The sequence below is a fragment of the Pelmatolapia mariae genome, linkage group LG14, assembly GCF_036321145.2.
Source record: "Pelmatolapia mariae isolate MD_Pm_ZW linkage group LG14, Pm_UMD_F_2, whole genome shotgun sequence".
Lineage (NCBI taxonomy): Eukaryota > Metazoa > Chordata > Actinopteri > Cichliformes > Cichlidae > Pelmatolapia > Pelmatolapia mariae.
This window is the reverse complement of record NC_086239.1, coordinates 33513852-33648172: the sequence shown is the minus strand read 5'-3', so window position 1 is coordinate 33648172 and position 134321 is coordinate 33513852. Positions and strand designations below refer to the sequence as shown.

At 39.5% G+C, this 134321-nt stretch overlaps 4 protein-coding genes across 4 annotated transcripts; 3 read left to right on the top strand and 1 right to left on the bottom strand.

The window, feature by feature from the left end:
* Positions 1-17128: 17128 nt before the first annotated feature.
* On the top strand, positions 17129-46615 carry bcl9l (bcl9 like). The gene is made up of 9 exons (XM_063493191.1): positions 17129-17620; positions 34516-34589; positions 34683-35096; positions 40499-40621; positions 41013-41187; positions 41270-41354; positions 41888-44267; positions 44386-44640; positions 44922-46615. Exons 3-9 carry the CDS (start codon positions 34769-34771, stop codon positions 46082-46084), a joined length of 4509 nt encoding a protein of 1502 aa, XP_063349261.1. The 5' UTR covers positions 17129-17620; positions 34516-34589; positions 34683-34768; the 3' UTR covers positions 46085-46615.
* A 131-nt stretch (positions 46616-46746) lies between these two features.
* Positions 46747-55615, bottom strand: LOC134641018 (C-X-C chemokine receptor type 5). Its single transcript, XM_063493192.1, has 3 exons — positions 55513-55615; positions 49322-49498; positions 46747-47930 (listed from the first exon to the last, which is right to left on the bottom strand). Exons 2-3 carry the CDS (start codon positions 49352-49354, stop codon positions 46842-46844), a joined length of 1122 nt encoding a protein of 373 aa, XP_063349262.1. The 5' UTR covers positions 49355-49498; positions 55513-55615; the 3' UTR covers positions 46747-46841.
* A 4268-nt stretch (positions 55616-59883) lies between these two features.
* ddx6 (DEAD (Asp-Glu-Ala-Asp) box helicase 6) lies at positions 59884-71625 on the top strand. The gene is made up of 14 exons (XM_063492672.1): positions 59884-59997; positions 60719-61286; positions 61392-61455; positions 61660-61764; positions 62732-62861; positions 63753-63899; positions 65069-65163; positions 65287-65409; positions 65515-65643; positions 65750-65866; positions 66287-66350; positions 66596-66697; positions 66833-67012; positions 68474-71625. The coding sequence occupies exons 2-13, from the start codon at positions 61093-61095 to the stop codon at positions 67006-67008; spliced, it is 1446 nt and encodes a 481-aa protein (XP_063348742.1). The 5' UTR covers positions 59884-59997; positions 60719-61092; the 3' UTR covers positions 67009-67012; positions 68474-71625.
* Positions 71626-71748: 123 nt separating this feature from the next.
* On the top strand, positions 71749-78985 carry treh (trehalase (brush-border membrane glycoprotein)). Its single transcript, XM_063492671.1, has 15 exons — positions 71749-71959; positions 72697-72797; positions 72882-73029; positions 73109-73196; positions 73405-73505; positions 73670-73762; positions 73958-74074; positions 74321-74443; positions 74548-74597; positions 75060-75260; positions 75356-75573; positions 76071-76182; positions 77751-77863; positions 77956-78009; positions 78337-78985. Exons 1-15 carry the CDS (start codon positions 71877-71879, stop codon positions 78472-78474), a joined length of 1740 nt encoding a protein of 579 aa, XP_063348741.1. The 5' UTR covers positions 71749-71876; the 3' UTR covers positions 78475-78985.
* Positions 78986-134321: the final 55336 nt, after the last annotated feature.

Here is a 134321-nt window from a genome sequence, read left to right as displayed (position 1 = left end):
GAAAACTTGTTTTATGTGCGTTTCTGTCATTGCTAAAAGGCTAAAACGTTTATTCAGTTTGCAGCCTTGAGCGATGTTCTTTAAAATGATGAAGTGTGTCAGTCTGCTCTGCCGCCGTCTCTCAGTCTGTTGATAGCAACAACACACAGAGGTTATCTAACGAGCGCTCTGTACTTAAGGAAGGAATAACAATGCAGGATGGTGGTTATTGGAGTTCAACTGAAGATTTCATGAACAGTATATGTCACTAAAGAAAAGAACAAGTAAAATGAGTCATGTCCAGTGCACAAAAAAAATCCAGATGGCTTTGATAATCGAGAAAATGCAAGAGTGGAGAAACACTGAAATGAAAACCACAACCTCAGGTCTACATGGTGTCACGCGTTGTAAGTTTATATGGCTACAAAGATTGCAGGAGGCAACAATGCGGTCTTTCACTGATCAAAGTGTTTGAATGTCCTTCAGCCCAAACTGGTGTTTTCCCTTTATTGGAAGATGGAGTAAGTAGGTTAGTCTGGATTATATACACAGCAAAGTTTCTTTATTAAAAATACACAAAGATATATACCTCGATTCACCAGGACGTCATTTATAAACAGGAATAATAAAGATGATGTTTATAAAGGGAACGCATTTTGAGGTACGTGTGAAGGACATGACTTTTAAAAAGTTATTCACTTTTTTTGTTCAAAATATGAATCAAACTTCTACAAACCATAACAAGTTTCAAACTTCACACCTTCAACATAGATTTCTGGAAAAGCACTTGCAATCTTTAAGGCCAAGCTTTCTCAGGTTTTCTCAGATATGACAAAGTAAAAGTTTATAATTGAAAATTGTTGAAGTTGTAGTTGTGTAGAATTGCTGTAGGTTCCCTTTAACAGTGAAATTGTCTTCATCTGTATTTAAGAGCAAAACTCCTCTCGAACAACTGAAACTCTGAGACAAATTACATCAAAACTATTTGCGTTATTAAATATTAGGGAACCTATTGGGGGGGATTTGCATGAACCACTTCTTTAGAGCAGATATATATGAAGACACACAATGAAATTAGCTGATTTGTAAACAAAACAAAATCAGCTGTCCTCTACATCCAGTCGAGTGAAGTAAAACGTTATCCTGGCCCCTTCGTCTGTATCGTACAAAGCCTGGCAGGTGTACGTCCCGGCTGCTTCGCTCTGAAGCTCCTCTATGACTAAAGCGGAGGTGTCCATGGGCACGTGCATGCGACCCAAGTTGCTGGACTGAGACTGAACCTTTGGGCCTTGCCCGTAGTTATAAGCCAAAGCTATATTATTATCGCTTCCTGGTTTGGTGAAGCCCCAGATGAAAATGGTCGGCATAATGGAGCCACAGTCCAAGGTGACCGAGCCTCCCACAGTTGCATTGGTATGGGAACGGATGTATTCCACCTCTTCGGGGTCAAATATCTCCAGACCTGCAACACAAGACAGGCAGAGTCAGTTACCTGCCTGTGACTGTGTGCAAAGAAAAGCTCTTTTTTTTCTAAAGTAGACCAAAGCAACATTATTGACAGATTTATGCATTAATTGGTGTCCTTGGAAAACTTTTTTAAGACCTCACAGTTTGTTGCAAAGGAATCGTGTCAGCATAAACAACACATAATTAAACACTTACAGTTTAACGCCTCTGGCCTACTCGATAGATCACATTTTATGATATCTCCGCCTGAGCTTAGCAATTTGACAAAATAATGATACCGGTGTGTGATAAAGAGAAATTCTCCTTGCCTCAACTCGCCTCCACCTGAACATTTTAAGCTTAAAGTACAATGAGCCTTTACCGTGTAGCGGAAGAGCCATCCAGCAGAGGAGAATGCAGAGATAAGGAATCATCCTCAGTCTCTCTGCAGTGCCACAAAGTTTCATCTGGAAATCTCAAGCCAGGGGGCTATTTAAAGCCTATCACAGTGCTGATAGTGTGTCCCTCTCCACTCTATACTGCTGTACACACTGAGAGTGACTGAGCGAGGCAGGGGGACTGACAGGGAGATTTCTTTCAAACTACACTGGATTCCCTTTAAATTATTCATCAATGCTTCCACCTCTCCAGTGTTGCTCCATTTTGCCTGTCTCTCCAGCTCTCCACTCATGACTGGGCTAATGGCTGGACCTGAGAGTAAAAGGTGTAGGGTGTCACGGTGATGCCATCTCTTCATATATTATTGAATAAACCGGTGCAGATAGCCTTTTCAGAAATTCCATCATTTCCAGCGTGAAATGGAAACGAGGGTCTAGCAAGGTCAGAAAATCGCTAGCTCCCATCACAACGAGTTATTATTTACCCTATGAGAAGCATGCAACCTGAATAAATCACTACTCATTCACACCATCTTCCTCATGCATTGTGTCATCCAGTCTTTGACTCATGGAAGCAGTATACCCTTAAAAATGCATGTTTTTGCATTATTCATGTATGGATATAAGTCCAAAAATCCTTAAACTGCTTGTTCAAGTTGGACACTCATTCACTTATCTTTGTTGTTACAAAAATAGTCTGTGTTTGGACTAGATTTGGGAGGAGACAAACGTGAATATCATTAGCAGAGCCACCCAGCAGCTTCCAGTAAAAGCAAACTGTGTTTCTCAGAGCATCTGGCTAATGTTTGGGCCTGCAAGCTGCAGCAGTAGAGGCTGAAGCTGCACTCCATAAAACTGCTCTAACTGTGCACAGCTCCAGACTAGGCTGTGGAGCAAGCTCTAATTACTAAGGGCTTCATCTTTAACTCTTTTTAGAGGGGAAAGGGGGACTAAATTTAGAAAGTGTCTGGAAAACAAACAGATATAAAACAAACACATTTTGCGAGGACTTTAACCCCTTAATGCCCTGTGTATCTTATTTGATACATGCAGTTTTTTGAGATATCTACATCAAAAAAGTTTGTGATGAGTTGTCTTGGAAACCTTTTAGAAGGAGGTGTTAGTATATTTTTATTAACATACCACTTCTATTTAAATATTATTATTTTATATTAACCTCTTATAACTGGCCCAAAATCACAGGATAAAAGAGCAATCTCCAGTCACTGAAGAGGAAAGGGTGATAGGGCTGAAAGCTGTGGGAACAACTTAGTAAGTCAAACTTCTACAAAATGGGGGGTAATTTATATTGTATCTGATCATCATAAAATAGACTTCAGATAAGAAATGAACTTATTTGGCACGCCAAAAGTCTCGGCCTGTGCCAGTGCAGCTCCGGTCACACCACTGCCCTGCAGCTGCTATGAGCTGTATGTCCAAGTTATGACAAAAGAGAGAAGAAGTGTGAGTTGTCATTAATGAGACTAGCAAGTCCTGTTCCGCTGGCGAAAGAGCTGACCAAATTCTTTACTGGTGAAGCACATCCTTTCGAAGCACTGCAGTCCTGCATACAAGGAGCTGCCACATCTGCTGGCTGCCTGCCTGATTTGTTGCCTGGCTGCTTGCAAATTTTTTGAAAAATGGATAAGAAAAAGACCAGGCGACTGGAAAATGTGAGTCATTTTAAAAGCAAAATGTTTTTTGGAAGGTGGTTGTTGTGGGGGGTGGCCTTGGTGGGGAGTTAGTGATGAAGGCTTCTTATCTGGACCCTCTTAGCCCTGTAAAAGCTTTCAGGTGCAGTGCCCCATTGAGCAGATCCGGCCAGGCCGAGCTCTTGCAGCATTTTTTTTGTTCTTGGCAGAAGATGAGAGAAGAAAATCAGACTCAGATAACTGAGACTATAGAGGGGTCTGTGTAACACTTTACTGCCACCCCAACATGTCCCACCCTCCCAGACTGTGAGATCTTGGCAATAATGCACTTTATGAGACAGCAGAGCTAGCAAAACAGGTGGGTTCCTTGAGTGTGCCCTATGATTAGATCAGTCATTACCACTGGCATTGTTGAAATCAAAGATAACCTCTCATTGTAGAGGACCACCTGTATTGGAATGTGTTACTAAAGCTAAACAGAAGATGATTCAGTCGCTGCATGAGAAAAAAGGTCTGGCCTGGCTTACAGTAAGGAGTGTGTGTTTTCACTTATTTAATGATTCCTTTATTTTCCCATTTGATAAAAAACTGCAGTGCAACCACTGTTTTTATTTTTTCAGAGCGTTACCCAGTTTTTATTAATGTGAACTTCCTCCTATTTCTAAGTGTAACTGTCTTCTGTTCCTCATTGTCCTCAGACTTGAGTCTCACGCTGGCTGCAGCTGGCAGGTTTCCTCCTCCCCGCTTTTTCTTCTCTTGACGGTTGGGTCATGGACCACACATTGAGGAGGTGGAGCGAGACTGTTGTATTACTCTAGTAGACAGGCTAACATATATTAGCCACCCTACCATATATGTCTTCTCTATCATCATCTATCTGCCAGGCAAGCAGAGTGAAGAGGTAAGCCAAGTTTTGCAGAGGTTTGTGCTCGTAAAACACAGAAGCCCATCCCTCATGACCTCTATTTCCCTCCTGGCTGGCTTCTCATTTGTCTAGTCTTAGACTTCACCATTCCTCTGCAGAGGGCTCCCTGTTGGGCCTTCACCTGAATCACTGAGCAGAGCACAGCACAGCTGACTGGCCTTGGAACAAGGGCAGCAGGAAGGGTCCTCTCCACAACTGAGCCCCAAGAGTGCACAAACACAAAATGTCATCTTAAATCTGCAGTTCTGCAGTTATCCATTTGTTTCCATGCTGCTATCCAAGTTAAAGTTGGTAAGTAGCAAAACAGATCACTAAGATTCAAATACACAAGAATACTGAAATGATCAAATATTACAACCAATTAAAATGAGTACAAGGTAGAGAATAAACCACATCCATAAAACAGCTGTTCACTGTAGTTAAAAAAAAAAGCTTAATTGCTTCCTTGCTGAGAGGTCGATGAGAAGATTGATACCTCTCTGTGTACAGCTATTTCCAGGAGCTGATTAGTTAATCACCGAGTCTTGAAGTGCAAATTTAGGGAGCTACCATATAATTGAGGGCTGCACAAAAAACAAACAAACAAACAAAAAAACTGTTCTAGTGAGTCTTTGCAATGTGTCTTTTAGGAGCTCGCTTTTACTTTCATACTTTTTTGAAGTCTTAGTAAGAGCCTATTTCTAGACCCCAGCGTTATTTGTCACCATTAGAGAAGTTTGTTTTGAATACTGGAGCAGAACAGTTGAAACCGAAGAAGAATGGTCTTGTTTTGATTACAGTTTCAAGTGAATGAGGATGTCTACAGATGTACACTTTCCTTGTGGGATGCATAAAATATTGAATCTCACTAGCTCGCTAATACATTTAGCTCTGGACCCAAGTAAATAGTCTTCCAAACACTTAAAACAATGCATGTAAATGTTTAACCAGCATTTTAAAGCTGCACAAAGTAAAATAACAAGGCCCAGAGGTGCGTAAGTACATTTGACTTTGAACCAAGCGAGATATTTTGCATGTCTGAAATGATTCATCTTTTAATCAGTCCCATAACTGCTGGGTGGATAGATAAAGCTGAATGAGTAACCCAGAAACTAACTCAATATGACACTGAGGGGTGCTCCTAAATGTAGAAGTTGTAGAGTAAGCGGAAACTGCAGGCAGGCTAAAACAACTTAAACAGTGTCCTCTAAAGGAGATTTACAAATATGATGCACTAAATAGCCGAACATCACTGATGTGGGCTGGCATTCAGATCAACTGCCATCCATTGATTTTGTAGCCTGCGATTAATTCTTTTAAGCAAATGTTATTTGGGTGGCCTTCAAGTAGACTGAACTATTAAGATTGCAAAACAACATAACTTGTGTAAACGATTTACTTGAAACAAGTGTTGTTCTCTTGAGACTAGTGGAAAGATCTGCTTATTCTGCCTCGTTTCAAAATGTTTACACGCACTGAGTCCTGTAACAGGAGAACCAACTCTGGATCGAACAGAAGTAGTTTCATTCCACTGACAGAAGAAACCAGACTCAGCCAAATGCTAAAAACTGTCTGGCTGAGGCCATTTTTTACAGTGTGCTGGTCTGAGTGGTGCTTGTAACGTGCTAAGTTGGGTATGAAAATCGCAGAACTACAGAGATCCATGTCTTTGGTCCATGTCAGGGAACGTGTGCAAAGTCCTCGACTAGTTGACCTGGAAAGAGCCAGATGGGGATTGGGATTTAAGGACCATAGAGGCCTTTTGCAAACAACATGTGGAAAGGCTTTGGTGGCTAATGTAGCGTGGAGTATTTATGTACTGAGCAAAGACTTGACCACTGTCCATCGGGATACAAGGAGCAGATATGCCACATTCATCCGTGACCTCAGCAACCATTTCCACAAGACCCCCTCATCCAGACCAGCTTCCCTCCACCACCCCTTCTCCTGCTTTTCTCCCCACGGGACACTCGTGCTGCTCCTGGTTCAGCTGTTTATTGTACAGTAGCTCAAACCCACAATCCTCTCTGAGCAGGTGGTCTGCCATAGGCCTCTTTGTTTTCCAGAGTCTCCCATGGCAGCTGAGGCCATAGAATAGAAGACACGTGCAATAATCTAGATCTATGGGGTTTTAAAAAATGTTTGGTTTAATTGATTTAGTTTGAATGTCATCATAGATGAGATGAGTGAGGCTGACACAGTGCTTTGTTCAGTGAGATCGGTTTTTTGTTTTGTTTTGTGGTTTGACAAACTACTTTATTTTGTAATGCCTATAGGGTAATACTGGAGGCAGCAGTAAAGCAGCAAGGCCAGTTTTAATGCTGCCACAAAAACTATAAAACTCATTTATTGTAAAATGGATAACAAACTGATTCAATCATGGATAATGTAATATGTTACTAATATTTTTAAACACAGTCGTCAAGAATAACCTGCCAGAGCTGAAATTTAAGACATTTGGAAGGTCAAACTTTTTAAAAAGGATCAAAATAAGAGAAACAAAATCATTTTCACAAGATGCTAAACTATCAGATGACTTAGTGATTTAAATGACTACCTTCCACTTTGTTTACTTTCTTTACCTTTTCCTATATTCAATGTATTTGTGCTAAACTGGAACTGGCATGACTACAAACGATTATTTGTAAACTCTAATGACTTAATGCACATTAGATGCAAAAATACTGAGATTTGTGGGAAGATGACATTTTAAAAAATGTGCTTATTTGCCTTATCATAGAGAATTCAGTAAGGAGCGTGAAACCTCTGAATTACCAATACCAGGAAACCATTGGTTTCTGCATACAGTAAAGAAATAAGCCAGCACATAGCATCTTATAGTACAGGGTAGTGCAGAGGAGACTTATCCCATCTCCAGCTTCACTATCTGCTAAAGCAATACGGTCCTATTTATAATGACTATCACATATATTTTAGCCAGTGATGGTTTAACTAAAAGTATAAACCATTTGGACATTTTCACTGTTTATAAAGAAGCTGAATCAATTTGAAAGTTGGTAAGAACACGGTTCTAAACCCGCAAACTGTCGCATGCTTTCCAAAATAATTTGCAGTAATTATAAGATGCAATGAGATGTTCTGTGGCTTTGGGCAGAACTTCCTTTTTCTTCAGAGACAGATGACACACATCACTGTTATTCCCTTGTTCAAACAGATTATACTGCAGCATTTGGGGATCACTTTGTATCATTATGCAATTTTTCACCAGATGTACAACAGTAAATTATCGGTTTCTTTCAGCAGAATGTGAAACAGCAATATGGCATGTTAATGTGTCAACTGAGCCAAAAATTAACTTAAAACTGCTTTGAACATAACAGTGAAATTGCTATTTTGTTTGCAGTGGGGTAATGAAGTTGTCAAAAGTTGTTTAACTCCATGGTTTTTCAGCAAAAATATACCCTGTGTAATTTACAAGCACACCACTAATTTGGGCAAATAGGGGTGTGAACGTGCATGATGGTGGTTGGCACGATGCTAGCTTATTCAACACTGGCAGAACTCACAGCTGGAAAGGAAGTCTGAAAGTTCCTCCGTGTTGGTCAGGCTCCCATATGAGGTCAATTAGTATTCACACTGAATTATTTTCTTCTACTTATAGATGTACAATTTACATGACATTACAAATATCTATAATTTAATGACATTAAAAGTTTCTATATTCTCAAACATCAAATGCAAAGGTTGCTGCACCCAAATTCACGGTTTAATTTATATCTAAGAACCCCGGAAGCTGTTGAGATGTAGTAAAAACCAAGATCTTGAGCCTGTGGGTGGTTCTAGAGGAGATATCAGGCTATGTTCACAGTTGGCAGAAAGGGGTGGTGTGGTGAGTTAATCTTCTGGTGATCATGAAAATCTATACATTTGATCTCAATGTCCCCATTTCATATATGTTATATCAGGAACAAAGTGTTGTGCAGACCAACAAAACTATCTTCATCCCTTTTTATGAGTCACTTAAAACAAATATGTCTTAAACTACATGTCAAAAACATGATTAAATCTAGTGAAATGGATTTATAAAAATGATCAATGAGTTTGGGAGTTTTTTTCTGCTGCTTTTTTTTTTTTTTTTTGGCTACATCTATCCATTTTTTCCACTTATTCATATTTTGGGAGCTGGAGCCTATCCCAGCTTCCATAGTGAAACAGGCAGGATACACTCTGGATAGGCCACCACTCTGCTACAGGTCTGACACAGAGAGACAGACAAGCATTTACACCCACATAGGATCACCAGTTAGCCTAACCCCACGCCTGTCTTTGAACTACTGGAGGAAGCCATAATGCAGAAAAGAACCCAACATTCAAACGCCACAGTCCTAAAAAATGACTCAAACCCAAGATTTTCTTGCTGTGAGGAATTTGTGCTAATTACTTCACCAACATACCATGTTTTATCTTGAACTACATTAAGCTCTGCACCATATGTCACTTTTCTCTCAGAAGCCATGTGCAAACCACTGATTTTCATTAACTGCCATTCTTACGAATGTCATGCCAAGCTTTAAAAGTGATACTGAATGCGTGAATATATGACGAAGCATGTGTTGTAATAAGGTGGGAGGATACGCTGCTGGTTGTGGAATAATCAAACACGTTTGTATCTATATTTCTGGTTCACTCTAATGTGTGTACCATACATGTTTAACAGCTTACAAGAAAGTCTGTGTGGTGTGTGTATTGTAGTATTTTACCAGTCTTTTAAATTACAATACTACTAATAATCATTATATAATTCAGCATAGATTTGAGATGAAAATGTATCCATGCACGCAACTAGAACTAACTTTGTTCATCACACTTCAAAGTAGAAAATGTATTGTTTTCCTAAATTTCACTGGTAGTTTTACTCGAGCTCAGCACACAATGGCACTGAATTGTATTTGCATTGGGAAAACTTCTTATCTTAACCAAAGCATGTTTAATATACAGTGGCCTTTATTGCTGGTTTGATAGTCATTCTCAGTCTCTGACAGCTTGTTGTAACAATCTGTGCAGAGGTTTTTCTTCCTCTTTTTTTTTTTTTTTTTTTTTTACATGGACATGTTAAAATCCACCAACAAAAAGGCTTCTTGTCCTATTCTTGTACCTTCAGTTGTTTTACAAACTTCATAAATGGATATTTGCTCATTTTTAAGTGGGGCCTGCCGTTTATATGGAAGCAGTCGCTAAAGGCTTTTAGGTGGGCACTGGCCATGCGATATTTGCCTGTACCTTTTACCCCTGTCTCTCTCTCCTTATTTGGATCAGTAATTTTAAGTATGAAGTGTCCAAGTTTGACATCCACACTGAAGGACAGACCAAGTACAGAACAGCTTTCAGACATAACCACATCTTGTTTGTTTGTCAAGTGTGTCCTAGAAGAACAGAAGGAAGTCAGAGCAAATGTCTGATATGAAGCCATGCTCTGTTTTTCCACAAGCTGTTTTTCCACAGCTTTAAACCACAGACAGTGTCACCAGTGTACAAAGCTTTCATTCATGCACAGATTGGCAACAAAAACAAACATCAACAAAGGTTTAAAAAAATCCACAGAGCAGCCTTTTTCAGTTTGAGAGAGTGATGCATATCTCCTAAAAGTTGTGTCTCGCTCATGTAGGTTTCTCCACTAACTGCATGCTTTTTGTAAGGTAAAGACATTAAAGCATTAAGCTTTTTTTCAAAAACAAACTTGAACCCTGGAGTGCCTTCGCCATCTGGAAGCAGTAGAGTGCTTGTCTTAAAGATAAAAATGATATGAATTGCTGCTGGCAACTCAAATGTCCAGTCTGGGATCAATTACATAGACAGGATCCAGGGAAAGACGAGGGAGCACAGATTCTATATCATGGCTGGGCCCAGCATAGGCATGTAACCCACATACACCCACATGCAAACACACACGCTTAAAAAAACTGCTGTGTGACCCGCAGCTTGTGCGCACAGTTCCCTGTGCCTGGTTATGGATTGGCTGAGACCGCATGCTGCCACATTCCCGCCCCACTCGCACACTGCATTTAACAAGCGACTGGCAGTTCCAGATGAGGCCACTCTAGGCCAGCTGCTCTGTCATGTGGGCCGGGGCAAAGATTTCTTCAAGGATCAATAGAATAAACTTGTCTCTTTCACTGCCCTGTGTAGTTTCATACTGTGAATCAAACTCAAACAAACAACAAATTATTCAATTTTAAGCATTATTTTCCAACTTTATGTTCACTGCCCAGATTTCTCTAACATGTCTGTATCCAAAATTCAGCACCACAAACACATCTGCCCAGCAGTCTCAGCGAAATGCATTGTGGGATTTTTAACACAGAGGAAGGGAGGAGGGTTGTAATGGGATGAATATGAATAGCACAAAGTAAAAACAGGCCAACCAGGAGGGGAGAATGGGAGAAAGACAAAAGGATTTAATAGGATCCAGACTGGTTTGAGTTTGCACTGTTTCAAAGGAACACGCTGCCATGTGTACATATACACATGCCATGATTCTTTAAGGCCTGAGCAGACAGGACCAGGCGTTCACAGCTTTACAGAAGGTCACGGCAACACGTCCAGTCCCCATAACCCTTTTTAGGGTCAAGCTTCAATTCACACAGAGTGAAGGGCCTCACCTCATGTGGCCCCTTTAAACTTCATAGGCACAGCCTGCTCTGTGTCTCCCAATACCCTCACAAATTGAAATACACTCAACTGCAGCTACAGTCAATTTTTACACATTATTGTACAGTGACGGATTTGTAGGTCTCTTCCGGATACAATCTTCATTCAGATTATTTGGAATTGATTAAATATATTGTATTTATTACTTTAAACATATAAAAAGACAATTCCTAATTATTTCCCGCAATGAATTTATTTCCCTGTCCCATCACACTGAAAGGATGGATCTTTCTATAATTGTATTCCAAGTTTTAATAACAAGTATTTGTTTCTTTAATACTTTTAATTCTACCTATTTTACATAGATTATTCATAATTAATTAAAGAGGTAATTAATGTTTGTGAATGAATGCTTACAATTAAATACATAAATAATCCTCTAACTGAAGATCAGATCATTTTGTGCACTTTGCATCACAGATGTAATTCCAAACGCAGTGAAAAACAAAAATATACATATTTAAATAGCCTTTTTTTAAAAAGCCTGGAACCGAACTTCTTATTATGTTTTCTTTCTTTACTTTTTCTTTTCAATGAACCATACAATACTTGTGTAGGCTGAACGATGTCACTGCAGGAAGAGAATGGTGAATGAAATGGTGATTAAAATTCATCAGAGTAACTATACTGCCATCTACTGTTGGATCTTTTTCCCCCACAGTGAAAGTTAGTCTGCAAATTTTGTCTACTTTCATGTTGAAACCTGAGCCATGAAGCATCGCTCTGGCCACCAGTGTGAAAACTTAGAAAAGGGCCTATTTTTACAATATGTTAGAAGTTTTGTTACTAGCAGCTTGTTGCAAAAACAAATATTTCCCCCCCCAATTTCTTTAGCTGAAGCTCTGAAAAATGCCAGGCAAAAAATAGTAATTTTGAACCAACAAGGTGATTTTTAGCTCAAAAATGGACATATTTTGGCCAAAAAAAGAGAAAGATAATAGAAGTGGTAGGCCTAAAAACAATTTACAGCACATAAACAGTATATGAAAGTTATGCCCTTAAGAACTACGGGGGGAGAAACGATCTGACACAGGTCCTGAGAGGTGCATCTGGCACTTCAGCTGATTCATCTACTGTTCATTAAAGCCTCATTAGAAATCATTTCAGTACAAGGGTGAGTGTCAACCATTTATAAGGAAAGGAAACAGGGAGAAAAGGCTGAGGTAAGACAAATAACAGAAGAAAATCAGTGGCAACGGGTCATGAAGACGGATGGAAGCAACTTTTAAATTTTCAGTGCAAATATTAGTCAGTGTGTTCAGAGAACATCAGGAGAAAGGTATAACACTGAATATCTACAGCCACCTGTAAAACAAGCTGGAGCCTCTGTAATGGTTTAGGGCTGCATTTCAGTCAGTGGTGTTGGGGATCTTGTCAAAACTTGAAATGATGCAGAAATGTGGATTCAGAAAATTACTGTTCAATTTTAATTCACCATCTGATAACATCTGGAAAGCATATAACTGACAGCGGTTACATTTTTAACAATGATAAACACGCAGCCATGGACTGGCCTCCCCAGAGCTCAGACCTCAACATTAGTGAAGCTTTGTGGGATCTTCTTTACAGAGGACAGAACAAAAGTCAGCCAACATCCAAAGAAGAGCTTTGGAATGTCCTTCAAGAAGCCTGGGGAATGATATCGGAAGACTACTCAAAGAAATGAGAATAAAGCTTGTATACAGAGAGTTCAGTTGATGAATAAAGGTGGTCAAACCAAACACTGACGCTCAAGCTTGCTAGAATTGTATAAACTCTTTAAAAAAAATCTTATATACTTTATTTCCATTTATGTTTGAACATATTTCAATAAATCACTGCACCTGTTTCCCATTTTGGCACTGCTGCCACTGAGCATTTCCAGCACACCAGATATAACAGCCTATATGCAAAGAAACATGGGTATATAGCACTCTTAAGTTGTTCAATGAGCTTCAGGAGCCCCTTCAGAAACATATTCTCCCTCAGTTTTTTAGGTGACTCTAAACAATCTAGGTATGAGCTGTTCACAGCTGAACATTAGAAAGTCTTGTCTTTTTTTGAGAGTAAGATATCAAATAACCAAAAGGTTATGTGTTTGCAATTTAGTTTTGCTTATACTTTCTCATTTATAGTACCTGTGTTTGTTTAAAACCACCTTATTCAATCTAGTCCCAAGAAGGAGACATTTGTCTGTGAGTATGCTTAACAAACATTACTTACTAAACATCACCTTGGTCCTTCCTGGGCTTAATCCAAAAGCTTCAGAAAAGTAACCACATGAGTATTTAGGTGTACCAACAACCTTGATCATAATACAAACAAAACTTTGGAGATTAGAGGTCTTTGACAAAAACTCAAATGCCCATTTCCCCCTGGTAATAAACCACAATCCCTTGCACTCACAAGGGAGTCAATTATATACATTTGATCCCTAGAGAATAGATGAATGAAAACATTTCCAAAACAGAAAGCTCAACACGTCCCAGTACCTATCACTGCTTAATTTAGCTCTCTATATATATCTTTTCTCCTTTTCCTGTCATTTCTGTGTCTTCTGGCTGCCCTCCACCAAAAAGCTGCAGGATTTTTTTTATTTTTTTTTTAGAATAGAATAGAGTTTATTTATTTTGAACATGTAAATATAAATTTAAAGTAAAAGAGAGATGAAAACATGATTGTTGCTGACTTTGCCCATCTGGGAATCCACCTGTTTGAGATACCAGTGCTGTGCATCAGTTGCTGCGCCAGCCGCCATGGCAACCACTTACAGCCCCAATTACATTTACACTCCAGCCAAAATACACACACACCACTGTCAGACTGTTAGAGAGAGTGAACACAAAAACAAATCTGTGTATGGCTGCTGACTATTATTCAAGCTGTTTCCCAGTGTCAGCCACTGATGCAAAACTCAGCTGTGGGCTTCACTGCATTTTCAAGTAGAACCTTATCTGTTAGAAATATTTAGAATTAAGATCAATGTATGGCAGGAGGCATATGCCAAAACAGCTGCAGTTTTTTCATCCATGCATCCCAAAATTTTATGCTACACGACCCTCCTGACACAACTGTCCCCATTTATCCAGGCTTAGGACTGGAACTAGGAGTGCACTGGCTTTTTTGTCCCCCGTGGTGAGGGTTACCCCTCTCCCTCAGATACACTAATAAGGGCTAATGTGAATCATTGTTTGACCTATCATGCATGTCTTTGGGATCTTGGAGGAAACAGGAACACCTGGAGGAAATCCATGCAAACACAGGGAGAAAAGCATCAAACCCCAAATCTTTCACTGTGAGGTCTCAGCACTAACCACAGCACCACAGTTTCACTTTCAGCCATGTTTTTGAGAAATTTGTTTTGAGAAGGGTAGTGTGTTTTTTTTCTGGCATGTTTAGACTACCTATATTAAAAGTGATGAGTTATGCATGCATAATACAGGAAACAGCAAAATTCATTAAGTTGTGGGTATACATTTCAACATACGTACTTTGTGCAAAAACATTTATTGCATAAACAATAGTTCCATTTATGTGAATTTGTTACAAAAGACAACCTGTGTGATATTTTTGGTGAAGAGCCCACGAATCAAATAGAAGGTCTTTCTGTTGAATACCTGGTGTTCACAGATGTGCTCCGTTTTACCTCTGAAAGCATCAGCAGAGACCGTAGGTGAGGGACACGACTCCTTACATTGCTACACACAATGGCAGGGGTAGCGTTTTGTCACCACAGAAACCATTAGTTTCTTGGCAACATTTCGATCCTCTCTAGCTGAGTTTAAAATCAAATCTAATGACGGCATTTCAGCACTTGAGTGAAATAAGAATGTTGGCGAGCAAAGTGCTGGTAATGGCTTTGGCAGCATATAAAAAGATATACTGTATGTGTGAAGGGGAAAAATGATATTGCACAGAAAACTTTGGCTTTTTAGGTCTCAAATAATAATAATGGAAAAGGAAAAAAAATCGCAGCGCTTTCTAGCAGCTGCTCATTTGTGTTTCGCAACTAGACCTTTAGGCTCGAGACCTGTCATCTGTAATGGTCTCGGACGATAAGCGTTAAAAGGATAGCATGCATCATCACCATCATAAATGTCAACCTATTAAAGTAAAGCAACATTCCTGGCGTGCAGCAGCAGTCGAGCCACTAGTTGTTTACCCATATTAGTAATTCACCCACTCAGACTGACCTCTGCACCTCCCAAACTGATGCCATTTTTAATTAGTCATTATTAAGTAACTGCTCAGCCTAAGGAAATGCAGAGGGATTTTCTCGACTGCTAGATGCTTTAAGCAGCTCTATGTAAAGATCCTCGTTTTGTCATCATTATCACTGTTATTTTTGTTTCAAAATCCTTTATTTGTAATATAATGCTATGGAAGGTTCCCCCTTAAATACATCTCCCTGCTTATTTTTCTCTGTAGCGCCATCACATTCCCTAAGGGTAAACCAATTTACATTCTTGTTTTGCTCTTCAGATCCATGCCAGTTTCCATGACAACATAGTTTCACTTTTTCATCCTCTCTGTCTTACTCCCTCAGTCTCTCTCCTCTCTCTCTCTCATTTCCCACTGCTCCTTTCTTATGTTCTCTTGACCTTCCTCCAATGTTTTTTTTTCTTTCTCTCTAAATACCAGCACCCAAATTCCTCCTCTCCTCTCGCTTGCTCACCTAATTGAGCTCATTCCTCTGCTTGCCATATACAAGCAGAGAATAATGGACTCAGATAAAACATGTCTCATGGGGGGAGGGGGATGAATTCAGAGCATCTTTTTTACATTTTCATCATAATATACAAACGCAGCATGCTCTGCCTGAAGGCTGTTAAACATCTTTGGGCTGGTGGTGCCTGGAGATTAAAATGAACTGAATTAAAAACAATGTGCAGCAGAGGTTTTTCTTTTTTCGTTGATTAATAAATTACACCTGCTTGACTCAAAGAGAATAGGAAAGAAAGAATGATGCCACGATCAAATGACTCTAAATTACTTGATTTCATTACAAATCTACTTTTTTTATTTGTAATAGAATGAAAAAAAAATGTGGAATTTACCAAGTGGCATAATCAAAAACCTCCAACTATTTGATTTCTCAGTGCTGACAACAGGTGTGACGGTACTTCTTCGTCTGATTAATGCCAGACCTTTCTGTCTTGTCTGGAAAGAGAAGGTCAAGCAGAAGATGGTGAGCCTCTAGCACACCAGTGTGCCACCTTTCACTCCACGTCTGCCGGTGTGGGAGTCACAACAGGTCAATTTTTCTTTTTTTAATTTGTGATTATTTTCTTCATCTCCATTCTGATTCCACTCCACTGCCAATCTGTTTTAGTCCACTTAGTCTTGGTTAGTCCTTCCTCTGGGATTTTTTTTGTGTGTCCTTTCTTAACATTCAACTAGTTGTCTTTTAAAACCAAGGTAGGATTTCTTACTCACTCTCAGAATGACAGTATTTATTCTTGCATTGCTAGTTGCTTAAAAAAGAGGCAACTGTCAATGGTGCAGTTTCAGTGAATGCAGTACATCTGGACAAGGAAATTGTGTGATGTGCACTGTTCCTGAACAATGTCTCTTGATTGTGGCACTTAGTTCGGGTGAGGTTTGGCAGCAACCATCACGGGGAAATTGTGGATGCCTTTGCTGCTCCTGGGTATAACCCCCTATTTTCTTGATGAAAGTACCCGAAGTCCAATCTCAGTTTAGTAACGCTTTCGGGAAGAAATGCCTCGAAGTTCACCTGAGGCAGTTTTACCAAGCCTACTTCTGCTACCCAAACCACTAGAGGGAGCATTCAACTGAAAAAAGATGAAGGGTTTAACAGTGCAACAACTGGATCCTCACTCTGAGCAACTTTATAATGGTTCTCCCAAACATCCAGTTACTAAACATCTCTTTCTAACTGTTTATGCAGTGGGTGGATGGAATCAGAGTTTTCTACTGCACGATGGTGTCCATTAGAAAAATGGTGTGGGAGCTGAGATGGAAATGGTGATTTCCAAGACGGCACAGGTCTTATCAAAAGGAAATAAAACACTTAACTGATTGAGTGATTCTTGGATTTCATCGCTTGGTGCACTTGAAATCTGTAAATCAAAATTTTATTTCAGGGTTCTTACATCAGTATCATCTCGAATTAATATAAATATTCAGATAATCTGAAGAGAATAGGAAGCAATCAACCCTCGGACAGCACAGAAGTCCAGCATGACATATCAGCATAGTGACATACGGATGCCCGTGTGGCCACACTAATTATTGTCAGCGACTGGGAGTGATATGGACTCGAAGAGAAATGCAACGTCCTGCCCTTCTACATCTTGAATAGTGGGAGTCATGAACCGCTGCAAGGTGACGCGTCCTCTGATTTCCACCGAAACTTCAACCTAGACACGGCGTGTTATTAATCATCACCCGAAACGCCGTCAAACTGCACCAGCTCCTTTTCCTATCAAACAGCAGGATCGGGACCATCTTGCGCAGTGTTACGGCGGACGGAGCAAGCGGTGGCGGCGGCGGCGGCCACTCCGGGGAATGTCGATTGGCCGTCAGTCCTGACATCGGCCTCTTCTGATCTCAGACAGCAGCCAAATGGGGTAGAGTACACAGCATTTCAAAACACTGTCACTGCCGAGACATGCTAGCTGTTCGCACATATTTCGGAGCTGTCTTCGTAACGTGTGGACCCGCATAACTTTCCCTTCCTTTAAGGAAGTCTTCGGGTCGCTAGCAAGCCAATAACAAAGTTCAAATCCCATTAGCTAGCACTGGTTCGCTTGCAGATGTGTGCTACGGCAACGTCAGCTTACGAGCAAGTAGCCTAGCGAAGACATGAATTAGCATGCTAAGTTAGCCCGTGGACCTGGCTGGCGCAGCAAGTCTCCACTCAGGAGCTCTGGCTGGGGTTCACATCAGGGGCATGTGTCCTTAAATTCTCCTAACAAGAATGCAGTGCTTGGCCAACTTTATGTTTCACTGGTCCCCGTGTGCCGATGGGGACACTTTAATCCAGATGTGTAAATTACCAATATTAGCTTGACCGCTAGCTAATCTGAGAGTAAGCCAAAGCTGCATTTGAATGGTTTTTGTGCTAAACAGCTAAACCGTGTTCAGTGGGTGACAGGCTGCGTAACGATACCTGTCACTTAAACACTGGCTCAGCGGGGGCATGTAGGGCACGACATGCCGCTAATATCCCCGCTGCTCAACTATTACTGTCTGTCACTTTACTGTTACCTCAGTCAGCGTAATTTTAATTTAGGAAAATGACCATTGTTTTAAAATGTTTTTACTTTAATAGGCACGCTTGCTGCGCTGTGATTCAGTTACACAACGGCTACAGAAGCGTGTTATAACAAGATTTGTATATTAACGCAATTACAACAGGCGTGCCATGGTAAAAACACAACGGCAATTCTAGTTTTATAGCTAATTGCGTTGATGCGGGTGCCAAGTGTTTGCGTAATTGTTTAGAGACACACTCTTTGCTCCTCACCTGTTTATCTTCACCACTCTCTCTCTCTGTATATCTGCATATATCATATATATTTCTATATGCATGTGTGCTTGATATCAAGTATAAAACTTATAGCATCCCATGGTCCTGCCAGTTCAGCCTGTTGAATATGGGGTGACAGTAAAGCAGTTACTTCATACTAAAGCTTTTCTCTTTTTGGTACATAGCCTCTGCTCATGTGTGCACGGGTGCTTCATGCTGTGTGTGTATCTACAATATCCTGGTGAGCTATATATAGCACCTAACAGAGTTTGCAACTTGATCCGAATTGTCTTTCAGGGCTTCAGTACCCTCTGTGTTTCTTTCCATTGGAAGTGAAACATCTCTCAGCATCTTTTCTTTTCCTTTAAAAAAAAATGCTATATATGTCTTTACCTAAAGATTAGTCCACAGCCTACCTGTAGACCTTCATTGACTCAAACCTGTTTTGTTTTTTTGTTTTTAAATGTGTTTTGTCCTTTGGGGCTGTCTAAATGAGGCTGTAGTGGATAATGATGGAAACCTTGTGCAAGGCAATTAATCCACTATGTAAGGGCATAATGGACGAAATATTATTGGTGCTGTTTTTCACTACATGCGCAGCGCTTGACAAAATACATGGACATTTTGGTACTCGTGCACACTTAGAAGCACACGCATAAAACAAGTGACAGCGCCAGTGATGATTTGGCAGTCTTTCTGTAACAGTAGAAAGGAAAGAAAGCATAAGTAAGCATGTATGCATTCATTGATTATATTCTAGGCATGAATGAAAAGTCTATTTCCTGTCTCCCTTTTAGTCCAGAGTTGATTTGAATGAATGCGTTCAAGCAGACACAGATTTGGTGAGCTGCTGACAAAGTGTTTCTTATCTGGTTAGGTGATCTGAGAACTTTGGGGTGAGTTACAGGGAGCGCTGCGAAGGTGAGCTATGAAAGAATAATGTGACATTGAGAACATTTCCACACCACTGAATATACTAAGACACTTTAGTACTAGAATCTATAGACTAGTAGGGGAAAAACTGGGCAAATCCTCAGTCTAAGTGAAAGTGCACTACGACTCAGGCATGTAGTTCACGTTAATGTCATAGAGCTGTTGTTTCTGTGCCTTTCTCTGTGCTTATCTTTTGCATGTTTTGCATACAGTCCTGTCAGTGGATCATACTGACCAGTGTGCGCTGGTTCTCAAAGCTCTCAAATGACATCAATACCCTTTGCTCACACCAGGCACACTCAGAGCTGTGCATTCAGGCTCTTTAACTTTAGTTTGTCCGGTCAGGTGAAAACAATGCCATTTGAACTCTGCACAGCATAACAACAGTGAGTGTGAAGGTGTTAGTCCTTTCCTGGGATGCCGCTTAGACGTGACAGGTGAATTTGAAGCAACTACAGGTTAGATGATTTAAACTGTATTGTTGCATTGATGCAGAAACATAGTTTATAAGGCCAGTGATATTCTGGATGATTTAAAGAGGAAGATTTTTTTTTTAATCAAACTAAATATTTGTGATACAAAACCAATTGCAGAAGTGCTCCCACGCTTCATCATTGCTGAGCTTACATGCTTCCTTTTCCAATCACTCTTGAACTTTAGCCAGATCTAACATTTACTATAATTTAGACAGCAAAAGCCAAACATGTGCAAAAGCTTAGATGATCTGGAGGTAATTTCTCACCTTGAGTCCAGTATTTACACATCAGGTGGACTTTCCTCTGGGTTTTCTTTCTTTCTTCTCTGGACAGTCACCTTTCTGCTTCTATCTCTGACCAGCTAAAGGTTGTAGTGATAAGATTTTTAAAGTTTCTCATTCTAGAACTTCTGTGCACCAATTTAGTTAAAGGGTAAATTGTTAAGGTCATGTTTTGTTTAGTGTATACTTTTGGTTCACTGCTTTTTGGGGGAATAAATCCTCAAATGGTCTCCAGAGGGACACCCGTTGGCTTTGAGTTCTGTTACCATCCATTTTCTGTTGTTTATCCAAGTTTGGCTTTTTGGGGGCAGTAGTCTAAACAAAGATGCCCAGGCCTCCCTCTCCTAGGCCACCTCTCTTTCTGCTTTTCTGGGAAGACATCAAGACTGTTGCAGCAGAGAGACGCAATCAATCCAGGGTGTCCTGGGTTTGTCCCGAGTCTTCTCCTTCTCACCTAATAGGTGACCAGGGGCCATTCTACTCAGATTCCCAAAACACCTCAACTCTCTCCTTTCAGTGTAGATGACTAGCAGTCTACTTCCTGCTTGCCTTTCTTCTGAATGACTGAACTCTTCTTCGGGTAAATCTCATCATCAAGATGGTAAGTGTAAGGGTTGTGTGGACCTCCATGCGACTGCTCTGACTTATCCACCGAGACTTTATCTTACGATGCACCACCTGCTTTCCAGGTGGCGGAGGTCAAAGAAGTATATCAGGAATGACATGTCTCCATCAGTCTGTGTCTTTGTCTGCCACAGAGTGCAATCCTTCAGACACCCTTAAAAGGAAGATTCAACAGATCTAAAAAGTTAGATGTTATTGTATGCTGTATGATATTTGTTGCATAAAACTTATTTTCATTTAGATCATCTTTGACCTGCATGGACAAACATTGTGTCTGGTTGCACAGAGTGGCCATCCTCTCCTGTGCAGACTGGGATTTGTGTGTTCAGCTTGACACTGAATGGCTTCTGTCCCTCAGTCTTCCATTTCCAGCTGCTTCTGTGCTGTAATGCCTGCCTTCTGTCTGTACTGAGGCTGCAGTTCAGCCTTTTTCTTTGCTCCAGTTGGCTTTCTTCCCAGAATGTGCTGGAAAGGATACAACCCTTGACCCTCTGTACAAAATGAGCCCAGAATTTCCTTATCCGTGAGCTGAGGAAAAACTGCGAATTGAAAACTATGAAAAGATTTCCAAACTGTGAAGGTCTTTGTCAGATCTACGTGTGAAATGTTTACATTTCCAGGCATTAGCAGCTCAGACTACACGTGAATCAAGCATGTGAAATATCCACCCTGTCTCTGGCACATGAACTCAGGTCATCCTTCCTGTTGTCACTGTTCAGTTAGGCCTGTTATATCAAAAGGCAGCAATGCTGCATAGCAGGGGATTGCTAACAAATACTCCACCTACCTCAAAATTATCACCAGTCAATCCATGACATTAATGTTTCTACAACTGTAATACACAGAAAACAGTTCTGAGTTCACAGATTGAGAAAACGAAACTTGATCTTTATTTTAGAAATTGACCAAAAGCTTAAAATAGCAGAGACTGCCTTCTCTTATACCTACATGAATTTAGCTTTCTTCAAAACATTAACCAAATGTTTTAGTTTTACAAGGTACTTGCACACAGTAGGCTGTTATTTGAAAGCCATCTATCATCCAGTAACTTGGTTTTCCATTGAATACTCAGATGATGCCTGTTAATGTTCTTTAGATGTGCTAATCCATTAACTGCTAAACTATTCAAACTCTAAAGCTTTGTTTTGGGGTTTTTCAATCTTAGTGCTGCAGGTGTGTGTGTGTGTGTGTGTGTGTGTGTGTGTGTGATAACTGGGTGCATGTATTCTTATACATTTGCACATGTGTATCTGTAAACATAAGGGAGACAAGTTAAGGAAAGACTTGAACTCTTGCATTCCTTGTATTGATAGGGATGGTTGCTCTATTATTCTGTAGAATAATTGTCCTTGTAGAAAGTGGCTCTGCAAAGCAATACAACATGTTCAGAGTATTCACCTTTACCCTATGATGAAACATTCCTATCCTGATGGGAGTGGCTTTTTCCTGGATGACATTACCCTCCTTCAGAGAGCATCATGCTCATGGGTTTAGCATTGAAAATGATGTGAATCATATCATTTGGCCTTTGCATTCAGCAGACCTCAGTCCAATTGAATGCTTATGGAAGATCTTTGTATTACCACTGCTATCATCAAGAAGGAAGACGTATCTTTTGGAAGAATTGTCTTGCATCACTGCAGTAGAGTTCCAGAGACTTTAAGAATCAATGTCAATATGCACCGGAGCTCTTTTTGCAGCATCTGGTGGCTAAACATCTTATTTAAAACCCATATGTTTTTTGCCCCATATAATTTGTTGCTTGTTACATCACCATAAGTTAGAAAACAAAAGAGGAAGTGTTTGTCTTCAGACAACTTCCGTTGAAGTGAACAGTTGTTTTTTTTGTAGCCTTTGCACTATTGCAGGACCTTTGCTCTGCACATGGTTAGTCTATATTTATACTGTGCTGTGACATGTTTTGTTTCCATGGCAATCTGCCACAACAGTGGCTGTCACCTGTGCGCTGTCCCACAATGCACTGCAGTTTACTGCTAGAAGTACTATAAGCAGAGTGACAGTTGAGAATGCAGCACTGAATAGCACAGAGTTAAAATCTGTGGATAAACTTTTTCCACATGTAAACACATCTATTTTTTTTCCCTTTTAATCAAAGGTTAGACAAGCAGTATCCTCATTTTTTAACAGGAGATAAGGGCAGGAGGAGGAATGGAAAGACTTTTGCAGCAAAGACTATAAACAGAAAGAAACGCATACCAATATCGTTGAATATGGTCAGTAATTCATAAATGGGGAGTTTATGAATTATCGGGGAGAGCTCTAAACAGAAATTCCAGAAATGCAGTGTACATTTATCCCTGTTTCCTCCAGGCAAACTTCTGAACAAGTTCCATTTGTTCCTTTTTTGCATGCATTGCCATATGGCAAAAATATGGTCTCCTTCAAAAATAGTTAATCTGACTTTACTGCCTCTGTGCAGAACACACTCAGATCAGCGACATCACCACCACATTTTTTTTTAATTAATTAATTAATCTTTTTTTATTTTTGAACATTGTCAGTAGTTTCCCTGATGATATGCTGCCATTTTTTCATCATCAGATATGGATAGTGGTTTCCAATTAAATAACCTTTTAATGTTTGAGATCCAAGAGGGTAATATGTGTGTGAACACATTTTTTAATTGGTTTGTATTGCAGCAGAAGCTTGCAAAATTGGAAATGTCATTCACTAGAGAAAGTTTAAAGGCTGAGATTAACATGTACTGATCGCTGTCACTCAGAAGTAGTTCGACATTACTGGTCACACTTGGTTTTTCTTTAGTGAAAATTGGCAGGAACTTGATGGCTGATTCAACATATTTAAGCCTAGGAGAGCACTTGTCATCATCCCTGTTAATTTTCTAAAGTTGCATGGCTTGCAGATCAATTTGGCTGCTGGAGGCTGACAAAGCAGTGTTGTATTTGCCTTTCAGCTTTGTGTCGTCCCTTTGATTGTTTTTGTTTTTTTTTCTTTTTCCATTTAATTGTCCAACATTTAATCGGAGTATCAGTTGTGATGGGTGGAAGATGGCTCCAAAAGGCATCAAGTAAAAAAGGAAATATACTTTGCAAAACTTTAGAGAAGCTTTTTTTTTTTTATTGTGCACAATCTTGAATGGGTACCCCTTTCACTGTCACTCTGTGACAGTGTTTACAAAGATTTCCATTCTTACATGGTTTGTTAAAGCTATGGCTTTTTCACAGTTGCCATTAGTGAAGGCCAGTTTTATAAATATAATGACTTCTCAAATTATTCCAGGAATCAGCTGCTTAGGCTCCCTTAAGTAGTTGTCCAAACACTGAAGAAGAAAAAACACAGAGAGAACTCGTGAAAATTAATGTGATTCATAACCACAAACCAGGAGAAAGCAGTAAGAAGATAGCTTGGTGGATTCTTTGTGTCGTCCAGAATGGATTCTTGCTGCCAAAGGGGATGTTAACAGGCCATTTGGCACACTGTTACAATGGTGAGTGCCCATATTCAACTATTTATTATAACCAAAGTTTAATATAATGAAGTCATCATATGTAGAAGTAATTCTATGAGCCAAAAGAATAGATTTCAGAGTGCTCCAAATACTCCATGTATTGCTTCTTCATCGGTTTTTCTTCTACTATTGGAAGTGTATGATATCAAAGAGAGCAAATATCATGAAAAGGTCACCTTATGCTAAACACGATAGTCCCACCCATCTGCTGTTCAAACCTTCCATTTTTGAGAGGTAGCCAATCAAAAGTTTAATGAGAATTAAAATTGCAGCTTGGTTGAGAGCTTAGATGAACTGAGGACCTGCAGAGCAGGATAAATAAATAGTACTTTTGATGTGTGAATAATGCAAAGCTATTCTAGTAACTTAATCTTATGGAAGTCCTATACTTCGCTATCCATTAGAGCTGGGCGATAGAACGATAACGATATGTATTGCGAAATAACTTTTTCTCGATAGAAAAATTAAATTATTGCGATAGGCCTCATCTCTCTTGTCCTCTTAAAAAAAAAAAAGAAAAAAAAAAAAAAAAAAGAACAGCCAATCCAAATTAAGTAGCGCAGAGCCTAACCAATCACAGCCGCAGCGTCACGTCACGTGACTTGTTACGTACAGCACAAGTGCCAAGGCGCACATGTGTATTTGTTTTTGCAGCTGGGCCGCTCAGGTAATGAAGGAAATGAGTTTGCCGACTAGAGAAAAATCAACCGAGAGCGTGAGCGAAGGTTACCGAAGAAAAAACAGATGATGGTTCCAATGCCGGAGAGATTGTCGAACGGAAGGGCCATAGAAGTTCCGTAGTGTGAAGGTATTTCGGCTATTTCAAGTCTGACAAAAAACAGAGTAGCGCGCACTGTAAATTGTGCCGAAAGCAAGTTTGGAAATACAATTAACCGGTGCATGCTCAATCTCTGACTGAAAGCGCTAATTCGTCATTCGGCTTTTGTCAGACTAAAGTCACTGTTAAAACTGTTTGAAAAGCTAAGCTATACAACAAGGAGAGATTGAGAATTTCCTTTTAGTTCTCAGTTTATTTGATATTGACAAAAGTTAGTCAATTTTGTCTGTTCTTCTGTAAAACAAACTAAGATTTATTTTTAGAATTAAAATTTTGTTTCTAAGTGGAACTGACAATTTAGTAGTCTGTTTTGTTTGTTCTATTTTGAAACTTAAACGCTTTAGCAGCTGCGTTTTGTGTAGTTTGCAATATTTGCCTTTATTTATCTGAAACTGAAGTTTCATGTTCCTTAAGTACATCTACCCTGTTAAACTTATTATGGGAAATAAATATTTAAATTAAAACAAGCTGCTAATTATTTCACATTTTACTTGTGAGCAACGGCACATTTAAATCTTACAAATATAGTTATTTGGCTTATATCGTGATATATATCGTTATCGCCAGAAATGGGAAAAAAACATATCGTGATATGAAAAAATCTTATATCGCCCAGCTCTACTATCCACAGTAACACTTTATAAATTATCTGTATCTGCAATATTTTTTTCCTCCTTTTTATATCAATTTTACTATTTCAAACATCATCACAGTATGTCCCAGTCAAACTGTTCCTGCACACCCACCTTCACTGTAATCATTGGGTGTCATAGTTATTTACACATTCTCAAATAAATGCCTTCAAGGCTGTCTGGGTTATGTCACTTTTAATAAAATTTTTCACGGCCTGTTATAGAGCTCACTGGTAGATTCACCAATAGAAATCCTGTGAAAGAGACGGCGTGTCTAACTTTGGGGAAAGCGGTTAGTGGTGATAAGGGTGACAATTTGAGGCTTGTTTACAACCTTTGTGTATGGAGTTGTGCATGTTGGAGCCACATTAACCCACATTTGTGACACACATTTAACTTAAAAGCACCATCTCCAGCAGAGCATGCCAACATACAAAAAAAACATATTAGAAAATACTTTTAAATCCAGTTATTGTAAAGGAATATGCACAGATGATTAGATTTAGTCTATGTATTTTGGTGAGAATTTATTTGAAGAGAGAATCTATCATTAGTCCACAATCCTCAGGAGAAGCCACAGTAATCATTTCCACTTCCAAAAGAGTTACTGACATGATCTTTACAACTTGCATTTATACTTTATAACCTCCCCTTTTCTAGACCTTTGCCAGTATATCATGCAAGGCAAGGTTTTAAGTTGAATTAGTCCTTCACAGAAGCGATGTTATGTGAAGTCACACAGGTTGTGTTAGCCGTGACCTTGCTGTAAGGTGGAGCACAGAGCGGCAAATCACATTAAACTTGGTTTCCTTTTCTTAGACTACATTTTGACTGGCGCCAAGTGCAAATGCAGTTTGTTAAACAACTAATGTCTAAAAAGTCAGTTTAACTATATGTGCTCTTGCCTCACACACATTATTCATTCATTAGTACTGTTAAACACTTTGGCCTCTGTTTACTGCTGGTGATCAACAGAGCAGCACTGTGTATTCGTATTTTGTTCTCTCCGTGACCTTGCAGGGCTGCACATGGGTAAAGATTGCATTGAGGCTTTCTGCCAGACTCTCCAAGAAATGGCTAACGTTATTAAAAGGGTTGTATTTTAACCCAGTCATCTTTTCCCAAGCCCAACCTTGTGTTTTTATTGCCTAATCTGGAATAAACTGAAACTGAAAATCTGCTGGAGCAAAAGTTTGTAGAATTTGCAGAACAGTGGCAACAGTGTCCTTTGTAGCCGCTTACAGTGGTGTGTTAAATCTTCTGGGCACGTGAACACAATAGGTGAAAAGTAGTTTAATACAGCAGATCAACTGCTGATACAGCAAACACAAGGATCTAAATAAAAAACAGCATTTTTACGGTCTGCAATAAACGGGCAACTAGGTGTAACAGAAACTAGTGTTGCCATCTGTTTTACTGAACTGATAACATAAACCTATCTCTTTTGACATGCAGCTAAATCTCTGATGAAATAAGATGACTTGTCTTAGGAGCAAAAAGTACTAAGCTGACAGCTAATAACCAAACATGAAGCAAGACACAGCAGTCACAGCAGTTTGACTGTAAAATATTTCACTGATGCTAAAATGTTAAACTATGCTGAGCTCATACAGTAAAGCCAAGTTTAAGCTTTTCCTTTTTTAATTTATTTTTTTAGACATTTTAGACATTGCAGATCTAATTGATTGTACAGTGATCAAAAGTAGTTAGCAGCTAGAAAGACTTGTGACCCACACTAGCTTTAGTTATATACACAATACATTACCTCTGATTGCTATATACTCAGAAAAACTCGTGTTATGGTGAAATTTAGGGTGGAAGTACAGCAAAGAGCATCTGAAAAAATAATAAATAAATAAGTGCTGAAAAATAGAATATAGCAAGCATTTTCTACACTCAGAGTCAAATTCCTTTTGGCAAATATATTCAAAACACTCAGCAAACCTCGAGCCTTAACTGAGAGAAATGATGTTTGTTTCCCTTAATGTCTGAAAGAATGTAAGAGCATATGTGTGAGTGTGATGGCCTGCGTTATCTTGCATATATTGGCTTTACATGTAAACATCATGTGTTGTGGATTTTAAAACTCATTGAATTATTCCCCTAGCTTGTTTGGAGCACAAATTGGACGCAGCTGGACAAGATCCAATTTTCAAACTGAATTTGCTTCTCAAACAAGTTGTGCAAATGTCAAATGGGGAACATTTTATTCCTTACCACATTAGACCTCGCTTTTGCATAAGCACGTGTCCAGCTGACACTTGCCTTTAAAAGCAGCAGCAACTCAAGGAACATGTTAAATCGAAATTGCATTAATAAGAAAGACAGTAAGCCAAACAGCGTGAGGAAATTAACGCGATAATGCCAGCTGTTATTTTTATTTCTCTGCTGCACGTGTGTGCATGAAAACAAATCTTTTTTAATACGTTTATAAAAGTGAGGAATGTAAGCAATGGAAAAAATGTTGGTTTGTGCACAAGACAAACTTTTATGAACTGGAGCATGCTCCTGAGGATTAAGTTTTAAAGTGGGCTAGAATGAGCAGCTGCTCCAAGTTAGTAACTGGTAGTGAATGTGCTCATAATACAAAACTACGCCAAGAGATTTACAGTGTATGACTGAGGTTGATACTGTACATCATTGGATGTTATTTTACATTTCGTATTTGGAAAATTGAATGATCTCCATTTAATCAACAGTTGCCGATTGAACTTGTTTGTCTTAAGCAGATACTTCAAGTTAACTCAGTAAATATTGTGCACATGAGTATAAATCCTTTAACTGTACACACCCTGCTCTGCTTGGCGCAAGACAATAACTTTTGTTCTCGCAACCAAAGGCAACAGTCTTTACAGTAAAGTTATTATCTCATCTGTCTTGCTCGGAAACAATGGCATGCTATGTCATAGGCTGCAGTATGCATCGCATGACTTCATGGATATCTGTAACTTTAAACAAGAGATGCCATTTGTGAAGTAATCCCCCCTGGCTGCTGGCATGTACATTTCCTATGCTGGGGATAAAACATAAGAGCTGTTTATAATATTTTACTCAATCTATTTGCATACACAAGCATCTGCTAAATATTATGAACACATTACTTTGATGCAAATCAACACTATAAATGACTTCCTCTATTAGCTACAGTACGAGGACAGGTTAAACAAAAGCTGAAATTTATAGCTTTTATGAAGGTAGGCTGGTTGGCAGTATTGCAGTATAACAGAGTGCATTAGTTGAAACTAAGCTGGGATCTTCAGAGTCTTGGAACACTGGCATATTTGAAAAGAGGCAGTTCAAATATAGACACACTTCCTGTCAGTCTCCATCAGTCCACTGAGTGAGCATTTCATTTAAATAGCTGCCTAGACAGACTTAGTTGTTGACATTCTTGGATGACTGAGCAGAATTGTTTATGAATAGCAGAATTTCAAAGTTGGGTAAATGATTTGGATATTTAGATGCTGAAAGAATTTATTTGATTGTGTGTACCAAAGTGTTATTTTCTCTTTAATTACTGTTGTATTTTATGGAAAGTGTAAAATGAGTACTATTATGCCTTTTTGTTTTTTGTTTTTTTAAATTTTTTTTCCCCACAACATTAGAAAGGAAAGTGCATGTACTTGTGTGTAATCTTGAGTCGTTGACGAGCAACTACCAAGCTGAAACCCCGTGCACGGTCACCACATTAGCTTTTGCATGTGCTAACTATGAAATTGGCAGGGCCCTGTAACTATTTATACCGCCATGCGACAGAGTCATTTTTAACATATGCTGCAGCATCTCTCTCAATATAATCAAGGAATCTCTGAGCTGAGGCCTGCTTATGCTTAATTTTGTGTCACCACCCAAAATCCCCATTTTGAACCAAGAAATATAAATTTAGTTCTCTGTATTAATTCTTTCTTTGACAGCTTGACTGTTGCATCACAAAAACAAACTACATCATGACGATGTGTCCTGTTTTATTGTATGCAAACAGTGCGTACTATAAAACCATATGTATGTGTGTGTGTGTGTGTCTGTGTGTATGTATGTATGTATGTATGTATGTATGTGTGTCAGTTGACTTTTCAAAAGGCTGAGCATTGATGATTTTCGCTGAATGATAGTGGTAAATAGAGTTTTAATTTGTGTATTATCTTAGCTTTATTTGGCCAACTGACTTTTATATATTTTGTGGATCTATGATTAGAAATCTGTACTAAATATGTTAAAATTGAATTTTCCCACACTTTTTGCAGTCAGCCAATGAAGTACTCAGGCCTGTAAACCCCTCCCCCCACCAAACCACCACCACTATGCACCTTATGCTTTCATTTGTGCTGTGTTCTAGCAGTGTAGTGTGTTGTCATTTATAAGGCGCATGTATCTGAATTGCTACATACAGTGTATCAATTTGTGCAGCTTTTGAAGTTATTTCTGCATTAGTTTCTTATTTTTTGGGGGCTATGTAATTGGTCAGTATGGCTGATTTATTAGTTTGGGAATGTGCAATTTATAAAGATGCACTCCCCGGTTACATAAGGAGCTAGAGGCTAGAGTATATTGGTGTATATACATTTCCAGAGTGTGTCAGCATGTTCTTTAGCACACTTAAGACTTGAATCTTAATTGAATGTATAATGAAACTCCATTATCTCTGCTCTTACCCATTATGGGAGGCTGAGTCTTATCCAATTTCAACTTGGGTGTGAAATTTATCAACATCTTTCATTAAAGGGCCAATATTTTAGAATTTGAGATGCATATGACAACACCATATTTGAAAACACCAGAAATAACTGTAGGAGATCGTATTTGATCAGGAAAGCCACAGTCTGTGTGACCAGATGGAGAGCTATAATCTTGTCAACATGAACAGAAAAGCTAGACAGCTAGATAGAATTTTCAAACCTGACAGAAATTAAATGAATAGGGACCCGATAGGGAAAGGGATATTACCTTTTGATTTTGATTTTCTTTATTTCATTAATTGCACGAATGTCAGGTTGATCTGATTTATTGTACTTTTCAAATGTCACCATAATTAAGTACTTTATCATATCTCAAGCTTGACTTTTAAAAATATTATGCTTGTGTGGTGAGGTCACCATGTAATCAATGCAGATGACACCAATTAAAGTCAGTATTTGAACTTTGGAGTGTTGGATTATAACCCCATTTCCAAAAATGTAGAAATGCTTTGTAAAATGTAAATAATAGAATGCAATGATTGGCATTGTCAGAACATTTTTAGACATTATTATTATTATTATTATTATTATTGATTTACTTATTTAGCATAACAGATACTAATTTGGAATTGACTCAAAATCTGGATCAGGACACCAAAAGACTAGATAAGTTGAGAAGTGCCATCCATCCATCCATTCGCTTCCTCTTATCCTTTTCAGGGTCGCAGGGGGTGCTGGAGCCTATCCCAGCTGTCATAGGGCGAGAGGCGGGGTACACCCTGGACAGGTCGCCAGTCTGTCACAGGGCAAGTTGAGAAGTGATTTTAAAAAAAAAAGAAGAAAAAAAAAAAAGGTTGAGATCTTTATCATTAAAAGACTCAGAGAATCAAAGGCTGAAAACTAATATTGACAATATTGAATAGCTGTGATGTTCAGGTCTTCATGCTGCACTGTTAATATCATCAGTCACTTTGTTAGGTACACCTCAATAGTATAGGGTTGGACCCCTGTTGCTTTCTAGAATAAACAAGTTGCTGGAAATATTTCTCTTGAGAATGTTTTGGTTCTTTTGGTCTATTTTAATTGTTTGGCTGCACATCCATAATGTGAATCTCTTGTACCTCCACATCCTGAAGATGCCCTATTGTATTAACATGTGATGACTATAGAGTCCATTTGAATACAGTTAACTCGTTGCCATGTCATTTCATGAAGTCAAGAAGCAAGTTTGAGATTATTTAAGCTTTGTCAAATGGTTTGTATCCTGGTGGAAGCAGGAAGATTGGTACACTGTGGTCATAAAGGGATGGGCACAATACTCAGGTAGGCTATAGAATTTAAACAATGCTCAGTTGGTGTTCCAAGAAGATATCCCCCACACCATTACACCACCACTACCAGTCTGAACAAGTTATACATGGCAGAAAGGATCCTTGCTTTCATGCCGTTTAGAAATTCTAATCCCACCTTTTGAATGTTACTGCAGAATTCAACACTTGTTTTATTACACAATATTTTTCCAGTCTTCTATTGACCAGTTTTGGTGAGCCCAAGCTCACATTGCAGTCTCATTTCCTATTCATAGCTGACAGGAGTGGCACCTGGTGTAGTCCTTCCAGATCTGAGGCATGTTCAGAGATGCTGTTCTGCATACCTTGGTTGTAACGAGTGGTTATTTGAGTTACTGTTGCGTTCCTGTTGACTTGAAGCAATCTGGCCCTTCCCCTCTGACCTCTGGTATCAACAAGGCATTTACATTCAGAGAACTGCCGCCCTCTGAATAGTTTCTCTTCTTCTGACCCTTCTTTATAAACTCTGAAGACAGGTGTGTGTGTAAATACCTGTAGATGAGCATTTTCCAAAACAATCAGACCAACCAAAACTCGCTGCAGTTAACTACAGTCAGTATAATTCTATACTGACTGATTCTATATAATTCTATGCACAGGAATGTAAAACCACACATGCATACATGCATACACTGAATCCTTAACAATATATAAAATTGCAAGGCTGTTTTTGCTTCAGTCCAAATTGCTTTCTGAGATTTGCTAAAACATGGACCTCGTGTATATTTTAAAAAAAAAAAGAAGAAGAAAAAAGAAAAAAAAGATGGGTCCTGGCAGGTCAAAAAAACCAAACAAAAAAACACATAGCAGCCACAAGGGTTACCACCTTGGTAGGAAGCTTTAATTGCTCTTGCAGTAATATAAGACCACATTAATAACATTGATTTTCACTTCACCTATGTTGCATTGCTTTTTTTGTGTTTTGGAGAGGAGATGCATGCCAATCTGCTGCGTAAAACGGAGAACAAACGAGAGACGCAAATAGCAGTACAAAGAGTGTGTACTGCCACTGTGATGTAAACCATTGGTTTGTAAAGTCTCATTTTGAAGATTCGAGTTGAGCTTTTCCACCATCGCTATCTTTGTTGCAAAAAAACAAAAACAAATGTTAATGTAATGTAAACTCAATTCTCTCCATTCAGTCTGAGACAGGCTTCATTTTCAAGCAGCCACTCACAAAGAACATTACAGTAGACATCCATACATGCTGCAAGAAGTGGCGGATAATGGCAGCATGAGGCTGAACTGTTTACAGTGTTCAAGTGAAACACAAGATTTACTTCAGTGACTCTTCAATTCTTCCACTTTTTCCAGTTTAAGCTGCACCCTTATTGCCTTGATTCCCCTCAACATGCCAGCAGTAGCATAAATGACAGAGTTGGCTTGATAACCACTAGACGGGTATTCATTTTAGCTGGCTCTTTCTTTTCATAAGTGTCCACTTGAAGGTCAGCCTGTCACCATATGATTAGTCTGCCTCCCCTTTGTGTTGCACAAAGCAGTGAGTCATACTTTGTCAACAGTTGCAACGTCTGACTGTCCCTGTTTGAGTTAATGAATGATGAAATCCTCAGCCAGTGAACAAGGCACCCTCCTGTGCTGACTTGAGCCAGTGTTGGTTAATGACTAATGGGAGCATTGTGTTTACCATTACCTGTGAAGGTGAGTGAGTGCTACAGATGGTTCTTTTGGAGCGGAACAGCTGACCTGATTGACTAGGATTGTGTCATCAGTCAGAAGTGTTTACACGGGATCTGCCTGATGTCAGCCAAATATCTGGCCTAGATATTTGTTTTAAACAGGGTTGGTTTTTTTTTTGTTTTTGTTTTTTTTTTGACCAGCTAATGTTGAAACCTGCAAATATTGAAGAACTAATGCTTTCTGTGCAGGTATCTTTTATGGGATGAGCTCAGTCTGCTTGTTTAGAGCTAGTTGCTAGAATGCATAAAATATTTTTCACCAAAAACAGCTCACTGCAGTAGCATATATTAAAAACAGAAACTTGAGGTTATGGACATAGGCAGGTGGCGGTGTCAAAAGGGTGCCAGCTTGCAGCAGCAGATTTGATTTGATATCCTCCATTACTAATATTTAGCTTCATTCTTGCTTGGGAAAAGGCTGTTGTTATACCTTAACCTTTTCTGTAAAGAAAATAATTGAAAGTCTAGGATTAGGGCCTCATTACCTGGGATCTTTGGTCACTCTAAATTACATTAAAGCAAAGGTAGATAGTTCTGATGATGTCTTGAGATTTGGTTGCGTGTCTAAATAGTCCAAAAATAAAATCTGTTAGTATCGAGTAGTTATTTTATCTGTTTTGTGCTTCAAGTGTGAAACAGGAATGAGTGTGTCTAAGTGAGGGAAACAGGGTTTTTGCTAAACAGCATTGTATGTGGTGGAGTTTTTGCGGTTTGCAAAGTGTTTGGTAGAGGGCGGGACCTTAAACACTGCTACTGAGCTACTTCTGAGTTTCGGGTCCCTCCCCCAGCTCAAACTCAGTTTTGCACTCTTTGCCTTAAAGAGACAGTTACCTCAGTGTGTTTTTGGATTTACTCTGTTATCAGTCTTTGGCTTTTTCTCTCTCTTCTGTCTCATGACGTTGACTTTGACCCACAGGTTGAGGACACATAACTAACAGTGTTAGCTGTAAAGGTCGCCCTCTGCTAATGATATTCCTCTGTTACTGTCCCCTAGGTCTATGTGTGGTCAGTGAAGCATCCTGGAAACCAGCATGGCGATGTGTCAGCTGAGTGTCTAGGTGAGATGAGGTGAGTGAACACGGCTTAAGTTTGGTTTAAACACCTAACCCAGAACCAGCCTCTAAAATACTGATCACTGATTTTTTTTCTTTTCTCCATCAGTGTCGCCTGTAAGCAATGTGACTCCACTGACTAACAGCCCAGCAGTTCTCCTTACCAGTCCTTCACCTCAATCACCAGCCTTTCAAATGCACCCAGACAATAAACTGGCCAGTCATGGCAAGCAGGTCACCGGTGACAGCCGATCCCAAATACCCAGCGCAAATCAGCAGGCACAGCAGCAGCAGCCAGGATCTGCTACCCACCTGGGTTCAAAGGGCATTGGTTCTGGCAACCATGGAGTCAAAACCAGCCAGTTGTCTCTGAGCAACCCTGGGCTCAAGGTTGGCAGCCAATCAGTGAGTGGCACTGGAGGGATGCTGAAAACCAAAACCAAGCGGGATCGAAGCGTCTCCATTGACTCTGGTGAATTAAGAAATGCTGTTCCTCCAGTCCTGGAGACAGATGCCAAAGGGGGTAAGACATGTATCAATATATAGAGGGTGCTCTGTAGTGAGTGCTTTTTTTCTTCTAATTATGCACAAGTTCATTTCCTTTACGTCCCTATCAGCCAGATCTTTACCCGAAATACCAGATTACGTGCATTCACCTCCTCCACAGCAGGAAGTGAATACAAGGACTGCGAGGACAGAAGAACTTGTTTTCTCTCATGCTGAAATGCCCTGACCTTTCACTGAAGCATCAGAATTTCCCCCTGGCTTTTGATTGTTTTCGCCATGCCTTCACAGCAGTGACGTGTCTCAGATGAAAAAACATCTGGGGTTTCTGTAGTGCTCTGAGAGAAAGAAAGCTCATGTGGTTGTGACAACTTAGTAATACTAGAGAGGATACTATTAAAACAGGAGGTGATGAGTGTAAATATTTTTGTTCATGTAGTTCAGTACAAAGTGCTTGATTTGCATTTGTTTGCTAGTGCTATTTTAAGAGTTCATCATGTGTTTTGTGAAACTCATCTGGGCTTCCTGTGCATTACTCGAACCTTACGCACACATACACAAACACCACACACACATGCACAGAACCAAAATTGTCTTATCAAAGTTAATGATTTGCATTATGGGAACTTGCTTTTTGACCCCAAAAAGGGTGGGGAGTCACCACAGTATGAATATGCAAACACAATAATGTATCAATACATTAATAATTAACACAAACACACATAAAAACACTCAGGGATGAGGTGTGGTTCCAGCACATAGAACAGCAGAGGCTAAGAGGAAAGAATGAAAGATTGGGTGGATTCATTCAGACCCACAGTATTGATCCATAGCACTACTGCAATATTATGCTTTGACAATTTGACAGTTCATCAAGTGATGTTTTTTATAAGAGAAGAGTTTCCTAACCATAGTAGCTGTATTTTGATTACTTTGATAGCTACTTTACATGGGATATGCCATGCCTTGAGAATTATTAAGATGCAACTATGTGGGACAGATTAGTTTTAAGAGGTGAGCACGGTGTAATTAGATGCTAGATCTTGTTTCAGTTTTGGGTATAACTTTAACTAATTTCTGATGCTTTCTGATGTGGCAGGTATGGAATAAACTTAAAAGACAAACTTCCGCAAACAGCTGGAAGCAGCAAAGTAGCCACAGCTCCTGCTGTAAAAACTCAAACTCACAGATTCTGTCATTGCTGTAAAGACTTAAATGTGAAGTTAGACATTTGTAACACTTTTTTTCTTAAAGGAGTAGCTTTTATGCTTTCTAGAGATTAGCTCGGCTGGTGTTAGACTGTGAAGTTAGAAGCGTGAGCCTCAAGGCGAACGATACACTCATGTTGATACTTTTTAGAGCATTCTCTCAAACTGTGATGTTTATTGTTGAGCAACTTAAGATGCATAATACACACATGATCATAATCTTGTGCGAGTCTTCCAGTTAATTTAGCGGCATGGGTTTAGACTTGCACCATTCTGAAAGTGGTACATTAAGATTGTGGAAAATCGCAGTTGTGATTCTTAAAGAAAAGTGGCCGACCGAATGGTGATGAAACTGACTCTTGTGTGCTATCAGGTTATCAGAGAGGAGTCCATGTCTGCACAGGGACTTTAGTAAGGTATTGTGCCAATGTGTGCCACTAGAGCGGCTTAAGTCGGCTTTGGCATTGATTCTTTGCGATTCTGCTGTAGGAGTAAAACTGTGTTTTTCCAAAATATGTTTCTTCACTGTTCTGTTGATGGTGGTGAACAGAACTAACACTAACATTGAAGTTTTTCCCTTTAATTTGTCATCATTTATGCATTCACACAAACACAAATGTTCAGATTCATTTGGTTATCCTACATGTGTTATATTAGCCAGACCTTGAAATATGCAGTGAAAAACTGCCTCACTGACTGTTTTTCTTAGATAAACCTGTAACTACTACTTTGAAAAAAGGTAGCAGTCCTCCCTCTGCTGTTGGGTTGTCTGTACTGTCATTTCAATTTCCTTTTTCACTTTAACTTTATAGGGTTAGGACTGTGGTTACCCAAACTCATGCTTATTTGGAAGTAGTTTTGCTCTGAAGTCAAAAAGATGATCAATGAATTGTCATAGGGCTTATCTGGAAGCATGTGTAGTCAGTAATCAGAGAGATCAGAGTGTGCTGATCTTTTCTTTAACCCCTAGAGATTTATTCATCTTTTCAATTTGCTGTCCATCTTTGGTTCTCTGTTCTTTGTGGAAATCTTAGGCCAGCCACAGCAGTTTGGACCGACTGAACCACAGTAGCTCGTGCTCTCACAAAATCGTAATTGTGTTTTTTGGCTCAGATGTTTTTACGAGCAACACGTACAGTAGTGTAAAAAATGTTTGCCCCCTTCCTGATTTCCTATTTTTGTTTTGTATGTTTATCACACTTAAATGTTTCAGATCATCAAGCAAATTTAAATATTACACAAAGATGGCACAAGTAAACACAAAATGTGGTTTCTAAATGAAAATGTTTATTATTAAGGGGGACAAATCCAAACCTACATGGTCCTGTGTGAAAAAGTGATTGCCCCTTAACCTTATAACTGGTTAGGCCACCTTTAGCAGCAACAACTGCACTGAAATGTTTGTGATAACTGGCAGTGAGTCTTTTACAGTGTTGTGGAGGAATTTTTGCTCACTCATTTTTGCAGAATTGTTGTAATTCAGCCACATCGGTGGGTTTCTGCATGAACCACCTTTTTAATGTCATGCCACAGCATCTCAATGAGATTCAGGCCAGGACTTTGACTAAACTACTCAAAAGTGTATATTTTGTTTTTCTTAAGCCGTTAAGACAGAGGTAGGGGAACTCCAGGCCTCAAGGGCCGGTGTCCTGGAGGTTTTAGATGTGTTCTTGATCCAACACAGCTGATTTAAATGGCTAAATTACCTCCTCGACATGTCCTGAAGTTTTCCAGAGGCCTGGTAATGAAATCATCTGATTCAGGTGATATCTAAAACCTGCAGGACACCGGCCTGGAGTTCCCCACCCCTGCATTAAGAGGTGGACATGCTGGTGTGTTTTGGATCATTGTCCTGCTGCAGAACCCAAGTGTGCTTCAGCTTGAGGTCATAAACAGATGCTGGACATTCTCCTTCAGGATGTTTTGTTGGTATGATGTTCCTTTTCTGAAATGCTGTGTTAATTTTACACCAGATGTAGTGGGACTCAAACCTTCATCAGTCCACAGAATATTTTCAGAAGTCACGGGGATCATGCAGATGCTTTCATGCAGATGTGAGACGAGCCTTGTGTTCTTTTTGGTCTGTAGAGGTTTTCTCCTTGAACTCTCCCATGGATGCCATTTCTGCCTAGTCTCTTTCTTACTGTTGAACCATGAACGCTGATATTAACAGAGACATGTTCTGGGTTCTTTTGTGACCTCTTGGGTGAGTTGTCAATGTGCTCTTGTAATAATGTTGGTAGGCCAGACACTCCTGGGAAGGTTCACCACTGTTCCAAGTTTTCTCTCTTTGTGTATAATGGCTGGAGTCCCAAAGCCTTAGAAATGGCTTTGTAACCCTTTCCTGATGGATAGATGTCAGTTACTTGGTTTATCAGGTGTTTCTTTAGATAGTGACATGATGTGCTGCTTTTTGAGATCTTTAAGTGTACTTTATTTTGTCAGACAGGTTCTATTTATGTGATTTCCTGATTCAACAGGTGTGCCTGTAATCAGGCCTGAATGTGTTTAGTGAAACTGAACTCAACTTTCCAAAAAATGTAGATAATCACAGTTAATTCACGATTTAACAAGAGCAGTAGTTACTTTTTCAAAGAGAATCAGGTAGGTTTGGATGACTTTTCTCCCTTAATCAATGAAATCATCATTTAAAAACCACATTCTATTTTTACTCCGGTTATCTTCGTCTAATATTAAAATGTGTTTGATGATCTGAAACATAAGTGTGACACATATGCAAAGTCCTAGGAAATCAGGAGGGGGGGGGGGGGGGCAAACACTTTTTCAAACCACTGTAGATGAGATGAATAAAGTTGGCACACAGTTACATAAAAAAATTACGTACATACAGCCAAAATGCCAGTGAAATGTTTACCTGCAAGTAATTTTGATAAGCCAACTCTGTAATATTTTTTTTATTGATTTATTTTTTATATCAAGTCATTGGCGCAGAATCCGGTGCCACTAATTCAGATGTGCATTGTGAAAGTATCAGTCAAAGGAAAGCAGGGAATTCTGAAGATGCTCCCAGGCCAAAAGGGATATAATCCAGTGCATTTTCAGTATCTTGTGTTCTTGTTCCAGAAGGACATGCCTGGAATACCTTGTGAGGTGTTCGGGTGCTGTTCCTATCAGATCCCAGAACCACCGCATAGTTCAGTATTTACAACATTTTAAACTTTGCACAAGCAGAAAGACTTCATATGCTGCTTATGATATTTTTTCATCTTAGAGAATGAATGAGAATGAACAGGTATGCGCACCTTCTGGCAAGAGCAGCTGAAGCATTTCTGCAGAAGTGATTTAACCTTCTGGAGTCAACAACCGTGCCGGCGCAAATAACATGACTGTTTTAAGATGACATAGCAGCAATACGCAGCCATTTCAACTTGCGTGGAAAACCCAGACTTCAACCTTTATACCATTTTTTTTTTTTCAATCCTAACAATCCATTTATGTGGATTTTATTGACAGTTTGATGTATATAAGGCCTACACCACAAAAATGAATTGAAGCCACCAAAATAATCGTGCTTATGTTTATGTTGTAGATACATTTTAACGTAAATAATATACAAGAGTTTGAGATGGTTTAACAGCATCATTATCACATCTTAAAATATGTAAAATGCTGGAAACGAAAGCAAAAATAATCTACATCATTTAGAGCTATATTTTAAATCTCGAAGGATATTTGGGATTCGGGTATTTGTTTTTGTTTAATATTGCAAAGCAACACTTGCTAGCAATGGTTGGTGCTGCTCTCTCAAAGGATTAGAGTTAGGGTTGGCACATATGGTTACTTTAACCTCAGAGGATTAAACATGGTCAAATTAATTCGTGATTCACTTCATAATTTTTCCAGTTTTTACTAAAACGGACCTCGCAGATGCATACCATAGCTCTAGTTAAAAATAATCCCTAATTGACATGTCCTACATTTTACTCAAAACTTCATGGTGTAGCCCATTTACCATTTTATGACCATATTATGATTTTTAAAGTGAGTCTGCCATTAGAGATGCTGTTCTGAGCTGTAAGTTGGAGCCCTGTGAACTTCCAGCAGGTAAAGCACATTGCATGTGATCAGACAAAGTTAGTTAATTAACTTGTGATTCTAGAAAATACATTTGTGGGTTTAGACCGTTAGTTCTAACAGTAAATAGGAAATTGTATAACGGATGCATGAATGTGTCTGTCTGTCTATCCTCTAGAGGGTGTTATGCGCAGCAAGCGGCGGTGTGTTCTGGAAAAGAAACAGCCGTACAGTGGAGATGAATGGTGCTCTGGACCTGACACAGAGGAAGATGAAGACAAGCCACACACTGCAGCCCACCGTGAGTGTGAATACCTCAACACAGTGGTGAAACACACTGTCATTTGCTTTTGTCTAAATATGGAAACAGTGTTACTGTGACCACAACAGTGGACCCCCCCGCCCTCCATCCAGCACATCTGTTTTATTTTCTCTGAGGTTCAGTTGATAAATTCTTGCCGTTGGAGTTCCTGCACGCACAAAACACTGTGAAATAGAGATGTCTGCTTAGAATGCCTTACTATCCCCTCCACTGATTGGACTATGTGTTTTAGCGCCCTCTGGTGTTGATTTCTTGTAGCCACATGGATTTGCTGGTATTTAAATAAAAATCCAAGCTATTTTAGAGAAGTTAAACCGCTGTGGGGCTTTTTAATTATTTATGTATTTTATTTTTTTATGTTTTTTCTAAGGGGAGCGAGGGCTGGCTGGTCCTATCCAGGGACGCTCTGATCGCTTGACTTCGGGATCCATGCCCGAATCTGGAGGTCCAGCAATGGGATGTGGGGTGGGACCAGGGCTAAAAGCAGATCCCCCTCAGGCTTCACAGCAAGTGGTCTATGTTTTCACAACCAGCCTTGCCAACAGGTGAAAAATATTTGCAGGTCAATGATTCAAATGGAGATTAAGAGTATCAGCTTCTAACAGTGGCCATTTTATTTTTTGACAGTGCTGCAGAGGCAGTAATGAAAGGGCAGGCTGATTCCATCCTTCTGTTTCACCAGCAAAACGTTCCACATTCAAAGTTGGAGCAGGTCAGTCATCTCTTTTTCTTTTTTTTCTGCTAAACTGATTAAACCACATGGGAGTAAAAGTGTTTTCCACATTAAAGACCACAGGTGCAAACTATGTGGGAAGGGTTATTTGTTTAGTTATTTTAATCTCGGATGCCTCTCTGTTCCTGTTTCTGTCTGTCACTTCTTCGGACTGCTGTTAAAAAAAAAAAAAAAAAAAAAAAAAAAAACTTAGAAGGGTATGTAGTGCTATTAATTGTCTGGTACAGACAAATAGCAAAACTGCAGGTGCAGCGATGGATACTAGTAATGTGTCTATCTCTAGAAGACAGACACACTAGTAGTAGTTACCCATTTCATACATGAAGGCCAGATAATGTAGGCTACACGAGCAGGAGACAACCACATCAAAGTGACAAAGTTCACATATAGAAAATAATTTAGCCTGATAAATGATCACGCTACTAATAAAAATATATGAAAAGCAATTGCGACTGCAGGAATAGCATTTTAAAAGTTCAGCCTTGTGTTCTTTGTCCTTTTTTCTGCCACAGGGCCACCCATCAGGGAAGCTTTCTAATTTATCTGAGAAGCTAAATACCAGTAGCTCACCACCTACAGGCACCCCCAAATCCCAAAGTGGAACTCCACGGCCAGCCTCTGCAGGTGTTGGGGGTCCGATGCATACTGCAGGGACACCATCATCAGCAGGGCACTCTGATAACGAATCCCCTCAGACCAGACCTGGCGGAGCTTCCAGCAATAACAGCATTGTCACTCATAGGTCAGAGGGAGGAAGCGTGGTAGCACTTGCTGGCGCAGACCCAGGAACTGGAAATGGGAAAGGTACAGGGGGTATGCCTCTTCCTGTTTCTAGTGTCTCTCCCTCGGGAAGTCCCTCCATTCTAGCTACACACCTACAGAGTGATACAGTACAGAGGGGTGGCCAAGGAAACACAGATGGTCTTTCCAAAGAGCAACTGGAACACAGGGAGCGCTCTCTGCAGACGTTGAGAGACATAGAGAGGCTGCTTCTGCGCAGTGGATCAGGTGGAGGCTCTGGAGACCCTGCAAGCTCTAACAGCAATGCTCTTAATAACTCATCCAATCCAAATAATAATAATACTGATAGGGGTGGCATTCTGGAGGAAGGTAACAGTGGTACTAATAACTCTGGAAATTGTGGTAGTGGTAATATGTTATCATCAGCCTTGGCTCCAATGGGCGATATGAAGAAATATGAAGAACCCCTGCAGTCAATAATTTCTCATACACAATCCATTGGTGGACCTGCCCTTGACAGCCCTCAAATGGACTCTCATCATAACCTGCCACAACCTCCACATCACCATCTATCACCTGGGGATGACATGGGTCCTTTACTTGGACAAGAAGGACTGACCCAAGAGCAAGTGGCCTGGAGGAAACTTCAAGAAGAATTCTACCAGGAGAAGAGGCGACAACAGGAAATGCACCCTTCTGCGCATCCCCAAAACTTTAGAATCATGAGTGACATGGGCATGCCTATGATGATGAGAGGACCCCCTCCTCCATACCACAGCAAGCCTGGAGATCAACAATGGGGTCCTGCCAATATGATGGGAGGTGGAATGGGTGGAAATGGACGAATGATAGAAATGCAAGAGGGACCCCGTGGCCCAAGGTTTCTTGGACCGAGAGGGCCACCTGGAGGGGGCTTCCCTGGTAGTCCAGGAGGAGTGTTATCAATGGAAGGTCTAGGACCCCACAGGCCCTCACGCCCAGGCATGATTTGGCTAGATGATATGCCTAACAATATAAGTGGTGGAAGTCCCTTCCATGGATGCTACCCTGGCGGGCCGCCACAACACTTGCAAGGTGACTCGGAGCATCTGCTAACACGCGAGGAACTGTTTCGCATCATGGACAAACGGCACATGCAGGGTGCTTCCAGGTTTGAACTTGATAGATTGGCTAAACAGCAACAGCATGGCAACATGGGCTCAAGAATTATGGATAATCTTGGGGGCCCAGATCTTCCCAATTTAGGAATGGGCCGTGGTCAACCCTCCGGTCGAGGTGATCCCATGGACTTTCCTGGTTCACGTGATATTATGGGCTCTCCTGGAGGGGGTCCTCCGATGAGAGAGTTAGTAGACTCTCCTCTGGGGAGCCACATGGCAATGAACATGAACCCACAAATTCATGTTCAGCAGCAACAGCAGATGATGTCTCAGAAGCTCAGAGGAGGCCATGGAGGAGGGCCTCTAGTGGAGATGTTTGGCACTGGAGAGATTTCACGAATCAGGGCTCAAAATGGAAGAGGAGGAAATAAAGGAATGATCCCTGGACCTGAAGGCCCTTATCAGTTTCCAAACCAAGGTCCTTTTTCTGGAGGTCAGATGGAAGGACCGTATCTTCAACAAAGTGGCCCAGAGATGTTTGGGCCTGATCATCAAGGACCTAATCAAATGGGAAGTACATCACGTCTTAGTCATATGCCAATGGGCGGAGGCCTTAGGGGTGCAGACCTTGGTCCTAGGCAAACCTCTGACCTGTCAGTAAATGTTAACCCTCTGACATCTCCTTCAGTGCCTCCTCCTCATCAACTAAAGTCTCCATCCCTCAATCAAGAGCCATCTCCTCTTATACCTTCCCCCTCTGCTCCAGGGCTGAAGTCACCATCACAGGTTTCTTCTGCTGGGCATCATCCCCCTCTTCCACCTGCATCTGGTGCTGGGACTCCTTCGTCTTCTTCCATGAAGTCTCCCCAAGTAATGGGATCTTCCAGCCTTGGGATGCACTCTCCGTCTGCCTCCCCTGCACGACTGAAGTCCCCCGCCTTGGCTTCAAGCTCTCCAGGGTGGACGTCTCCTAAGCCACCACTTCCGAGTCCGGGTGGTCCAGCCAGTGGAAAGATGGTGGGCAATGGAGGATGTGGTTCCACTGAAACAGGTAGACTCCAATCCAAGCTCAAAACAAACATCAGAGATGCCATATTGGCTTCTCTGATTTTTATGATATTCCTTGTCTTGCTGTGAGATTACTAATTTTTTCATTGTTCTTTTTGCAGGCCAATCACTTCCCCCTAGGAGTTCAAGCTCTACCCCTATTTCCCAGCCAGGCTCAATGAATCCTAGTATGCCATTTACATCCTCTCCTGATGTCCCAACATCTCAGAATCCATTATCTCTTATCATGTCTCAAATGTCCAAGTACGCAATTCCCAGTTCAACTCCTCTCTACCATGATGCAATCAAAACAATCGCTACTTCTGATGATGAGATGCTACCAGATCGTCCTCTTCTATCTGGTGTCAGCATCGGAGGTATGAAAATAGGGATATCATTACAGACAGAAAATACCTTTTACAGTGGTTAAACGGACGATTTGCTTAAATTGTGCTGATGTAAGGCAATTTGTCTATGCCATTACAGGAAAAAACATGACAAAAAGAAAGTTTAAGTATTTATATTAAAGTAGTGGGGTTTTTGAATAAAAATAATGCTCCAGTTAATACTTTGTAATTTTAATGAGTTAAGAAAACATTTGTGTTTATTAACTGTTATAATATGGGTTTTTCATGTATTCATCTTGTTTTATCACCAGGAAATATGGGTAATCCCCAGACGTCACAGATTGGTCCTCACAGTGACCCCCAAAGCCCGATGGGTATTGTAAACCAAGGTCAGCAGCACCTGTCCCACGATTCCTCAGCACCTGTCCTTTCTTCCCCAAACCAAATGGGCATGCCTGCCATGAATTCTGCCATGATGGGAGGAGGAGCACCTGAGGGAATGGGGCCCTGCAGTGTGTCACCTATACCCCAGACGGCAGGGTTTCCCCGCATGCAGCCACCACCACATGGGCCCATGCACTCACCTATTGGAGGCATGTCACAGAATTTCGCTCAGTCTAATGAAGATATTCTGCCACATCAGCAGTTACATCTTCTTAACAAAGGTCATCCTCACCAACGCCCCCCTCACCCACCAGACTCTTTCCCCTCACTTCCCATAGGTGAAGGACCTGATCTAAGTGAAGTCATACGCCCCACTCACACAGGGATTCCTGAGTTTGATCTCTCCCGCATCATTCCTTCCGATAAGCCGAGTAGCACTCTTCAGTATTTCCCTAAGAGTGAGCCACATCAGAATCCACATCAAGGGATGCCATCCCAGCAGCCACAGCAGCTCCTTAAACAGCTGTCTTCTTCTGGGCCTCCGCATAGCAGTGGCCCTTCGTCTAACCCCCACTTGGCAAGCCTACAGAATATGATGGCTGAACAGCAGCTGCCACCTCACCCCTCACATGGTGGAATACGCCAGAGCATGGGCATTCCTCAGGGGGTCTCCAGGGGTATGGTTTCTACTGGGGGCATGGGCCCCATGTGTCCCCCTGGTCATATGATGGGAAGGACAGGGCTGATGCCCCAACAGCAACTCCAGCAACAACAAGCCATGATGGCCAACAGCCTTCTCCACCATCCCTCCAATGCATATGGACCTGGCTTGATGCCTTCTCAGCAGCACCAACAGAATCTGATGGCACAGCAGAATATTATGATGATGCAGGCTAAGCAGCGAAGCATGTCAATTGCAGGGGAACCCTTTGGACCCCAGGGCCCGCTAATGTCCCCTCAGGGTCCCATGATGGCCCCACCTCATCCACAGTCTGGTATGATGGGCCCACAGTCTCTCAGACAGCGGGGAATGTCTCTGGACAGTTCCATTGGCTATGGTCCCGGAGGTATGACCAATATGCCATTCTGATCCAGCTCAATAAACAGTTCTTTAAAAAAAAAAATGTGTTCACTGGGTTACCCTCCCATTGTGTCCAGAATTTTTCATTGTTATTCTTGTAGTGGTTTTGAAAAGGAGGAATTTAAAAAAAAGAGAGAGAGAGGGGAAAAAAGGATTACAACTGATTAAAAATGAAATCACTGTAACACTGTTCAATAACAAGTTTGAAGCCATTTTATAAAAACTGTAAAATGTGTATATTTCAGAAATGTGTGTATTTGTTGTGGGAACAGCGCAGCAGTCAGGAGAGGAGTGCCTCAAATTTCTATTTGTTTTAATATCATTGATTTATTTTCTCCAACTACCAAACTGTTGTGCAAAGGAATTATATATATATATTATAATATATATACTTGCTGTATATAAGATGCAATTTGTGATTGTTTGCAGTTGTTCTGTATAACTGTGTTTTAATAGGAGTTTAAAAAAGAATAATAAGGATCTCTAACATGGTTTTGTTTTGGTTCTTGTGTTGTCAATTCTTGTAATTTGATAACACTCACAAGGGAACACGGGTGTTGTATAATATATAAAATAAAATCTTTATTGGATTAGCAGTAGCTACAAAACAACACAAGGCTGATATTTGGCCAGCTTTACAACTTTTTTTTGACTGGACAATAAAAAAACAAAATACAGTAAAAGTAGCAATGAGTATTGTATTATAAGATCACTGTACAGAGGAGGGGTATTTTCAGGGCATGTACACATGGACTAGAGGACTTTATTACATGAGCACTGTGCTGTTGGTGGTTGCTCCATCAGAAATTGATACCCGACTGTGGCCATGGACTCTGAGGAAAGGCAGGCAGATTCGTCTGCAGCCCAGTTTACAAAGCAGATGTATCATCTCATTGCGAAAGCGCACTCCAACAAATGCATACAAGAAAGGGTTCAGGCAACAGTGCGAGATACCCAGGCTCTTTGTCACTTCGAGCACTTGCAGCATTATTTCTCTTAATTTACAGTCGTCATCCGCGATCACACTCTGTTGTCGCAGGGTATATATGATCAAGCTGACGTTATATGGCAGCCAACAGAAGCAAAACACAAGTGTGACAAGCAGTGATATTCGAATGGCTCCTTTTTTTGCTTCACTTTTCTGGCTGTTGCACAGAGTAATTACTAGTGCTGTGTAGCAGTAGCTCATGATAACCAGAGATAAGAAAAAACACAAATGATGAAAGACACTGTTGGCCAAAACCCAGTTGCTTGCGTGTTCACCATAACTGTAGTGGTAACAGGCCAGGAAAGGTATGCCTGTCGTTGAATTTTTCTGTGTCACTGAGGCAAATACGGCATTCGGTAATGCCAAACACAAACAGATGAGCCACATTATCAAACAAGTTAGGTGCACTGTTCTTGGAAGGCGACTTTGCATACTGGGAATTGCATGAACAATTGCCAAATATCGATCAAATCCAATGCAAGCTAAAAGGACGCTGCCACAAAGGAGGTTCAGATTCTTCAAGAACTCATTCAGTTTGCACATAAAATCTCCAAAAATCCAGCCGGTGGCGCTGTCAGCCACATCGAAGGGAATTGTAAATAAAAGCATGAGATCAGCCAGGGCAAGATGCAGTAGGTAGATCTCTGTGATGCGGAGCTGGCGCCATCGTGTCACCAGGACTGTTATCATCAGGCCATTCCCTGCCACACCCAGGAGAAAAATCACAGTGTACAGCACAGGCAGGAACTGGCCATAAAAACTCTGCAGGGCCTCTTCATTTTCACACTGGTCATCGGTGAAGTTGTAGTAGTCATCGGTGAAGTTGTAGAAGTCATAGGTCAAGTTATCGAGTTCTTCAGGTGTCCGCTTGAAAACAGAGAAGAGAGCATTACTTTTAATCATCAAATCTCAAATGAAGATTCCCTGTTGTATGCAGTATATGTGATAGTGATCAGACTAATAGTTTTGTTTCATGATGAAGTGAAATAAGACTCATGACAGGAGTGTGAACAGACTCATTTATGTAATGATCAAATACTTCTTTTTTTCCACTGCAGTTTTCTCAGTCTAATGTTTAGGCAGGAAACACTGAATAGACCAGATTGTTTTCACTTCCCTCTCATGATGACTCAGAAGGCATTTCAAGCTAAATCTGACAAATGTGATTCAACCGTGGCTAATCATATTTAAAAAAAAAGTAGCTGGTACAAACACAACTTAAATAACTAGCTGAAAGCCTTGTAGAGTGTGCCGTTTCTCAGTGTTTAATCAAATGTTACTAAATATGGAAAGAAGTCTGCGGGGAAAATATCTGCAGAAAAATCATTCGAAATGCAAAATATGTGTAATAATCATAACAGCGTTACACCAAAAGCAGCATCCTATTCAAATGTAATGTAAACTGTACTGCTGGACTTCTGTGAAAAAAAAAGTCACGTACAAATATTTACAGATATGATTCTCCCTTTTGATGAAATGTCAGATTTTCATAAAGAAATCTTCTCTATTGTAATGATTACACATCTATTTTCAATTGTGAGTAATGTAGAAAGATAAAAGGATTATGATTGTAATAAGAAATAACATAACAACCACAGAGGTTTTATTTTAACTTCAATTTCCTTTTTCCTCCAAATCTGTGTGTCATCAAATGTGTATTAATAGAAAATATTACATCATTCATTCTCTTTCCATATAGGAAGTATAACGTATAACTGTCTTTATTGTTTAACTGGTCAGTATATATATATATAAAAATAGAAATATATATTTCTGCACCCAGTTTAAGTAAACCACATCTGTGAGGTCAAATGGTTGAATTACATCTCTGAACTTTTTAAAAATGTAAAACTCCCAGCTGAGCCGTAGTCACAGGCAGCAGCTACATGTTGCTCATTACATTTAAAATCTCTTGTTTTAAACTAAAACCTGAGTTTAAAACTGAGGCTGAGGTTTGGAAAATGAAGGTACAGCATTATGTTAATATCTTATATGAAACTTTCAGCTTCATAACGATCAACAAGGAGTTACAGAATATGTGACCGGATAGTAAATAACAATAGAGCTTACGTATTCCTTTATGGTTGTGTATAAAAAACAAAAAAAAAACCAAACAAATAAAAAGTTCAAAATTAAAATATTTAGACAGAATTTCCCATTATACGTGCTACTACAACAAAACTCTGCTGAAGAGTGCTGTCATACAGAATATTTGCACTAACTTTCCATTCGTCACCATTTCTTATTTTAAGTCTTACCTCAAATGCTATAAGAGTCATTGTTGAAGCCATGCAGATAAATCTTGGCCCCTTGAATGCATGTGTCACACTGCAGTACTGAAATATGCTTGCATTTCCTGACAGTGCTGGCTGACTCTATTCGCTATGCTAATGTCTTTCTTGTTTTTTTTTTTTTTTTTTGGTTCATGGGCGTCTCTGGAAGGAAAGACACAAAAACAAATCAAAGCTTTAGACAGTGTTATCTATATTAATCACACAAGAGCAGTAATGCAATTCCAAGTAACTGCACTCCTATATTCTAGCTTTTGACCAGCACGTTGCAACTGCACTAAACTGAACAGAATTATTTCAGCACGCTTATATACATCCTTCCTCTAAATTTTTTAATGACAGTTTGGAAACATCATCCAGCTCGGTCATTAGTACCAGATTTATGTTTTTACTGACAACTGACAACACAATATAAAGCCCCTTGAGTTGTGATTTGGTGCTATATAAATAAAATTGAATTGAATTGAACATTTTTATGTTCATGGTCCAGTTTAAGGTTAATAATAACAAGCAGGATGGTGACCGCAAAGGTTGAAAGACCTTGCCATAAAAGCTACTTACAGCTTCAGCATCACCTTAACCACAAATATCAACAGGAAATGCGATTGTTTTTTTTTTATTTAAAGTAGCCACAAGCTCACACAAACAGGGTTTTACAAACAAGGCTCACAGACAGAAGCATACGAGGCAGACTGCACACTCAGTTCAAAGCAGCAGCCCCTGAATGAATGTGCTTCAGCCTTTAAAGACACAGGTGTGCCCAATCAGTTGTTGATTGGTCTGGCATCCCTCAGCTGGTCCTATAAATTTTCCCTGGAGGTGCAAACCACAGGTTCACAAGCAGTGAATTGTCTGTGACGGTTACCACACCTGAATCTGCTTGAAGGAAGGCTGGCTCACTTCTTCCAAGGCCAGGGGCCATAATAAGCAGGATGGTGAGTGCACAGGTTGAAAGACCTTGCCATAAAAGCTACTTACAGCTTCAGCATCACCTTAACCACAAATATCAACAGGAAATGCAATTGGTTTCCTTTTTTTTTTGTCTACTTTGAATTAAAAAAAAAAAAATCTGTGGGTTATTCAAATAAGGCTATTTCATTAAGGGTATTTAATGATGTAAACATAAAATACTATAAAAGAAAACTAACAGTAAAAACTAATAGTGAAACTAATAGTAAACCATATATCTTTGATAGAGACACATATTGTTCTTTGAAAGACAACAAACCCTGTTTAACCTACTTCAGTCGTCTTTTGGTTTAGACTCTACACAAGATTATTTTTCAAATTTTATCATCTCTTTTGATAGAAAGGAAGTGGGGGTGGGGGCCACGGACATGGTTTCTGTGGTAAATCCGAATGTGGAAGTACAGTGCATACATGCCTAACAGCTGACAGGATGCCTCTCCACACAAGTGATCAAAGTCAGGGTGATTAAAATGACTTATTTGTGATTTCCGTTCATGTCTGCTTAGCTACAGATGCAGAATTTCTCCAAAACAGGAAAGTACATTCTTGCTGCAAAAACAAGAACAACGAGACTCTGCATGACAAAAACAACTAGTGTGGGCTGTAGCCAGCAGCAACACTGCAAATCTGTGCCCTTTACAGTTTGTGCTCTGAACCAGCCTTGCATTTTAGCTCTCTTTACACAACAAACATCCCTTTTAGCTCTCCACCAAACTAAGGAGCCATTCAGTTTTTCTGGGGTTCTCTTGCATAAGTTTTATATTCTTTGTGAACCATATAAATAATAAGTGTTTTGGTCCAGTCAGTTATAATATACTGCCAATGTCCCCACTTGGACAGATTAAATTGAACTAGACCAAATAAATAATTAAAATATGAAATAATAAATAGCATGGTGTCCACAGTGAAGTCTGCTATCCAAAAGTTACAGATCTGACTCGCGAAATCCACCGATAACAGTATGTTTCTGTATAAACAGGAGATAGAGTGAGACAGTCAGCTAGCTTCAGCTCAGCGAAGCTTCACTCAGCAGAATTTATTAATAGATACTGAAATATACTTTCTGCTGTCAGAGATTATATCCTTATATGAAGGTAGACTTTCAAAAACAAAATACAGAATCATTTTAACTGATTTACAACCACCTGATACATTCATAACACACAAGGCCACAAGTAAAATGTAAATAAATCTGTGTTCACCGCACAAAATCATATACAGTGTTGTGCAAAAGTATTAAGACATCCCTCAAGTTTTATATTTTACTAGGACTGCAGTGATTTATCGAAATGTGCAAATATAGATAGAATCGCCTTATATACTGTATTTCTAACAAGCTTGAAAGTCTTTGTTTGGTATGACCACCTTTGTGTCTTTAATTACAAGCAAGTGTGTAATTAATTTCTTTACAAGCTGAATGTAGCCCTAATCAGAGCCTCCCCTTTATTTCAGAAATGGGAGTAAACATTCAGTGTTGCACCTCTTTCCTCTTTATAGTATCAATATTAATGAAGATTTAAACCAAAACCCCACTGATTCTCAGTCCAGTTCTTGTGTAATTTGGCACACCTCAGCTTTTTCCCCATGTTTCCTTTCCTTAAAATGGTCACTTGACAGTCGCCCCTATACTGAGACCATTTTTGATAATGCTTCAGTGAACAGTAGATGGATCAGCAGGAGGGACAGACGCATCTCTCAAGTTTTATGACGAGACTTTATCTTTTTTCCAGATACTGTTCATCCACCTTAGTTATTGTTTCTGCTTTTTGTTTTAGGCCTGCTGCCTCTTCTTTTGTCCTCCACTTTTATCAGTTTTTTAGAATATACTAAACAACCATTCCATCTAATAGCTCTTTGGGCATCACATTATTGGGGCAAAAATTATGTGCAGAAATGTGTTATGTTTGGCATTTTTTATAGATTCAGCCAGTGACTGTAGAAAACATTTTATACAGTCACTGTATTCAACTAAAGAAACGGCAACAAAGGTTAATGAGTTTATTCATTGTTGTTTTTTTAAAAAAAAATAATGAAGTCCCAGAAGATACAATTTCAAACTGGTTCTTTTTTAAAGTTTTCTGTGATGTGTAGACACAACCCTGGTTCATCCCTCTAGTTATCTGTTGCTTGAATGATTCATAGATCGGTGTTAAGTGAACAAATGAAATTCCTTTGAAAATAGCCAGATACAAGGATTGGACTGAAAATGATTGACAAAGCCGCCAGTGTCCAATGGGGGGGGGGGAGACTTCAGAAAGCCTGGAGAACTGTTGCTCAAGACTGCTTTTTTTTATAAAGAAAGACTAGACAAGGAAATTTCTGGAGAAATTATGGTGGCTGACTGCTAAAAAGTTGGAGGTTAATAGTTTGGATATGGATATGAAGTGAATGATCTCGGAAAATAAGTCTGGTTTCAACAATGAGATTATTTTCCAAAAGAATCCTATCGATGAGAATGGGATTTCTTAATCGATTTCTTCTCTGCTTTAATGTTGAGCCAGGAAAATATGCCGATTGACTCAATGGGTCTGAAAGAACACTGAGCTTGGAGATGATTATTCTGATTATTTAGGAGACAGGTACCTACCAATCCAAAGCAGACAGAATCACTGCTGAAATTTCAATTGATGAAGACCCTGGGATGGAGAGCAGGTGAGACCAACCTATGCACACTATGCAACAACTTCACTAAATGCCCAGGGAGATAAAAACCTTTCTGAGATATACACCTTTGTTCAACAGAAAAATAAGTCAAACCTAATAGAAATATGTCCAAAGCACAGCTGCTTAGACCACCCAACAGCTAGTTGGAGAGATGCCCCCCAAATCACAAACTGGGAAGTTCACCTGTGAGATCGCTTTGTGAAAGGCCCTGAAGTCCAAAAACAAACACTCTGTGCAAAGGGATTTGGGAAGGTGGTCAAACGTTGAGAAATTTGCCATACGTGGAGAGAAATGGCAAAAAGAAAAGAATGAGAAAATTAACAAGAAAACAAAACTGAAGTAAAAAGTCCGGATAATGCACAAGACACAAGCATGCACTACTGTGGACATGGAAGAGGAAAGGATGTGAAGGCAGCAAAAACATAGGCTGTTTTCTGTATGTGGCTGAAAATGCCTAAAATGTTGCTATATGAAGCAAAAATCAGCGAGAGAAAGTTAAGTTGGGTTAAGGATTGTCTTGAAAAACAGGAAACTGGGGGTATCTGACTTAGGGTGGGTGATGAGAAGGGGAAGAAGGGGGATGTGAAAATAAGACATGCACGTGCAATGAATGCAAGAGTGGTAACACAGCCATCTCTCACATTGCTGCTAAAACGGAAAAAGCTGAGGGGCATATTACAGCCAAAGACTGAATTCATCTGGTGTTTACAAACCCTCGCCACAATGGGTTTCTGGGTTGCAGGGCAACATGTTAACTTTTTAGTAAACCCGTAAACAGACTAAGTGATAGAGCCATAAAATCTGCAGGACCAGGAGACTTTCCAATGACTGAACAACGCAAAAGAGATTTACGAAGACAATGAATATGAATCTTTCAAACATGCATTTCTGCCGTCACCATGCTGTCCTGTCAACTTGCAGGGCTGTGTCCACTTAATACTACACTATATAACTTTATAACACTTATTAATAAAAAAGCATAGCATTATTGAGGCACTGCAAATTATTTAATCCCAACAATATGTAAACTTGTTGACTGTCATTGTGTCAGGGAAAAATAGCTTGATTATGACATGAGTGAGTAAAATGTAGCGATTGCTAAATACAACTTGAATTTGCTTTCACATTGGAGTGGAAACTCCAACAGACTGCTGTGCTTGCATTTCATGATAAACAGGTGAAGTTTCCACAACAGCGTACACACAGACACTACAAGTGACAGCACATGTGTCTGAGAGAGCTGATGAACAGATGGAGAAAAAATAAATTGTACAGAGAGAGGCGGGAAACTGAAAAGATATGAATAGAAAGTATGTATCAGATTTAAAAAACAAATGTGCAGTCAGAGTGATTTTCACTGATAAATGCCAAGGTTTTTACAGTATCCATGACACCAGTTCACATCCTTCTCTTTCAAAAGCTGAACAAGATATTCAAAATGATGCTCAACAGTGCAGTGGAAAAAATAAAATAAAATAAAATAAAAATCTCTCTATTTAATCTCTCCAGAGGGGCTGACACTGTGACAATATGTTGATGATTTAATGATGTGTTTTCCTTCTAAGCAGGCCTGCGAGACTGACTATTGAAATTCCTCACTGAGAACGGTCACAAGGTGATGGGCTTCAGAGAAAGTCACCTATGCGGAGGCACGTCCCTCTCTCCCAAAAAACCACAAGCAAATGTGGCGGCGCAAAGGAGGAAGAGCCCGTTAAAGTAACTAGATTGAGTTGACAATGCCACCTGGGGAGGAAAGTTACACCCCAGGAGAGATTACAATAGCCAGTGCAAATGTTGTAACAGTTACAAAAGGCACACAGGCTTGTTATTAACAAGCAGAGGTGAAGTAGGTCAATTTCATAAAACAAAGTTTCAGACAATAACTGCAAATACAGAATTGCAGAAAAGAAACTTCTAAGGTAGCAGGGCTGGCAATACAGAACTGTCAATCAAGACACTTTATTAGCAAACATTAATTAAAAGAACAAGGTTCGCTGCAACGATGCTGCCCTAGTTAAAATAGCACATCAGTAAAATAATTAAACAAAATGGTGGAGACCGGCCACTTGGGGAGGCAACCTACAGGGAGAAGTGCCCAAGGGTGCCACCAATTACTCACCCGTGGACTCTCTGCAATTCTCAATGCCACTTAAATGATGCATTATACCTCTTCTCCAGTGTGTACACTAGCATGCATCAGAGGGAATTCCACCACACATGCCTAGGCCCCACAATAAGTGATTGCCTCCACTAAAGCAAAATTAAAAAAAAAAAACCTATAAATTAAGAGATAAAGAACAAAACTCAGTAAATGAGATACAAAAGAAACAGGAACCAACACACACAAAACCAAAAAAGACAACTCCAAAGAACCAGTCAATGCCAGTCAGTAAACTACAGCAAAGCAACAACAAGGCTGCAACAACACAGCAGCAGCAGTGCGTAGGCCTGTAACACAAGAAAGAACACAGTCGTCCAGGCTCCACCCTGCTATAAGCCAAATTACCCATGAGGATCCAACTTACCACCCTTTAACTGTTACACAGATTAAGCAGTTGTGAGGGGAAATAAATCCGATCTGCAATACTTAAAAACAGACTGTGATCTTTGCCACCTTGAACAGGAACGAGTTCAAGTTGCCAGGGATCAGGAGGAGACCACATCTGCTCCTGATTAACCAGCATCTGATTACCAGCTAAGGGAGGGCTGAATGTTCATGCTGCGTTCACAGAGATCCTGCATGAACCAAACATCTACCAAATCTAATCCACTACACACAAAAAACAAAACAAAACAATACTTTTCCTTGGTATGAAGTCATATTGCTGCCAGCGGACACCCAATTATGCCCCACAAGAGGCTCTACTGTCAGCAGTGATAAAAGGGAGGGGATGGAATGCACATAACAGACACAACGGACTAATGATGCAGAGAAAGCTTTCACCGACTTAATACTGCAGACCTCCATTACTTTACGATTATGAAATCCCGACAAACTGCAGACAAAAAGGGTGGATGCATGACCTCTGTTTTGCTAAAGAAGCATAGAGAAAGACAAAGACCAATAGCATTTTTTTCATTCTCACTGGAATTACTAGCAGCAGATCTTCCTCTATATATGGAACAGCTCAAAAAGGTAGTACTGACTTGACATGACCATGCGGGTTACTCAGAATTAATGCTATTAGTACTAACTGTGTCACTGAGAAAAACAAAATACACATTTATCAGCTGCTTGTTGGTCAAGGTAAGTAAAAAAAAGAATTTTGTTGTAAATTACAACAAAAATGCTAAGACCTTTAACAAGAAGGTAACCAACGGCAATGTACACACTATATTACTGGAAATCCCAAATGTCAGGGTTAAAAGTTGCCCTGTATTAAACTCAGCTTCACTTCTCACCACAGATGCAGATGGCGAACCACACGATTACAGAGAAGTTGTTTCTAAAATTGATTCAGCAGAACTAACCTGACAAGCAGTGGTCACAGAACATGACATCTTAGCATCAGGCACAGGACCGTCTCACTCTTCAGCTCAAGCTGCTGAACTTGTGGGACTAACATGAGCGTGTGAAATCGCTAAGGGTCAAGGAGTCACCATTTCTATCGATTAAAGCCATGCATTTGGGGTGGTGCATGATTTCAGCCCTTTATGGAAACAGTGACAGTTTATAACAGTCTCTGGGGAGCGGATTGCACATACTGAGCTTGTAGCTGCATTGCTGGATGCCCTATTGTTCCCCAAGATTATAGCTGTTTGTACATGTGAAACTCACACTTACTCAAAAGACTCCCTATCCCCAGGCAGCTCTAGGGCAGATGTGGCAGCGAAGACAGCAGCTAAACAGACTGTGAAACCAGACCACAGCATTAACATCAAAACCACACAAACTTCATCTCTTAACACGAATTTACAGGCTACCAGGCATATCGATACTCTGTTTCACCCACGAGGGATCAGCGATGGCATGCATGCAGCACCTGTTTGAACAAACAGGTTGTCAAATGTGCTGAAAAGTTCAGCACGTTTTTTTTTTCTTTTAATTAATATGGAAGCTGTTGGTGTGACATTTCTCATCCCTCTTACACACGGTAAACATCCAGATGACTCACCAATGTCATAAACATAAGAAACTTTTGTTTTTCAGTCATTCAAGGTGATCCTTAAGAGCAGACTATTTGCTAGAAAAGTGTGTGGGATTTTTGGCGTTGCACATGTACATTCATTCCTAACAATACTGCAGCTAATGGCTCTTTTACAAAAGAAATGACTAAATTTGAAAAGCTGATGAATTTAAAGAGAATGTTCTATGACTGAGCATTTGCTAGAGTTTTTGAAAAATGAAAAGCATTATTAGTCTCCCTCATAGCAGGAGTGTTGGTAGCACTGGCTCTCTTAAAACTGTGTGAACACATGAATAATAGCATTTTATGAATGAGCTGGATACTTTCCTACCATAATTGTGAAAAAAATAATGTAAAAAAAAAATTAAAGTATTGTAAAAAACAAAACAAAACTGAAAAACGTGTAAAATTTTAAATCTCTAGGATGTCGGACTCATCAGCTAAGGTTGTCTCACTTTCTGTTTCACACTGTCTTGACTGAAACCCACCGGAGTGCAAGCACTGCTATTTTTGGAAGTTGTTTTTATTATTATTATGTTTTACATACAGATATTACGCTAGAAGTGATTAAATATAATGAAAAAAGTGGAATTGTAGTTGTAAATTTGTTGAAAAGTGTTCAAATTATGTATCTTCTATCCATGGTTAGTACAGTGTGTGATTGTAACTTTCATGGACAAAGACCTACCTATAAGCTGTGTTTGAGGTCAGGAGGCACTTTAATGCTTTAATACGTGTGGCATTCCCAAGACGTTGTTCTACAAATCTGTGGTCTTTTTGTGGTAACATAAAATGAAAAAGATATTGTTTCTGTATTTCTCCAAAAATCCTCAACACAAGTTTGGGACATTTACATGGCATTCTTCACATCTGGATCTCTGCAGATCAAAAAGTAGTAGTCTGTTGGCTTTCAGGTAGACTTTGCTTGAAAGAAGAAAAATTTCCCATTCTGATGGTTAATTAATCCCATCTAGTCATCACAGTCTCTTGAATAGAGTTGGATTTTGTTGCAGTAAAATTCAAATAATTTAAGAACAATAAAATGGACATGTGAAAAAAATGTAAGACCACTCACCTCACTGTTACACCTGTCGGTTTGAGGAAGAATAATAACTATAATTGTAAAGAATTTAGCCGACAACAACACACTGAGTTTGTTTGCTTTGCACCAAATATGATTACATGCTGCAAGACTGTGCAGGTATCAGAATAACCATTTGGGTAATTAAGTAAAGCACTGTTAACTTTATACACAAGCAGGGCATCTGAGCTAAGGTCTGCACTATTTTACCCTTTAACAGTTTTCAACTCTTTTAAAGAGCCGCATCTTAACAGGACTAACACCATGTAAAACAAAACAAAAAAAAAACTTATATAAAGTAATAACACAACACGTGAAAATCAGCCTTTTGGAGTCTGTCTTAGAAGGCAGTATATAAGATGTAACTGTTACAGCTTGCTAGTCAAAAGCATGTTCTCTAAAACCCCACACTGCCACCCTTTGGCTTACACCTAAAATATTGCAAATGATGTCACAGATATTAATTTACACTCGTTATGAGTCACAGTGTTCTCCGCACACAAAATATACACAAAATAAACTGAACATCAAAAAAGTTTACATCATCTAATGCGGCATTAGTTTTATGTGTGGCACACAAGAAAAGAAAGACGAAGAGTGTAGAACAGACACCTCTGGTTGGTAAACTTTAATGTTCTCCCTAACCAACACATTATTACAGGATACCTTCAGTGTCTGTACAACAGGTGGCAGTGATGCACCAAAACACATGGATGACGCTACATCCACACCTATGCCTTACTGTACAGACAAATATCTATCATTAAAAAAATATTGATTTGTTTTATGTATGATCTTTTCTCCCTGACCATAATACCCACAACACTGTCTGTCTGTAACAGGTGGGAGATTTAAGCCCAAACATAAAGGTAGAAAGGATGTGTGTTTCCCAAACAGAAACTGGGATCTTGAGAGGGGCCTGATAACTGCATGCTCTGCATCCCATTCTACTTTTTCACTATGAACAAAAAAATTTCTGCACTCTGAGATCAGAGTACTCTGATACTGTACTGAGATCATATGCTATTGGTATGGTGGGATTGTGTTAAGAATGGCATCTAGCATAAAAATCTGTCAAATCAAATATCTGGAGCTGTGGCAACTTGTGACAAGGGGAGCAGTTAAAAGTAACTTCATGTGTGTTGTTTGTGATAGAATGGTGTCTGAAGATCCGTGATGATGTTTGCTTTTAGGTCATCCTGGTGACACTGAATTACAATAGTGCAGCCCTCTGAGAAATGATGAGACATTCTGTTCAAATCAAATTAAAAATCACATTAAAAGTAATTAAAAAAACAAACAAACAAAAAACCCCTCACACACAGCTGCTGATTAAACCAGAATCAACAACCACACAGGAATCACTGAGAGTGTATAGAAGTTGAAACCTTGCTCTTAACATGACACCCAGGAGAGTAGCTTCGTTTTATACAATTTTTGAGGAGCAATAACATTCACAACCCAACTCACAACACAGCTGCAGTGTTTGCATGTGCATGAACATGAGGCGCAGAGAGCACGGATGGTAAACAGTATCAACAGAGACCATGTGGCTGCACCGGCCGCGTTAGAACCATCGCAGATAGATAAAATATTTAAATGTTAGAGAGGATTATTTTAGGAGGAGACCTCACAGCTCCTTGATTTGAAATGAAATCAGCTGATTCGTTGGATGGGGGCGGGTTCAAATACGGGTGGAAGCCATCTTGGACGTTTGCTTGACTCTGACGAGATTCGTTGGTAGTTAGCTAAAGATTGCTCACAAATACCGCATACGGCACCGGCTATTTCAATAGCTCAAGGTAAACGTCCTTATAATGAATCTGCTTCAATTCACGAATAGATCACTGCTTTAGGTTCAGCTGTTAATTCTTGTAGATAACACTAGGCTTTAGTGTTTATTATTTTACCGTCGCTAGCCTTGCTAGGTTGCTAGCAGACCTAGCACGGCAATCTCATTGCAGCTAAAGTTAATGCTGGTTGATGGCGGATAGCCAGTCAGTTTTGTTATTGGGCTGACATTTGAAATGGTCAGATGGGTTAATCGTGTAACACTGACTGAAGTAAATGTATATGAATTCGGTATTATGGTGTTGATTAACGTGAAAAGATGATTGAAATTAATGTACCAGAAAGTCATGTCTGTAACTAGCCTATTCCTCCTTCGAGGGTAGATTTTTTTTTTAATTAAACGAGTACACTAATCACTGTTGAACCATTAGTTAAAGTATGCATCCAGTAGAAATCACACGTAGCACATTCTTATCCAACTGTACACTTAATTTGCCAATGCTCTTTAATTTATCAAGGCCGCTTATTCATTGTTTGCGAAGCTAAATAACATTCGCTGTCAGCGCTGTGTCGGCTAACTTTTGACATTAGGCCAGCCGTCTAGTGTTTCTGCTGTCCGTTAGCAAAATGGTGACTTTAAGTCTCACCAAACCCGAGGGCTGCATGCTGGGGAGCTGTTATTCCACCGATGTTTCTATTCTGCCATTTCTAACGCTGTCTTGTGTGTTTTAGGTTTGGACAGCCCCGAGGAAGGACACAGCGGCCCAGTTTAGCTAATCAAGATGGCTAGCTGAACAGTCGGCCAATGCTTGAACGCTTGCGAAGCCCTCTTGGAGTATTCCAGATAACGTTGACAAAATTAATCTATGCTAAGCCCTAATTTAATTTCCATGCATAGAAGTCTTATAAAAAACGAGAAGAGGAATTTGTTTCTGGACACTTGATGTCACAAAAGACATTGTTGAAGAGTAAATGATTTAGTATTTACCTTTAGTTGATTAAGATTTAAAAAGGCGAGGGCAATTTTTACGTTTTGAGTGGACTCACTTCACCTGGAAACTGTTAAAGGTTTCATTGCTATTGGAATAAAGTTGAGCCAAGTCAACATGAGCACCGCCAGAACGGAGAACCCAGTGATTCTGGGCTTGCCCAACCAGAATGGACAGCTCAGAGGCTCAGTGAAGCCTGCTGGAGCACCAGGTGGAGGTGGAGGAGGGCCGCAGCAGCAGCTTAACCAGATGAAAGGCACAATCAACAATGGAAACTCCCAGCCAGCCCCTACAACAAATGCTGTCATCAAGTAAGTTATTTAATACTAAAATTAAACAATTTTGACTTTTCATTACAACTACTACTGTCAGTTAAATGTGATACTGCTTATTAATAATAATTCTGGCCTCCACAGGCCTGGAGATGACTGGAAGAAAAATTTGAAATTGCCCCCAAAGGACATGAGGATGAAAACTTCGGTTGGTAACATGTTTCTTTTGACCTGGAAGCTTATATATCCTATTACTCATTTGTTTTTTGGGCTGTGAATAAAAAATATTCAGTGCTGTGTTTAATAACTCATTTTTATACAAGCCTACAATCACTGTTATATTAATATATGTATTCCACATAAGCTGTCAAAGTACTCTTCTTCATATACAATCATTCTGTGACAATTACAGGATGTGACTGCAACTAAAGGCAATGAGTTTGAAGATTATTGCCTAAAGAGGGAGCTGCTTATGGGAATCTTTGAGATGGGCTGGGAAAAGCCATCTCCAATCCAGGTATGTTAAGACTGCTTTGATTTGACCGCTGAACAAGAAGGCATGTTTGTTCATAAGGAAGTGCATACTTTGGCAATTACAGAATAGATTGTAGTGCATAAAAGGACAGACGAGTTCTTTGACATTGACACGTGATCAGTGTTAAATGTAGTCAACAGTTTTTAGTTGACTATTAAAGGTTAAATGTAACAGTTAATTCTTCAAACCTGTGAAAATTGCTATTCCTGCAGTATGGGCCAGGAGCATTGTAGTACCTATTAGGTTGTTTAGGTAGTGCCTGTTAGGATGAGTCCTAAAAACTCTGGTGAACCCTCTTGGACATACCATAATATTTCTTATTACTTAGTGGGTGGACTGACACACAATGTTTGTACATTTGTTGTACCCAGGTTATGCATTTCAGCTTTGATTTCATCAGTTATATTAAAAAAAATAAAAATAAGATTGGCTTGTTTTGTTTTTTTCTGTGGCATTTTTGCCTTTATTGGAAAGTGGAACAGTGAAGATGGTAAGGTAAGGAAAGTGGGGAGAGACTTGAACCCAGGCAGTTTCACTCAGCTATGTGACATGTGGCGCCCATCTCCTCAGTTGTCTTTATGCACTTTCATGAGTTTAACATCTTTAGTAGCTCGTTTGGCAAATTTGGTTTATTACACTTCATTTATAAGCTTTAGAATCACTCTCGGCTGCACAGAATAAGTTTCAGTTTCTCAGCACTTATCCATCAGAAGGAACGATGTAAACAAACTATGCTAATGTGTGGTGGCCTATTTCAGATAGGCAAACTGCAGGGTGGGTGGATGCGTGTATGGGCTGTTAGTAGACAAAGGAAATGGAACTTGAAAAATTAACGTTTTACCTTCCACTCAGAACATTTGTATTACATGTTTGCACTTGAATAAATTCATTAGATGTGTGATGTGACTGAAGCAAAAAGTATTGTCTGTATTTGTCTCTTTGTCTGCAGGAGGAGAGCATCCCCATTGCACTGTCAGGAAGAGATATTTTGGCCAGAGCCAAGAATGGCACGGGAAAGAGTGGAGCCTACCTCATTCCCTTACTTGAACGCATTGACCTGAAGAAGGACTGCATACAAGGTGAGAGAGCTCATTTTCAACCAGGTTTTTTAAATTTTTTTTTTTATAAATGTTGAATTTTAGCTTGCCTCATTTGAAAGTCATTAAGTGGGTTGTTAAAAAAGAGGGGGGATGAAATCGGTATGCCCTTGATAAACCTCGACACATAATGAGCCTTTACTGATGATTCGGTCAAATCAGTGATACCAAAAAGCAACTGCTTTAGTATTGAAATTTAACTAGAAATGCAAAAGTCATCAGCTTTTACATATTTTTTTTCTAATGCCAATTTTAATATTACTTAGGATAACAGGAGAAGCAAACTGTAGTTGTATAAACAGTTGATATATTTTGACATTTGGTGTTCAGTGTTTCCAAAATAAAATGGCAACTATATATACACTCTGTAAATTCTGCACAACAGTGCTGCTGAAACGGTTTGCAACAGACTCACGTTTTAACCAAAAAACATTTAAATTGCAAATCACATCGTGCTACACGTGCGATTCCTAAATGTCAGCTTCTCTTCTAGAGTTTTCTGCTTCAAGAGCACAAAATCAGATCCTCATCCAAATGCATTATTTTGCTCAAGGCTATGTTTCCTGTTATTGATGGTCTAGTCTGTTTTGCTCCATTTAACATGTAACTAAATTTTTATTCTCTTTTCTGAAGACTGTTTTTGACTATGTTATGAATACAACAGTGTCTGATAAAGACATTTTTTGTTGATTCATTGTTTCTTCATAAAAATGAAAGTGGTGGGACAAGGTCTGAGACATGTTAGTGAATGGAGCATGTTTTAATTTGGTTTTGATTCTTGAAAATGTAGGAGTACCATTGCATTTGATCCTATTCTTAATTACTTGCAAATGTTTAATAAAATGATAATAAATAAGTCTTCTCTTTTTCCAGCTTTGGTCATAGTGCCCACCAGAGAACTGGCTCTGCAAGTAAGCCAAATATGTATCCAGGTCAGCAAACACATGGGTGGTGTGAAGGTCATGGCAACCACAGGTGGAACCAATCTCCGTGATGACATCATGAGACTCGATGAAACGGGTAACCTTTCACATGTAACATCAGTTATTACAGTCTTATATTTTATAACGCTGTATATCTTATCTTTTATTTATTTATTTTTATTGGTTTCAGTGTTATTATATGGAGGGTATTTGCCAGGCGTATGATTTAGGAAAATTGGAAATTAATCTAACAATACAACAGTTAGTGAAGACAGTTGACTTGCATTAATGTAATGTGTCCCCCTCCCAGTAAACAACAAATCTTTGAGTTGTACTGGCAAATTTTACCAAACCAACTAAGACTAAAACTCGATCTGTATTAAAAAAAAATTTGATTTGCAAATTTACAGTTTAGCTTATTTTTTCATTTAACTAAGGTTTTTTCCCCTCCTCCCTCAGCTACTCTTCTTTTAAGTTTAGCTTTAGTTAATGCTAAATACTCTTGGTGGGAGTCAACATGATTATTTCACACAGACTTCAGTGTGAAATAATCAAGTCTGTGCAATCTCCTGCATGGATTTCCTCATACAGTCTCAAATCAAGGGTGATCTGAATCGTCTGCTTTACTGTCTGTCTCAGTGAAGGGGTTTTTTTTTAAATTTTTTTTTTTTTTTTTAGAAGATGTAAATTGAAATATTCCTGGGTCTTAGGATTCAACTAGAGATGTACCAAAATGTTGGCATTGTATACTATATGATTGCTACCAAAGCTCATTTGATTGGAGTAAATGAAAATCTTCATCTATACTTAAAAAAAAAAAACAAACAAACATGAGTGCATCAAAGGAAGGCATTATAAGCTACACTGAGATCTGTAAAGGAGAAAAGATGATGAGCACAGTCTGGCTTAATTTTCAAGTTTTTGCCTGATCTTATCTGTAGCCAATACAAAAAATAGACCCCCGTAAACAAACACACACACACTTTTCGCAGGCAGTCAATGCTGATGTCTGAAATGTTAACTAATGAGAACACATGTACTGATCTGATTACTGTCAAATGCATATTGATTTTTTTGTTAAAGTTGTCAATATAGCTTTTGTTGAACATTCCTCAGCGGCTGAATATCAGCAATATGATAAACATAATCATTTACCATCATTACTCCACTGAAATGTGGACACTTAAATTCTGATAACGCTGCCATTCTCAGAAAATGTGGTAGACCTTTTTTAATTATTGTTACCTTTTGCTTTTTATTTCTCAGTACATGTGGTCATTGCCACACCTGGAAGGATTTTAGACCTCATCAAGAAAGGAGTGGCCAAAGTTGGTCAAGTGCAGATGATTGTTCTAGATGAAGTGAGTGAAGCTGTTTACTTTTATTAGACCTTTTTTTTTCTAAATAAGTGCATTTTGATAATTTGGGCTGTCAGGCGATGGAGCTAAATGTGTCTCTCTCCCCCCCCCCCCCCCGTTCAAAAGGCTGACAAGCTCCTGTCTCAGGACTTTGTGGTCATGATGGAGGAGATCCTGGGCTTTTTGCCCAAGCAGAGGCAGATTTTGCTTTATTCTGCAACCTTCCCTCTCAGCGTGCAGAAGTTCATGGTACATTTTGTTTCCTTATTTATGAACTTGTGATTTCAAATAAGCTTAACAATGTTACAACTTGCATTTCAACCTGTATATAATCATTTCTATGTATTTTTGTAGAATTCACACTTGCAGAAACCCTATGAAATCAACCTAATGGAGGAGCTTACACTGAAGGGTGTGACTCAGTATTATGCTTATGTAACTGAAAGGCAAAAAGTCCATTGCCTCAACACCTTGTTTTCCAGGGTGAGTTTTGCCTCTCTGCACTTGTAAATAATAAAACATGTACAAGTAGGAAGAGTCTAATGAACATGCAATTGTTTACTTATTTTTTTGCTTCATTTATTTTTAGCTCCAGATCAACCAGTCCATAATCTTCTGCAACTCGTCTCAGAGAGTGGAGCTCCTTGCCAAGAAGATCTCCCAGCTTGGTTATTCATGTTTCTACATTCATGCAAAGATGAGACAGGTCAGCTCAAAGTACTGCCCCAGAAAAGCTTGTTCACCAAAATGCACAATTGATTTTTGCAAGAACTGCTGTTCACTCCAACATCCTGTTTATGGAGCGTTGGCACTGCCAGTCCCCAGACTGACTACATGATAAAAAAATATAACCGTTAACACTTGGGTTGCTGCACAAACAGATTTTCCACTGCTTTACTTGTCATTTGTTTTTGCATGTTATGAATACCTGAGATGACAGCTTAGTTACTGACTCAACATACGTGCTTATACCTCACCTAACATGGTTTACATCAGTTGTGGACAAGTGTTATGAGAGTAAAAAGGCATGCGTTATCTCTATGTAATCTATCCCTATGTAATTCAATGATACCGTGAAGTGAATAAATCTGCTTCTAAATGCATTTTTTTAAAATCCGTTTTCCAGGAACATCGTAACCGTGTATTCCACGACTTCAGAAATGGCCTGTGCCGGAATCTAGTCTGCACTGGTAAGTGAAAGAAACGTGTGTACAACTGCTGCATTTTACCAGTAGGAGTTGAATGAAACTGAGATAGGATTTTTATTACTGCTATTATTATTATTGTTAGTTTTTGATGGTAAAACTGAGCTGTTCTATTGTGTACATCTTTAGGGTTTTTTTTTTTGTTTTTTTGTAGTGACTGATTTGCACAAGCCTATTTTCTTTAATGTTCTATCCTGCATGGTTTGATCTTTATTACTTTTCCCCTCTAGACCTCTTCACAAGAGGAATCGACATTCAAGCTGTGAATGTTGTGATCAATTTTGATTTTCCTAAGCTGGGAGAAACGTACCTTCATCGCATCGGTAGATCTGGTAAGGGCCATGACTCGGACTGTTTTTCATCCTTTTTGCTTTGACTGTTTCACTCTTGTCTGCAATATAAATGCATTTTATGCAGCAAAAAATGCTAAAGCAATTATTTAAGCTCTTGACTACCATAATTTCCAGGCCGCTTCGGACACCTGGGTCTAGCTATCAACCTCATCACGTATGACGATCGCTTCAACCTGAAAGGGATTGAGGAACAGCTTGGAACAGAAATAAAGCCCATCCCTGGCATCATTGACAAGAGCCTATACGTGGCAGAGTACCACAGTGAGAGTGGCGAAGAAGTCAAGCCATGAGCCAGTGAGTACACGGATATGTGACCAGCTGGTTTATAGATGGTCGGAAGATAATTTATCTCCTGTGATTTAATCTTTTTCATCCTGCCGGTTCGAATAAGTTTTACAAACGAGCTGATAGATATGAGCTGTTGCAGAGCTAGTGCTTTGCTGCTTGGTATGCTGGATACTTCGGCACCTTGCTGACACAACTAAATACAATTTAGCCATGATTACTGTCATTACCTGGACTGTGCTTTTCTTGCTGCTCTAAGTGAACATATATCCTGTGAGGAAGGTCTGTTACTTTTATTTTTAAAGATGGCAAAAGAAATCTACAAAGGTTTTTCAATATAACACAGTGTGTATATTTCCAGTGTGAAAAATGGTGTGTATTCAAATGGTCAATTTTGCTACGTCACTGCATAACAGCAGTGGACTGTTATCCAGAGTATCAGCATGTCAGCCATAATCGCAGTCGAATTCTCTAAATACTAAAAAGATACTTCAGTGCTTCCTTTATCGCCTCCTTCAGCAGAGGACACATTGAAACAATCACTGAAACAGCAGAGCAGATCGTGTGAGTGTTCTGAAGTGTTTTCTGTTTACTGCTGCTTCAACAGGCGGTTAAAGCCACATGTGAACTATGAACATTAATGTTGCTGTAATAAAAGCTTATCAAGCTGATACCATATTTAAAAAAAAAAAAAAAAAATGCACCAAAGAATTACATGCTATAAATCAATCATGAGCTGTAGCCATTGTTTCATTGCCAACATTTTAGGGTTTAGGTTACATTTTTTTCCCCCTTGGTCAGCTGGGATAAGTTGCATTGAACATTCAGATAGGAATATATTGGTTAGGAATGAGATGCACGTCTTAGTCCCAAGTTTATGTGCTGTTGTCTTAATTCCTTATAAATTCTGCTTCAAACCTTGCTATGATCTTACAGAGTTCCTGAGATCAAGGAAAAGTAGCTAGGAAAAAGGACAAGGAGGCTTTTTTTTTTTTTTTTTTTTTTTTTTTTTTTTTTTTTGGGTACAGTGTTTCCAGGTAATAGAAGATGAAATGTCTTTACCATCCTTAATATATCCTTGTAGAAGTTGGATATCTGCTAATGACAACTGAGTTGATACATTTATACAGGTTGTTTCCAGCAAATCTGTCGTGATTTTGATGATAAGAATTATTATTTAGGCATTTCAATCATGGTGTCAGGAATGTCCTCCTGCATGTGCTCAGAGAAATCGGACCCTAGTTTCACTCTGAAACATTATGACCCAAATGGTCATCTGATCTATGAAAAATCAGCCGGTTTGTGAACAAAGATAAAAGAAAAAAAGACCACTACACTGTAACTCCACTGTAAATCAAGAACTTCGGTAATGTGTAGAACACAGTTTTTATCTGAGTGTTGTTAGTGGGGGTTTTGTTGAACAGTCTGGTCTAATGTGATATTTTTTTTTCTCCCCTCTCCTTTTTCTAGAGACCAGTCCATCCTCCACTCCCCTCTGTATTCTCCTTCAACCCCCACATCTTTGGATTTTTTTTTTTTTTTTTTTTTTTTTTTTTTAAATGTACAGTTGCTGTATGTCTTCCTTTTTTGGATGCCACCATTAGGAATGCGTGCTTTGATGGATGTGTTATTGGAAGAACTCATCTGCCTTTTTAAGGCTCTTTGCTGCACCACCACACCCTGAAGACATGGGCACCACGAGGAAAGAATGGGACCAAGTCAGAAACGTTATCAGTGCACATGTGTGATGATTCATATCCACCACTGACACAAAGCCAGCACCAACAGAGAGCGATAGGACACCCTCCATTCTCCACTTTTAAGTTCGGAAGTTTTATCCAATTAATATCAAGTGCCTTAAACAGTTCAGCTTGTTCTAAAGTAATAACCCCTCATTATCGGTCATCTCTCCACTCCATGCCACATATTTCTGTTCACCTAATTGAAAATTTGTTACACTAATTTAATGTCTGACAAAATAGGTGAATTCATACCCGTCTTTGGTTGGGTCATCCATTTGCAGCGACTGGAGATGATTGGAGGCAGACTGGTCTGAATTATCTTTTTGCTGGCTAAGCTGAACTTGAGTCTGGCTGATAAATGAGGACAAACTTGGATTTCCATGGACAGAGATGCTGGATTTTGTTTTTCTTTTTTCCCTTTCTCCAAGATGCAGCCAGACTGTCAGTCATTGGTGAAAAAAATTGTGCTTCTGAGAGACCCAAACTCTTTCCTCTGTCTTCAGCATCAGAACACTAAAAATAATTAAGCAGCCTTGCAACACCATGAGTCATGAGGATTCCTGTTTTGGTGAAGTTTACTTGGAGTGAATGCCTGATGTGTATTTTTTTTTTTTCTCCCTCCTTTCTTCTTCTTTGGTCGGTCTTTTGTCGTCCCGTGTTTCACCTTCCTATGGATGGCCATACTTAATTCTGTAAGACGTGCAGCCGGCGTTTGGGGTGCACCTTACACTTTGTGTATATACCTTCATTTTAAGATTGTTTTAAACAAGTTAAAAAGGCTGCCTGACAAACTGAAAAGCCATCCGCCCCTTCCCTCTTGTTAGCACTGGAGATGGTTTCCCGAACTGCCAGTTTGTTTGATCTGCAATATTGGCCTGTGAATTTATTTATAATTTTAGAAATTGCAGAATTTACCGGAATCTAAAACATTTAAATGGCGTAGTTCATGAAATGTTTTTAGAGACAGTTATTGCTGAAAATCTTTTTAGCCCATCCATATTTGTTGGAATGTTTCTTCAAAGATGCACTTAACTGTTTAAATTGTTGCCCTTGATCTTTTGCTTCCAGTGTTAACAAGTGCGAGTCTTGACAGATGGCTTTCCGAAGCTTGTGCATTTGAGTAATGAATTCTTTGTCACCAGCCTTGACTTGTGAAACTCTTGAAACACTCTTAAGATCTTATACTGAGTGCTGGTGTTGGAAAAGAAAATATTCTATTACTTACTACTTGCTGCAGTGCAGCTGAATTGGCAGATAATTTGTTTTGTGGCGACGGTATTAGCTGTTACGTTGATTTATGCCCTGTTTAAGCACAGCTACATTACTTCCTAATATTGAGGGAGGGGCAGGAAGTCCCCCCCCCCCCCCCCTTGCAGAATGTTGGCCGACTGCATCAAAACGAACCATCTGAAATCCATCTAAAATGTAGCAGGAACAAATTCTGTGCTTTGCAAGTTGGCTGGCTTTTGTGAAACCAGCTAACAAAAGATACTTTTAAAAACTAACATGAGCAAGTTGATCAGCACTTAAAACACAGATGGTTCATGCAGCTACACTTACTGCACTACTTTTTACACACTAGATGCCCACTTGGGAGTAAAGTGCATGCTAGTGCAGGGAGGGGGAATGAACAAGTTGGGTTAGAAAATTACTTTTTGTCAGACTGCTTGTTTAAGACATAGCTTGGGCATCCCAGCCTGCTGAGTTTATGGCTAATTTCTCTGCCCTTTATTGCTTTATGTTTTGGGTTTTGGGGCTTTACCTCTGCATTTTATATGCAACGTGACAACCTTACATTTGCATTGAGGTCCTCTGATCACTTTGTTCAGCTGAAACCTTTTTGTAACTAAGGTGTTCCCTTTAATATGGCGAGATGCTCTCTTAACTGTTTTAACCAATGGGAAGTATTGCTCATTTAATTTAAGCTCATTTCAAAAGATAAGTGTAGCAGCGATGATTAGTTACCCGTGTATTTCTCATTGGTTAGACTCTGATCCCTGTTCTCACACTTCTGCTGTTGTCCCAGAAATACTTGCACATCTAAACTGATAATTAGGCTGTTTGTTTTTTTGGGGGTGGGGGGAATTTTTCTCGTTTAAAGTCAAAATTAAATTTGAGCATTAGTGGAGTTGACAGGGATCTCTTTGTGCAGGCACTTGGCAGCTGTCTGTTTCTTATCAGCCCACTGGCAGTAATTGACGCAGCAAAATGCTTTGAGGCTAAAATTGACGACCCTTCGAGGTTCAGCGTATGGCTGCCTTCATGTGGGAGCTAGTTTTACTGCCAGTGGCTGTCATGGAGAACCTTAACGACTGAGACAAGAGCATCTTTCCCCAGATTGGGCATCTAATTGGTTAGTAAAATTGTCTCTTTTGTTAAGGTCTTTTTTTTTCTTTTTTTCTTTTTCTTTTTAAATTTGGGAGGAGGTTGAATTGGTACGCCTGCTGCCCTGATGCATAAGTTTGTCCTCTTGATTGTTTTGACACATTAATAACACAACTTTTGTGTACAATTTGGCCGTCCCATCTCTCGACTGTCAAGAGACAACGATAAGAGTCCTTTTTAGGATTTCTTTCTGAATTTATGCATCAGTAAAATATGTGGGGTGGGGCCTGTGGGTACTTCAGAAACAGGATATCTAAAGATCCAAAGTTTAGGTAATGGGTACGAAAAGGTTTGAAAGAGTTACCCCGCTTTTTTCTTTTCAAAATGAAATGTTCAATGGAGTACACTTTTCATGAAAAAGGCTCCAAATTTAAGTGAAATTTTCTTTATTTTGAATTTGGTTGCTTAATTGGCAGATTTTTCAGTGATGCAAGATGTCATGAATATTACTGGATTGGATTAAAAGTTGTGTTCAATAAAGCTCACTGAAATTTATTGTCTGAAGTGTGTGTGGTTTTTTTTTTTTTGTTTGTTTTTTCCTCCAAATATATTACAAATTGAACTTGGACACTGCTGCTCACCTGACTAATGGGTCTTTCAAAGCTTGGCGCCACTAATGTAGCAGCTGTCCTCTTCAGATCTTGTGTCTCTTTATATAAACTTTGACCTGGAGGCATTTCTCTTATGACAGTTCTCTTATAGCACTCTTGCTTGTACTTTGGTGTCACTTGACTTTACAGCTGAACATGAGCAACTTGAAAGCGTTTTGCTTCTTGTCTTTGGCTCTCATCGCTAGTGTAAAGGGAGCTGTTCCTCCACCATGTGACAGGTATGGATTATTTTAATATATATTTTTATATACAAGTTCTGTGTTGGGTGTGGTTTTTTTTTTTTTTTTTTTTTTGTCTTTTTGTCTTGTGTGTAAGAGGACAGGAAAGTCTCCATGATACTACAAGAGATTTGTCATTTCCTGGTCTAGGAAAAGAACTATAGGAACCTTAGGTCAATCCTAAATCTACAAATCTGATTTAAAATTATACCAAATTACTGCAGTGATTGAAATCTAAACTACTGAAAGGTCTCAGTTTAATGGCTTGCTGCATTTCAACTGGGCAGTGATGACATGATGACATGACTACAGACTAGGGTTGCCAACTATCCCGTTTTTGCCGAAACAACAATTGGTTTGTCCCTTATTCTACCTTAAGCGTTACATATATTGACTATTACCTGCAATGTTGCATACGGTGCATCTTTACACTATGTCCAGCCGGTTGTGCATTATCCTTCCAGCACGCCAGTGTCGCTTATTTGATAGGTTGCCAACTTTTTAACTTACTACAGATGGCTGTTTGACAGGTTTAAAGTGTTGGGTTTTTTTTTGGGGGGGGGGGGGGGTTTGCAACCATACTAAGCTGTAGGCCCACCTTTCCCCTCGCCATGATATATTTATATTTTATTGATTTACTGCTTCCCCGCAGGACTTTGATAGCAACTGAGTGTATTGCTCTAATACAGACATGACCTTCATGATACAGTTAATAATTTACACCCCTTTTATTTCAGTGAAATATACTGCACCGGGCCCATCTTGCACCAGGTCCAAGAAGCGAAACTGTTTGACGATGATAAGCATTTTGTTGACATGAAGCTGAGGTCGGCTCCTGGTAAGTCAGTCTGTTTTTTAAAAAAAAAATAAATTCAAGGCTCTGAATCATGTGCTTTCCTGCGTTGCTTCTCTCTCCCTGCAGATGATGTTTTGTCGGCCTTTCGCAACCTTACAAGCAAGTTTCCAAATACAACCATCCCGCCTGTGAAACTGCGGGAGTTTCTCAATACAAGCTTTGATCAACCAGGGACCGAGTTTGAATCATGGACTCCGCCAGACTGGCATGAGAAGTGAGATCCAGTGTTTAGCTTTACTGCTCAGATTATACCGTGTTTTTAACTGTACCCACATGACATGACTGATTTGCAGACCAAACTTCCTGAGTGGGATAGCAGATGATAAACTACGCGAGTGGGCAGAAAAGATCCACGGTCTGTGGAAATCTCTTGGCAGAAAGGTGATGAGTAGCAAACTAACACAACTTTAATGTCCAACCAACCTTCCTCACAAATTTTCTGCTTTTGTTTTATCCGTTTTTTCAGTTTCTTCTTGAGTTTTAGGAAATATTGAGGCACTATTTCCTCTAGTTTTGTTTTGCTGTTGGATCCACCTCTAACCTACGCTTCAGTCCAAACATTTTAAATTAAATATGATTTCCCATCCAGATCCATTCTGATGTTAAAGATCACCCAGAGCTCTACTCTCAGATTTACACCCCACATCCCGTTGTTGTGCCAGGGGGGCGCTTCAGGGAGCTCTACTATTGGTGAGTGAACAATGAAGCCTTTCACCAAGCTGTCTGGCAGCTGCGGTAGAGTATCACAAGGTCAGAGAGAAAGGAGATCACAGGAAGTCCCAGGCAGGGGTCTATGCTGATAGCCCACCTACGTGCCATACCCAGAAAGTGATGCGAGTCTCTGTGTCCAACAGGGACTCCTACTGGGTCATCAACGGGCTCCTGCTGTCAGAAATGACAGATACAGCCCATGGAATGATCCAAAACTTCCTCTACCTTGTCAACAGGTAAGCCTTTAAAACTTCTTTCATCATTCAGAGCACTTAAAAACATGTCCACCTCGCTGCAGGTAGTGTACCGTGCAAATTTTCAATAATAAGTCATTTAGTAACCCAAGTTGTGCACTTTGGAAACGGAGCTCTCAGGGGATATTCAAGATTTGTGGAATAAAAGAATTTTTTTCCCTCCTTACCCTCCTACAGATATGGCTTTGTTCCAAATGGTGGGCGGATTTACTATGAAAGGCGCAGTCAGCCTCCATTCCTCACTCTAATGGTAGAGAGCTACTATCAAGCAACCAAGGATAAAGAGTTCCTCAGGTGATATTTAGCCCCAGCTGACGTCCTGCCAGACACATTATCATTCTTTAGCTGCCTTCTGCCTCTTTCAGCATATTAAACATCAGCACCTCCGTGCTCGTGCCTCTCTGTGCCTCCGGTGTTTTGTTGTTCCTACCATACTTAATTAGAATGTGACACTTTAAGTTTTGTGTTTAAGGATATTAAGCAATGTGAAAAGTATTGTGAATTAAAAAGCACCTCCTGCTGTCTTTACAATCGGTTTAGAGCGGCTTTACCAGTTCTGGAGGTGGAGTACCAATTCTGGATGCAGAACCGTTCTGTGGATCTAGAATTAAATGGGAAGCAGCATGTACTGAACCGGTATTATGTAGAGGTGGGCTTGCCCAGGTATATTTAAAAGAAGTTTACTTTGTGTAAATAACAAATGGATATTTTGGTTGTGGGACTATACTCCATGTCCTCACCTACAACAACCATGTCTGTCTTTCTAGGCCTGAATCTTATCTGGACGATCTGGAATTAGCTGAGGGACTCACTGATGGTAATGGCCTATTAGTGTTCATGGGATGTATTGCACTCTGATGGTCATTTTATTCCAGTTGAGAAAGTGGGAAAAGGGATAATATTATATTCCCAGAGACTCGAGGATCATCTGTGCAAAACAAATTTGCTCTGAAAGTACCTGAGTATCATGCTGTAATGAATATTTAATGTTAAAACCCATTCATTCACTGAACAACTTTACCACACTTAAAAGAGAACCTGTTTGAAGGGAAAATACTGGAGCTATATATTTAAGACTAAGTTACTTTCTCCTCCTTAGACAAGGTTTTTTTTTTTTCTTTTTAATCGCCAAAGCTTCTGAAAAAGTGCTAGAAAACAAACATGGCTCAACATGAGGCTGCATATTTAACGAATAAGTACCACGGTTTAGATGCTGATTTGTTGTGGCTCTACTGGTGTTTTTTTTTTTTTTTTTTTTTTGTCTTTTTCTTTCCCTCAGGCAAGAAAGAGCAGCTGTGGATGGATCTGAATTCGGGTGCAGAGTCTGGTTGGGACTTTACTTCCCGCTGGTATATAGCTGATGGCGGCGACAACAGTGGCACCCTGAGAGACACGCGCACCAGTCAGATCCTGCCCGCTGACCTCAACGCTTTGCTGTGCCGCAACGAGAGAACTCTTGCGTCGTTTCATCGGCTGCTCGGTGAGCCTTTTTAACCTTGAAACTAACTTGGGCGTGTGTGTGGCTTTTAATTCCTAACTGGTGTTACATAACGGTGATGTGTTACTTCCTGACAGGTGATAGTGACTCAGCTGCAGTATACGACCAGGCTGCAGCACGGAGGCTGGAGGCGATAGAGTCTGTGCTTTGGGATGCTGAGAGGGGAGCCTGGTTTGACTACAACCTGATGACACGCTCCAAAAACTTTGAGTTTTATCCCTCCAACCTGGGACCAATTTGGGCACAGTGCTATTCTCAGCCTGAGATGGGAGAGAAGGCGGTACAGTATCTGAAGGTTGGTTGATATTCTCCTGGAAGAATAGATCATTTTGCCCGTTTTGTTCATCAAAACTAGAAAAGATACACATTTACCTCAAATTAGTTTCAAGAAACTGAAACTATTAGCCCTTGAATAATTTTGTTGTTGCTGTTATCAAAGAACTGACATATAAAACCAGAAAGAGATGACCCCATCATGCCATTTGTGTGAAAGACCCTTTTAAAATATATTTATCCCATTATATTTGTAAAAATGTCAACCAGATGTCCAACATGACTAGTCCCCTCCTCTGATGGCAAACTGAACATTTAAGTACTCGGCTCATGAGCTTCTTGACAGTCGCTGAGGGAGCAGAGACATTTAGATTTTTAGCCATGAACTCTTTTCAGAAGCCAGCTTCCAGCAGGATGTAACGTGCTTTTATAAATCATGCTCAGCCACACCAGCAGATGGCACAAACGCACTACAGAGCTTTCATCTATGCACACTCTTGCTTTGTAATGTCTGTACAGGGGAGTGGAGCTCTCCAGTTTCCCAATGGAGTTCCAACATCACTGAAAGAGTCTGGGCAGCAGTGGGACTATCCTAATGCGTGGCCACCTCTGCAGCACATGCTTATCGATGGTAGGTACCATGAACTTCACCTGCCAACCCACAGTGATGATTCAGCACTTAACAGAACATCCTGTTCTATTGTCAGTGGGTAATTATTTCTTAAAATGAACAGCAAATTCTAAACATAGGCTCAGCTCTGCACAGTGGATTTCTACAATACAGTTTCTAGGACTATTGATTATCTGTAACCGATAAAACATTCTCATCAGGTCTGCTCAGCGGCTCATCTGTAGCTTTGGATTATAAGTGTCCTCAGCTGATTTAGGCAATTTTTAGTAAACAGTTGAACACATGGCAAAGGTGCGCCATCCAAATGGTCCAATTAGACCTGGAGGATGACCTTGGAAAGTGTGCAAACTGCAGTATAGGATGGCTTGGGGGGGTGGGGGGGCGGCGGCGGTTCTGTTTTTGGGGGGCGGGGAGGAAGACACATTGTGCTAAAAGTGGTTACAAATGATTCATGTCATTAGAGGTGTCTGTGCTGTTAAAATCATCCAAGCCAGAGGTCTGAGTCATCCTTAGTTTTACCGTCTTCTTGCTCAAAGCCATAACCAATAACCTTCCATACCACACTGAAGCGAGATGGCTGAACTGATAAGCCGAGCCGTCCTGACCCGTGTCTGATTTATGATAGCGGTGTTTCTTTGTGAAGACTGAATATGGAAAAACTGAGATCTGTTGTTAAAATTACACCTATTTTTCTTAAGAACATTTTCATAATGTACTAGTATTTCTTAGACGAGGAGAAAAAATTGAGGTGTTTTTTTTATTTTTTTTATGACTTATTATGCAGTGGCTTTACTGATCTAGCCTCCTTGAGATCAAACGGTGTTGGTAATAGAAATAATAATGGCTGCTTGTAGCCCGTTGACTAAATTCAGTGCAATAAACGTTTGGTTATAATTGAGTGTTTTTATGCACATCAGACACGGTGTGCAAAATGTCCTTCCTTTGGGTCTCTCTCTGTCATTCATATATGTATTTATATATGTGTGTGTGTGTGTGTGTGTGTGTGTGTGTGTGTGTGTGTGTATATATACGTCTTCATCACCTGAAATGCATGCTCGGCAGCATTGAAATCAGGCGTCTGATGGGACCGGTAAAGACAGCTGCACTACTGGGTCATAAACCCTTCCTTGGTTTGTCTACTCCCTTTAATTGTTGGCATTACTGTTGAATTACCTCAGTGCATTAATTAAACAAACACAAAGCCATGTATAACCAATCATCAAGGGGGATAATAGTGTAAAAGTGACACTGTATTTTACTTTTCCCTGCTAATTCTAGTAAAAATCCCACCTGAGATGCAAACAATGTCTAAAAGATGGTACTAAAGTTAACATGTCCCGTGTGGCTTAATCAGAAAAAGGCTCATTTAGAAGTGAGGCCTGATTCATAGTATCCAATCTGAATATGCTGTTTACCTCCAGAATATTAGTGTGCATGTAAATGTAGCTATCGTTTAATTCCACATTAGCTGGCAACATAAAGATGAAACATAACAAACATTTAACAGATTTCTGCTTTGAGCAGCTTAAACAGTTTTAAATGTTTTAAAAACCCTGTTGTACTTCCAGGTTTTTCCAAGCTACCTTCAGAGGATGCTAAAAAACTCTCATTCGATTTGGCCCAGCGCTGGATCAAGACAAACTGGCTGGCATACATTAAGTATGAAGCCATGTTTGAAAAGGTGAGTTTTTGAAGGCTTCAGCACTTCGGAGCTCATGTTGCAGTGTGATAACACAGCTGGCTCAGAATGTGCAATTTTCTTCCTCCTGACAGTACGATGTGAACGGAGATGGAAAACCTGGTGGTGGAGGAGAATATGAAGTTCAGGTATTTCCCTTTCATGTGTTGACAGTGTAAAACTAATGTGCTTATAGTCACGCAAGTCTTTCTAATTCCATGCAAAGCCCTGAAAATTCCTCTTCTCTCCTGTTTAACTTGAACACATTTACATGCTCATGCACACACTCTCACTCCTCCTCTTCTTTGTAACATTGTTTTGATAGAAAATCATTGTCATCCAGTTTTACTTTACTTTATGAGATGGGAATACTAAAATCCAATGGTTGCATTTCCTGTATTTATTCTGTTGTAGTTTGCTGGTTTAGTGAACGTATAAATACCCCTTATGCTGTGCTGTGTTGCCCTGTTCTGTAGCTGGGGTTTGGTTGGACCAATGGCGTGGCGCTGCAGCTCTTAGACCAATATGGGGCGACTCTCACCTCAGGAGGGAGACGTGTCTGTTCTGGCCTCCTGCTGCCCCTGGTCATCTTAGCTAGGATCATGCTTCAGTGAGTCAGAGGTGTCAGAAGGACCCGTTGAATTTTTATTATTCCTGGTTTCACCCCTGCTACTGACAGACTTTAAACGCAAATTGACAATGAGACTTAAGCGCATATTACACGCCTTCTAGACATTTTACAATCCCGATAACTTGCAAGGAACCAGCTATGATTTATTGTAACTAAGGATTACATTGCTGAATATTTTAGTATTTAACCTCAGAGCTAAGTGATGCATGGTGTTATCAGAAGGCGCAGATCATTTCGGCATTTCTGGCCTCTCTCCAGCGATGCAGGCTGTTGCTCACTGCTGCTTAGATTATAACATTAACTTGTCCTAGATATTGAACTGACATTACAAACGGCTTTTTCACCTAATTCAGTTATAAAGTTTATTGCTGTACTGTAGCTCAACTCCCACAGAGCCCCTTTATTTGCATGTAAACTGAAGTTGGAATGGAAATGAGTCCATGTGAGAAATAAAATGTGGTCTGCTTGCATTAAATATTTTTAAACCATCACAATGCTTTAATTCATTTTTTTCAAGTCACCCAATAAATGTTAGATGGCAGTTTTAATATATGAAATTATAAATGCATGGTTGGGGGGCTAAATGTTTTTTTGTTTGTTTGTTTTTGTTTTTTAATAGATGTATTATTAAAGTGTGGGGGAATACATTTTCCTACACATCTACCAGCTGTGCATTAGAAAATAACTGAATGTTAGAATGACCTTTGCTCCTTTTTGAATATGCACAGTAAAAGTGAATATGCCAACAAAGCAAGACAACAAAACAGAAAGCAGTGGAATTACATACATGCATTGTATTCAGTGTATCCCTGGTGCATTTAAAAGGCTATTTAAATCCACCATGGGAACACGAGAATGCATCGCTAACAATGCGAGCTACTATTTAGAGAACTAATTAAATGTCTCTTGCAGTGGGGAAAAACCCAATGGTCTGTCATATTAAAGAAACAATTAACAATCTAAAAGAATGCAACTTTCCTTTGTTTTCTGAACTGTTTTGCTGTATTTTGCCAGAAGAACCACAGTACTGTTAAGTATTTTACATTAAAATCATTTAGTCATCATGGGTTTTTGTTTAAATGAGGCTTTAAATTTGGCCTCGTTTAGACAACAAAAAATATTAAACCCTGCAGGGGCATTGTACTCTGCTGAATATAACTTCAAACAAAAGCTGTCAATAATTGAAGAAGAAACAAAGACAAATCAACACTTTATTTCCTAGGTCTGATTGTACAAAGGAACTCATTCTGTTTTTGCCATTTCTACCTACATCTATGGTGACATCCTGGTCAAGCATGAAATTAAGTCTATATAGATATTCAAATGGTTGTCAAAAAAGTAATGAGAAATTTGCCTTTTTAAAGAAGAAATTGCATCCTCCTTTGGTGTGAAGATGTGAGCCCTAAGCAGGGCTTTCACTGCATCTCTCTCCTTAGCATGAGTGAACACAACAGATTGACTGCAATTTAAATAGGCAAAAGGCCAATAGGTGCAGTAGTCCGTGCAACCCCAAAGATCACACTGTAGTAATGTCCTATTGTGGGTCTCAATCTACAAGGCATATAGCTGGCAGCTTTTTTTTTAAATATACAACTCCTGTGCATGACTGCGACACCCATACAGTGGCAGCCATGTGTACTGTGCTGTGTTTAGAGATGTTTAAGCAGCAGGCAGCAGTCATTGTGTTTTCAGCCCTTGCTGACAGCAGTAACTCAAGTAGAACCTGCTCTATTTGATAACTCCCACATTATCATGCTGTTTTAGCAGAAATGGGTTGTGCTCAGTTAATGAGATCGAGCTCTAAAGTGTGAAAGAAGTCGTCCAGCAGTTAAGTGGCAATGAGGTGACAAGGCAGTGCGTTTGTGTGCACACAAGCGTGTGCATTTAATTACAAGTACCTGAGGACATTATTTTAAGAAGCCCACTCGTTGGGTGGTGCATGAATTGTAAAGTACCGGTGACAACTGCATTACATGTTGTTTTGGAAGCAAAGGTCAGGGTGTCTTCTTGTCAGCAGTCATCCAGTAACAACCCCTGTGTACAAAAGCAGCATACTAACTTTGCTTAAAGTTCACATTTTTTAATCAATCTGATACATTTTTGTGACGTTTTTACCTGATGCAGAAAAGGTGCACTTAAAGCCATGTGATGGATTTGGGGATTTTTTTTATTTTATTTTAAATTCCACATGTAATCCCATTAATCTTCTCTACTGTATGCACCTCTGGCCTTGGATATGTTAATAGTACTAGTGGCACAGAAGCAGCTCCCGATTTCCATAATGAGAATAAGATGCAGGGTGATATGCAAAAATGTGTGAAATCTTATCAAATGGCAGCGAAGGTGGGGGGGATAAAATAGGTAGGCATGGCAGACAATAGAGGTAGATGTGTCTGCGTGGCTTTGAATGGAAGCCCGTGCTTCAGCGCTGCCTCCTGGCTCAGCTTTCACTAGCCTCTACAGCACACATCACAGACTGCACGTTATCCACTGAGTCCTCATGGTGCCACTCTGTGCTGCAGAACCCTGCTTTGCTCTGCCAGGATAATCCCCACCCTACCTACTTACATCCCTGCAATCTGTGAAGACCCACAGTGGAGATGTGCTGGGAGGGAGGCTGTCTGTCCTCTGATGGTGAATCAAAGAGCCAGACGTGGTTCCTTGGCCACCACTGACTCCTATTCAACATGCTCTAATCAATCACTCATTTGAGGGATCACGCCTGTCTTTCTGTGTAATATTACCCTAATTATGACTGCGGCCTCCACAAGAAATGTTGTCTCCAGCTTAGTATCTAAACTGTTTGTAGAGGAAAGCAACTCCTTGACCTCTAAACTGGAAAGATTGGCTAACTTGGAGGCATTATACAGATAGAGAAGGGACAGCTTAGTAATATTGATTCTGTACTGTCCGGCTATCTGACTTTTTATAATCAATAACTCTGGAGGAATCGTTTCTATAGAATTTCTCCTGCATGAGATTTTAACATTCAGTCTAATAGTCGAAGAGCTTCTAGTGGGAGACTTTAAAGTCTTGGCTCATCTACAGTGTTGAATCTAGGAGGAATTTTTCAGCAAGTGAGAGCTCAAAATAATTTGACCTTCCTTGTGAATTCCATAAATTTTAATAAAAGGCTTCTTGTTGGCTCACACACATTTGTTGTTAGTGCAGCTGCAGATATATTCTGGTTTACTTACAACAGGTTATGTTTACGGCCACATCTAGAACTACAGCCAACTGGCCAACATTTTATAGGCTGTTTAAAAACTTAATTTTAAAGTGTTGAATTAATATCCAAATATCTAAACTAAATATGCATAAATAACTTATTGGTATAAAAAAATATTCAGCTATGTCTCCAGTATTGTGTGGGTGTGGTTAGAATGGATTTAATTAGCAAAGCTGGCAACACAAGCAAACAGCTCCACATCTGTCACTGCATGTTGATCCAGATGTAGCTAAAGAGATGGGCGTACAGAAGCATGTAACTGAGTTTCGCATATTTAAAATAGGTAAGAAAATCCTGCTTGAATTTAAAGAAAAGTCAGTAAAAAAGTTAAAAATCTTATGAATTTGGAAAATTTGGATATAAAATAGAACTGTACACAAACAGATTTTTGATAAATTCGTGGAAGGACTCAGTGAACTCTTAAAGCACAACTTGTGTTTGTGCTTTAACTGCTTCTTTTTTCCAGTAACTTTCCAGACATCTCAGAAGGATAAATGCATTTCTTTTCCATTGGATACCCCTCCCTCCCTCCTTCTCTCCTATCCAAAACACTTAGGACCTTTGTCCCAACGTGCCACTGTGAGGTAGTAGAGCTCTTTGCTGTAGTGGATGCCTTGTTTACCCAGCTATGCCCTTTGATTCTGGTAGCCATACAATCAATATGGACCCCACAAAAGCCTCTCAGTATTTGTAGAGTGGTACAGAGTCCTTACCTCCTAACTGACCATTTTTACCCGGAACTTATAGTAGGAAAAAAAAAACTAATCCCACACTCCATAAGCATATAGAATCTTTTTCCATCATGCTCATTTTTCCATCACCCAGCTGAGTGAGGTGTCAGTATGATTACTGGCTCAGATCAATAGTCTGCTGTTGTTGAGGACTTGAATTGTTCGATTTGGACTGCATGCTCTTCACTCTGAGAGGGAGACGCTTTTGTTTTGATGGAGTTGAGTGATCGTGCATTTTGTACGTGGTAAGGGTGTAAGGTCATCACGTTTCTGCTTTCAGAATACTTTCACCCGGAGATGAAAGCAGTGTTGCGCTAACTGGGGCTGCGTGACGGCAGAAGGTACTGTGTGACAACACAAGCTGAGGCTTTTTTTTTTTTTTTTTTTGTACACAGTGGGTTTGACTGCATGGTAGCTCCATCACGGGATGCAAACAAGTCAGTCAAACAGCCAAGCAGGGGAGCCATGCCTGGAGAGGGGGGTGAGCCAGAATCAGGAGGGAATGGAAATCAAGGGAGTGAAAGAGAGCACATGAGGAGCTCTGCTTATTACAGCTGCACAGATGGTGCAGCAGATGAGATGGGAGGGATAGATGGATAGATGAGGAATGAAAGTAAGACAGGGAAAGGGAGAAATGGCAGCAAAGCACGTGCTTGACAGTGTACATAAGGAGCTCCCAATTGGAAGACTTCCAAGGGAAATACTTAAATATTTATTGTGCTGTGGCCAGTTGGAAACTTTCTTTCTACCTCCAATTCGTCAGCAAGAAAAATGGCCAAGGAAACGCCGGTGAAATATTAATTTCATTGCAGAGAAGCACAGCACTAAAGGTAGAAGGTATAGAGTGGCATACGGTGTAACATCCTGAGGGGGAGGGGGATGCCAGGGTTCAAACTCCACAGACGAGGAAGGGTCGAAGTAGTGCGGACACATGGGCAGTGGAGGAAGAGAAGGAAGGAAATTAAATTATTGGGAGGAGGATTTAGTGAAGCCCATGAGTCTGCAACTGCAGGGGAGAAATATTTGAATAGCCCAGATTTTGTGCTTTGCAAGCTATTATTCCACACGCAGTCAATATTCACCCTGTCTGTCTCCCAGAGATAAATGCCAAAGTAATAAGAGCAAAAAGACATTTCACACGTGTATTTAAAAAGACGTATTAAACCAGCAATAAAGCTTCACGCTACTCTACTTTCCCGTTTTTGATTGATTTTATACATTGAAATTTAGGCCCAGCACAGTCTGGATAAGTATTATTAAAGCAGATTTGATTCTAAATTATATGTCAATCAGCAATGAAAAATGATAAGTGATTGTGCTTCTTTTACAGCATGGACATAAATATACAGTATGCGTTTCAGTAATCAGAGAATGCTCACAATTCATGATCTCAGCTCAGTGGAAGTGGGGGAAAAACTGAGCTTCTGGCACCTACTGTGTTACTTCTGATTCCCTTATTTTTTTCTTAGCACCAAGTGTTCCTTCAGCATACATATGCTCACTGGAGTATTACTGAACGTATATCTGGTATAAAGCACTTACAAGCATGCATAAATTCACAGTAGACACTCTGCTGCCAGTAATTAAACTGCGAACATGACACTTCCAAACGCATCTGTGTGGCAAAATTAGAATACTACATGTATATTTTAAGCACAAAGTATGTTATGATTATTGGTGTGAATTGGTCCTCCTTAAAAAATATCAACAGAATTTGCAAAGCCCACTGCACCTGAGCTACCAGTTAAACTACTGCTTAAACCCTGATGATAATGTCTTTCTTCAATTGCCTGTTATTAATTATCACATGCAGTTGAGTTATTATCAAAGCCCTTGCTAATAGAAGTGAAACCACTGTACAGCTTATAACGAATTACCACCAAAATGGCTTAATTAAAGTAAGATGCACCTTCATAAGACTTGCACATCCTGGGAAATCATTTGAACACTAATGCACACTTCATAAAGTTACCAAATGAAGAGGTTTATTATTAAACTATATAACATATGGGTTATTAGATGAGATATTCCCCCTCAGTGCTCCAGGCAATTTTTTTTGGACCATTTTGTGTCAAGTTCTTTATGTGGAATTGATGCTCTTAAATGGGAAAACAAAAGGAATCGCTGTTTCTTTTAGGGAAATGACATTAATGCATTTCTTTTAAAAGCATAAGCATCTGTGAGACGCTGCTGTAGCTCACTTGGTTGAGCACCTGACCTACAGGTCACAGCAGGAGTCTGAGTCTGCACTCTGCCCCTGACCATTTGACTATACTCGCAAATAAATAAGCATTAAACATACAGCAGCAGACATGGGCGAAGGCTCTGTTAACTAGAAGAATTTTCAAACATAAGATTTAGGGCTTGATGATAGTCAGCCATAGATTATACTTAATTAATGCATTGTTATTCCATTTTAGCAGTCTGCAGTGATCGTCTGGATCCTTTTAAAACGTTTGAAATGAGATGTTTAGATTCAATAAATAAAGTTGATAGAACAGCAAATACTTCAAATTTGCAGCTGAATTTTGAAGAGAGACAATTTTGACTGACTGATTGATGTTTACACTTTCAAGCTACAACCTGAAAATAACATTCGGTTGAAATTAATTCATCTGAAATCATGCTGACAATGTTGATTAAACACGTCAATTTACACCATGAATAATAGTAATCTTCACATTCTGACACAGCATATGTTCAAATCTAGTTTCTACAGGTCTTGACTCACAACTAAGTGATTCATTTTTATTTACTGATACATGACACGTACATTATTTCTACATTACATAAAAACACAGTTTCTTGGAGATTGTGAAATTGAGATTATGGGATCAGAGGTTCTTCCAGGGTCTCCCAAACATGGCCGTTACTATTCACCTAATTGATGACTGACTTTTCACTTGGAATGTTAAAGTTCTCTAATCTGGAACATCATCATTGATAATAACAATAGCATACCATTAATTGGCCTTCCATTGAATTTATGTTGTAGGAAGGAGCCTCCATGTCACTTTCATCACTTACCAAAAAAAACTGAAAAATGCCCAAAAGCTGGAGTAGGGTGAGATGCACCATCAACACACTGCGGAACCCAGAACTAAGTTTTTATAGTCTGTTGAACTGAAAAAGTGAGCCTTTAATGAGACAACAGTGGATAAAAACAGCAGGAAGAGTGGAAAAGGAAGAAAAAAAATAAGTGTCAGAACAAATTCAGAAACTCAGCATGCCTTCCTGTGCAGCAGCAAGTATTTTGTCGCTGATAAGTCAAATATGCAAATGTCAGTTTTAGGTTACTATGTTTTTTTGGAAGTTAAATGGAACCATTTTGAAAGTATGAAGCTTGTGCCAAAGTTGAATATGGATTATTAAGAAAGCTGTAAGTTTGCAGTCACATGCACTGAAGGAATATTAATTTTAAAACATGCAGACCCTTTTCACGAGGGTCGGATGGACCCAGAGCAAAACCTCCTGAGAGGCATGCTGAGCAGCTCCTGGAGCTCAATTCCACTTTGGCTCATTATGAGCACAGGAGGTGGTGGATGTGAGTCACAGAGCTGCAGCGTAGATCTGTCAGAGAAAAATCGGAGCTGGTTGACAGCAGGTTTGACAAAATCTCATTGGTTGAGAGTAAATAGCAGGAACGGCGAGAGCAAACAGGACCAATTATTTGCACAGATTTTTATGTCTAAACATGCAAATCAAAAGTGGTCTTTCTGATTTAGTCTGGATTGCTACCATCTGATTTATGATTCCAACACATATGAGCATACAGCATACCTGTGTACACATCCCTTATTTTTTGTCTTAGGCTGCACATTGTAATACCTGTTCCAGTCGTGTTAATCAGTATGCAGTTGCTCCTCTCTTTCTATTGTACCTGTTTATGAACAAACTAGATATCTGTAGTCGTGTGCAAGCTGTGTCATCCTGTGATTAACATGCACACATTGGCAAATTCTGTATTTGATGATGAAGCTAATTCATTCTCTCTGCATAAACAAAACAAAGGAGGCTCTTTCTGCCACTCTCTCCCTTTCCTATCCCCTTATTAGGAATGTGCAACATCTGAATATTCATGAAGGTCAGGTCAAGACCATATTTGTCCACTGGAGACCTGTTACGTCCCATTGGAAAGGAATAATAAAAAGAAACCAATTTCCTCTTTTGTCAAAGCCATGTGAACCATGTAATCAGCAAATCCTTCCAGAACAGCCTTCAGGAGGGAAAGAAAAGAGGATTTCATTTTAAGGAAATATTGGAGCTTCACAGCTTTTATTGTGTTTGACTGTCATCTATTCTAAATGGAAAATTTCCTGGGTCTTATGATATATTATACCCCAGCGTGCCATTCACTGCTGCATCTTGGTGATTTTTTTTTCTCTTTTTGTCTTGGCCACAAGGAAATAGCCCTTGGTTCATTTCATCTACTTTAATATCTGATATGCGGATGCAGATTTTTTAAAAAAAGAAGCTATTTTCTTATCAGGTGTCATCTTGTCAATTTAAAAAGTCAGCAGAAAGGAGGTGAGCAAAAATGACTTTTAATAATTAATAGCATGCGATGACAAGGTTCTGTGTTAGTGTTCGAGGCAAGCATTTCTCGGTGGGTGTGGGCTCGAGAATCGGTGCAAACGTTGTCCCAGGTGTTGTTCTACCAGATGGGCTTAGGATGCAATGATAATATATTCCCCAAGCGTTAGCTCTGCCTTTGAAAAATGCTGGTGCTGGGAGAAGATGGCCTTATGCTGTTTGAAAGGCAAGCCGCAGGGGGGACAGATGCTCTGATATTCCAGCAGGAGTGTAGCTGCGGGGCCTCATGGTTGTTCTCTGCCGAGCAGGGGGAAGATCGTTTGAGTCACGCCTACGCTGCTCAGCGGGAGAAGCTGGGGAAAATGGCAGGCGGTGAGCAGCGGCATGCTTCTCGGGTCACGTTGCTGAATTTACCAATGAGGGCAAAACGGGAAGAACTGATCACAGCCTGTACTACATAATTCAGACAATGTTAGGGAGGGTGTGTGTGTTGCTCAGCACTTTCAAATGTACAATAAACGCAAATGGTTTTTGGCTTTTGACCCTTCAAAACAACAACAAAGAAATTAGTTTCATTAGAGGCCAGTTAGATCTGAGGAGACATGAAGAGGCGGAATGGAAACTCAAGCCTATTAATTAGTTTACCACTGCTGACACTGTGAATCTCTTAATTGCTTAACAAAGTAAAATTCTCAGTGGAATAGATATTCTCAGTAGTTCATATTTACTAAAGCACACAAGTCCAACCTGGGAAAACCGCCCATCCAGAGTGAGCTTTTCCCTCACATCACATAATTATACAGAGTTCAAAGTCTCGCTTCTTGTAATAGTTTCACAATATTGGTCCCAGTTCATCTCTTTTGAAGTATCAAGTTTAATTTCCATTATGTTACAATAAATGAGCCAGGATTTGAAAAGTGAAGGAAAAATGTTCAAATGTGTCTATGACTAGCATCAGATCAGTGCGCGCAAATTTAATCTGCTGAAGGATTTTCAGAATCAGCTGTTGCTAATCAAGTTAGACAGCTTCTCGGGGCCTGTAAATCTCAGTCTCGGGGAAAAACGGACCGATTGTGGTTATGGAACTGCACGCGGCCGCTTAGGCAGAAGACGAGCCACAGTGAGAGAGACCATTTTCTGAGACAGCACCTAAATACAGGTTGTCAACAGAATAATGTGAGCGCCTTAGAAATGGGCACCAAGGTGAGCTGTTAGGTTGAGCGCCAATTAGCAAAATGTATTAGCTACGGAAAAAGTGTGACAGGGGCAGTCAGGACAGTTTTTTTTAATGCATATTGGAAGGACTGCATTACAACTTGTTGATTCTTGGCAGTGTTTAACTGTTTTTGGTATTAGAAGCAGGTTGGTCTTGGGAGGCATTCAAATGGTGCATATTTGTGCAGATGGGACACATGTGGATTCAGGATTTGTGTTCATATTGTCTGCTGTGTATGAAGCAGAAATCTCCAGTGTTGAAAAATTAAGGGATGTAACAGCTGTGCCGATATATGTAGCTGCTGACTGTCTGCTTGGCTTCACCTCGGCTAATTTGAGTCATTAAAGTTTACTTTTTAGAGCATTTATTGAATTAAACTCCGTGCCGATAACTGGTCCAAGAAGTCTGTGCTTCAGTTTTGATGAATTCAAAGTAAAAAAACCAAAACAAGTACGTAAAACTTGTCAGCCTTTGACATGACAGTTAAAACTGAGCTAAGGTGCATCCCGTTGCCACTGATCATCTGTCAGATGGTTGTACAACTTTATTGGAGTCCACCTGTGTTAAATTTAGTTGACATGATCCAGAAAAGCGCTCAGGTGTGTGTATAAAGGTCCCATGATTGGCAATGCATGTCAGAGCATAAATCAAGCCATGAAGTCCAAGTCTGTAATCAGGCCTGTCTGAAAGAGTGGCCAGAAAAAGAGCATGCTTTATTTTTCCCAAGCAGGGCAAATTCCGAGCATGAGCCTTCTGTTCATGTTTCAGCACCAACACTGGTCTATGAACAGTGAAGAGCAAAAACTAAAGTTTAGGTGTGCGAGTTTCCAGAGACGCGCACACACACCTGTCAGTAAGAATTTATAAATGAGACAACAATGAATGTTTCCTAATCCTGATCTATCAAAATGCTAACAGGAGCTGAAGTTGTTGTTTCTTGCTTCTAGCTGTTTGAGTTTATTACACTGGAACTTCATAGGATCCACGTATGATTCACAACTTTGATACAAAGAGGATCAGTCAGGAACAGGAATCCAAAATCAACTAAAACTGAGTTTTAAAACTAAACTATTTGTAAGCAGCAGGTAGAACAATGTTTATTTCACTATTAGAAAAGATTAGTCTTTATATGTGTAATGATTACTGTATCATTATAGTTCACATGCATCATGCATGCAAACTATCATCTGTTGTGACCTTGTTACTGTTTAAATGAAGTTGCCATAACTGGTATTGCACTATAAATGCACTGCTAAAGCACCCGAGTATAAAATACACATTGATTAATATAAATAACTAAAATAGGTATACATTATTTGTACACAGTATTTAGATGCATCATATGTAGCTGTTTGCTAAAAACAGCAGCAATGACTACATGCAAATGTGAATTTTGTGAACGACACAGACTATAGACTGCTGATAATTAACAAATTACTTGGAGTTTTATTGTGTTGCAGGACAAATGGCTTTACACAAATATTTCCCCCCTCTTAAATATATATGACACCTCTGGGCTACTCAAAATCTGCGGGCGGTACACTGTCTATCCACGCATCATTAAAGCCAAACTCAAATTGCATCAAAGAACATGGGTACTGACAAGTTGGGATTTACAGATATTGCTCCCTTGGTAGGATTGTTTCTAATGGGGATTTAGGGCTCGAATGATCTCTTACATTGACTGACAATGGAGACTGAAGGCAAAACATTTCCCCAAACCATCTGCAGCATATTCTAAATCCTCCTCAAGTGGGCAGAGCACTCAGTTCAAGGTGAAAGTCTGGCGATTGCAATCGCACCCGTTTGGTTTCCAGGAGAAAATAGAGGCAGCTCTTAGAGAAGACACGTCCCCGTATTGTTCCTTTCTGGCCTCGCTGAATTGCGAAGAGGCCTTGGATGCAGCTACTGAGTTTATCACTCTTAATGAGAGACTCTGCAGTAGGCCACACTCCATTACACATGGGCCAGATGATAAATTACATCGCCTTCCATGACTCCATGACCCCAAGGGATGTTTAATTAATCAGTGGCTGGACATGGCCACCATTAGTCGAAGGAACAGCAGCCAGGGCTGCCCTGGACACATTCTCACTCCCACACATCATTATTTGGCTATCTTTTCAGCTACCTCACCTTGAAGCCAGGTGTGAATGTACAGAATCCGAAGAGAGAAAGAAAGAGAGAGGAGGAGGGACACAACCTCAAGGGGGTTTATACCAAGACTAACTGCTACCCGAATGTGAAACAAGCTCAGCTTTTAATCAGGTTAGAATATGAATAAGTGAGTGTCACAGATTAGCAGGGAGGAGGAGGGGGTGCAGAGAAAGCGTTGCTACACAGGTAGAGCAGCTGCTCCCTGAGTGGGATCCAGAGAGCCCCATGAGGGATCCTGGAGGGGGAATCCAGGAGGTTTCTGGCTAAATTAGGAATTAAATTTGATTCACTGGAAATCATCACAATTAGAGCAAAATGTATTAGACTATTCTAATGCGGTTTCATTATCACGCCTGTTATTTCCCCATTAATGGTGATGACAGTAATTTAGCGGTAAAGGAACAACACACTTACAGATATGTAGCCAAAAGTGAGCAAACACCTGTGAACATGTGTTCAATGCAGTTTCCCAATGCAGGTTTTCTTTCAACAGAACAGTTACTTTACTGCATCATTGTTCATTATTTTCATTGTTCATAATCCAAACAGGTCCAAGGTATGTTTTTTTGTTCAGTTTGTTTTTCCCCCCCTTTTCTTACATATCAGTTGTTTTAACCGTTTCAGTCTTAAAGATGTCAGAAAACAAGTCAACACAAAAGCTAGCTTACAAAGCTTGGCTAGTTTTGTCCAACCAGCACTCAAGACTTTCAATCTAAATAGAGAAGCTGGCATCAGTACCAATTTAGCCGACTTCAGTTGAGTGACTGATCATTTAATCAGCTGCTCATTTCAGCACAAAGCTGCACAATTCTCCTGTAGGTCAGGACAAAAGAAGTTTTATAATAGGCAATTACAAACCATTCCTTTTAATCTATTGCATATTCTCTCTATTATTAGAAAAGATTTCTGCCAAAAAGTTCAGAAATGTTAGAGCAAATTTAAAAACTATAACCATTTTGAAACTTTTGGCGTCTCGGCTTTGTAATCCCTATGCGTGGAGTCTGTTTTTATCATGAATTCTACATGTATGTGCAAAAAATTACTTGAAAGAATACTTCAAATAGTAAAGTGGCTGTAGCTCAGGAGGTAGAGCAGGTCATCTATTAATTAGAAGGTTGGTGGTTGGATCCCTGGCTGCTACTTTGGGCAGAAGCAGTGCATTTATCTTTGGCTTCATTTTTCATGTTTTGTTAATACTTGATCTGACCCCCTTTTGCCTTCAACACTTTTGTCCTTATTGAGATAATTGAGCATCAGAAAGTTGCAGATTTTGTTGGCTGCACATCCGTGACTGGTCTCTCCCATCTACCACATCCCAAACATGCTATGTTGGATTAAGTTCTGGTAACTGTGAAGGCCAGTTGAGTGCAGTGAACTCATTGTCATGTTTAAAAAAAACTAGTTTGACATGATCTGAGGCTCGTGACATGGTGCATTATCCTGTTTGAAGCAGCCATCAGAAGACACTGTGGTTATAAAGGGTGCGGTGTGGCCATTAGCACTTGAGTAGAGTGTGGATATTAAATTATGCTCAGTTTGTACTAGGGAGCCCAAAGTGTTACTGAACTGTTCATCTGACGCAAGATCCATGCAAGGCTTTCATGTTGTTCTTCACAGCAGGCAACATGTTCCCATCTTCTATTGTCCAGTTTTGGTGAGCCCATTCGAATCACAGCCTCGGCTTCCTGGCTTTAGCTGACAAGAGTGGTGTCATGTGATCGTTTGCTACTGTAGCCCATCTGCTACAAGGTTCAACATGTTGAGTGTTCATAGATGCTCCCCTACATACCATGATTGTAATGAGTGGCTATCTGAGTTACTGTTCCCTACTTATCAAATCAAAGCAGCTGGCTATTCTCCTCAGATCTCTGACATCAAACTCAAGGTATGAACACCAAAGAATCTCTGCTAAATCATATTATTCCCTCTGTAAAACCTATAAATGGGTGTGTGGAAAGATCCCAGTAGTAGTAGTTTGGATGCGCAGTTTGAAATTCAGCAGATTGTGTTGAGCATGTCTGCACACCTAATTGTTTTGGGGTGCTGCCATGTGATTGGCTGATATTTTCATTAATGAGCAGTTGAATCTAAGGAGTGAAGTGTATTTAAGGACTATCTAGTGAGTGTATGATAATATGAGAAAGAAATGCAGACTTGATGGATAATACAGCTCAAGCAGGTTTCGAGTCCTATGGAAATGAGAAACAATGAAATATTATAAAAAGACAATTATATCTGAACCCTGACCTGCAAAGTGGTTGGTTCTACTATAAAGTATTTATCTAGTGATTAAGCTAAAACATGCATGATCCCACTTAATTAAACCTAGAGGCCTCCCAGTGACCTACGGTGTCTTTGACCACTGCAGCAAAAATAAAATATCATTGAAATCTTTTATTCGCTTATAACAAACATACTGTACTGTCCTGAAAGGCGACTGTTGTTTGCTGTGCTCATAGAAAGCTCATTCACGTCTCTCATTCTGAGTGCTTTTAGATACTGGGCTGATTTTTAATAGAGTTGTCCTTGTCTTGGCAATAATTTTAATAATTGAAGTGTCACAGCTGTTGGGCTGATGAAGGTCTCACTTTGTTTATTTTTGGATTAATTTTTATCCTGAACACAGCTTAGCGACACACATAATAAAAACGTTCCTTCGAATAATTGCCAGGATTTTTCTCCATTCTTCCTTCACAAGTATCAAAACAGCTCTTTCTGTTACATGTAGATTCTGATCTGGAAGCCTTTAATACTGCACTAAAAATTCATCACACTCAACAACTTGAGTGACATATTTTCCTCTTTCTGCCCAGAGACCCTCAGCATCTCCTGGCGCTGTTGTTTGAGGTTGCCTTGCTCTGTTCTTCTCTGAGTGCTACACATTTATCTGTACCAAACAGTGGCTTGTATTCCCACGAATCTGTGATTTGATAGTAGCAAATGGCTGGATGCATATTCCTTCGTTCCATTTATATTGCAATGAGGAGAATTACGACAGGGTGAAGAGCCTTTTTGCCTTTGAATTTCACTTTGGATGTTTGAAGTTGCTTTTTATATAAATTTAAATGTAAATTTTTCTTGCAAAGGTCACAATAAGTGACTGAAATATGTAAGCTCAAGGCTGACAATTGGTTATTGCATTTCAAATGGGCTTCCTTTCTAGGCAAAGTAACACACTTACTGAGCTCATATATCGCCGTGGATGTTGGATTAGGGTGATAAAGACACTTCTGCAGAGCTCCATTTTAATAAACGGATGCAGGGAAAAAAAAAATCACATTCCGATCTGCTGCACATTCTGGATATGTGGTGATCCATTCACCATCACTATCTAATTTCTGAATAACACAGAGCTAAAAACCGTTTTGGCTACAGGCTGTGACTGAAGTATTAGTTCCAGCCTCTGTGTGGCACTGTTTGCTCATTGTATCACACTCAGGCATTTCAAGTTTAGCCAGCTCTGCATGGATAGCCCTCCTGGCTCCTCTGGTTGTCTCATCTGCTCTCTACATGCTGAGCATCTTCCAATCTGGCCCCAAGTGTTGGAGAGACTGGTGCTCTCAGTGTCAGCTCTCCTCAGGATTGTCAGAAGTCCTCTGTCAAATCCCCCTACCGGCTGGCCCTGCAGGCTCCAAGGAAATTAACCAGGAGAAGAGACTGGGGAGGGGCGATACTCTTTGTGCTCTAACAGTATTCCTGTTGGTAAAAGACTTACTCTGTGATCTTTGCTTGTGGTCATTTTATGTGGGGAATGTGAAGGGCAGCTGAGGAGTGAAATTTAGGTCTCTCTGTGGCTTTCTGGCAACTGACAAGCAGCTCTCTTTACTTCTTAGTCTTTTTCCTGGTGTAGTTTTCTCAGAGTAACTGAACTTGAACCTTACATGAACATTCACACCAGGCAAGAAAAAAGAATTACCTTGTTTGGTTTTTTGCTCACAGGCCGAAACAGCTTTCAGAATCACAAATTCAAGAGCAAAGTTTGACCTTTTGGATTAAAAATAACCTCCAAACCCGTGCTGGATACCAGCCAAAGTGGATGAGAGGTAAATAAAATTCAGCCAGCAACTTCACTAGCAGTTGCTTTGAGTTTATCGCACACTCTTAAAGAAAGCAACCTGCCGACTGTGACTTTAAACAAATCTCGTAAACATGAAAGAAAATACAGTTTTCAAATTTGGCTCACATACTTTGTTTTAATGTGCTGCTGAATTGCAAATGTTGACTCAGTGCAGCCACAGAGGAGTTGTGACATGGCTGTTATTTAAGAAAAAATTCTAAAATAAAGCAAATGCAAAAAAAGTGCACAGGATCACTTCCAAAGACAGCAGCCTTGTAAAAGCTACAAACTATGACTCATAGCATACCTGCTCAGAAGAATACAAACTGTGTGGCTAAAAACAAGCACCCTCTTTCTCCAGAATGGCAAAAACCAACTGCTCATGGTATGTGGTTGTGCTTTTTAAATTTTTCGTAGGTCAGTAGAGGCAACGTGCCAGTGAAAGAATATTTGGCAACATCAAATTATATGCGCTAATAACATCAGATAGTTATTTTTAGACACTTTCTGGCTGTAAGCAGTTTCTCAGCTTATAAATGACTTTACAGTAAAATGTCAATTTATTAGCTAAACAGTAATGCTGTGCATTACAACAGATTCTATCCATATGAAGGTCTGGACGTTTTACAGCCCAAACCATGGCAAAGACAAAGAGCCAGTTTATGGTTGCTGCATTCGAGTGTTCACAAGGATCCTTGTTTTTGTGTGCATGTTCAATAAAAGACACAAGGCACTGCACTGATTCATCAAACCTTCAGGTTTGCGTCTGAAAATAGCGATGATGCTTTTCAACTCTTGCCTGTGCTTCTGGATATCTGGCACTGATGCACTGTATTCTGTATTCTGTGTTCTTGTTTTTATTTATTTATTTTTTAGGTATAGCTGTTATTTGGGGCTAAATGGTTGTTTAGTGCAATTTTTAGCCATAAATCAGATTAAGTTGACATCTCAAAGCACTTTATATTGTAAGACCATAACATTGCATTGTACATGGAAACCAACAATTCCCCCTTTAACCACTATTTCAAAGGAAAAAAACTCTTTTAAGAGCACAAACATCACATATAATAGGCTTGGGGAGAGTGGCCATCTGTAACAATTAGTGGAAGGTGAGGTGGAAAAAGGAGGAATAAAATGAGAGAAAAAAACAACCGATGAAAAAACTAAGGATGATGATTGACATAAAGTTAATGGAATGTAAAAATGGCATAGAAATACATGAACAGAGAAACAGCTGTAGTCTCAGGGTTACAGTGACCTTGACCTGTCCCTGATTTTGCTGCTGCAGGTTCATGATACACTTTCTATAAACCTGATCAAAAAGTAAAGTTTTTAGACTAATTTTAAAAGTAGCAAAACTGTCTGTGTCACAAACTGTGAGCTGGTTCCACAGGTCAGGAGACTACCTGCTAAGGGCTCTGTCTCCCATTGTACTTCACCACAAGTAAGCCTACACTCTTACAGCAAAGTGCTCCTTCAGGATAATAATGTACTATAAAGGTCTATAAGACATGATAGGGAGTGATCACTGAGGACTTTAAGGAGGACTTTAAAGGGAGCGAATGATGAAAATATGAGATATATATAATCTTTGAAGTTGTTGTTAGTACACTCCACTGAAGTCTTGTCAGAGAACTGCTAAGAAATCCCAAGGAAGGAAATACTATAGCGCAGCCTGCAAATAAGCAATAGTCGTAATGTTTGTAGTTTCTGGATTTTAGTTTAGCTATTTAGCATGGTAATGTACTTTAACAACCAACAGCTTTTTTTTATATATATAAGCTGTTGGTTGTTAGCAGCTATGCTTTTATAATATGATATTTGATAATAAACCAGTGTACTGGATACATTGAATTTCTAACATTAAACTAATTAAATTGCAATTAAACCCCAGGAGTCAACAATGGTCTCTGCAGCAAATGTAGATGGTGAGTCATCCATTTGCAGTCGAAATGTTTCACTTGGTGTCAGAACTGAACAGAACTGTCAATATCAATGTCAACCTGGAGAGAAGTCAGAGAGCTAAAATCAGTCTTGTTGGGAGAATGAATATCCAATGGCATGGGAAACTAGCTGTTAAGACACAGTGGGAGAAATAATCATTTGACCCCGTGTTTAATTTGTAAGTTTGCTCACTTACAAAGAAATGAACAGTCTCCATTTGTTATGGCAGTTTCTTTTTATTGAAGAGAAACTGAATATCAACCAAAAATCCAGGGGGAAAAAATGTAATTGATTTGCATGTCATTGAAAAACATGGTTTAGCCACCAGGTTTGCACATATCTCACATCTGAGGAGGGATTTTGTCCCACTCTTCTAGCTTCATAGCTGCCACTTGGCAACTTGAGGCTTCAGCTCTCTGCACAGATTCTCTATAGGACTGAGTTCAGGAATATAGGACTAAGCCACTTCGTGATCCTTAATGTGTTTCTTCTTTACCCCATTCTTGCCTTGGTGTTATGTTTTCCTTGGTGGTATGTTTTGGGTCACACTGCCACACTGGAAGACACTTTCATGACCCATGCTTAGTGTTCTGGCTGAGGGGAGGAGTTTCTCATCCAAGATTTCACAGTACATGACCCCTCAATGTGGTGAAATCACATACTCTTAGCAGAAAAACAGCCCCAAAGCATAATATTTCCACCTCTGTGCTTGACTGTGGGGATTGGGGATGGTCATTTTATATTTCTTGCATTTTCTTCTATTACACCAACACTTGTTGTCTTCTCGCTAAGCTTCTTATTGAGGATCTGCTAACCCCATTCCAGCCAGTCTGGATTGAGCGGGTCTACAATTTTATCAGTTATGTCCTTTGGCAGTTTCTCGGTCTTGCTCATGGCGGTAGAGAGGTCAGAAAAGAAGAAATTGCTTCTGTGGACAGGTGTGCTTTACCTATACACGTAATGAGTTGAAATCAGGAGTGATACTGATTGTTAGTTATGTTCCACATGCGCAGCCAGCCAGTCTGTGCGAGCCAAAATTATTGCTGAGTTGTAGGGAATCAAATACTTATTTCACTTAATGACATGGATATCAGTTTATAAATTATATGTAATGTGTTTTTTCAGGATTTTTGGGCGATATCCTTTCTCTTCATTAAAAAGAAACTACCATAACAATTAGAGACTGTTCATTTCTTTCTAAGTGAGCAAACTTACAAATTCTGCAGGGAATAAAATAATTAAAGGTTAGGAAACACACACACACACACACACACACACACACACACACACACACACACACACACACACACACACACACACACACACACACACACACACACACACAAATCAACATTCTTTGGGCCATATAGTGTCACTTTTACTCTGTACATGATGAGACTATAACACTATGAGGTCTCAGACAAAAGAAATGTTCTAGAATTGCACAGTAACTAAATGCATTAAAATGATGTTTCAGTGCATTCTTGCCCTGCTGGATTCATATTCAGATGTGACTACACAGGGGGTAAAAGCTTTTGACAGAGTTTCTCTTAAAGATAATTACAGTGACAGTGTAAGATCTCGGATAATAAGCCCTTTTTACCAAAGTACAGCTTAACAAAAGCAGTTGCTAATGCATTTTGTACAAGAAATTCTCTTGGTGGAAAATAAGAAGAATTTCAATGTGCGGATAAAAGTGAATCACTGCCAGCCAGTGTGTATTCCACCACGCCCCCCCCTGCGACTTCAGAATGAATTCTGAATAGATGTTTGTCCATATGTATGCTTCCTAATGCAGGGCTCTTATATCCAGCTGTTAAGAGGCTCTTTTTCACTGATTCTAATGAAGACGAATTTTGATAAGGAAGATGAGGAGAGGCGAGCGAGATGGGGAACGAATGGGTTTGATCTTGAAGTGGGGAAAGGGCGTAGGGGCCCTCAGGGCCTCTCCTTCTTAAAAAGGTGCTTGTAGCCTCCAGGGAAGATGCTCGCTCTCTCCCTCCCTTTTTTTCTCTCGCTCTCTGCGTGTCTTCATCCTCATCTCTTACCACCCCCGCAACTCGAGATCAATTATGATTGACAAGTGCTCTGATTCAGAACTTGTTTAAATTGCTTGATGTAGATATCAGCACACTCACCTCTCAACCACCCTCCGTAATAAACCTCACCTCCCATCTTCCTTATTATTCCTATATCCCATTGTTAGCCCAGTCTGGTACCAAGTAGAGTACCTGAAGGGTGGGTGCTTTCACTCGAGTCCTTGCTGCATATTTTGTAGTCTAATATCAAGAGGACTTTCAGTGACTTGTGCTTTTGTTACCCAGTTCAAGTGAGGGTGCTATTTTCGCTCCAGGTGAGAAAAAAACGAAGATATTTTTCACAATGCAATCTTGTTCTCCAAGGTACTTGATGCAGAGCTGTAAACTGATAAATTTAATCTTAAAGAACTTCTTCAGGCGTATCCATTTGTTGTTTTCAGAAACATACCAGAAAATGGATTATCCCTGCCATCTCTTTTTAGTTGCTGTAGCAGATAACACAACACAACATCTCAGTTATTATTCAGCCTCAAACAGCCGTCTGTGCTTGGAATTTGCCTAAGCTATCCCAAATGAGCACGATGATGAGATCTGTGTACAAAGTAATGTGCACACCATCAGGTCTAACACAACAACTAAGCTGGATTTTCATCAAATCACAGGCAGCTGGTTCCCCTAAGACTCAGAAATCGGCACCAAATTAAATAGCTTAATTTGAAATAAAACATTAAATCAAGATCAGCAGCAGAGGCATCGACTCTCGCTGAGGACAATATTTGAGAAGCCTGCTCAGCTCTGTAACACATATGGCCGTGGTCCTTACCCAGGCATGGGGTCATTTTTATTGACAACTGATGTTTTTATCACTTTGGTCCAGACTAATCATTTTATAGAGTCATTCATGCTCCTCAGAGAATAAAGACTAGTATCACGAGAGAAAATGTCATGTGAGTTTAAGGCTTGCCCCCCCAAAAATAATAGGTAATTCACATGATGTGAAGTAGCCGGCATTGTTGCCTCACAACAAGAGGGTCCTGCTGTGTGGAGTTTGCACATTCTCTGAGTGTTTGTATCGATATTCTCCATGAAGTTTGGGTTTCTCTTGCCTTAAAGTAAACCATGCTTGCTAAATGCTGCTAACCCAGAGCTAAAAACTTTCCCTGCCTAGTTTGGATACATTTTAAATTAAGACATTTTCTCAGGTTTGGTTAATTTTAATGTGCTTGACTGGAATTTATTTTGCTTGTTGAGATCAGCGTTAGACCTCATCTCAACAACATGATCGCATCTGTACTCTGAGGAGGTAGCCTGTTTATTAGTGGGCTAGCATGCTACTGACATTAATGATCTGTATAGCTGAGAAGATGGAAATAGTGACCTGGCCTTCCTCCCACATCCTGCCCACTCCTGAGGATTCCCCGGGGTGTTATGGATGGTATACCGAAGCGCAAACACAGTGTGAATAAAGAAATGAATACATTTAAAGAAAAAAAAGGTTGGGGTTATCATCTTATTAATATATACAAATGCATTACTTAGCTGGTATATAGTACGTTTTCTTAACCTCTTAACTTACTAACTGAAGTAACTGCATTCATAAAAACATTTTTAAGACAATGGATACTGTGGCTACAGCCACAATGGTGTCGCTGTAGCCCAGGAGGAAGAACACATCATGTACTAATCGGAAGGTTTAGTGGTTTGATCTGGCTGGCTGCTCCAGTCTGCATGCCCAAGTATCCTTGGGCAAGATGCTGAACCCAAGTTGCTCTCCGATACATCCACTGGAGTGTGCATTTTTGATAGAAAGCATTTAGGCATAGAAAAAAGTGCTTATATAAATGTGTATGAATTTATAAACGAGGCATATTTATAATACTTTATACTGAAGACAGGATCATCTGTTTGTTGAAAGTCTAAGATTTAATTAACTTATATTAACATTAATATAAAAATAAACATATTATGACTAGTAACAAGCACCTTAATATGATAGCTTGTGTTTTCATGGCATCAGTTTTAAACAAAGCAAGCATTTTAGTCTTGCATGTATAATACAATTTACTTTTAAACGATTCTTTTCTTTGAAGTTTCATCAAGATATTAGTATAATGCGTATGTTTAATTTCCAGTTTAACTTTCCTTTTCTGAGAGAAAGACTGAGGAGTAGGTTATTGCATATTTGAAATAATCAACTTATGTGATATACTTCAGCAAAAGAACTTTGATTTTCTGGTAACATGTTTTGACAGCTATTCAGTGGTTTGTCATGAAATTTGCTATAGTTTCTTGAGAAAAATTTTATAAAAGCTTCGCGTGTTGTGTGCTGCAAACGGGTAACAGTTCAATTTCTGACAAGCAACCCACGCAAACGAATTATCCATCGGTGTTAACTGTGTTTTGTGTTTCCTGCTGATAATTACATTTAAAATTAAAAGTAAGATGTTTGTATCTTCGCCAAAGATGTGAAAGATGGACACAGCCTTCAGCTACAGCTGAAAAGTGAAGCCCCTGTGGAAGTGCTGTGCACCTCTATTCTTTATAGTAGCAAGCAGGGGGTAAAAAAAAAAGTCCAGTTGTCTATGGAAAAAATGCTTTTCAGCTCCCTTCACCTCAATAAACCCTTTTCTGATTGGTTCTTGGTCTCAGTGTCATATATTACTGAATACAGTATTAGGTTTATATTGTCAGTAGTCTCCATTAGAGCCAAAAAGTAGGAGAAAGCAGGCTACGACGAAAGCAGGAACCTTTTTTGACAGCTAAAAATGGCAGGCGATCTTCTGGAAATGCACAGCTGAGAGGGCCTTAAAAGGCTGCAGTGCTTGAAGGTGCATATTATTTTTATTATTTTTATTTTTTTTGCTAATATGCTTTGGTTGCTATGATACAGAATATTTGAGAGGTAATACAGTCTGCAATTATCTGACTCTAGCTGACTGCTGCTTGAATGGTCGACCAAAGACAAATGGATTATTTTCTCATATTAATCTGGTTGTATATGAAGACACTCATTCAACACTCATACAAGTCACAGTCAGTCAGTCTAATATTCTTTGTCCCTACTGGTTAAAAAGTGATAGTGACAACTGCAGTGCTTTAAATAAAGTTTAAGATTTTCAGTTGTTAGCAAATAAAAAAAAGGTTCAGCACACAGCATGCAAACACTATGTGCCTATTCACACTTGATTGCAAAAACCAAAAAAGGCATGCCAAGACTTAAAGGGAAATTATCTAACTTGATTGACAATTTGCCACTGTATGAGCATGTGCACTCTGGGTTTCTCAGTCAAATCCATTCTTTGCGTATATGTTTAAATACCAACATGGTTACTGGTCAGAAGCTCAAGGCTTTGGCATATTGTGATTATTTTTAAACTTAAATGGCAGATCCTCTCATTGCTATGCTTTCCTAACGATCACTGGCTAGCTTAGAGTTCCTCTGTGACTGTAAACAAACTCCAGGCCCTCTATCAACATGCCATATAGAGCCATACTCTATATTGACGGTCATACAGTTTCAGTCGTACAGAATTCTCTCTGAACTGATCACTGTGAAATTAACTGTGATAACTCCTGCTAATGCTCCTTTCCGAAGGCCACGTGATTGTTTTTCTGTCCGTACACTTCATTATTCCCTATTCCCACTGCTTTGAATGTGTGCTCATGTTACTGGAAGGGATTTCATGGGGAAATAAGCCTGAGAACCCCCCAAATTAGGCCAAACAAAAGCACAAAGCTCTCCGCTGGGGATACAGTTAAAAGTGCTGACAGTTTCCTTCTTTCTTAAATGAGACTCATCATAGTGGTTTCAAACAGAAATGCCCAAACAAAGCTTTGCAATTAGGGTATTTCTTGGTTTACAGAGGATCTGGATCCTTTCAACATGACATTCGCAAATTTGAATAACACTGACGAACCTTTTTTGCATCGGTACAGCCATTTCTCTTCTGCCTCACAATACATATCAGCCTATTCAGGCATAGTTAATGGTCATATTTGTAGAAAAGCCATGAATCCATCAAGTTTAAACAGCTTTTTCAATGAGGGAAAAAAAATTCTTATCAGTGAAGTTGCAACTGGACCCATAGCGTCAGACTCGAAAAGGACAGTGCATTTGTTAATATTAATATCAATATTCCCCATAATCTTTGTGGAGCTGTGAGTGTGAATTGAGGGCTGGCTGATTGGTTTTCATTTTTAACAAGGGCTGTGGAGAGGCAATTTAATTTCTTCTTCTTCCTGCCTCCTGGGAGACTATATACTTTTTTTTTTTGCGCTTTCCTCTCCAAAAAATGTCAACATGACTTTGTCAGCACTAAGCACATTCTCTGCTGTGACAGATATCACCTGACCCCAATTTATGAAAGGCACAGAAGAGACACATTCCTGCAGCACAATATGAATATATTATCATCCCACATTGCCCTGTGTTCGGGATTTGAGAATTATATTTGAAGGATGTGTCGGAAATCCAAACAGCCTTCACTTAAATAAGACAAAAGTAGTCTATATGGATGCAAAACGGTGGACAAACAGTTGTCTGTGCGCCTGGTCAGAGAAACCATACTGTAACCTGGATCAAAAAGACGGGACAAAATGTGCATCTAAAGATAAATTCATTAAGCTTTTATTTCCAGAGAACAAAACAGCAAGATACCATCTCCTTCCTGACACTCCCGACATCTGTATGGGGTTTCTGTCTCTCTTTTTCAACACAGCAGTCAGCCTTGAGTTCAAAAGCAGCCTATCTTCTTGATAGTGCAATGCCATTATGGCACAGATATTAGCTCTGTATGGATAGATCTCAGCTCCTTTCAGCTAAGCAAGGCAAACAGCAGTTACAGAGCAACCTTCTTTCTCCCTGTAATGGTGCTCTCCGCCACTTGGAGAGCAGAGCCTGGGTAATGCTTATTGAACTCTTTTCTCAACAACAGCCATAAAAGCAGACAGCGCTGGTTGTGGAATGAAACCTCGATTAGGCAAATCTATACGTTACATAAACATACACTGCACGTGCGCGCACACGAAAACTTGCACACACACATCTGAACATCTGAAGCGTCTGCAAAGGTTTGACTATGAGTGAATACGTGCGCACATGCACGCAAATACACACTCGCCCGCTGTATTCAAAAGACATCTGCCATCATGTGACCACGAGGCATTCAGATGCTACCCTCCAATGAATATAAAGTATAAACACTCCTCCAAATTCTCCACCCCTGGCCTCTATTTCATGCCATTATCTTGGCATAATAAACACATTAGCTTCTCCCTACCCAATTCCTGCTCCTAAGATGAATCTTTCCCCACTACATAAAATAATTTGCCAACATTATATGTGATGATGAATAATTCATGAGGGTTCACGGAGAGTTTCAGACCCATCTGAGTCCTGGAGGAGGCAGCGCTGATAGACACCCAGGTTCTACAGATGGACCGCCTATCAGGGAAGAAAGTGGAGGATTTACTGAAAAAGTCTTCCTTTCAAAATGATATACCATCCCCTGTATTCAGTATGAAGGCCACTTATTCACCCAGGCATGAGGGCCTTTCAAATGAAGATGCAATATCACTTGATCTATTCAGTAGTTATAATTGCTTCAAGTACAATGACTTCTAAGTTGAACAGTCTTTGTTTCTTTGTTTCCCATATTCCAAAAATATACTTAACCTAAGCAAATTTGCAACTGCACCCACTAAACTTTGCTTATTAACACAGGAGCTTGCCAAACTTTGCTCTGCAAGTACTTTTCATTTAAGTGTCATTGCTTTCCCAAACACTCAAATTAATGCTTCAAGAATAAGTTTTGTCTGCCTGCCTCCATGGTTGTGAGCTCATTACAGTTAGGCATATAAATCACTCATTCGCGGTTCAGGAATAAATCACATGTACACTCTTTCTCTCTCTATTGTTCTCCCCCATGTCCTCTGTGTTTTGGTCATTCATTTAAATTACATCTGTATGACTGAATTCATTTCCATTATTGATAGCAACACCAGGTCAACAAAGGCGCCTATGCAAAACAACAGCAGACAGTTTGAAGGGAAAACCCAGTGGAACATCCCGTATTCCAGCCCATTCTCATTCCCAGGGCATCATGTACAGCTGCTTTGTCAAAGCATTTGGCACCTCGCTGATAAGGGGGACTTGTCCTTTGGTGACTGTACTGTAGCACACCATGTTTAGACAGCAGTGAAATGGGTCTCATTTTTCAACATGCAACTCATGTGGGTTAAGGTTGTGAAGGGGCATATTTTAACCCAAACCACAATCTTTTCCTGAACCTTACTAAGAAGTTGTTGTTGCATAAACCTCAGTGCTAAAAATCTTGGCAGGCTTTTTAGTGCCAAATCCTTGCCAAATACATCTAAGTGCCAAAACCTCACCAAGGGGTTTTAAATGCATAAACCTAACCAACAAGAGAAAGTAAAAAGTAAAGTGGAAACGTAAAGTTCCCAAATGAGACACGAACTGCTGTTTTCTGGCTGACAAACGTGTGACTTAAGACCCACAGGCTTAAGACTGTGACTTTGAAGCTAAAAAGATCCACATTTCTTTAGACCTGCTCTTTCAAGCACTCTTTGCTCTTTGTTGGGCCAGTTTTGTCACATTTTTTTCCTCATTAAAAATACACTTCCAAATGGAAAATGTATGTATACATTCTTTAAATGTGTTAGCCATGACTTGTTTTTACATTTTGGTGTTTTTCCTATAGTTACGCTGCAATAGGTATTGGCTGCAGGGATGATGATGCACTGAATGTTTCTTCACCACTCACTTTATGTTTATTTACCACTCTGCATTTAATTATTAGTTATTATTAATCTCTGGCTCTCTTCCACAGCATCTCTTTTGTCCCGTCTTCCTCCCCTCACTCCCAACTGGTTGCAGCAGATGGCTTCTCTCATTGAGCCTGTTTTTTCTTCCTGTTAAAAGGGAGTTTTTCCTTCCCACTGTAACCACATGCTTGCTAAAAAGGCGTTGTTTGATTGTTGTGGTTTTCTTGGTATTATTGTTTAGTCTTTACCTTACAATGTATAGTTAAAGACCTATACATTGTATAGGTCTTTACTTATACAATGTATAGGTAAATAACTGTTGTTGTAATTTGGCACGATTTAAATAATATTGAATGGAACTGAATTAAATAAATATAAAACAAAACAAAAAAAATTACATGGTTTATAAATGAATAGACACATTGCAAAAAAGAATTATGGAACTTTTTCTTACTATCTTTGCTTTTAAATATAACAATAAATAACACAAATTCTGAAGCTATTGTAGATTACAAGCTATTGCCGATATCACGACGGACAATTTCATAGCAGATTGATTGATGTCAAAATGCCCTTCATACATGATTACAGGCTACACACATGCAGTGAGTCACATCCAAAATCTCATATAATGGAAGATACAAAGCGTGAGATAGACAAAGAAAGTGGACCAACAGCAAAACTGAGGATTTAGATTGAAATTGTTCACTTTACTCTCTGCAAGCCTTCAAAAAAAGGACAACCTACTCTCCCCGCATTCACTGATTTGCCAATTCTGCCTCAGTAGAAATTGCCTTGAGGTTAGCTCCTTGTTTTCTTCCTTTATGCCTGTGTGTAACTGCGGTGCCTTCAATACACCAAAAAAATACAGTAATTTCATTACATTTATTCATTTTCTTTGTAAAATGATCAATGCTGGGTTTAGAAAGGGTTAGAAAATGCGGTGCAATTCATTCTTCTCTAAAAAGCATAACAAGAACAGCTGTGACAAAGAAGTTGAAGTAAAAAAATGACATTAGCTATGTACTTTTATTTGAAATGTCTGTGCTTGTAAAATACTTATATAATTCTCTTAACAATCTTGGTATTGAATGGAGCGTTAGTAGTCATACTACTACTAAATCTGCATTCAGCTCTTTAGCTCTTTACTTTCCACAGCACAAATTTGCATACTTGGTTACATCATAGTAGTACTCCAAACCTTTTCTTCAATCTATGATGAGACAAGAACATAACAAGTCACTAACAATTATATGTTTTTGCTGTTTTTCTGCCTCCTGGTGGACAAAAAAAGCTTGTTGTGTAATTCATTTGACTATGTTGCCTTGCTTCCTCACCTCTTCTCTTCTACTATGACCCAGAAAACAGCCCTCCTTTGTCATTACAATCTATCTCTCAATGCCTCAAATGGACAATGGGGAGAAGAGGAGCAAGCAGACTTGCCAGTTAGCTTAACCTACTTCCACACAGGAAGTATGGCTATAGATCTGTGACATAGTGACTAGAGACTACTTTTATTGACTACTGGTGAGAAACCAACTTTTAATATTAATTAAAAGTAGTATTAGAACTACTAGTGTTTATATCGGACAGGTCTTGGGATAAATGTTCCGTAGCTTTGAGGTGAGTGATTACCAATGCGAGTGCAGGATATACTGTGATTGACAGGGTAGTGAATACATAAGAGATCTCTTCCTGCTAAAAGGGAGATTTTCCTTTCCTCTGTCATCAAGTGCTTGCTCAAAGGAGGTCGCCTGATTATTTGAGTTTTTCCTCTGTTGCTGTAGGATCTTAAATCACCTTGAATCAACTGTTTGAATTGAACTGAAAACTTTTCTTGCAGCTCCCTCTCTTTCACATAGTCCCTCTGGGAGGAGTTAGGATGGATGGGTGGATGGATAGATGGAAGGATGGGTGGATGGATGGACATTGACTCAAGGGACAATGAGGTGATCCATTCAGATCTGTAATTATAGCTCCATTCAACAGCAGCAGCTAGAAGAGAGCTAACGTATCATGGAGGAAGCCAACAGCAGAATGTCAGCATTTTAGAGGCTTTTCACACCAGCAGCTTCTGTTTGTATGTTTACAAAAGCTTTTACTTAAGTGCAAACTGTGGACAAAGTGAGCTGACATAACTGAAAGGGTCCAACAACAACGTGCTTTCTCTCTCCCAGTAGGTCGCTTGCTCGTTTACTTGCAGTCTCCCCATTTTCGGTCAGAGACCTCAACTGAGAAGCGAAATAGATGCGGGCTCAGTGTAACAGTTGTTGTTAAGCTTTCATTATACACACAGTAATGTAACATATCTTGCTGTTGTCAACACAGCTAAATACTATTTCACTAGTATTGTCACTTCAGCTGTCTCCTGTCAGCTTCACACCTGTGTGTGAGAGAGAAAAAGGAGAAACTACTGTGACTCTAAATGACAGCAGTTGGCAGCCTAATGACTGTCACTTTGAGGCACTGATATCAGACAAGTGCTAATAAATTAGATAGAAAACCACCACAAGATTATTTATTTTCTCACTGTACTTTTCCTTTTATATATGTTTTCACAAATTATATGAAACATTGTTACATTTTTACTTCGCAATGCCGTGTCTCATGCTCACAGTGAGGGATCCTTAAAATAACACTTAAAGGAGACAGCTCAGCATAAAGACCAGGTAGCGATAGGGTATAGCTGGCAGACTGGTGCAATAGGTCACGTGACTGAACGAAAACCTTTCCTGAATGCAACATATGTTTTAGTCTTTATGAGTTCTAAAAAGAAAAAATCCAAGGTTTTTGGCACAGTTTTATTCATTGGCACTTTCTTTGGAAATTACTGCTAGTATGTGTCACAGCATACAGCATATATGCAGAGATGGTCACAAGGAAGAGAGTCTGTGTTTAATAGATAGAAACAGTCTGCAATTTGACTTGCTCATGTTAGTCTACTGCGCAAAAATAATATCTATGCCTTACTTTAGTTGGTGTTTGCTTAGCAACCGTTCTGACCACTTGTAGAGTTTAGCAGCTACTATGGGGCCTATTCATGTAATTGTAGCAGTAGGCAGTAGTCAGCTGTGAGGCAGCTCTTTTATTTATTTTAGTGATGCTGTGCAGTGCTTGTCAATTTTATTACCTCCATGCACTGGATAATAAACTTTATTGCATGTGCAGCACCATACCAAGCCTCCATTATGTATTGCTCTGCACTGCTATGTTATCCAAGTTTTTTTTAAGCTATAATGTCAAATTTCCAGAAAAAAAAAATCAAATTTTTCTGTGTCTGGATTAGGCGACTGCTTGCTGTTAGTATTCAGCAAAAATCAGGTAAGTCAGTGACACACTTTTATCAAAGGGTTAGGCAAAACTTCTGATTGTGCTTTAATGACGTGACCAAGTTCTATCAGAAAAGGGCTGAAATTTCATTATAAGATATTCTGATGTGGCTGTGGCATCACTGATTAAGGAGGACAGAATGTGATAAGCAGTAATGGGCTGTCAGTGTATTATCTAGTGTCAAGAAAAGGTGATGTAGGTGTAGGAAGGAGCAGCAGGAGACAGGAAAGAGAAAGGACCGTATCATATTGAAGAAAAGTGCTGCTGACAGTTCCATGTTTTCCTAAAGCCAATAATGTTTTAAAATGATTTTATGAAGCAAAACAGATAAAACAGAGAGCAAAAACGATTTTTAATAACCAAGCTAAGGTTTGACTTTACCCAAAATCTCTAGTTGGTAATTCACTAAGGAGGAAAAAGTAACAGCCTGAGCAAATATCCTTCTTTTATTTACCTCTCATTTACCAGAGCACCTCTCTCTAGCTTTAGTTGACTGATGGAAGAAATCCCCCAATTTTTCATCTGCACAGTGAACTCTGATATTTCACTGCTTACATTTGAGAGATGCTTTCTTGATGGGTCAATACACAAACCCTCCTGGCAACCTATTTGTGATGGGACTGCAAACAATTAATCTGGTTGACTGCAAGCTAAATCAAAACTAAAAGAATAAACCAAAATAAAAGCATGCTGTATTTTTCTCTTCAAACAACAACATGTACAGTTAAAAATGTGCTGATTTTATGTGCATATTTTTTATTATATTTAAAGTCATCCATTTTTGTGTTTAGCTGAAAATTAGTACACAGGTGCTAAACCTGTGTTAATAAAAAAGATAATACATTAACATTGACATGCTTACTGTATACAGCTTCAGAGCATTTTGAAGACCAAATGTGATTTACTTAAGTGAGGATATTCTAAGGAGTCTTCATGTTCACAAAAATTTTGTCCCTCTAACCAGGAAGAAAAGAAGAAGCAAAAACAGAATATTATTATTGCATGCAAGTTAATGCAAATTAATACCATGATACAAACAACTGAGAGGAGAGGTGTGAAAATGTAGCAGCAGTGAAAATCTGATGAACAATGCTAAAAGTGAAGGAACAATGTGGGTAAATGGAACATCTTAGGGATGTACCGATGAAATGATGCGTCACTATTCATGTTTAAAACAACAGTTACCTAACTCTAACCCACGCTAATGTTTTTTGGTTTGCTATTTAATTGTATTTGTTATTCATGTTCGTCTTTGTACTAGAGAATCAAAGAAATTCTCGTACTGTTTTTCATTATCTTCTCATTCTTTTCAGCACTCCATCACAGTAAATATGAGCATTTAGCCAGCATAATATTCATTTGACACAACAGATAAACAAATATTGGTGTGGGCCTGGAATTATACATGATTTGCAGTCTTTGTTAGTTGTACTTTATTTTTGTATTGTAAGAGTAAAGATGGAAAGCTTGATATGGCTAGCTCTGAGTTCTTAAGGATTTCTCGTTGCAATGACAATGATATTACATATTAGTATAAGAAAAGCAACTGTAAGCCACATGACCCCATAAAACACATGCATCTGTAAACAGCTGATGTGCCAATCTAGTGTCATCAAATAAGAGTGACAACCAATAAATGGGAAGTCTTAGTAATCCTCCCCACAACTAACGTTATGGATTTTCTGTACAAATTAATTATTCTTAGTCTCCTGGATTAGCCTCAGTTATTGTCATAAGTCATTTTTTCCCCTTGCATTCATTATACTGAAGTTTCAGCTTAATCGACTTGGCAATGCACACACACAAGAATCTTACCGCCAACGTAAAATTTATTCAGGTTGGTTAAAATGGTCTGAATAATATGCATGCTGTTTTTTGTCTAATAAGTTAGTGATCACAGCTCAAGTTTAAGCATAAAAAGTCAAGCCACAAGCAAAGCCATGCACGGTAGCTACTGACACTAGGTAGAACCTGTTCAAAGAGAATAATTCTCACCACCACTGAGGCAGATCAAGCCTTCTGGCTCCAAACATGACAGCAAAGCAAGAGATTGAAGTTGAGAAGATAAAGAAACCAGTCCAGGTCCAAATAAAGTAACATCTCCAATCCCTTCAGTTGTTTAAATAAAGTGTAATCACTGTTATGTGTTTTCACTTGAGGCCAAGTAGTGCTAACTCAGGCTAATTCCTGCTCTGTTTGATCAAAGCCAGTGTGGTACCCCGTGGTATCCCACATGGCTTAAAGCAAGAATGAGTCTGAGCTGTTGAATTAAAATTCAGTAAAGCTATAGGACTGGCTGCTATAGTGTCTGTAAGGCTTTCCATTTTCACTCTCACTGCATGCTTATATGTCTGCACAGCGGGTTTATCTTGATATGCCTTTATTAAGACTTTATCAGTGCAATGCAAGTAAAGTCTGCATAGCTGTGACATTAGCATTAAAATTATGGGAAATCCATTTCTGAAATTAAAACCAAGCTCAAGCTGTTATCAGATGCAGAACCTGTCAGCTTTCCATCTCAGTATGTTGCAGATACTCATAGATTTGTTCAAATATGGCTAAATATCCCATTTCTGGCTGAGCTTCTGAGCTTTGATCAAAGCAATAGCCTGACATGTAAGCAGCAACATTTTGTCATATTTTGGCAAAACGATGAGAATTTGGAACATACTGAGCATACAGATGGACAACACAGGAGTGGATTATGAGTGGCTGCGGAAGTTTTAAATGGTGAATTTAATACATTGGGAAAACCTTTTATCACTGTCTGGTGTACTGGCTAAAATGACATTAAGGGATTTGAAAGTATTTTATATGGTTTCTGTATCCTTGTGCACTCTATGAGGTTTTTGTAAAGAGAGAAGGCTGACGAACAGAAGGTCATCAGGGGGAGATGATTACAGGCCTGCGTCATCCATTAAGTCTGTGTTATTTTTATTTAGTTACATATATCTATATATATATGTGTGTGTGTGTGTGTGTGTCTTTCAGGTAAAGCAGAGTCTTGCAATGGCTCTGTGGTAAAGTTTATTGTACAAGAAGAAGCAGTCCATTCAAAAGAACTACTTCCATCAGCTTTTATTGCATCGCTTCTTTATTGACAAGGGCAGAAAAATTACACCACTTTCCCCCACAGCATTGACTGTTTTTTTTTCTTTCTTTTTTTAAAATGGAAATTTAAAATGTGCACTAAAGCAGGAAACGCAATCAAGTGACAGGATCAAACGTGAAGTATTGCTTTTGCAACATGTGTTGCCTGGAAGAAACATAAAAGACGGTTCAATAAAGACAAAGCCCCACAAAACACTGTTCACAAATACAAAGAAAAAGTGTGTGTATGTGCAGAACCTCCCCACTCCCTCCCAAAAAACAAGTGTGTGTAGAATGGAGCAGAGTTAAACTAGTTTGAATGCTACCGACGTCTGAACCACTGGCTATTTCTTCACATGAAATATTTCCCCATGTACACTAAACTGCATGTACCCTGGAAATAACAAGTCTTACTGGTGGTACTGTGCAAGCTCACAGTAATGGAAGTACACACAAGACGTATAAAACCCATTAACACATTACATGAACATGGAGCTGAAAACAACTGAGCAAGCAGAACGACACAGTCGATCTGCTGAACATGTTTTATGAGACACAAAAAAAAAAGACACCTTCAGTGTATCTGAATTTGTTTGTACCATTACCGTTTGGGAATTCAGTGAGGATTATGAACATATTAGTGTAGTATGTCTGCTGGACATGCAGCTCCCTTTCACTGCAGCAGCTAGCTGTGTTGTTCTATAATTAGATTTCCAAACCACGGTACCCCTGAGAAAGTGTAAACTGCTTGCATGAAATGGATGAAGTAGAGCTGTTTGAATACAGCTAGGTTTTTTTTTAATTGTTGTCTTTTTAATCCTTTAAATACTAGAGCGTCAAAATTTGTGTCTACTGATCAGCCACTTCTTATATTTTCTGTTTATGGACAGCCCTGTATGAAGTTTTTTTTAAGCTGTTTTCTTTTTTTGGTAAGTAACATCCCTCATGTGCTTTTCCTTCCTTCATGACCTTTATCACCAGATGTGTCTCTGCTCATTTTGAGTCCTGCAGCCCTCGGTGTAAAGACTGCACAGTAGAGGTGCATGAGTAGAACAGAATTATTTTCTTAAATGCTCTCACAATTTCAGTTTGGTATTTATGATGTGCATGTAGCTTAGATCGCTGGTTTTAAAACTCTTATGCTGCTCTGTGCAAAAACACAAATGCACCATTTTAGCACGTTGGTCAGTGAGAATTCTGATATGTTTTGACACAGCTGAGTATTTTAAGTATGACTGCTGTTAGTAAGCTCCCTGCTTGGGTAAATAACTAGAGTTTCTCACAATAGAATAGAAAAAATCCAAATGACATAGTGGTCATCAAGTAAAAGTACAATTAAGCCAACTAAGAAAATGTGATGATATACTGTATTAGACTGCAATGTAATATCTCTTCAGCTGCTCTGAAATACACCAAGCAAAAGCATCCTCAGACTATTCAGCACAGAGAGCAGGAAAAAACTTTTTTTTCTGACAGAAGGATGAAAAGAGCGGTCAGAAGAAACAAATAGTTAACCTTGAAAGACTTCTAGCTCAGAGGATTGTAAAAAGCAAGAAAACACAGTTGGAGAAGAACTATTGAATAGTTTGAGGTTACATTTGGGGCAGACACATAAGTTTAAAACAGTGTCTTTTTTCAAATTACACAGTAAGGAAGACATTTCAAGATCTTTTGGTCTCTGTGCTTTGGGATATTGTATTCCCATAAACAACTTTCTGTTCAGCTGGAAGGATCACCAGATGTAGCTAATGATCGCTTCTTGCCTGCATACAAATGTGTGTGTGTGTGTGTGTGTGTGTGAATGAACATTGGGCGAGGAATTACTCAAACCTGCTGAATTCAGTCAAAACAGAAGCCAGACTGAGCTGTGAAAAATGTGTGTCACTGTGTAGGTGGGTAAGACAGGTCGCAGGAGTGGTGCTATAGCAAGAATAAAGCCTGTCAACCAGAATGTTGTCGCAGTGCACTTTACGATATTCTCCACTGCCAGAGATTCACTCAAATGCAGTTTAGAGCTCTTAACTATATCTCAGAGAACTAAGAAACTGCACAGTGACAGACACACACTTTGTGCTAATTTCAGGTAAGTTTTTGTTAATTGCAAATGTAAATGATGACCTATGATGAACTGTGCAGTACAAAATATGTGGACAAAATTTGGGGCAGCACGGTGGTTAGCACAGTTGCCTCACAGCAACAAGGTCGGGAGTTCAATTCCACCATCAGGCTGGGGTCTTTCTGCGTGGAGTTTCCATGTTCTCCCTGTGTTTGCGTGGGTTCTCACATGGTACTCTGGCTTCTTCCCACAGTCCAAAGACATGCAGTTAGTGGGGATAGGTTAATTGGTAACTCTAAATTGCCCATAGGCAGGTTATCTCTCTGTGTTAGCCCTGCGACAGACTGGCTACCTGTCCAGGGTGTACCCTGCCTCTCGCCCAAAGACAGCTGGGATAGGTTCCAGCTCCCCCGTGACCATGAAAAGGATAAGCGGAAGAGAATGGATGGATGTTTTGGAAAAAACAAAAGGCTTTAACAGCCACAGTGTTGGGTGGGCACTACTGAAACTATTCAATGACCCCCCCAGTATATTATTCAACCATAAAAGCTCACTCTCACACTCACACTGAGAAAAAACAAAATCCAAAGTTTCCTGAGTGTGACAAACAATTTCAATTAAAACTCAGCATCCGTAAATGGAAGGACAGACAATCCACGGCCCTCTCTGATGACACATAAGCACCACAGATAGTCCATCCAGAATCAGGAATGTGCATTCGAGGAGGCCCATCAACAGCGCCACAGAGAGATTCTACAGGCTGAAAATAACTGCGGATCAGGAGGAGCAATCAGTGGGCTGCATGTTGTGTGAAGACAAGTGGGGGGCTGATTACCTCCAGTTGGTTTGCCCTGGAAAACTGATGCCAAATCAGTTTTTCAAGTTGCACCTTGGACAAACATGCTGCAAAGGTTTTACCTGTTGGAAAGCATTCATGGAGCCGTTCCACAGTGGATGAGTTCTGGCACTGAATTCATTCTAATAATTTGAAAGGTTGACAGCTGTGTTTGCACATCCTCAGAACCGTGCATTTGTGAGATTTGTCATGTATAAACCCAAGGTCGGATATTTTACTTTAGTTATATTGCAAAATTAAGCCAAATTAATCAAACAAAAAGCAAATCAAATAAGTAAAAAAGGGGAAGCTTGTGTTTTTAGTAAATCCAAGATTCATGTATGCCTTGTAATGTAAATTGGGCAAATTAAGTGAAAAAAAGGAAAAACAAACAAACAAACAAAGCAAGATTTGAACCAGAAGACTGAACAGGGAAAGATTTTACATCCTCTTTACTATTTTTATTCATAGCCTGCATTCTGTTCCTCAGATGTCAACCTGATATACTTGCAATTTAAAAAATGAATGTTTGGAATTTCAAATACATGGGTTAAAATAAAAATCTCTTGGTCTGGCTGCACATCTTTTGTATGTATTGATGGGAACATTACAGGGTTCAGCAGAGGCTGAGAAGTTAAGTAGCTGAGCAAGTAAATTCTGATACCACTGCCCCCTTTATTGACTGCTCTGGGCATCCAGCTGTATATGTACTAGAAGCATTACTCAAACCAAAACAGCTTGACTACAGCTTGATGTACTTCCCAGATCGATGATGGTGATGTCTAGTTTTGGATAGTTTCCTCCAGAAGTTGAGGGACAGAGACATTAGCCGGGATAATCAGTGCACTGAGATGCAATAACCGTTTGGACTGCATTCTGAGTCAACTAATCACAAGGAGATTGTGTCCAGTGTCAAAGTGCATTTGCATCAGTGTTGGTTAATAATGTGCATGTTTTACTCTCCTTTACCTTTGAAACTCATTTGGCCTCTTAGAGCATCTGGCACTAATCTGCTAATCATTCTGAATCCAAACTCAACTAAACAGCATTTGCTTGGCCATATGCGAAGGAAATATGTTACATACACAAAAATAAACTCATCTTACTGACATTATAGACATACAATTTTCCAGCCTCAGATTTCTGTCCCTGCGCTCTAATCGTGAGCCATTCATGTTCTTGCTCACAATAAGGCAATTTCACTTTATCCTACTGACTGCTTTTCATTGTGACAACAACTAAAATCCATTTTTTTTAGTTTAAATGATGCATCATGACAGCCTCTCTACGGACCAGATGACTGTTCTCGATAAAACAGTTTCTCGTTGACTGCATCTGAAAAGTTCTGGCTGTAAAGGACTGCAATTAATGATTGACAGAAACAGCCGCTTTGGCTCCTAACCCTGATAGAAAACACGGTTCAAAAGTTTGACTCCTGTGTGCCCACTTCAAACTTCCATGTATTTTTCAATTTTCTCTGTAGCGAGTAAATATCAGGGGTGTCAAACTGGAAGTGTAAGGGTAACCTGAGGGCACAGTGGTCCTATCTGGCAACACACAGAGCCCAGCGTGACACTGTCTCAGTCCACAGGAGCTAAAGGCTGATTGATGGTAAGAGCTTCTCTCCCTGTTGAAGGATAGAGGAAAAGACCAGAGACCAGCAGGGGAAAAAAGGAAAAAGGACAGATATTGAGCGTGAAATGAGCACAAAAGTCTCATTAAAAATCTCCATGTGGCTTGCCGATGTTTAACTTTATGACAGACATTAGATCTCTGCGCGGTGCAGATACATACTGAAGAAGTTGGCGGGGAAATACACCTTTAACTAAATCAGTCGGACAGGTAGAAGATTAGGTGTAGCTGTAGCTCTTGTGTGTGATGTTTCCCTGTCAGCCTTTCCTGGAGACGGAGGAGCAGCATGTGGCCCTGTGTGATACAGGCAGAGGCTGTCGGGGGTCCAGTAGCAGGTGACCTATGCATCCCTCCTCTGCTGGGGCCTGTTTATGTACTGCTACCTTTTTTATCACACCTAACCACAGGCCTAATTAACAGGCTTTTCAACAGTGTCCAGGGTCCATCCAACAAGGTGTGCTGTACATTAATACCCTAACACCACTAACCAGAGTCCCTCAGAACCATGCCAATTAATCCTAATATAATTAGAAAGTGGTGAAGTTCAGGGAGTCGGATATTTATATCAGCTTTCCTCCTAGTCATCGCTGCCCCAGAGTTATCTGCTGGAGGTTCTGTTTGATATGAGACTCACAGATTATTGTTTGGCATTGATTCAAGGATATGTCCGCTGTTAAATGATGAAGCACATTAAGTTATTATTATTTATTTATTTATTTATTTTTTGGTGAAGGTAGAGTTAAGTACGGGCGGAACAAGGTTGGAGGAGAATTAGTGGGATGCCAAACCAGCTGTGCTATTTATGTAATTTACAGCATTTGCTTCCTGTTATTAAAACTCGGGAGCCCCTGTGCATTTTTTATTAATCTTCTATGTTGTGAAGGCTTGCACTGCAAGTTTACTATCAGCCTTTTTGCACAGCCTCTGACTTTTAAGCTCACACTGCAGAGATTAACTGATGAACCATGACGTGGTCCTCACATTAAAAATAAGCACGGTCAGGTTTGTCCATTTATAATTACAAAAAAATTACTTCAGGCACTTCTGCATATCAAATGACAACAAATGAGGTAGAAAAACAGCCAGGCTTCCAATTTTGAATGAAATCTGGATTATGCCAGTGGTATATTTTCTGAGCGCACAGGCTTCCGAGGGGACTTGTGGCCACTACACTTTCCAAGCACACTATAGAAAATAGCACAGCAAAAAACAACTAGGGGTTAGCAGTGTTTGCAGCTGTTCATAAGGACATCCTCTAGGGAGTATAATCCCTACCCGAAATGAGAGAATATCAGCTTGGATTTGCAGATGCAATCTCAGGCAGATTGTACATATGGCTTGAAACTGACTAAAACAAAAGAAAGAAAGATGGAATTATTATCTGATAAATACTTTAGTATTGAATGTAGATTTACACAAAAATGCTGGAGCTTTACTTCTCGAGGCACAAAAGCCATTCGCATTCTCACTGCATTTTGAAACCGTATCACCAGTCTGCCCTTTTGCAGTCACCGACCTTTTCACACGATGCGCACTGTGGCAAGATCAGAGGCGTCTCTCTCGCTGAGTGCTGGAGAGGCTCGATTTGGGACAACGTGTTTCCAAGAAGTGAAAAAAAAAGTTTTCTCCAACGTGTAGACAAAGTATCTAGAAGCGCACCACATTTTTCCCATCAGACCCTCTAATCCCTCATACTGTCTTCTCCATCTATTTGACATGAGCCTGCTCCATTAGTAGGATTTTAAGCCCTAGGCAAGATTTAAACACAGAGCAGGTTTTGAACAGGATGTTGGTTTAAGCAGTGCGCTCGTTCTCTTCGCTCTCAGCAGAAAGTCTCACTGTGCTGGCATAAAGGCTGTGACCTATTTTAGCTCACACAGCTCCAGTCCTTTAAAGGGTGTGTCTAAATGTCACGCCAAATCAATCAGCAGAAATAACTGTTGAGTGTTGCCAGCAGAAATTTTATGACCCTTAAGGCTTAAAAGTGAAAAAGAAATACACTGCACAACTGTACATGGCTACTTGATGGGGAGATGGCCCTGTAAAGACTGAATAAAACATTTGCAGTCTGCATTGCTTTAATTTTATTGAGCATCTGTGTCCCTGGGTCAGATGTGTGCATTCAGCTACACTGCTGTCTGCTACCTTGCCTGTTTTAATGCCACAGTACAAGGGATGAGTCATATGTTTTTGCAATCCATGCTCACACCAACACCTGGTTAGGTAACCTTTTAACACATTATTATCACTGGGTCTGAATAAGAGCCTTACTCACGCACTGGTATAGGTTTATAGGAAGCAATAATTGTCACAGCTCTTGAATATTATCATTTTAAAGCATATCTGTGGTTCAGATAGTTGAGACAAAACATACCCATAAAATAAATTCCAGAATTTTAAATCGACTAAAATTGGCAAAACTGTCAAATGAAGCAACCGCGTCAACAAAATATTGGTAGCAGACCTTTCAGTTCATTTTCAAAGCCTTTTCTTAAGAACTGAAAGCATATTTCATGTGAAATATAAATATTTTTACTCTTACATCCAGATTGTGTGCCACTATTTCAGCTTCTTTAGTTGGGAGCCCTGCAGGTTGTTTGTGCCGATAACACCCCTTACAGCTCTTGAGGTGCCGTTTGCACTTCAGCTGCAATCTCCTGCTTGCCTCGACCCGTTGTCTCACCACCTACCTCGACCAGAGCTGTCACCCACATTTCACTCTCACCAAGCTGTTTCCTCCCATCTCTCCAAAGCCTCCTGTCCCACAAGTCATTTATCACCCTGTTTGGACAACTCACCCCCGCTCTTCCCCCTCCTGTAGCAAAAGCATGATTTCTAATTAAACCTTCTAACTGGGAGGTTAAGAGCCAATTTCATGCACCTTACTCTTGATAAATAGGCAGTAGCCCATTCACTCCTTTAGCCCTTTCCCTATCTGTTGTGCCCAGGCTACTCTAGCCTTGCCAGTCTTCAGCCTGCTTGATTCCACCGAGTTCCACTTCTCCCATATAAGTTTCTTCAGTAATAACATCAATTATTCATCGTTCTTCAGAAATGTCATTAATGGTGAGTGAATGGGCGGGGGAGGGGGGGGTGGGCAATGAAGTGAAAAGACACCCGTATAGACCATTTATTACTGAAATAATTCTAATAAGCATAATAGGAAGCATATCAATTCAAACCCCTTCCAACCACATTTATGAGCTCCCAGGTCGAAGTTCTAAAACTGTTCTGCAACAGTTCAGATTTTCTTCAGGGATTGTGCTCAAACATTAGTTATTTGGCTGTTATATGAATCATCGATTCCCTCAATGGAATGTAAAACATGATAAAAAAATAAAAGCTACTCATTTACTAAAGGTAGAAGAATAGGCAGAAGCATTGATTAGGGTCTTTGTCAAATAGTCATGCCTGAAGGCTCTGTTGGACTGGGGATTAATTACCATCTTTGCTCAGGAAAAGGAAACATTGATCTGAGTGAATGAAGAAAAAGAGGATTAATGACAGGCAGCTTTATGTTGATTAAGATTAAGTAGGACAGAAAAAACTGATTTCAATGTCTGACACAGAGTGATATGATTGGTGTTTTCAATTAGAAGGCTACGCCCAAATTATGTGCTAAACTGTCTGGGTACTTTTTTCATTACTGATCAGTTATGTTTACAGTCCTGAATTGTATTTCCTTTAGATATTTCCATATATTATATCATTCTCAAGTATGCTCAAGAGTGCTAATAGCTGCCAAAACAAAACCAAGTTTCTCTAATTTAGGTGATTTTGTATTTTTTCAGTTTCTTCACCAGTTGAGAAAATTCCTAGTTCTTAAGCTACATAATCCATTTAACAAGATTAAAAGTCTACAGCCACTTTCAGCACCTATGTCAAAGAGAAAGTACGTTGATTTAAACACCTGTCATCAGGTCTTAGGAGCGCTGCTGCATATGTTAGAAAAGAAGAAGGAAGCTGTTGGATAAGAGAAAGAAAAACTCAGTAGCACACTCCCCTAAGCTGGAAGCTAGCAGGCTAAGGCTACATTAAGGCTTCTTTGCATAAAACACTCAAATATCTGACTTCTCTGACTTGTAACACTTAGAGGTTGAGTTGCACTGAAGGTAATGCAGGTAATATAGGTTTGATGTGGCATAAAAAGCTAATGTCTTTGGGTATTCTATATTTCTTTTCAGACCTTTTTAAACTACAGGCAGACAGTTTTATAGCAGCTGGTGCATTTTCTTGACACTGATGTTGTCTAGCTGTTTGGTGTCTGAGGCTGCTAATGTTATAAAAATGATATAATAAGTTATCTCAGAATTTCAGCAATTTTTACGTATTAGGGTAAAGACCACAGATAATTGTAGATTACTGAGCATTTGGGGGAGTGGGAAGAAAGCCTTGCATATAACGGGACAAAACCTCTGGCAGAATCGAGCTAATGGACAGTGAGAAATATGACAATAAAACAAAATACATGAAGAAAACAGAGCAAATTTCCCTGTAATCCATCAAATAATTAAAGTACCACATCCACATTTTTCATTTTCCACCATGTGAATGTTTTTTCCTTTGGAGTAGCCTCGACCAACCTGCGGAGACACTCTCAGAAATGAAAATAGTGAATGCCACATAATTAGTAATATCAGCCACCAGAGCTATTATAATTCCAGTTTGGCACAAATCTGAATGATCCTTTAAGCTTATTTATTTTAACATATCACATATATGAGCACACCATCCTCTTATTTTTTGCTGCAACTTCCCCACAGAGATCAATAAATTTTAATCTCATCCCATCTTATTAAGATTTAGTCTCACAGTACACTTAGCGCGCACAGAGATAATTAAGGAGACTACACGCCACCCTGCAAGATGCTCGCCTAATTAAGAGCAAGCCAACATTCAAATTTTGCTGACACATCATTTCCCTTTTTACATATAATTAGATTTGGTAATTCTTGAAGTTCTTGAGGATTAAACATAAACATCTACTAAAAGTATTCATTGTGAGGTTGGGACTTCACGTTTGCTTCAAACTGCTTTAAGGTCTGACGAACAGTTTAGCTGATTTAGGAAAGCTAAAGCTTTTTTCTCTTAAACCGAGGCTGAAGTTGGGATAGAGGTACATTTTCAGTGCCATATGTCTATCAGAAAGATTAAGTCAAAGCAATGAAGCAGACTTTGATGAAACTTGGAGCACTGACAGGAAAGAGAACTCACTAAATTTGGTGCAGATCACTTTAAAAGTGCGAGGCAGGTTTTAGCTTTGCTGAGTGGATGCACTCTCTGAGTGCCTTTTAATTTCCCAATGTTTTGTTAAAAACAATCACCTGCGCCTTATTAGGAAGAGATCTCTTGTCAGCAACACTTTTTAATTTAAACTTCACATCACAGCCCTGTGCAAATACAAGGTGTTGACTGAGTAGCCTCACCTCTAATTTTAAATAAACGAGATGTTCTGTTCACACATTTTAGGTAATAATTAACAGGATGTCCTCATTTTATAATAAAACCTAATCATTTGTGCTACTTTTGTCAGAGGTTTTCACCGCTTTTTATTTTTTCCATCTGTGAATAATTATTGTAACCCTAGAAAACATTCCATACAATGAAACCCATTTAAAGCACTCCAGAAATTGTATGCATGTCAACCTAGAATTGAAGCTTACATGCTTTTCTGTATAAGTCCTCTCCTGAGTGCTCAGCTGTAAAAGCGAAGTCCTTTTCACAGCGCTGTCATGGGAAAAGTGATGAGTTACAAACAACAGATAATGACGGAGCCCATTTCGAAGGATAAATTCTAAATCTGTCATCAGAGCGAGAGGCTGAAATTTACACATTCAAATTTATAGAGATTCCTATTACCAGATATTCAATCACCATTTTGTACTGTGTGGTCTTTGGTTTTTCACTGTGAAGGAAGTGAAATCCAATTTACTTTCTCTGTAGCTGTGTAAACACAAATAGGGTGAGAAAAAATTACCCAAATAAAAATAAATAAATAAATGGGATTAGAAAAAATAGATGAGACATAATATTTGCTTTGGAATAAAAAGCAAAAGCGGCAGCCAAAGCAATGCAAGAGGACTGCACTTTATATATGCTGTGTCTAATGGAAAGGCAGTACTGCTACAACCAAAAGCTTTGACCACTGCTGAAAGAGTAGTTTTGTTTGTTCCAACACACATCTACCCTCAATCCGCCTGATACAAAAAAAAAAAGAAAAATGAAAAGCTAGCTGCATTCAGCATCACCCTTTGAGAGCCCCTTTACTTTAGTGTTCCTGGGATAAACATTCATTCACATGCTTGATCTTTGTGTCGTTCTCCAAGTGAGTCACAAGGTCAGCCAGAACTGTGTATTTTAAAGAGCCTGTCAGAGGTAGAAATGGCCATTTAAGCGGACAGTGCGGTGAGAGTCACTGTAATAATGTAATATACAATAGCTGGTATTCAAAGGAAATGCAACCTGCTTGTTTTCGGTCACTTCACGTTGACATGCCCTCCTTAACCGAACATTATAACCATTTGATTTTTGACCTAAAACACTGACCAATCAGCATCAAACATTCTTTAAGTATATACTTCACAGTAATGGTGTTTACATTCTTTCTCAGTTACTTTGAAATAGCGATGGGAAGGTTGACCTCATTTCATGATTAAATATAACACGAAATGTTGTGTTTATGTTATTGCACTGTGACAGAGAGCTGAGGTCATGGTGAAGCAGAAGGTTTGCAGTAAAGAGAGCTTTGCTTTTTTTGAGATAACTGAGCTTTTCTTCAGCATCAGGCTGGCTTCACCTACTGTGTATAGCAGATGTCCATGAACAACATGTTACTATTAGATGTAAGAGTATTATCAGTGTTTAGTGTGGATGAATGTCCACGCGGTAAATTAATTTAGCCAAGTGGAAAGCCTAAAAAAGCTCGGAATTTGACTTTTAGTGTAATGTATGGCATTGAATCCATCTCAGTGGTGTCTAAGATAACTTCAACAACCAACAAGTACAGCTCCAGAGACAGTTTGATAGTTTACCTTAGGTTAAGGTTGTTTTTTTTTAATCTAATTGAGCAGAACAGGAACTACTCAGACATAACTGTTTGTGCCTTGAGTTTGGCCTATTCTTTTTTAATTTTAAAGGTATTCCCCTTCAAGATCTTGCCTAATGATTACAAAGACAGAAAAAACAGACACAAACTGCAAAGCACAGAAAGTAATAGAGATTGCATGCCATGTAGATTTATGGCAATTTCCATGACGTTAAGTAACAAAGATGATATTATATCTCCTCGTCAGTTTTGAATGCACCCACTCCAGAATCCATCCACTCTGCACTTCTTACTGTTTAATGTTTTCAGCTTTTGTGTCACTGATGATGAGATGAGACCCTTACAGGGATGCAAAATACAAGGCAACATGTGGCCTTGTTATGATATTACCCAGCAGTCCTATTGACTTAAAGTGTTTGGATTTTAACAGGTGCATGGCAAATCTCTTGGTTGAAATTATAACAGCCTATTTGCCATGTGGTCGACAGTGGCAGTTTGTAGTTTCAATTGAATTTTATCTCAGCAGCCAGCTATTTGCAGATCATTACACAGGGAGTGCAAGCCCTAGATTGCCACTAGAGCAGCGTCGGGCTTGTGCTGGTTTGTTTGCTCATTCATTTATTTATGCTATTCAAATCTCAACACCAATGCTGTTCATTTGGGATGCTAACAAACTGGTTCAAGGTTGTTGCAGTGGGACGGAAAGAGAGAAGGAGAGAGCTAGCAGAGCATTTGGTGCCAGCTTGCTTCATTTCTGTGCTGGCAAGCTTTGTCACACACCCACACCACGATGCCATCACATGAAATGTTAATTTGAGAAGTCTAATGTTGTGGGACAAGGGCTGAATCGCTGCCAAAATATGCAGAGCCAGGAAGGCAAAGGCCAACACCAATGAACCGGAGAGATATGCTGCTGCTAGTTCAACTGCCTGTGGCCAGCTGCCCACGACAGAACACACTCTGAACACAGAGGGATATTTCTCAGTCTCTTTGACAGACAGGTATCAACTCTTATTTCTTCTCTGCATATTTTCCAGGCATGCAACTCTGAACATGCACACTTTCCTGGGTGGACAGCAGTATTGTAATTAACCCACAGCACGCTGCTTGGTACAGAAGTAAGCCACACTTGCTGTTTTTACCAGCGGCTAAAAAGCCTCACACACAAATCAGATGTAACAATAGCTAATGTGAAGCTGACGTTCGAACTTTGCGGAACATTTTCTCTTTTCAGTCAGCACACCTCCACAGATGTTCAGAGACTGTCTAGCTTCAGCACTGTTTGCCGCAGGGAACATCTGGCACCACCCACGATCTGGATTCTTCTCCCTTGCAAATGTGTTACAAGAAGAGGATTTCAAAATCACGTGGAGGGGAAAAAAGAGCACTGATTATGGATCCACAGAGGACAAAGTTTGTATGGCTGACCATTCACATTGTCATGTGGAGGTTTTTTGTTTTTACTAAATATAACCAGTATCATTCAAAAATACAGCAAATTTATAAAAGCAGCTGTAAAGTTTGTTTGAAATGTCAAAAGATGTTTTCTTGCAAATCTGAAAAGGGCTAAAGAAATACAACCCTAGGTTAATTTAAGCATTCATACGCAAAAACATATCTAGCTGTAAGTCTAGGCTAGAATTAAGTCATTAAAAATCATACAGGACAAAACAAATAAATAAATAAATAACAATTATCAAAAATAGTCAGTTTGATTATATTAAATGTCATCAGTGACAATCTAAGCATTGACCCCTGAGTCTTTACTGTGAAAACATCATCTTCCTCACTGACTGTCTCATATGATTGCCTTACATGTTGCCACTAAGCATGAATTGATGATGCAGATCAGGTGCATATTTCTGCACATGATCTATTTGTCATTAAGTGTTTATTATTGACAGTTTGACTCCATTTGTGGAGCAACCCAGTTGGAGATACTAAGAACAATAATAATAATAATAATAATATTTTTTTCAATTCAAAATAACACACTCCATTCCATTTTGAAGCAGACTGAAACAGAAAAATCATAAAAAGCAATCTTTTAGGCAAACCAATTGAAAGCTATTTATAAAGAAATATTAGACTATAAAATAATACCCCCTGATGAATTAAAAAAAGTATGACTGACTTTTCTTTTTCCACAAAATTGATCAAACCTTCATAATCAAGTTGCTTTTGTCCATTTGTCTTCATTTTTCTTAGCTACACTTTGGCTTTTCTTCAGGCAAATGTTAGTCATTCTGTTTGGTGATCATTTAACCCACGACTGTGGTCCACTGTAGACTGTTGGATGGATTGTCAAGATTTACAAATATTAATGGTCTTGAGGGGATAAATCCAGCTGCTTTAATGTGTGTTTAATTCACTCTGGTATAATAATATGACTAGTGTGGCTTTATAGGTCACGCTCACCGCCTTGGGAACATTTCAGAAAAGCATGTAAAAGTGTATGTCTGACAGGTAGCTGGAGTTTCCTCTGGCTTTTTCAAAATAACATGGATCATTTTTTTAAAGATGTTTTTGAGTGTAACCGGCAGGATAAATGGAAGCTAGCTGTTGAAATAGCAATTTTGTGCATCAGGAGTAACCTACTGACTTACCCCTTGTTTTAGGTCAGTCCACACATTTCTTCACTTAAGGTGGTTTGTTTATGTGTTCATGCCGAAAGCTTAAAGCAAACGAACTGTCCAACATATAAAGTTAGTTTTTACTTGTAACGGCGTCACTGTTAAAGCCTTTTACTTAAAAAAATAAAACAAAACTGCCAGTTAACTGAGCTAGTCGGAGCATTTCTTGTTGTAGATTATTAGTATTCAGCACTAGTCAGCAGACGTTCTTCCCCTCTTTGAGATTAGCTGTGCAGTAAACAGAGAAATGCCACCTGTATGTTGTTTTTCAGGACAGTCCCATTGTCTCTGGGCCTCTGTCTTCATCTCTGTGCCTTCTCTTCTCTTGGTTTATTGACTCCAATGCCGATGACTATGGCTGACCATCAAAATGAAATGGCGTGTGACCATGGAGTAATAGACCACTTAACTATGGAGTTTCAACAAAGTTCGCATTACACATGTAAACAAACCAACCTGAGCAGATTAATGCCTGTGATTAAGTCATACAGCAATGAGTCCCAGATGGAGATCCCTAATTCAGTAAGCCAAGTGGTCATTCCAGGTGGCCAATTTCTGTGTTTACTTTCGGTCAGCTCAAGTAAATAAAATGTTCTTGATGAAAGTTTGTACAGACGTTAATGGTTCCCAGGCTGTGAATGCAACAGATCCCCCGACTCTTTCTATGGCACAGCTAGAAATGTGTTGTTTTGAGTAAAATGTCACACAAATTGACATGTTTTTCCTCTGCTTTTATTGATACATTATTACTATTATATAAGTATGAATGTCCCTCTTAAAACTGGAATGAGTCCTGTTTGATTTTGTAAATTTGATCGAAGGTAGAAAGAATGGACTGACAGAAATGATGCATAATCATTAGCATTATCTTTATTGATCAGCTGACCAGTTTCTCTTTGAAAGAGGGAGACAGAGAAAGACAGACAGAAGGAGGTGGGCAGTGTGCGCAGTGTAAGAGTCCTCAACTGCTTCCAGATGGTTAAGAAAAATGGTGGGACTGATCAAGTCAAGTCAAGTTTATTTCTAAATCGATTTCCAGGAAAACATCTGTGACAAAGAGCTTCACAGACAGTAAACACAGATAAACAACCAGGACACAGCGTCACAGATGAGACACACAGAGTGACTGATGGTTCAGTGTGCTCTCTGTAGATGTACCATATCCCTTCTAATGGGCACTAGGGGGCAGATTAACTAATCCTCTTTTTGTGAAATAGTGAATAAATGAATTACTATGTGAGCAAATTACTTTATAGATCCATGGAGCTTTGCATCAAAATACAAATACAATTAAAAAGGGGGCAAAAACAAGAGCAGGATTAAATCCAACAGATGAAGCTGAGCTTCTGTCTGAAGTGGAGAAGCTTTGTATGGATACTTGCATCAGTATGGAGGACCGAAACTGCCAAAAAACAATCAAAATATAAATCAATGACTAAAGAAATAAAGATGCATAAAGAAATAAACAACATAAAAAATATTGTTATTCATTGATTTGTAAATTGTGACAAGCAGAGCAGTCTAAAAACATCTCTCGCCCTTTTTCCAACAGCAAACTCAAACTTTTATGTCACCTTTTTTAAAGCTACTGTGTCAGACTCTGTTGACAAAAACAGTAACTTTGGTCCATTTCTGCCTCATTCTGTGTTTGGAATAGTGTCGTTGTTGCCATTTTGATGCAATTTGAGGCAAAATTGCTCATTCGGTTCATTCAGACGCTGAATGAAAGATTTGCCAAGGGCAACAAATAAAACTTGTCAGTTAACAAAACTTGGCCCTAACACGTTTTTTTTAAAGCTCCATAACAAGAATTTTTAACTTGCAGACTAATTTTCCTTCGAGTTCTTGTCAGTGTACGAGCATGCACTTTATATTTACAGTGGCAGCCCATCTGATTTAGAGTAAAACGTAGGTGGATGTATGCGCTAGCTTTAACTGGGCATGTTCAGTTTGATTAGTGTTTATACAAAAGTGTATGGACACACTTGAACACACTTTACTTTTATGCCTTTGAAAAACAAATTCGTGGCGCTGTTAATTGTTACATTTTGTCCAACACTAACATTTCACTTGAGTAGTAACAAATAAAAAAAATGGAAAAAAATCTTTTTTTAATCACAGCCTGATCACTTGCTTGATCAGTAACTGCATTATTTGCATGTATTTCCAGTTTACCTTTTGCCCAAACAAACCAGTTCTGGTTGTTGCAAGTCAACAGCACTGTGCAAAAATGCAACGATTAGTTTATTTTTCATTTTCTGGAGAAGTTGAAACCGAGTCTTTAATTTAGGTAGATTATATTTGAGGCTACTGTAAACCTGACCTATTCAGAGCCATGTGATGTTTCACAGAATAAGCATCCTTCAACCAACGTACAGCGTTGTCATCTTTATCTTTAGTTTAAAATTTTTTTGGATTACAGTAAGTAACTGAGAAACTTTGGGTTATCAGACCGCTTGTCTAATTGTGTAAATCACAGTAAAGTTGACAACAACAGTTAAAAGTTGAGAAAATAAAAAAAGCTACTGAATGATGCTGCCTTGAATTTTTTTGAGCTTTTTCAACCTTTCTTTTATTGGCAGTTTTGGCCTTCCATATGAGTGTGAGGGGATGAAATGTCATTGCAGCTCACTTGAGAAATAAGTAAATGACAGACTGCAGGCAAGTAGATAAGGGCGAACGAAAGGCTAGCAGCTGATGCTAGGGAGGGGGCATTGTAGTGGAAGGCAGTCAGTCGGACTCCTGAAGTGCTTCTTGGCACGCCTCAGTGGAAAAAGCTGCCGACTGAAAGTGCTCCATTGCATTGACATTTTGTCATCGAGAGGGTGGAGGACATTGTCCATAATAGCAGACCGCAAACATCGTTTTCTCCACCACTACCCCGAGTGATTCTGGTTCATCCCTCAAGCAGCACTGGCTTTTCTCAATTCTTACCAACTTGTTCAGAAATGTGTGTGTCCCCTGAAGTGACACTGCATCTCACTAACAAACACCCTCCATCCTGTCAGAAAGATTATGGACTTCTTTCACAATAGCTGGTCAGGTAGAGGTTTAAAGCTGAATATAGAGTATTAGTCGGTCCTTCTGGAATTTAGTAATAAAATATTTATACTAAAAGTATTTCTCTGACTCAAAAAGGTCATGTATTACACATGACCTGTCTTTTTAAGAAAAGTAATACATTACTCTATTTATTCAGTTAGAACTTAATGGTTACACTACGCACATCATTTTTGTGGTTAGTCTACAATCACCTTCACTATCACATGATGCATTGTCATCCAAATTAAAACTTATATTATCCACCAAATCAACACAAAAATGTAACCTATAATGGAACATGTACAAAAGGTCTTTGTACTTTACTGTGCATGGTGTTTTTGTGTAAAATAAAGCAATAGGCATGTCTTTAACCCTAAGTAGTTGTTGAATAATCAGTTTCCTGCACAAACTAAGATTGTCAAACATTATGAAGAGATCCCGAAAAGGCATGTTTGATGGCTTCTTTCGATCAGTCTATATGCAGATCATTGAAGAACATATGAAACAGAGGTGACATAAAGTCTTCACTATACAATGCATTTCATTACTGTGTTACTTATATCAATGTAATGTGATTACAATTATCAATATTTTGCAACATCATTGTTTCACACAATAAAATGTATTATTGCTTCTCTCAGCTCAGCTGTCTCGGAGAAGTCTAGGTTACCTCAATAACATTTCATGCACTGTCAGTAATCCAGTTTTCTATCAAAGTCACTCTTGAAGTTTTCAGAGTGCTGGCCTTCTTCCACATGATGCCTGGAATTGGGGGCTCCATGTCCCCTCAGAGATTTAGGTGAAAATTACTGTGTTCTATTCAGTTCAAGCTTGCAAATGTATTCCCATGTCCCCGGGATACTTTTGTCTGTGCTTGTAAGCTGTTTTTTGATTACATGGTCAGAAGCAACAAAAGATGCTTCACAACTATGCTTCACAACAACAAACCGCTCATAGTTTTTCTGGGATTATTTGAGGCTAAATGACTGAGAAAAAAAAACATGATTTTTTTTTTAAATAAAAATAGCTAATGTAGAAATTCATGCACTCTGGAAGTCTAAAAAAATGATTTGTTATAAGGCATAATAGTATAAATATTAATTTGCAGTACATTGGCATATAGACAATATATGGGATGATTTGGAAAATTGGGCTTTTTTTCAGAGGTGGGTTTAACTTTTTAGCAAATACACAATTATAATTTAGCTTTTAATTGTGGGATAATGATATCATGATTTTGTTTGTCCATATATCATTAGAGTAGTATAATAAAAGTTAAAATATTTCTTAGTTGTTTTCTAGATCCCTGCATAGGACTAGCAGCCTTTCCGGGGTGTATCCCACCTCTTGCCCTTTAACAGTCGGAGTAGTCTCCAGCCAACCCGCGACCCTTAATTGCCAGTTAGGGAAGCGGATGGATGAACTGAAGTCTCTCAGAACAAATGTCCTCTTCAAAAACCTTCTTTTACATGACTAAGAATCCAAAATCATAGCATATTCAGTTTTAAATGAGATGATACACAGGGCATCTGTCAAGCTGAAAGAAGTGAAAATGTCTGCTGGATATACAGCAGAGTGTTTATTCCCACTCTGCATATGAAGTATAAAATAAATGGTCTAAAAAAATCAGAAACTACTCGCTTTCCTTCTTCCACACAGTGATTTCCTGCAGTAAATGACAATAATACAGACACCTTAGTTTGAATTGTTATCACCAAAATGTACCAGTAACATTGTAACCCTCGACTGTCATCTTTCCATAAACTCCAAAGTGCTCTGTTCATGTAAAACTTCCCTGCAGCCACTCTTTTGACACTTCTGTCAGGGAGTGCCTTTGCCACCATGTGTCACTGTTGCAACGCTGTGCCACTGAGTGCTTACCCGTTGTTTGTCTGCAGAAAGGTGGGGGGAGAGAGACAGAAAGGAGGCAGCTGCTGGGCAGATCATCAGTCTGTCGTTCCTGTAGTTCTCTCCCCCCTTCTCTTCCTCCCTCTCTTCTCCCATGGCTCTGCATGCCCCAGAAACAAGGTAGTTTGGTCTAATTGCTCTAATGGCGTTCCATCCTCATTAGACTCTTGACCTTGGCTGTGCGTGATAAGAGTAGGTCACCGTGGATTAGAAGTGGCCCCCTAGGTCTCCTCCACTCTCCCGTTTACCAGTCGATACCTCTGACTCAATTCACTCATCTGAAAAACCTCTAGTGTTTCCCCATTTGAAATGGGGCTGCATTTAAAACGTGTTTTGGCCTGTCTCTGCTGGACAGACCGGATGAATCTTACATCATAGCAGCAAGTAAGAAAATTTAATGATGAAATATTGTCTTTTTAGTCTGTTTATTGAACCTATCATTGGCCTATTTGAAACGATTTGACTAGACTAGACTAGACCTTTATTTAATAACCTGCTGTACTGGAAGACTGGCATTATTTTAAGTGAAGCTATACAACACATCTTTCATGTGGTTCTCCTGCTACTCATTTAATTCTTTGTTATCATAAAGCTATGATAAATTGGTCTGGTCAATATATCAGATGATAATGATGAAGAGATATTGGCATTAGTGTGTATGCTGGTCATTAATTGAATATGTGAGGTCATTCAGAAACAATGTCTTGATTTGTTCATTATTGAACAGTTTGTGGGTGTACCAAAGAATCTTTTGTATCAGTTGAAGTGCACAATATCAGATATATAAAGTGCTGCGCTGTGCTTATAACTAATGAAAAATCCAATGTTCAACTTTTGGAAGGTGTTACTTTGTCATTCTATAATACCTGATTATGCTAATAGAAACATTTATTCAAGAGTTGAAAACTATCATCAAAATATATATTTTTTTAATATATGCCTTTTTCCTCCCCACGCAAGGACATGCTGATATCTTCAAATACTGACAATCCCGATTCCTTGATGATCCATTAGAATGCATAATCTAGTCCACAGTTTGGTTCTTTTGTCAAACCAACACCCCTGCACAGAAGCTGCATTGGCTTCTGGAAAAAAAAATGTAAGAGGATTTGTTTGCAATCACTGACCTACACACACACACACACACACACACACACACACACACACACACACACATGATGAAAATAAAGAAATCCGGGCTGTTGTAATAGGACAGTTCATATTACAAGGGATCCAAGGAAATGGTGGCACAAAACCTTGAAGTCATCACTGTAATGATCCCACGCTGTAGTATTCACACCTCTTTCAATTCATTCCTCATCTCAGCTCTAACAGAGTGCCTGTCTGAGGGGGTGGAGGACAGTACAGCCAAAACCGCGGCAAAGAGAGATAGAAAATGGTGACTTGTACACCCTCAAGACAAAACATAACAACTACATGAAAAAGAATGCTCTGAAGTATCTCTGCGGGCAGAACAGCACAGATTTGGTTCAATAAGGCCGTTATTAGGCTTCTGTCCACCTATGCAATTACACTTGGCCCAGCTAAGCTCTCCAGGAGAAACCACTCCCTCATTCTGCTTCATCTTCGCTGTACCTAGCAGCTGCGCGTGTGAGGACACGAGCCTGTACGTGTGTGTATAATATAATAGCAGATCATAGTGTCAGTGTTTATGTGGCTAAGTATGTATGAGAGAGAAACAAAGTGAGAAACACAAAGACAGTGACAGACACTGAACTGCATACACCGAGCTGCACTGAGTCAAAAGACAACAAACAGCACTTTCATCCCTTCCAATTCAGTCCCTCAGAAACGGAGTGCCCTGCAATCCTACGAGCACTTCCTGTTTGAAGAAGACCTCTCCTACACAATGCTTTGAGGCTTGTGGTAAACAAGTGCTAATATGCTACCTCTGCGAGAAACTCGAGCTTAATGAAGGATTTACTTCCTATGACCAACGCTGACGAGGGACTTGATGGTTAAGAAAATGTGTGGCCTCTGGCGATCATTATGTTACGGCTGACCCTTTTCTTCTTCCAGCAATATTTTCAAATTGGGCATTAATTAATAAGCTGCATGCTGCATTCATTCTTTGAAAGCCAAATCATAGAGAGAAAAAAGAAATAAAAAGACATTTCCTCTTGTTCCCAGAACAGCTGAGTACTGTATAATGTAACTCAGCTACTAAAGCTTTTAGTTCATTTATTCATCTCTCTTCCACATCTCTATCTTACATTCAAGAAAACATTCTGCAGAAAGGAAATGTAACTGAAAGATCTCAATACATAAAAAAAGGATCTTCATAAGACCATTTAAAATATATTTGTCATCTATAGGCATAAACAGCATGCCATACCTTAATTTATGTCGTTTCACTTTCTCCATATGAAATTTAATCTGCATCGGTGCTTTTATTGTTTAAATGTTTCTTTTTTTGGAGACATCTGGGATAAAAGCAAAATGCTTCAACAAACAAGAGAAATGCCACCTCATCTCATTATATCAGATCAACAGGGAACAAAGCTGTCTGCCTAAACTGCATCTCAGCAGAAATGACATAATAAAGTCCCTAAAGAAATAGAAAAAAAAAAACCAAGCAAGGAAAGAAATTATCACTGCCATCGCACTGTACCAGAGAAGAGGTAAATCAGTTTGCACAATGGTTTACGGCAACAAACCATGAAGCAAGATGATATCCTTGTTCAAAGAAAATCAATTTCGGTTGAAAACGACAGAACTGAAGGATACTTTGAGTTGGGAAACTCTCTGTCCCAAATACTTTCTGTTTCAGTCTCTCTTTCTGCCAATGTCAGAGTTAGCTGCCATGATATCTTATTTTAAGACTTATGCCTTTTTTCCTTTTTGATCTCACCTGATTTGCAGTAAAGACATTTCTGATCACGGTGCAAGAAGATTTCAAGATAATTATCTACAATCTCCTTTCATATTTTGGTGGTAAATTCACAGCCATTTAAGAGTATTTTAAAAGATTTCCATCCTACAACATTGCCAAAGCTTGAATAAGTAACATCCTTATCTGCTTCAAGAAGGTGAACCTTTAGATACCTTGCAGAAGGGTGGAATATTAATAATGTGGAAAACAAGTAAACAAGCATCGAAAACAAGCGTGTAAAGAATAAACCCTTGCTCGTTGATTACTGCATAATCTATATACGTGTGTGTGTGTGTGTGTGTGTGTGTGTGTGTGTGTGTGTGTGTGCATGTCTCTGTGTGGGAGAGGGTTGCTGTGTGAATGTTTGTGCTTGGTTGTGTGTGTAAAGGTGTATGTGTTGAAGGGAGATGGACAAACCCAGGGGTCCGTTTATCTAAGCTGACAGAAACAATTTACAGCACTGCCAAATAAGGAGTAAGAGCCCCTCACACAGAATGAACTGGAGGGAAACCAGACAGAAAAAGCAGAAACTGTGTGGCAATAAGAGCCCTGTAGAAGAGTTACTATAGGAACACCAGACTGGGCACAAAATGTGGCCCTAGCATTCTTTAGTCACGACTCATCTGTCCATCCGTCCATCCATCCATCCATCGGATGGTTTAATTTATTACGTCTAC

Bases quoted from the DNA above. Each gene is read 5' to 3' on its own strand.
- LOC134641018 (XM_063493192.1), bottom strand. From the start codon at position 49,354: ATGGCTTCAACAATGACTCTTATAGCATTTGAG. The intron at 47,931-49,321 runs GTAAGACTTAAA...TCTGTTTTCAAG, and splicing joins TGACTCTTATAGCATTTGAG to CGGACACCTGAAGAACTCGA.
- treh (XM_063492671.1), top strand. From the start codon at position 71,877: ATGAGCAACTTGAAAGCGTTTTGCTTCTTGTCTTTGGCTCTCATCGCT. The intron at 73,030-73,108 runs GTGAGATCCAGT...ACTGATTTGCAG, and splicing joins CCGCCAGACTGGCATGAGAA to ACCAAACTTCCTGAGTGGGA. The intron at 75,261-75,355 runs GTGAGCCTTTTT...ACTTCCTGACAG, and splicing joins GTCGTTTCATCGGCTGCTCG to GTGATAGTGACTCAGCTGCA.
- ddx6 (XM_063492672.1), top strand. From the start codon at position 61,093: ATGAGCACCGCCAGAACGGAGAACCCAGTGATTCTGGGCTTGCCCAAC. The intron at 65,164-65,286 runs GTGAGTGAAGCT...CCCGTTCAAAAG, and splicing joins AGATGATTGTTCTAGATGAA to GCTGACAAGCTCCTGTCTCA. The intron at 65,410-65,514 runs GTACATTTTGTT...GTATTTTTGTAG, and splicing joins TCAGCGTGCAGAAGTTCATG to AATTCACACTTGCAGAAACC.
- bcl9l (XM_063493191.1), top strand. From the start codon at position 34,769: ATGCACCCAGACAATAAACTGGCCAGTCATGGCAAGCAGGTCACCGGT. The intron at 35,097-40,498 runs GTAAGACATGTA...TCTATCCTCTAG, and splicing joins GGAGACAGATGCCAAAGGGG to AGGGTGTTATGCGCAGCAAG. The intron at 41,188-41,269 runs GTGAAAAATATT...ATTTTTTGACAG, and splicing joins ACAACCAGCCTTGCCAACAG to TGCTGCAGAGGCAGTAATGA.